Source organism: Amblyomma maculatum, chromosome 1, assembly GCF_055883805.1.
Source record: "Amblyomma maculatum isolate TAMU_Amacu chromosome 1, ASM5588380v1, whole genome shotgun sequence".
Lineage (NCBI taxonomy): Eukaryota > Metazoa > Arthropoda > Arachnida > Ixodida > Ixodidae > Amblyomma > Amblyomma maculatum.
The window spans coordinates 278,815,423-278,959,601 of NC_139344.1; the positions used below are offsets into that span (position 1 = coordinate 278,815,423).

Below are 144,179 nucleotides of genomic sequence, written 5' to 3' on the forward strand. Positions count from 1 at the left end.
CGAGCCCATGCCGAGCCGAGCTCCATTCGCTTGCATGCAAAGACGAGCGCAGGCCGTCTTCGCGCGTTGATTTGAGGAATACGTGTTTCATTGTTCTGCATGTTCTTCGCCGTTTGTTGCGCTTTCTTGGTGTGTTGTTGAAACCTAACATCTAAGCAATGCGTGCACGACGGAAAGACGACGCGACACAAGGGACAGTGCCGGGCTGCAACAGCGGTTACAGCTTGTGCAAGGGAGTTCCTCTCTCTTCCGTGTATCCATCGACGCCGATCGCTGTGAGATTTGGTCACAGAACATCAAGAAAGCAGACAGAGTGCTGAACGAAGCAAGCGTTGTGTGCGAGCGCTATTTTGAACAAGTTTTCATTCAGCGCACATATAAATCAATCAACGGTGAACTAGAGTAGAGGCCGGTCACACACTTACTGATGACGCCATTCCGACCATCTTTCCGGACGCATCAAAATATGTTTCAAAGTCGCTGCCAAAGAAAATGAAAGTCGGGAACATCTGTGAACAGACAATTCATGCAGCGAAGCGGAGACAGTGTTTACAAGCTAGCTCATGAAGAGCCATCTGACGGCGACAGTCCCGAGGAGCCCAACAGGGGGGATTTTGCCAAGGAAAACGAATGTGCCGTCTTTGCCAAAAGTAACCAGGCTGCATGTTTTGCTACTCACTTGTATTAAAAGCCAATGAGGATTTCCACTTTATCACAACTAGTTGAGAAGTGAGGACAAGTGCTCGCCTTTACATTTGAGATTTAGAGCTTCAGAAGTTTAGTATGAATCCACTACTACATGGCTGAAAAGCAGATCCTGCAGCCTACTAAATACCCGAAATGTGGTCAAGGATCGCCTTGCCACGCTGAGAAAAAGCTTTCCACTACGCCGAGTGCATGTGAGCTGGATGCTGCCGGAGAAAGTAGCAAATTGTCCCTGAAAAAGCTGTCAAAATTGATATGTCGGCTACAAAATCGGGTGAGAAGGCTCTTGTGGAGGAAGTTTCTGTAAGAGGAAAAAAATTGTTCGCAAGACATTTCAAATCCAGTAGAGGCGGAGGCACTAATTGAACATGTTAGTGGGCTACAGTAGTGCCCTAGCTGCAGGTGCAGGCATATAACCAGTTGCTGGTGAGTGCTCGTCGTTAAGCGGAGATTTCTTTTCCCAGAAGTGTACGCTTGCGTTCAAGGACGGTACGGCCTACCAAGGCTCTGATTTGCATGTTGTGCCATGTTTGGAACCTGAATAAATGAATGTCTGCAGAATGACGTTCTTTGTATTTTTTTTTTTGCTTTTTTTTTGCACAACGCAAGAGCTCTCTAAAACACTTTTACTATTCAGACAGGCGAGTTTCGAAACACCGCAGGCTTCGAATGAATTTCTTTCTGTGCAACATATTTATCCAAGTGTGTGCAATAGATTCACATAGGTTCGGAAACACGAGATGCACTCATAACACACGCGAAGTGCGACCTAAGCTGTATTTAGCTCGTGGCTAATAGCGCGCACCGCACCAATATTACAGTGAAATATTCTAGTTCACTGTACCAATAACATCGCTCGCATTACAGCGCCATACAGCCGCGCAGACCATGGAACAATGCATTATGGTTGAAATGTTAAAATTCTTAAGCAAATAGGCGATCACCAAGCATTAAATATCGAATTAAGCGCACCACGCAGTGCAGATACGATGAGCCGACGCTCACGGCAGCGCAGCCAGCGGACGGTTCGTTGCGCACACCTGTTACACGAAGCGCTCCCTGGCCGATGGCGCAGCAGTCATCGCAAAAAGAGCCCATGCTCCGCCCTCGCACGAGACACTGCCCAATATTCTAGAGCACTGTAACCGTGGTAAGGCAAGCTAGCACCCCGCAGTCCTGCTATCCCCTGTAGTCAAGCTAAGAATAGGTGAACGCTTCACCCTGCGCACGGCGGGGAGCAAAATGGGGCTTTGAAAACCCACCCTCCAACAAAAGAAAGCTTCTCTACAAAGCGAAGGTTGGGTCCCTCGGCCAACTGGGGGCAAGTATAGTGCCTAGAATATACTGGCTAGTGTGACGAGCGCCCGCGCTTCCCTATGGGTGAGGATGGCGCTCTTTGCAATGAAAGCCAATCGTTAGCGGCAGAGGGCGCTGGCTGTCGGGAGGGTGCCACCTGAGCAGACGACGCAGTTTTCTCTCTTCAGAATACGGCAATCTGTTGGTGTTGTGCGTGCGTGTTAAACCTGCTTCTGCGCGTCTTTTGCTTTCATGAAGGTGCAGTAGTTTATCTACGGTGTAGGTGTTTGCTCATGCGAGTCGTTCCGCACTTCTACCTGCTCGGCGACTATTGCATCGGTTTTTTTTTTTTCTCGTTTTGTGCGCGCGTTCTGTGCTCGCCTGTATCCCTTCTTTTTTTACTGTGTCGCAAGTGGTGAAGCGCGGTTCCCGATTGTTGTTTCCCCAGTGCCTCTCACTAGACTGCAGAGAAAAATGCCAAAGAGAAAGCGGTGGTGCACAGAGAAGACTTGCTTTTTTGGCAAACGGGGCTACCGCTAGAACAAGGAGCGTACGTATTACTGCGCTATCTGATGCTACGTAAGTACGCATTCTGTACAATGGGCACGAAGCATCGATAGAAATGACGGAAGGTAAACGGCAACTGCTTTTGTTGGCGAGAAACATTTTTAGAGCATGCAGTTATATTCACAAGGATGCAAACCTGGGCGAGTCGTTAACGGTGCTCCATGGCAGTGTGTAGCACAAAGAGTGTACACAGGCGCTACAGACAGCACCTGTGTTGTGTACCTTTTCTGTGTCCCTCGATTGTTCTTTTGCGCTACACATATGTCATATGGATGCAGTTATATATTAGGCGCATGTTTCACCGTAAGCGCGGCATTACCAACGAGCTTCATCGCGATTAACCGGCCGCGTCTCGTGCATATTGTGTATCTGAGAAGAAAAAAAAAACTTCGTCAGCTTCTTCATTCAAAAGATGGTGACTTCGGCAAAACCTTGTGCAATCGCAGGCCGCGATGTACCTTGATTAGCCGCTGTAAGTAAAGGTTCCTCGTTTGTGTTCTGCTGTTTTTTTTTATTTAAATACCTCACGGGCTCCGATTGGAGTATTACGTGAGGGGGGTTACATAACTGGGGTGCGAAACAGAAGCATGTAGAATATGGTTATTTTAACATCGTTATTTTCAAAACGTTAAGATTATACCCTCCACACCTTGTGCCCAAGACGGCACCAAAAAGGAAGGAAAGAAACACATGCGAGCAGCAACCAGCTCGTAAACGCCATAAGCGGGACGCAGGGACTGGACCCGGTGATTCGGGCTCGGAAATCAACGAGGGCTCCTGTTTTCTCGAAGCTGGCTTTCAAGACTGCAACGACTCCTCCAGCTCCAGTGAAGCGGGCATTGTGGGTGAACAGAGTGGCAGCCAGACTACACTGCAGACACCTAACCACCACGGAGGCCGTCATCCGTTTGAGGACATTCTCATTGCGGTTACATGGATGCGGATACCTTCCGTGGATGACAGCCTAGCTTATGCTTAAGACCCAATAACTTTGAAAAGATGAAGGTTGACCTTGCATTCCAACTTTTTGGAGATGAGGTTATTAAAGGACTTTTTTTTTTTTTTTTTTGCACCGGCGGCATGTGGAGACTACATACACTCGGGTGCAACCAACAGAAGACTTCGTCAAGCTAATCAATCGCCTGATACGAGTAATGACCTCCAGGATAACCAAGCGTGCACTTAAGCCGGGTAGCCCAGACATGCGTTTCTTGGAAGACTTTTTAGGATATCTGGACAAGTGGGAAGAACATGCCAGCATTGCCTTCCACTCGCATTGTCACCTTTGATTAAACATGCTGCCTTCGTTCTATTAAACCGAATCTGTGTTTCGTGACTTGTATTCTTTGAGTTTGAATTCCTCTAAACGCGAAAGCTCTAATGTGCGTTTACCGGGTTAGCGTGTGGCGCTTTCAAGTTCGAGCAATCTGCACAAAGCAATTCGATATTAACATATATTAGCATGTTAAAACGTTATATCAATCCTAAGCTCCTGAAAGAGCTCCAAAACAAAGTATTAAACGTGAGCCAAAGCAACGCGCAGCTCCCTTTCCAACTCTCAGCAGCGCGGCGCAATGTGCGCGAGAAACCGGCTCGCACCCTCTCGCACCACAGCGCCGCTATGCGGCCGCCGGCGGCTTTCATTGCTATCCGAGCCATCCCAGCCGGCGCGCTCGACACACTAGTCAGTATATTCTAGGCACTATAGACAAGCGTCATGTTTGTAAACAAAGGTGGCGCTGCGATCGGCAGCGACACGGGGTGTAGGCAAAAACGCAGCGTGCCTACAGCCTACACAGAGCCAAGCGACGCTGCCTTCGAAACCAGTTCGCGCGTGCGAATATTCTGAAGCGTAAGCTTCGCTTGTGCGTAGAAATAGTTTTGTTTATGCCTGGGCAGTAGTTCAGCACTTTATCAGCCGATTACTTCTGGAATTACCTGGCGAAGAGCGCTGAATTGGCTTTCTTCTCCGTGGCTTCAGCAGCGCGCGGCTACGGTGGGCGACTGTAGTGACTAAGTTAAATGAAAACTAGAAAGCGCAATGTATATGACAAACTAACAGCCAACGTTGTTTAAATCCCGTGCCTACTGCTAGCGCATGCAAAGACGATGAATGAATGACTGGAGTGTGTTTTTCATATGACAACTCTTGCTCTAAAGAACAATATATTACCGACAACTATAGTGAACTAGAAATCATATTTCTAGCTCACTGTACCGGCAACTTAAGTCAGAATTTCACTGAATAAGAACTCAATCTTTAAGTTCTTTGTAGCATATTCGCCTTTAGTGCGCGCTGCCAATGTTTTATCCTGCTCGATAAAAAGACGTTTGACGTCTGTTTCATCGTACATACGTATCCACGGTCATTCAAAGGTTAATAGATACATGAAGGCCCGTAAGAATGTTCTATTTTTTTTTTTTGAGGGGGGGGGGGGGGGGGGGGTCTTTAGGAGAGGTGCACGAACGGAAATGCAACGTTCTCCACGATCGCTTGCAGCGAACTTTGCACGATCTGTTAAGCGTTTTTTTTTTTTTAATATACTTTGAAACTGTTTATTCAAAAGTGCGTCCTCTTATTTGCTTATTTTGCACTCCACATTGCCGATTACTCTTTGGGACATTAAATTGCATGTACCATATATGCCATACTTAAATATATCCTGCTTGATCAGAGCTACGTTGTACGTGGATATTTAATTCGTTCGTCAAAATCTTAATGACCTTAAGCAGAGTCCTTCAAAAACAATGAAGGACTCTGCCTTAAGAAAGAAAGTTCTGAGAAATGACGCTGCGTGACTTTGCCCGGATTCTAACAATGTTTACTTGCTTTCTATAGGGCCGGTGATGAAGTCACATCGTAGAAACTCGCGAAAGTGATATGAGAGAAAAGCTGCTTCACAAGTTCAGGTCTGTTTCGGCAATATCGCGCTGGAGTGACCGGTCAAACTAACAGCAGTTACCTTCGCAGCAACTTTTGTGTCCTTTTCTGTACGAATATATGCACGGGCACAAGTGAATGGAATTCCTCACAGGGCGGGCGGTGTCTTAACTTGATATATTATGTAGAACAAAACGTGAACGAGCTGCAGTCATTTGCTATTGCGCTATTCATCGTGCGGCCGAAAAGCAGTCACGACAATAGAGAGTTGCAAACGAACTGATGGAGTTTCAGTGCAGAATTGTGCAACGCACGTTAGCCGCAAAGGCTATCCGTCTACTTGTCGCGCTCAACGCTGCTGCCCATCGCTCTCATATTGGTCCAACCGCAAGAAACATGTGAAAACAGGTGCTATTTTCCTTTTTGTACCTCGTGGCGAAACCAACTACACCACAGCTTGCAGGAATATTGGGAATTATGCCCGAAAACACAGCAAGCGCCGCGCATCCAATGCAGACGGCCCGAGCTTTTGCCTACACCACGAAAGTCACTGCTGTCGCCAGCGCCGCCGCATCTCCAGTGACGTCACGGGCTGACGCTTGTCTATAGGGCAAGGCCGGTAGGCACTTTCTCATGGATGGATGGATGGATGGATGGATGGAATATAGGAGCGTCCCCTTTGAAACGGGGTGGTAGCAGTAGCTATCATGCTCATTTTTTTCCCTATATCTTAATTATTGATTTAGAATGGTTAACTAAACCACCATTCTATTTATTAAATTTTGTTCCTACATTACTAACATTATGTCACTTCTCTGATTTTAAGCCACCAACCTTCCAGTCGTTTTTTGCTAGTTTCCACCGCCGGTTTATTCACCCGGCCGGCCGGCCACTGTTATCTCTAAACCCCACAGCTTACTGTCCAATTTCCTCAGGCGTTCCTCATAATATTTTACTCTGAGCTTCCCGTACTTCGAAAGATGCCCAGCCCATATATCTCCCTGTACCGCCTCATTTGTAGTTTTGCCGTGGGCACCTAGTGCTAATCGTCCAACGGATCTCTGATTTGTTTCTAATGTCGACTGTACCTCTGATTTTAGGCACAAAACCGCATTTCCGAAAGTAAGTCCGGGTACCATAATTCCTTTCCAAATACCCCTCAAAACCTCTTACCTATTGTACCCCACAATGCCTTATGCTTCATTATCCCGGCATTCCTTCGCCCTTTGGCCTTAAGTGATTGCTCATGCTTTCCAATGTATGCCAATCCTTCGTTTACCCATACCCCCAGATATTTATATTCTGCTACTCTAGGTATTTCATAGCCTTGTATTTTAAGACCCTGATCAGTTGAGCCGTTGAAAATCATCAGACCCGACTTAACTGCGCTGAAACTGAAGCTTAGAGCGTCCCCTTCGTCTTCGCAATACTTAACTAGAGTGCAATTCTTCCAGACTCTCAGCTAGCAGCACAATATCGTCTGCATACATCAAACCGGGAAGGCGCTGCCCTACCGCCTTTCCACCTAATCTATATGACAGGTTAAAACCTAGGTTACTGTCTTGTATCCTCCGTTCCAGGTTTACCATATAAAGCATGAACAGCACCGGTGATAGAGGACAGCCTTGTCTTAATCCTTTGCAAACTTTGACATCCTCCGTACTTCTTATCCCTTCCCACGTAATTTCTACTTTGTTATCCCGGTATATTTCCTGTAGGAACTCTATTATCTCATAACCAATACCTTCTTCTTTTAATATGTTCCACAGGAGTTCCCTGCTTACGTTGTCGTACGCCCCGCTCAGTCCTGAATCAGTGGCGTAGCCTGGTGGCAGAATTTGAACTAATACCAAGATGGCCACCGTGGGACCCCCGCCTTAAAGAACACCAGGTTGTCGAAATTTCCGGATCCCTCAACTACGGCGTATCTCGCAGCCCGAGTCGCTGCGAGATACGCAGCGACTCGGGCTGCGAGATGTGAACCGAGCCAAACCCCTAAATTTAAGATTTCTGTCCATCTTAAATAATGTATGAGCCTTAGCCTTCTTTTCAAATCCCCATCCTTTTTTTTTTCTTCCACATGATACGCAGCGAGAGTACGAAATTTAAAATGTAACAGCTAAATGTGTTTAATTATATGCAACTGCTGCAAAAAGGTTAGGGCCGCGCACAAGCGCCTGTTCACTATAACTGCTGGTTTTTGGCAAAAAGATAAGGGATTTGTTCTAAACACGTAAGCCTATTATTGATATACGCCCGTGAAAATATACCTGACCCTTCCGAATGTATGAAAGCTAGGAGAGCGAGCTTTTTCCCTCAATGCCATCCTGGCGAGTTTCCGCTGATAACGGGCACAAGCTGAGAGAAAGCTGACCTAGCTGCGTCGCCACAATGACAATGTAAGCAAAAGTCTTCCCTTATCAAAAAAAAAAAAATTGACAAAAGAGTATTCCACTAATTGGATCGGTGACATGTCCACCTTTCGCGCAGCCAGAGACCAAATCTGAAGCGGCCGCTTACATTGAAGATGATGGTGGCGCCACCTCGCGGGTGAGACATAAACTGCGACACTGAACGGCGCTCAGTCCATAGAGTCAGTCTTTGTATTAACTCTATGGCTCAGTCAGCACACCGTGCCACTACCCTAGAGCACTTTACCCCATGGAAAGCTCTTCATTTCTGCTCGCTTGACTCGATGGCTTTTCACTCCTTCGTTGCTACATGTTACAGTTACTTCACTTGGCGTCGATTTCGCGGTCGGCGTGTTTTGGACACACAGATCGCGGATTCCGAAAAGGGAAAGCGCAATTTATTTACTCGTTTCATTGACGCCGCACTCGTGCAACTTGAATCTGGTGTACATTAAAGGGCCACTGTCCAGGGAAGGCCCTTTTAAGCAAAGGAGCCCAGTGTTTTGATCAGGTACCGGAGATAGTCTGTGCAAAATGCTACAGTGACACGCGCGCCGCAAAGCATCGAAAATACAATTCAAAGCTCTCTCATGCTCTCCTCCGGGAAGCCAGTTTCCCCGTTTCCTGCGCTGGCCCGACGGGCCACGATAATGACGTACGTACCGCGAACGACGTCCATTGGTCCGTCTCGCTGACTGACGGGAGAAGGATGGGTGTCTACCGCTCGCTACGCGCTTTTTCCTCGCCACGGCCAGACTGAATCCAGCGGCGCGCGCTGCCTCGGCCGTTTTTTTTTTTTTGCCCGCGCTCGCGGAGTGCCACGTCCCACCTCCCGCCAAACGCGGAGGAGGAAGGGGAATTTGTCTTGCGGAGGCTAGACGGCTAGACGACCTCGGGCAGGAGAGTGAAAAACCTTTGCGAGGGAACGGAAGGAGAGAAGCATGACAGAACCGGGTGATTGCGGTGGCTGTAACTGCGTTATTAGTTACTCTTTTCAAAAACATTTTGCGGCCTTGCGTTCTAGGGGTGAAGTCTCACAGTCACCGCGGAAGAAAATATTTTCGACCGGAGGGTGGACAGTGGGCCTTTAAGGCTGTCTGCTGTACTCGGGTCCCAAGAGCATTCCTGCACCAGCACACAGCTTTCGGCAACGGCGCCACCGCTGGCACTCCGGCCGGGAGACGTACCGGTACCTGAGCCGCCGCTCGCCGTGAACAAACGGGGACGAAAGGAAAAAACAATTGTTGTTTCATATTTGTCATCTGCGTTGTCAAAATCCTATCACCATCACCATATGCTATGAAACAAAGCTTCGATAATCAGGCTAAGAGACTTAGGGAAGCAAGTATTATCCAGCTGAGCTTATCACTTTGGGTTGCAATAAAATAATTAAGTAGCTTAAATCACCGGCATTGCTGCCGCCTTCACAGAAAGAACAGAAACGAAAAAAGTTCTCAGTCCTTCCCTATGCACATCGCTTTCTCATGGTCTTAAAAATGAGGCCCATAAGTATGAAGTTGATGTTTTTTCGGCCCCTAATAAGCGCAATAAAATTTGTTAAATGGTAGAAAATAAGTCCCGCAATCCTAGCTAATAAATCTGTAGTGCACGATAACAGATTTGTGCCGTGTTCCAAAGGGGTAGTTTATAAAATCCCCCTGTGGTCAGATATACATTGGACAAACGGGACGTAGTATGACGTCACGGACGCACTGCTACGCCTTTTGAAGGTCAAATGATCGGCGCAAAATGAAAGTTTGGCCTATGGGAGAATATATATAAATGGGAGGCTTATCTAATAGGAGGCTTCTGCGCTGAAAGGCCACATAGGCCTCAATTAAATTCCACTTTATATACCGAACGGCCGCCACTCTGGTGCTTATGCAAGCTGGAATCTAGCTCTCGCACACATTTCTTCAAAAGTTGACTGGTCTACCCGTGTGTCGGCAGGAACAGAGTAGATGAAGCTCAATCAAGCTTCTTTCATTTGCAAGGTAAGTGTGATGTAATGTAATCAGTGTATGCTGTTACATACACTATGCCGCCGCCTGGCAGTGGTAGACATCTAATATGCACCCAAGAAGAAATGAAGGCAGCAGGGGACGCGCTGCCGCGCGCTGCCGTGCGCAGAAGATGCGCCGCGGCCTGTCATTCGACGCGCTGCTCAATCGTCGGACACTCCCACGTATGCCCCAAGGTAGTCGAAGCAGTCGAAGCAATCTCTTTCTCTATGGTCGAAGGGCCGTGCTCCGTCACGAGTAGGATCACGTGACTAAACAAGGCCCGCTGCCCCGCTGGCCCGCCCAAGAGCCCGCCAGACTGAGCAATGACACCAAAGATTTTTTTTTTTTTTTGTCATAACCTTCTTGAATGGCAAGGTGAAAGTGTGGTGGTGGAAGCAGTGGAAACTGTGGAAGGAAGCTACAGAATATCTTCCATCGTGAGCCGCATGGAGATTATTATAAGCTCCATGGCTGGTCCGTCCAAGGAGGTTATCAATTATTTATGGCCCGCCCAGTCCTTGGTTGACGTGAGATCTTGCACATCGGCGGCGCCAGCCATCGTTAACGTTGACGTCACGTTACCAACGTTACTACATTGGCGCCAGATTTCTAATACTTTCATTAAAAAAATATGCTTTTGCAATAAAACTTAATTAAGATAAGAGAAATGTATTAATTATATGGTTTATGCTGCTTTTATTTATATGTACGTTTAAACGGTCACCTGTCCACCGGAAGCGACACACCTTTTGAAAGCATTGCGGCATTGCTCTTGTTTGTTACCGCTTCGCGGTATGCGCGTGCTCAAACTGTCTAAACTTTATAAAGTTAGGTATGTGGCCGTTTCCGAGGCACCTATCGGCGTTTCTCGTAATAACCGTCTTCCATGGTAAGTTGGTGCGCTTCCTCAATACCATTTACCAGCCAACTGGCATGCAGCCGCGGCTGATCCCGAGCTGACCCATCGCCAGGCATTCGCGCTGAAGCATGCGAACCACACCTTGAGCTTATGACAGGTTTCGCGTCTAAGTGATCGTCCCTTGTTGTTCAGTTTACAGGTTTGCTACCTGTATAAATGATCATTAATAGGGTGCCGTTTCGAGAAATATTATCTTGTAACGTTCAAAACTTGGTATCCGCTACAATACGAACTTGTTTGCTACAAAACTACTTTTTTTTTTTTTTTCAATTTAGTTGTGTGAGCCTTTGTCTTTACCATTTATACAGAATTTGCTTGCCTTAATTTGTTTCATAACCTGAGTAATTATGCATGTTATCTTCAGCGCGGTCATAGCGCGCGTCACCCTTGTATAAAGCGCTCGATCGGCCCACTTTCCTGCATAAATATCTCTACATCCCGTCGCAGTTTCTACTTTTTAGAAGCAATACTCCTACGGAAGTAGATCCGCACGGATCTGCGAAGAAGCTGAGCGCGATTACGTTTTCTGGAAACAGTGGGCTGCTTTCTAATTTCAGTTTTTGTTGTGTGCACGCCCGAGCGCTCTACACAAGAGTGACGCAGACTACAAAACAGTCTTCGTCCAAGATGTGCTAGACGTTGCGGATTTGCTGACGTTGTCGGACTGGCATTCTTAGTAAGGTAGAAGAATTTACGCAAACTCGACGACAACAACAAAAAGAATGCGGGACGAGGATCTCGGGTGGCCGCTTCTCGTGTTCTTCGTGTTGATTTTGCACAAACCTTCTAATTTTACTCAGAATAGTAGCGATCATTACCCACATCTTCGAAGGAGCTGTGTTACTCCAGCATTGTGTTAGCCACCCAGACAGCTTTGCTCGCTTCACTGCAACGACAACTGTGTGCGACCTGACGAATATAGTTTGCGCCAAGAAGGAAGCAACCTGAGTGCAACGTTTTCTTTCACTATGTTTAACGGGGAAATGTCGTACCAACTCACCCGCTTTGCTGTTTCTCAATCTATTTGACATTATATCAGGACAGTTGGTATACAGACATGCATGCGCCTCCTACGGTGGACATAGTGTGCCAAAAAAGTGTTAATTGCTAAATTCCTGCTTACTTTTGCCACGGTTCTTTGTACCCCTCACCCCTCGTTTTGCAGTTTCAAAATTGGGCTTTCTGAAATGTGTCATTATTGCTGAGCTTGGTGACATAAAAAAAAAAAAATAGCATACATTGGCGCCTTTTTTTTTTTCTTTTTGACAAGAGCTTGTTTGCTCACTAACTTGTGCATGCAAGATTTGAACAATGGGGTAAAAATATACTTGCTTGAAGCACACAGAATCTGCTAAGCATATAAAGGTATTTTGCTCATTACTGACTGAAAACTGACACTTTTTTCATTGCACCCTTGCTTAACAAAGCCATAACTCAAGAACCTTGCTTCATGGACCAAAAAGAAAAAAAAGGGGGATACCGTTTAGGGCTTAGCTCCTGTTTATGAAATTCAATCTTTCATTTGCTGGTATCTTTCCATTCGCATGTGCCTTTTTGTTAGGGGGTTAATGATGGGTTTGAAACTTTGGGACTGCGACACCTTAGCTTTAAACATTTTGGCCTTAAATTCAATCTTACCAATAAGAGTTAATTCAAAATCTAATCTGTGAACTGTGGAACAATCTGTCGAACTACAAGATAATTTTTTCCCTTTCTTGAATAAGAAAGGGAAAAAATTATCTTGTAGTTCGACATGTGATGTGGCAAACCTGTGAAAATAGTTGGACTTACCTTCGATGATCACTTTGATCCTTTACTCTAAGGAATTTTTTCTTTAATTGGAGGCTTCACAGCAGAATTTTTCTGGACGGGGAAGGTGAGCAGATGCAGGTTGAGGTTGGGCGGCCCTCTAGGTAGGGGAGCGTTTGGGGAGGTGGTTGGTGTGCATTGCTTCTGAAGGATGAAGGCTCTACTCTTGAAAACTACAGACAGACAGATGCCGACATCTTCACATTTTTTACACTGGTATTGTTTTTGCAGTAAACAGTAGTTTCTGGAGAGAAGTTATGAAAGCTAGACTGCCAACAAAATTGTGACTGTGCAGTTAAATATACTGAAATGCTTGTTTTTTTTTTTTTTGCCTTTTTTCCCCCTCAAAATGAGTTAAATCTGCCAAAACTTTATTTTCTGCATAAAGCATATTACTGTCCCAGTCATTGTGTGATATGCTTTACATGTAAGGTAAAGTATACACGCAAGATAAAGTATCTCTATACCACCATGTACTGAAAAATTACGTGGATAAGTTAGCGTCAGGATGTGAGCTTTCAATTTGGTCCTTTTCTCGATTTTAATATCTAGATCTGGTCCTGTTTCATTCTGAAAACATTGCTGCAGTATTACTTCAAGCCCTGTCTAATAAAATAATGCATAGAAATTATTTTTCTATGAAGTAAGACTCAAAGCGATTAGAACATTAAGTAAACAGAAAAGCAATTAGAGCATTCAGTATGCACAATAGGCACACTGTGGTACTTCACTAACAGAAGATAGTAAATGTGAATAGTAGGCTTTTGTCACAAGCATGGAGGGGATTGCCTCCTTTTCTTATCTTCCCACTTCGGCAGTAAAAAAGCCAACTAGCTAGAATGTTTGATATTTGGAAGTTATTCAACTTCATTGGAGCATCCTAAATTAATTCGCATCGAAATGGCATATACAGGCAGTACGCAAAAAGGATTTTTTTTTTTTTGCATCTGCCATTTTATTAGTAATAATGCATTTAGGACAGTAATACCAATTGCCCAACTAGACACTTTAAAAGTTAGATATAGCAAGTAATAATGAATTTAGGACAGTGATACCAATTGCCCAACTAGACACTTTAAAAGGTAGATATAGCACAGATGCATCCTTAATTTCTTCCTCAGTGATGAGCCTAAGAATCCTTTCCTTATTGTCATATTCTGAGTTCAGTTTTTCGCCGACCTTTTCATATCCTGAGCAGTCGATAAAGTAGATCTGTAGAAGCAATAAATGAGATCACACCTGATAGGATACAAGCTATTAGTCTCAAGCCTACAGCTCTAATGAGCGGATTTGGCTCATTTTAATCCATACATCAGCAAGACCTGGGTCATTTTTTTGTTTGGCATAGAATTTGTGTACACATTTTTGGCATTTTCTAATTACAATTTTCTGAAACAAGTACAGGTTGTGTAGGGTATTAGAGAGCACTATTCTCTATCGCCATAAACACTAGTAGTCTAACTACATCTGTCTAGGTGTGCAGCTTGTTGTTTATTGACACCTTAACCTTATTGTTCTTACTGTGCAGTTTGTTTTGATATAGAAATGGACAGTTTGTCGCAGCAAATAAAACGCCATGCAGTCCTTGTTGCCCTGGGCTGAACACCACAGCGACTTGAAAATATCCACCTTTCTGAATGTAGTATAGTCTTTTGTTTACAAGGTGCTAATAGAATTAATCCACTCTGGCAGTGACATGGCATCTGTGGCGAAAATGAAAAAGCACAGTCAGCTGTCGTCAGAACACATGATTTTCTCAGTAGCTGCGTGTCTTCTTGAGTGATAGCAATGAAGACCATTGCAAAGAAGCTACAATTTGCAGAGCCGACTGTCAGGCTTGCTGTGCACAAAGATCTGAGGTGCAACTCTTGTGTCATGTGAAGGGGCAATTCATGTCTGATGAAACCCAAGAGAATTATGTGTTCCAGTCCAAGCACTTCCTTAGCAAGCTGAAGAAGCCTGAGGAGCCTGAAATGCTTTTTTTTTTTCTTTTTTCAGATTAAAAGAACTGATGAAAAGAGCATCGGCAAAAAAGTTTACCATAGTAACGAAGGGTGGTTTCTCACACGTACTAATGAGGTGCCTGCAGTGATGCACACAAAATTAGCATTGTCTGTGATGGCATTAGCCATCGTCTGCAGTGACGGTGATATCATGCCATCAAACTTTTTTCGGGGACTCTGTGTTAGTGGCTACTGCATATGTGGAGGTGCTTGACACATACTGTATATTCCTTGGTATGGACTGCTCATAAAAGAAGACCTTATGTCTTTAAGCAAGATTCAGCTCCTGCCCACACTGCCTGCATTGCACAGGAGGGGCTGGCCATCAATTCCACAACCATGCCACTCCAAACTTGTGGTCTCCTAGTTTTCTAGATTTAAATATGCTTGACTACTACATCTGATGCGTTGTTGAGAAGGAGGTGAACAAACAGTCACATAGCACGGAAGACTCACTGAAGGCCTCATTGCTGACTCAGTGGCCAACTTATCTAATGGCCACTTAGGTGGCCCTAGCATGCAATTGTTTCTAAAGCCAACTTGAATCGGTTATTGCTGTGGAAGGCAGAGTCAAGGAGTATTTATGCAAATAAACAGCTAGTGAAACCTTTATCAAAGTTTGACGGAAATATTGTTACGAGGCACGTCTAAATGTTAGGAGGCGATGGTACATCGTAGCCGCAACAGTTCACCGTCAGGGACACACTCACAGGAGAACCAGACGTAGCTGCAGCGTCGTCTTTCTCCACTAGCCCAGCACTTCGTCATCGTCTCTTTCACTGCGTACCGTAACAATACCCCCCCCCCCCCGCGGAAGAAGCACAGTCCCGGTGCCTAGACTACACAGGTGAGCGCGAGATATAAGGTTTGAGATGGGCGACATGCACGACTTCTGGATGATGGTTTGCAGGAGAGTGGCGGTTCACAGGGATAATCTCGTACGTCACGTCGGTAAGTTGCCGCAAGACCTGGTAAGGGCCCACGTAGCGGGGCAGAAGTTTCTCGCACATGCCTACACGTCGAGCAGGGAGCCAGAGGAGTACGAGGGAGCCAGGAGGGTAGTAGGCTTCACGGTGCTGGAGATCGTAACGGTGCTTTTGAGAATGCTGGGACGCACGAAGCCGGTCTCGAGCAATATGACGGGCGGAATCAGCGCGGGCGATGGCATCAGAAGCGTAACTGCAGGAGGAATCGTCAAGAGGCAGTAAGGTGTCGAAGGGAAGTAGAGGGTCGCGGCCGAAGAGTAGATAAAAGGGAGTATCTGGCGGTATCATGCTGTGAGGAGTTATAAGCGAATGTTATGAAAGGTAAAGAGATGTCCCAGTCACGGTGATGGTCAGAAACATACATTGAAATCATATCGGTCAGGGTACGATTAAGGCGCTCAGTAAGACCGTTCGTTTGTGGATGGTAGGCCGTTGTGAAGTTGTGGCGCGTAGCGCATGAGCGCAGAAGGTCATTAACAACTTTAGAAAGGAAGCAGCGACCGCGATCGGTGAGCAGTTGACGAGGAGCACCATGAAGCAAGATGACGTGATGCAAAAAAAAGTCTGCAACGTCAGAGGCACAGCTGGTGGGGATAGCTCTGGTTATGGCATACCGGGTGGCGTAATCGGTCGCTGCGGCAATCCATTTGTTCCCTGAAGTGGATGTGGGAAATGGCCCAAGCTGGTCGAGACCAACTTTAGAAAAGGGCTCAGTTGGAACTTCGAGTGGTTGCAGGGGCCCACTAGGGTGAAGAGACGGGATCTTCCTGCGCTGGCACAGCTCACAGGCGGCGACGTAGCGACGAACAGAGCGGTAGAGGCCAGGCCAGTAGAATCGCCGTCGAACTTTGTCGTATGTGCGGAACGCTCCTAGGTGCCCTGCTGTAGGAGCATCATGAAGGTGCGCAAGAACAGCAGAGCGTAGATGTGTCGGGACAACAAGCAAAAGGTCTACACCATCTGGGCGCATATTGCGTCGGTATAATGTGTTATTAAGCAGCACAAACATACTGATGGGCGGATCTGTGCTGTCGTTGCGCAGGTGAGCAATAATGGGGCGCAGGGAAGGATCACGACTCTGTTCGACGCCGATGTGGAGAAAGTTCGAAATGGACAAAACGCAGTCGTCAGCAGTATTGTCAGGAAGTTCAGGAGGGTCAACGGGGTGGCGGGACAAGCAGTCCGCGTCTTGATGTAGGCGGCCTGACTTGTACACAACAGTAAACGTGTATTCTTGTAATCGCAAGGCCCAGCGACCTAAGCGGCCAGTAGGGTCCTTAACTGATGACAACCAACACAAGGCATGATGGTCCGTCACTACGCTGAAGGGCCGCCCAAACAAATAAGGGCGAAATTTGGTCAACGCCCAAACAAGTGCAAGGCATTCGCGCTCCGTAATGGAATAATTGCGCTCGGACTGAGATAGAATTGCGGCTGGCATAGGCAGTCACACGAGAGTGGCCGTGCTGGTACTGGGCAAGGATGGCGCCAATACCATGTCCGCTAGCGCCGGTGCGCAGTTCTGTAGGCGCAGACGGGTCGAAGTGCGCCAGTACAGGAGGAGCGGTGAGCGCGGAAATGAGCGTTGTGAAGGCCTGAGCTTGTTCACGGCTCCACGAGAAATTCACGTTTTTCTGCAAAAGGGAGGTAAGGGGACGTGCTAGGTCAGCGAAGTTCCGAATGAAGCGACGGAAGTAGGAGCAGAGCCCGAGAAAACTTCACACATCACTTGTATTACGTGGTGTAGGGAACTCGCGGACTGCACAAACTTTATCAGGGTCGGGCTGCACACCATTTTCGTCAACCAAATGTCCCAGGATTTTGATCTGGCGGCGGCCGAAGCTGCATTTTTTTGCGTTGAGCTGAAGACCGGCGCGGTGAAAGACTGCCAGTATCGTAGAAAGCCGTTCAAGGTGACTTGTGAACGTGGGAGAGAAAACGACAACGTCATCTAAGTAGCATAAGCACGTTGTCCACTTGAAGCCACGGAGAAGCGAGTCCATCATGCGCTCGAAGGTCGCAGGAGCTTTACAGAGGCCAAATGGCATGACCTTGAATTGGTATAGTCCGTCAGGGGTGACAAATGCGGTTTTCTCTCGATCCCGTTCGTTGACAGCTATTTGCCAGTAGCCGGAACGCATGTCGATCGAGGAAAAATAGCTGGCACCATGCAAGCAGTCGAGGGCGTCGTCAATTCTCGGGAGCGGATAAACGTCTTTTTTAGTGATCTGATTGAGGTGGCGGTAATCTACACAGAATCTCCAAGTTTGATCTTTCTTTTTGACTAAAACGACAGGAGACGCCCAGGGACTGCAGGAAGGCTCAATAATATTATTTGTCAACATCTTGTCGACCTCCCTCTGTATCACGTGGCGCTCAGCAAGAGAGACTCGATAAGGCCTTCTGTGAATAGGGCTGGCATCACCAGTATTGATGCGATGGGTAACGACAGATGTCTGGGCCAAAGGTCGGTCACCAAAATCAAAAATGTCGCTGTATGAAAACAAAAGGTCGGAGAGAGCACTGGCTTGCTGAGGTGTCAAATTCGGTGCTATCATGGGAGTAAAAAGGGTCGAACGAAAAGCTGATACGGGGGGTTCAGACAGAGGCACAGGCTTGAGGGCAGAAACTTCGCAGTCAGCCAACGGAAGCAAGTCAGCGAGTGCAATGCCATGGGGCAAAACTTGGACAGAGCGGCTAAAGTTAAGGACGGGAAGATAGGTTCTGTTATCCGTGACGGTCAGGACAGTGTGAGGGAGTATGACGTTATGGTGGAGAACAACATCGGTGATTGGACAAGTGACGTATGTACCATCAGGAATAGCAGGAAACGGGGCCAAAGGAACATACATGCCAGCTTCGGGCGGCAGGCGAACAAACTCGACGGAGCAGAGGCGTGGCTTGATATCTGTGCGGTCGGAGCAGAAAGGCAGGTCTAAGCGAAGGAGGCCACTTGAACAATCAATCAGGGCAGAGTGCGCTGTTAAAAAGTCGATGCCGAGGATCACATCGTGAGGGCAGCGGTCGATTACAGTGAAGAGCACAGGGGTAGTTCGACCACAAATGCTCATGCGCGCAGTGCAAAGTCCCACGACGGCAGCGACGCCTCCATCGGCGACACGAACGGCTGATGAAGAGGCGGGTGTGACAACTTTTTTGAGTCGGCGGCGAAACGAAGAGCTAAGGACGGAAATTTGGGCACCAGTGTCAATGAGGGCGGTAACAGGCACGCCATCTACACAGATATCTAGAAGATTGCGGCGATGAGCGAGGGTCAGCAGAGGATTTTCGGGCCGGGTCGTCAATGCAGCTTCACCTCCGGGAGCTGCATTGATCAGTTTTCCGGGAGCGGGCCAGAGAAGTGAGGGGACGAGGAACGGTGAGGTAGGAGCTAGCGGGAATGGCGGGTCTGGGGAGACGGCGATCGGTTGGACATGCGCGGGGATGGCGAGTTAAAGTCACGAGAGGGCGTATCACGGAGAGAGGTTGGGTGTGGTCCGTAGGCGGTGCTGTGATCATGATAGTAGCGAGGTCGAGGTGGCGGAACCCAACGGCTGCGGCAATGGCGAGAAATGTGGCCGGCACGTGAGCAGTTGAAGCAGATGGGTCGGTTGTCCAAGGTCCGCCATTCTTCTGTGTTGCGGTAGCGTCGGGTAGATTCGGGGTATCGCGTCGGGAAGGGCGCAGTCGGAGCCGCAGCAGCTACCACCGGAACGGTGGGCTGGACAGATGGCTGTGCAGACGGCTGACCAGAGCTGAGGCTTACGCTCGCATTAAGGCCCACGTTCGCGAATTCTTGGCCAACGACAGCTTGGATCAGGGCTATAGTAGCATCCGCCGGCTGAGGTGTGAATGCGATGGGGGCCATTGCCTCCGGCTCTCTGCGAACGATCCTGGTCAAGTTTGGCTCATGGGACGGCTGCTGCAGTGTTGGCAGATCTTCGCACGAAGACGTAGCAACTGTGTTTGGCAAGCGGTCGAAGCGGGGAGCAATACGACGATGTTTAGCTTGCTCAAACCGCCGGCATACCTCGAGGACAGAGTCGACCGTCGTACAATCTTTGCAAAATAGAAGGTTGAAAGCGTCATCAGCAATGCCCTTTAAGATGTGGCCCACCTTGTCACACTCGGGCATGGCGCTGTTCACTTTGCGGCATAGAGCTAGTACGTCTTGTATGTACGACAGATATGATTCGGTCGACGACTGTGCTCGCGATGCCAGGTCCTTTTTAGCGCCGAGCTTGCGTCCGATCGGCTTGCCAAAGAGATTCCGAAGCTTCTCTTTGCACATGTCCTAGGATGTTAGATCTTCTTCGTGCGTCTCGAACCAGACGCGCGCCGTACCAGCCAGGTAGAAAATGACATTTTCAAGCATCAACGTTGCGTCCCATCGGTTGTGCTTACTGACTCGCTCGTACATAGCGAGCCAGTCTTCGACGTCGATGTCATCGGTGCCGCAAAAGGTTCCCGGATCACGAGGCTGCGCAACGACGACAGTGGGCGCTGGTTGTGCCGCTGTAGAGGTAGCTGCGTCGGACTGCATAGTGCTAGCACCAAGTTGGCGGCCACTACGGAGATCCAGCTTGTGGTATTGGTGTCTTACCCCGCACCTCCACCAAGATGTTACGAGGCACGTTGAGATGTTAGGAGGCGATGGTACGTCGTAGCCGCAACAGTTCACCGTCAGGGACACACTCACAGGAGAACCAGACGTAGCTGCAGCGTCGTCTTTCTCCACTAGCCCAGCACTTCGTCATCGTCTCTTTCACTGTGTACCGTAACAATATGTCCATTTTTGGCGGGTTCTCAGTCTGAAGTCAACATTATGTTCTGAAATACCTACAGTAAAATTAAAGTAAAATTTCTCATTTAATAATAGTTGGGTTACAGGCTTATGGAAAGAAAAGGCTCATTTTGAAGTTCATTTTGAAAAAAAAGCAAACAAACAAACCAACTTAGATCTTAATCTTTACTATACTCACAGGCAACTTTCTGTTGCACTAAGCAAAGGCTAGGCAGGGAAAGGAAGGCGACGGGCTTTTGTCCCCATCCCGTGGAGGTTGGGCTACCTCAGCCCGGTCGATCACGCTGTCTTCCACCCCCCTTCACCCCATCGCACTTATACTCTGAACAATACACACCACGTGACAAGGACAAATCCATGTCACTTTTCCTTTCCTACCTAGCCTTCACTGCTGAGCCATAGAAAGCTGTGTGCAAATATAGTGGAGAGAGGAAAATAGGTTATCAAAAGGATAGCAAATGACCTGAGAGCCCTTTCCAAAAATTGTTGAGGACTATTTGTTTAAGTCTGCTTATTATGCAAATACAATTTGAGAGTATGTACAGCCCTCTGGATTTTTCATAATATTGTGGAAGCATTGATTTCTCGCTGCAGCAGTGCCAAAGCGAAGCAGAGCGGAAATCAGAAGAGGGAACAAGCATGCTTGGCTGTGCTGCTTAGTGTGAAGCAATCCTTGCGAGAAATTGCGAAGCAGAGCGGAAATCAGAAGAGAGAACGAGCATGCTTGGCTATGCTGCTTAGTGTGAAGCAATCCTTGCGAGAAATGTGTTAACACCACGTTCTGATACCGTTGCTTTTCGGTTCCATCTGCTGTGTGGTGCGTCGTCGGTGATCACAACAGTCACCGGCGGGCTATAAAAGGAGCTGCCTGAATAAATTGTTTGCTCTTGTTGCATCATTCCTGCGTGATGCTATACTATAACACTGTGTTTTTGGTTCTTGGTCAGTTTGCCCTCCAATATCATGTGACCTGCTAGCCTTCTGGAAAAGCTCAGTTGGCCTAGCAGCTGTCTGGATAGGCAGTGGCTCTAGGCTCAAACCCCACATCAGGATGAATAATTCTTCAACTACACAGTTTCTGTGAGAGACACATAGTTTTGCTTTGTAGCGGTATGGCTGGGATTGAATGGAAGGTGATCGGTAATCGCTTCATTCAAACTAAATAAATGTACCAATACTGAGGATCTTCTACAATTAATATTTTTGTAAGTAACAATTGCAAATGATTTCTATGGCATGCTGGGCTGTGTATCACTAATGTATACTATTTTCGGTGTCACACACACACACTATTTGCAGTGGCTAAAAACAGTTGCAGCATCTTGGTGTTCCCACGCGTAACAGCCGATTATAGGCAGGGGTTGCTTCGTATTAATCAGAACAGCCTACCAAGTGACACTACCAACATCAGTAGGAATTGGAAGCATGCGCTTTCCCTCACAATGCTTTCTCTTCTCTTTCGTCTTCCAGCATAGCAATGCTGGGCAGTTGGCGCTCATGCAATATTATTAAATATCCAGAAGGCTTTGCATACTTAGTTTTGTGATACCTATGCACACAAAAAATAAGATTTCTCTTGGAGAAACAAATAAGCATGCAGTACAATTTGTAAAGTTTCACTTGATAGCAACTTGACCTCACATAAGAAGCAAATACCATGCTATCAAACATGTTTCTTTCCTTTATACGGCCCAGTTAGCAATTAATTTGTTTGCTATAGGCTATAGGTTATCAGATAGCTAGTGCTGCTTTCCACTTCTTCCAACATGTGTTCCATTTCATATGCATGATTTTTTTTTTTATGGTGAGTGCTGCTTTGTTGTGCCCTTTTTTTTGTGCATCACTCATGTACCCTCACTACATAAGGTCCTTTAGATATATAGCCTTTCCAAGTGATGAGTTTTTCTGACAGAGACCACAAATGGCATTGTGATGATTACTTTGGATGCCTTTCAGGCAGACACCTCTTTCTTTTACTATGCACATGCATTAGTCCATCCAGCTCTGTTTTATCTTGCCTCATGTATTCTCAAATTGCACCTAATTTTCATTTAAGTGGTTCCGAAAAATGGGACAATAGTATATGTCTGGCTGCTTATGAGCTTGCCACCAGAATAATGGCGGCTTGGTTGTTGCCTTGTTATAAATGCTAGTGCTCATTAGACATAATCTTATTCTGATTTTGAATTTCTGCTGGCATCTAAATCAAGCTGTGTTTTTGTCAGTTATTTTTTTTCCTCACTCAGCAGAAATTCAGGTTGTTGTGCAGTTTGCAACTTTTTCTAGCCAATAGCCAGTGCCATAAGTGAAGTTGTCTTGTTATTCTCTGCGCATTTCCAAAGGTGTCGGTACTCAGCATGAAGAGCAGTTGAGGCTACTCAGTCTTGTGTGTGTGCTCAGACATCAGCTTTATGTAGGTATATACAGTGTTATCGGAACTGTTTTGAAAAAGTCTCTTGCAACCGGAGGCTCTTTTACGCTGAAACCATGTACAAAGCTTGTGCGTTGTTGACCATTTTATTAAGTAGTAAGTTTGACCATGGGGCATGCCTGGTTTGGCAGTGCATGATGAAAAACCAGAACCTTCTGTGACGAAATTGAGGAGAAAGAGACGCCAACGCCGAGTTTTTGGCAAAACACAGTTGTGGTGCCATTTGGCGTCGCTGGAGGAAAGCGCCGCGGTTCTGAAGCGCCAAGGCAAGCGTGGTACGTTTTCCTAATGATGTTAGATGGTGCTACCGCTGCCCTTTGCCGGAAAATTGGCGTTTGCATCTTTCGCTCCGTCAGTCTCGTCACAGGTGGTTCTGGTTTCTTATCAAGCAGGGCAAAATCAGGTAAGCACCACTGTATGACTTACTACACAACAAAAGGGTCAACAACGCGAAAGCTTTCTGCACAGTTTTGCCGCAAATATGCCTCTGGTTGGAGCGGGAGAATTTTTCAAAACTGTTCCGATAAAGTTGTAGAACTCTGTATATGGACATAAAATATTGAATACATGTTATTACATAGAAATTTGAATTATTCAAGGTACCATTGTTTATGCATATAATATATTCTATGCTTCATACTGCATTTGGTGCATGATGGCCTTAGTAGTCTATGTGCCATTAAATCAACTCAACTTAGCTCGACCCTCTGGTTCATAAATTGTTTATATTTTGAGTAATTGTGTGGGAATAACATTGCAATAAGCAGCTTGTACAGTACTGAAAAATGAGTCGTTTAGAATAAGTGGAGGACGTGTAAATACAAAATTAGAGCATATTTTGAACATTCTGAAATACCTTAGTCCCAGCACAGTTAGAGCATCGAATGTGAAATGTGTGAAATCTGTGTTGTTAATAGAATAATGCACTTAGACTATGCACTTTTTGTGTGCGTTTATTTTTGTTTCAGAACCCACGGTTTATGACTGTGGTTATCTATAATGCTTTGCATTCATCTCCTGTGCAGCATTTCCCAGCCATGGCCAGCAGGATGTCACATGGTGTACTGTTAGTGATGCAGAACACTTGAAGTGCACAGAGTTTGCTGAGGCAGTGCGTGTGAGCCGTGCCTTTTCATTGACACTTAAATGCAAGCGGGCTGCATTCAAGGATCAGTGCATGAACTTTCTTGACAATGGCCAAGTCAACTTGGTGGAGCTTGATCCTGGAGAAGTGTACACTGCTGGACGCTTTCACAGTGTCATTCCTATCTTGGGAGAACGTTATGGTCCAGGTAAATTTTATCCTGTGTTGTTTGAATGATGTTCCATCGAAAGTTGTGTTATACTAGAGAGAGCCAGGTCAAAGACTGAACTGGGAAGGTAGCAACACGTGTAATTATTTTTGTGTAGTGATACATTCTGCTCTCTTACCTAAACAGGCATGAAAGTAAGAAAAAAAAAGAAATGCACTAACGTTTGTCATCTCGGCAGTTCCAACAGATGCTGGTGAAATGATTTTTGATTGAAAGGTAAACATTTTGACAGTATTGCCTATTTTGAAAATCCTCTGACCATAAATTTTTTTTTTTTATTTTGAGGAGCTTGATGGTTTTTAAGCTGGCTTGCCTCATTCTTCAAGGGTGAAACAGAGCTTGTTGTATGCAGCTATTGGACGCTAGGACATACCGTAGCGTCACCTCTCGGAAGCGCCCGCATGACGAAGTAAAGGGGATAACTCTGTTGAACGGCTGCTGTAGGATGCTTTCCTAGGCAGTTCACTTACGCATTAGCATTACGTTCATTTCTTTATTTAATAGACACCTCAGTCTGGGCCTGTACACGCTTATTCTGAGGTATGAGACCCAGTCATTCGGCAAAAAAGCACTTCACCGAATCAGTTATCGAAGTTGGCGAGCTTTACTGCTACGACGAAGCGCACTGGCTGCAGCATTTCTGCTGTTATGAACAAAAAAAAGAAAAGAAAACAACTGAAGCTGCCACACAACCAGTCAGATGTAAGCAGTCAGTGCACAGGTAATGGGATTCCTTTGCAAGAGCAGATGACGGTCAGGAGCCTGACAGACGTTGAGCGCCTTTGCATGGCGCCAGTGGAAGCGGCACCGTTAGCTTGCTCCCTTGAACGTAGTAGAGCAAGCAAGTTTGGCTGTGGGGATGAAATGGAATAATTTTTTTATTAAGTGTGAAGACGCGTGTTCCACACAGCGAATTCTTGCGCACTGACTACCGTCATCGGCACTCTTGGTTTTTCCCGTGCACAGTAGGTTTCTTAGTTGTTTTTTTTTTTTTCACATATCTCGATCAGCACATTACAACATGCATGCAACGCTCTATCTTCCTTTTATTTATAGACTCTGTCATTTGAAATTACTTCAGTACTGGAGACGCTGCCTGAGACAACTCACCATGCATACCGCTGCTCGAGGCGGCAGAAACTAGTTCACTTCAGTGAAACTTCCGTGTCAACGCGTTCATTTAGAACAATTTGAGACCTTCTGGCTTTCGAACGATCCTTCCTTCTTTAGGGAGCGTATTACTCCATGAAGAAGCCAGCATCTTTTCCATCCTTTCAGCAATAGTATCGTTAGCTTCACAAGTGATTAGCACAAATTAAAATGCGCGCGCCGTTTCTTCTGCCGCTCATCGAACTGTTTAGCGCTAACTCCATGGACGAAATCTTGCTCGCTTAAATGTCTGCAGAGCTTATCACGAGAATGATCACTCACTGATTTGCCCATTCAAATTTTAATTAAGGAAGGAGAATGTTTCGGGTAGCATTGGGAGCTTGCGGCGTGTTCCGTCGCTTACGTCCGGGTACAGAGCAGTAACGGATCGCAGCAACAGCTTAAAGAAACTTCAGCAGCCTCAGTAACGATGCAAGATAAAAAAGTGCAAGGCTGGCACTCTATATCAACCCAAACAACAGAAATAAACGTGACTACTAGCTTTTAAAACGCACAAATTCAATTGAGCGTCTGCTTCAGCAGCAGTAAGAGGAGTCACGTGATCCCGCTTTCTCTCTTAGGTCGACACTAGTGCCGTTCGCTCCAGTGGTGATGCTCGCGCCCAATAAGTAAAGGAAGGAGAGGTGAGAAGGGGCAAATTCAGGAGGGCAAGTTGGTGTTGAGAAGGGTGCGAAAGGGGTGGGAAGTGGAGAGCCATGAGTCACGGTGCCGGCAGGTGCTGCGGTGCTCGCTGGTGTCTTTTCTTTTCCTTCATGAGGCAGCCACCGATGAGTAAAAACCCTGTAAGTACACACCAGGAAGGTTGCCTCTTATGCAAGGTGGTTCGTGTCACCCCTGGAAAAGGAGCCAAGCCCACTTCAAAACGTTGGGTTTCTCCAAAATAAAAAAAGGGATGGTTGGATAATAAGTTCCACTTAATGCTTTTTGATAACTCATGTTTACTAAAAAGATATTGTTTTGATGGGAACTTGCTAGGATTATAAAATTGATCAAGCTTTAGCAAGTACTGATTATTATCATAATATACCTTTTTTTTTTACATAGCTATACTCTACTATGCATGTGTAGATGTATCCTTTCCTCTGTCCTGTCCCCCACTCTGCTGGCTCAAAACAAGCAACAATTTTTTACTGTTAATAGACACTTCTGTGCGCACTCACCATGCCACAAGCAGCTGCTTGAAGTGCATTCCATCTGTATCAGCACTAAGTACTTGTGTCTGTGGTCTGCGCAGAAATACCCATGTTTGTTTTCAGCCGGCTCTATACAGTGGACTAATTTATGCATATTTCTTAGAGGTACCATATTGGGGGAAAGGCAGCTTGTCTAATACCATATTCTCGGTGCACTACATTAACTCTTTCTGGAACACTTTGAAATAGCATTGCAGCCAAAAGGTAACTGCAATTTGAAACCCTTGAGCTATAAAATATGCTTTTTTACATGCTTCACTTGATCATTGCCTCTTGCTAGCAGATCAAATGATTTATTGTAGTCTCACAGATTTACTTTACATTTTGTATAAAGGGTGTACTGCTGAACTCTGCACGGGCGTTGTTTGAGGGCTCCTTAAAATAGACGTTGTTAGTACACCAGTAGTGATCCTTTCAAGATTCAAAATGAGTACAGAAAAAGAGCGTGCAAGAACTAAGAACAGTAAAAAATATCAATTGGGGCATCCTTCTTATAACGAAAAATGTAAAAGGACGGTTCCGGCTGGCTTTGCGCCTGAAAAATATATTAATGGATTAAGAAAGGCATCAGTAAAGTTACATGACAGTATTGTTAGCACAGGGCACAGAGCAAGAAACCTTTAGGAGTGGAAACTACGCTGTTTGCGGCGACCAGAAAAGGTCACAAGCCGGCGGCGCCACTATCATGCTGGCGGTGCCTGTCGGCGTGGAAAGAAATTACAGCCGTTTTGGTTGTTAAGGCAACCAGTCTAGGTTTCCTTTTTGTCGCTGCGGCTTCTGTGACGCGCCGCATGCCGCCGCCACTGCATACGGCCGCGTCATGCTCCATGCTGTCGGCGCTACAATTGTGACCTTATCTGGTCGCCCGTGCTCGCTCGCACTGACGGGAGTTTCACCTACGTGGCACAGGGGCAGAAGCAGTGCTGATATTAAACGTCAACTCTGGTGAGTTTTCGATGCTCAAAGATATCAACGAAATTTGCATCAGGTGTTCTTCTCTTTGTCAACATTACATGTTCTAAAAGGCATAGTTGAGGATGCTTTAGTTTTCCCGCAAAGTAATTTTAAGGATAGCGCTCCAGGACCCGCAACTCGCGTTGCCAGACAGGAAATTTTTATGGCCAACACTGTGCTTGATGACGTCACAGCCATGCAGGGGTTTTCAAGCAGACGACGGCGACAATGCAACGGCCTGGTGGGCGCGGCTTGTATGGTGTGGCGTCGCCTGTATGATCCTATGAGGTGCTACTGGCATGGTGCAGGGAGACGGCGGTGCTACTCAGAAACAACCTGTAGCACGATGCAGGCACAGCCGACAGCTTGCTTGCAAACAGCATAGCTCTTGGAATCACTGTCTTGTAGTTTCAGCTCGCACCTTAATGCATTCCTCTGCAGCGATGAGTGGTATCTAGTGTTGTGTTGTTGGCTGCACGAGTTATTGTACAAAAACCAACACACTGATTTACCACCGATTTCCAGTGAAAAAAAAAAGCTTCGTTATAAATTGAATTGTGCGATTCGGCGCCCCCTCTACACCTGAGAATGCATGTATGCTTGGAACATTTCACACTGGCCTGCTACCAACACAGGATGATCTGATAGAAAAGTTTGGCCTCGCGAGTACTAGGCAATGATTGAAATCTAATGCGGTGTTGGCAGTCTTTCCGCAGACGACATAAGCTAAACCGCCTGCCGCTGTCCGTTGGTGCCGCCACGGTGGATTGTTTGCTAGCCACCGCCAAAAAAAAAGAATGCATGCTAAAATTTGTTGATCTCCTAAATAATACACGATTGGATAAATCAATGTAAAAAAAATCCTTACTGAGGATCACTGATCTGCAACGAGATTCTGGGGATAACTGTGACACAAGCGAATTTATGCTCGTAGCTCCCAGCTGCCGATATGTCGCTCAGCCCATCCGGTCTCGTACTCTAGCTGTGCTGCTAAGGCGTCGCCGATATTACATCTTTCCTTTACTCTGAGACTGTTAGGTTGACAGTAGGGCTATTCCACGAACAGACCCTTTACTATAGCGCTGATCAATTCCGAAGCGCCGTCCGCTGCGGCTTCGGTGTGAAACTGTTTAGGGCTAGCGACGACTAGGGTGCAGCGCACGGCTAGAGCGCCATTGTCCGCCGCTCTCGCGGCCAGCACTGTTGCGGTAGCTTGCTGCATTCACTGCGGCAAGAGTTGCGAATTTGTTGTCTACTTTCTTGATTCGGCTGGGGTCGGTCATATGTTGATGTACCACTTAACATTTATTTCGCCGAGCAAACGATCCTGAGAGGACGGAATGGGGCTGCATGCTGCACTGTCGGGCGCACACTCGAAAATTGTATCCGTCGATCGGCACACTATAGGCAATGCCTATATGACTTGTTGCTCTTGAAACTTGCTTTAGTAAGCCAAGTGCACATAGTTGAAACTGCATGGCCAGCCCGTGTGCTTTAAAAATTTGCATCCGGGCTCGGCGCACCTTCTGCACCCTTCCATAAATAAATGCCGACACCGCCGCTGAGCTTCATAATGGATAGTTGTGATCGGCAGGTTGGTTACATATGGCATGTAAGACATCAACTAGAATTTGAAAACTGCCTTCGCTCAGAGCGCAATCATTTTCGTAACATATCGAAGGCCTATAAAATTTTGTGTACTCTCAATTTTTACTATGCCATTCTTTGCAAAAGGCATTATTTTTGGTCGTGTAGCAGCGCATAGAAAAAATGAAATTAAATTGAACAAATGCCATTTGGTGGATTAAATTTTCCATGTGACAGGGGTATTGCTGTGCAGACAATAATCTCACTCGCAGCGAGGCGTATTTAGGGTCGGTATCAAGAAAGAAAAAAGGGAATTTGTAGTAACAATCGGTCGCGCTGATATATGTAAAAATTATAAGGAATTGATGCTTCATACGGCAATAATTTAGCCGCATTCAAGATCGCTTGCTCGTTCTGCCTTCATTGGTCATGCATGGCAAATATTGCTTTTTTTTTTATTATTGCATTGAATGACGATAGTCCTAGCTGGCCCGGTCTGATGACATCGAGGGTGACTCACCAACATCACATATGTTTCACATGGCGTCGTACGTGACAGCAATTGACGTTCGCGCACCTCGGCAGAACGGCAGCGGGTGCATGCGGCACGGCTGCACGCCTGTATTGTAATCATGTGATGTCACGCAAAGCAGTGTTCTTCGGGCCCCACGGGGGAGTTTCAATTTTGATTCAAATTTTCTGCTTATTTAAGATTATTGCTTGCGTATTGTCAATAATGTAATAGCGTACTGTGATGACCAAGCCTTAAGCAATATAAATCAATCATTAACTCAGTATTTTCAAAAAATCGCTGGAGTTGCCCTTTAAGAGCGGCTGATGAGAATCCACTGCCTCCTTGTTTTCCCCTCCGCCACCGTTCACGTTCACAAGCCCAGGAGAGTGGCTAACATGGATAGCAACGTACGAAGACTGCGCTTCGCGCCGAGTCTCAACACAGCTACCGACGAAGTGCAGGTTCGGAAGCTTTTGTACTGTATGGGGCCTCAAGCACACGGTGTCTTATTGTCATTGGGAGTGCCTACTCCTGAAAACCTCGTTTTCGAAGGTCAAGACGAAGCTGGCGTCTCATTTTGTGTACCCCGTCAACAAAATTTACAAAAGCCGCCGGTTCCACTCCTGAACGCAGCAGCAGGATGAGTCAGTCGATGACTTCTTTACGGTGCTTCATAATCTTGTCAAACATTGTGCATACAAAAGTCTTAAAGTAGAAGAACGCCTTGTCCGTGATAAATTCTTCATAGGATTGCAGGATGAAAAACTGTCTGACCAGTTGTGCCGCTGCACGAAATTGTTCGCTGAAGAAGCGCTATGCCAAGCGCGTCTGCATGAAGACGCCGAGAAAGACCGTCTCTCCCACGTAGTCGTCCACGAGGGCACAGCGTTCGATTGCTTGAGCATAAACGCGGCACGACGCAACAAGAGCTCATCATCACACTGTGGCAAATCAACGAAACCGACTGGGTCAACTTGCAGTTACTGTGGCCGTCGTTTCCACCCACGGAAAGAATGCCCCGCATGCAGATCAACGGGCCATTTCTGCAAGAAACAGGGTCACTTCCCCGAAGTTGGCAAGGCCAAGCACCAAAAAGAGCTTCTAGGTTCTATCAAACTTTACCCACTCAGTACAGATTGAGCAAGATACACTGATGTACACGTGAATGGTCACAAGTAAAGTTCAAAATCGACTCGGGAACTGAAGTTATTGTATTTTCACCTTCTTTCCCGGGACTGCTACACGTGTTGAATGAAGCAGGAGCCGAGGTGTCGGGTCCCGGAAATCTCAAGTTACGCATTCTGGGAACTTTCTCGCAACTTTGGAATGGCGCATCAAGATGACGGTTCAAACATTATATGTTGTCGAAAATCAGACGACTAATCTTTTGGGATTGCCAGCAATCGAAGACTTGGCCGTCGTTCAGTTCTTGGACTTGATCGAGAGCGTCTCACTGTCAACCGCCAGTGTCCCGGCGTCACTGTCTGCATTCACAGTGTCAACGTTCCGTGAGTGTTCCCTAGCCAAGATATTTCATGGACTGGGAGAAGTGCAAGAGGAATATCACATTCGTCTATCCTAATGCTTGTCCTTTTTCGTTGAACGTTCCAAGAATACCTCTCCCTCTGCTCGAGCATGTGAAGAAGGAACTGGATGTCATGGAAGCTCAAGGTGTCAACGGAAAAGTTGACACACCAACTGCATGGTGTTCAGTCCTTGTCGTTGTGCCGAAGCCATCGGGTGGGTACGGACTGTGTGTTGATTTGACGAAGCTAAACAAGGTCATCCAGCGAGAGCGCTACATCTTACCAATTGTGGAAGATATCCTTGGACAGCTTGGCGGAGCATGTGTATTTTCCAAGCTCGACGCAAGATTCAGCTTCCATCAAATCAGATTAAGTCGCGAGAGTGAAGAACTAAAGACGGTCATAACTCTTTTTGGCTGATACTACTACAAATGCCTTCCCTTCGGTATCGCGACAGCGCCGGAATATTTCCAACATTGCATGCCAAGACTGCTAGAAGGCATTCCTGGAGTCATCAGTATGATTGATGATATACTGGTCATTGGCAGGGACTATCATGAGCATGACCAAGGCCTAGGTCTTGACTCGCCTAAGTCAAGTTGGGATCACGCTTAATAAAAATGAAGTGTCATTTCAGAGCGCCTTCTATGAATATCCTTGGAGTCGTCGTGGAAGTGCAGGGAATTTCACCTGACCAAGACAAGGTCAAGGCTGTCAAAAACCTCCCATCGCCAGTCGATGTCATCGGAGTTCTCTGATTGCTCGAGATGGTTAAACATGTGCATCGATTCATTCCAAATTTGTCTGAGGTTACCGCACCCATCCGGTTGCTCTTGAACAAGAATCGTGCCTTGATTTGTGGTCAAAGCCAAGAGGAAGCGTTCGCTCGTATCAGGTCATTGCTCAGCTCTGAAACATGCGTGGCAAATTACTATCTGCATTACCTAACTGTTGTGTCGGCTGATGCAAGTTCCCAGGGCCTGGGGATTACCTCGCCTTCCGGGATTACCAGAACAACTGCTGCTGGCCTTGCCAAGTCAGGAGGAATTCAGAGCACAAGACTTTGCAACCAAGAAGCAGCAGGCGAAGGACTGCAATCGTCGAAGTGCTAGCCCTCCGAGTCCGCTAAAATCAGGGAAGGAAGTTTGGATTAAGGACGTTGGTTGCAGTGGTCGTGTCCTCAGCCCAGCTTAACGATCTAGATCGTATGTGGTTGAGACGCCTAGCGGCACTCTATAGAGGAATCGTCGACGTTTCATGCCTTTTCTAGCTGACCAGAACATCCTAGAACAGGCAGCATCATTGAGATCGCAGCCTGAGGCATCTCAACAAAGTCCTTTTGCATCACCTATGCGATTCTCGCCCATAACTTCATCAGTACAGAAAGGTTGCTGAAGAAAGTTCCAAACCTCAAGAACTGGTGCGAACACTATATGGTCGTGCAGTGAAACCACCGAGCAGGTTAAATTTGTGCCTGCCGCTGAAAGGAAGATGTAGTGGTCGCCATCTATATTTCAGCTCCTTCTTACTAGGTGGTGCTAACTTCACTTCCTGGAAGAGTACATATACTGCCTGCGAGCAACAATAAAGTTCTTTTGTTTGGGCTTCCCATGTTGCGGGCTGCTATCACTTGTCTTTCCACCCGGCACATCTGAACAACTGTCACCTTGCATTCTGGTGAGATGCCATATTTCTCCTCAAGTCTGTGAGGAGACATAGAACTCTCAGCACAATCTGTGAGTGCTGAGCACACAGCACTGAAGCTGTGCTGTGTGCTCGGCACAGTTTCAGTGTATATTCTTAGGATGACATAAAGCTCTACTATCATCAACTTACAGCAGGCCATTAATAAATCACCATAATCGCAAAAAAGGTGTACTTATAAGTGTGGCCTAGCACTACTGACAGAAGAGCCTGCCGCAGTGTCTTAGTGGTTAGGGTGCACATCTGCTGGGCACGGGTAGAAACCAGGCCTCTGTGGCCACTTTCTCATGGAGGTGAAATGCAAAAGGTGCATGTGGGCTGTACATTGTCAGTGCACATTATAGACTTTGCACACTATTGACATCTCTCATAGCTCGAGTCACTTCAGGGCGTTCATATAACATCATATAATATACCATGCTATAAGAGACAGTCATATGAAAGCAGTGTTTTATGCCACAAGGTTTCCTCATTCTTCTGGGTTGCAGTGGCTTAATGTTTACTGATGTGGTATCAAACTCCAGCCTTGTCGGCCGCTCTTCGATAAAGGCGAAAAGCAAGGCGCCCCTTTACTATGCGATGTCGGTGCACATTAAAGAACCCCAGGTAGCTGATATTTCTGGAGGCCTCCACTACATTGTTTCTCATAGCTTGAGTCACTTTGGGACGTTAAACCCATCAAACCAAACCATTTGTCCTGCAGCAGGTTTCGCAGAATGAGACACAGTGGTTCACTGAACTGCACTTAACAGTTATATATGCACACCGTTCACAAAGCAACATCGCTCCTAAAAATGGATATGAAGAAATCCAAGTAATGTTGAATAGTCTTGAAAGGGCACAGAAGTTAAGATAGGCAGCAAAGAACTGGAAGTTGTCCGGGAATACATCTATTTAGAAGAGGTACAAAGTTCGCACAGCACCATGAAATCCTTGAATTTCTTGATTTAAAAAAAAAACTGTTTCCAGTGCCCTTCAAACTTCCTACATTTTGATGTACTTCTTAAATCCCTTGATAAATTAAGATCAAGCTGGTTTATATCTAAAAAGCAAGCCTACATGGCAACTAGGAGCACCCCTCAGAGGTAGCAATGGAAGATAGAGAGAGGGTGAGCAAAGCCCAAAGCGACAATGTGGCACCCAGCCTGACCAGGGTCACAGGTTACCCGCTTTCCTTGTCTTTGTAACGGTCAATAAAGCCTTCAAGGCTTGCATTCCTGGCCCCTTCTTCCCCTTTCAGCATATATATTTTAATTTGCTGTCCAGTTTCTCTTGGCTATCCTTCTCATGTATGAGCAAGATTTGATGACAATCAGTTTTAAAGTTTGATCCCTCAACGGTGCATTGTTTCCTTGAGAATCTTTTGGGAGGCTTCTTTTTCCAGTTCCCTCCCTGTCTTCCACTATTCCCTCAAAGGGACACTGTCTGGTTTTAAGCACCAGTTATGCTGGCCCCTAATGTCATTGAGCGCAAGCGACATCATGGCGTCATTTTGCCTTTGTGTTTTGAGGGGCATGATGCAAATTAGAATGTCATGCCAGGTGGAAAATGCAAGTTTCAGACTGCCTAGTTTAAAAATATGGGTTATGGAAGGGAAGTGAGAGCAGAATTAAGTGACCCACAAGAGAAAAATATATGCTCTTCCAGAGGACCATTGATGTAGAGATAATGGGTGAACCATCACTGGAAAGCTCAAAGCATATCTCCGTTATAGTGGCATCAGGGAGCATCTATGCTATTGTAAATGTCATGCATTCTGGAAAAAACTCGCTCATAATTCCTGCACATGGTTTGAAGGTTGCAGCAGAAAGTAAGCAGTCACTCCTGAAACAGGCACTGGAACTGTACTCTGGAGCTTGATAACTTTTTCGTAAAAAGTATTAAAAAAAAAAAAAAAAGCTCACATTTTTGTAGGAGTCAGCCGTTGTCTATTTGAGACTGCTGAGATTAAGAAAGACATAAATATCCCTCTCGAGCCTAACATTTGAGCTGTGGAACATATGATAGATGTAACTTTATGAGATAGGAAGCAAGCAAAATGCGTCGGGGAAGAAGCACGAGTTAATGACATTCCAGTTGAATTTAAAAAGAAATGGGCGGGGCCAGGTAATGTAATACAAAGACAACATAACCAATGGGCCCATAGGGTAAAGGGATGGTAAGCGTCTGGCATAAGGTGGCCACAGCTGGTGCTTGGCAGTGTTAATTTGAGGGATTTGGGAGAAGGCCTTGTCATGTAATTAGGCTGCTGCAGCTGATTATGATGAGCAGCATCACTGTGACACCAGGTATTTTGAATTCACTGTGTCACTTCCTGGGAACATGACACTGAAGCTTGGATGCGGCAGTTAGGAGTGTCAAAGTTGCATTTTCTTGTTACAAATCAAGCATTCCTCCAGAAATAAGGCTCTCACACATTCAAGTAATGTTTTTTTTTTAGATTGTTAGAGAAGAGCATCACTTCTGGCATGACATACATATGGCACAAAAGCTTGCTTATGTGATGATCTACTTTATGAATAATAATGATAATTATTGGTTCACAGGAAGGTAAAGGCGCAGTATCTGTTACTCTTGTTTCTGTGGACACCTGAACTACATTGTAAGGGAAGGGAGGAAGTTGGTAGTGAAAACGAAAAGAGAAAGAGGAGGGCTACGGAGTGATTCCGGCCACCTGGGGATCTTTAACGTGTGCTGTCATCACACAGCACATGGACGCCTCGTCGTTTCATCTTCATTGAAACGCAGCCGCCGGCTGTCGGGATCGAACCCGGGAACCCCGGCATAGTAGTCGGACATCTTAACCACTGCACCACAGTGATGGGGATTTTCGAACTGGACAGGACTGACATATATGTGGGTCCTCTAAATCTCTGAGTTATGCTGTTTCTTGCCTTGGGCGTTTGGCCACTGTGGAAAAAAGTATAATAAAGGATGCAGGATTGGTCCGATTACATGTTGAAGCCACTGCCGACACTAATCACAAGTTGTTTACCTTTTGCTTTGCAGATAAAGAAGCTGGCTACTACTCAGTGGCTGTGGTTCATGCAAATGCCACATTTCGCTCACTAAATGACCTTAGAAACAAGTCTGTCTGCTTCACCAGCGTTGGTGACATGGCTGGCTGGGTGGTCCCAATAGCCACTCTGATCCATGAAAACATCCTTGAAGTGACTGACTGCAATAACCTAGTGAAGAGTGCTGCATCATTCTTTGGCCCAAGCTGCGCACCGAATTCGTTGATTGACAAGCACAACCCTACAGGTTTGTCTAAATGTATGGCTATGCATGCTGAGTAAATTGTGTTGGGTGGACCTATTTGGTAGAATCTGGGATTAATTGATGGCTCTGAAGGCAATGGTGGCAGTAACAGAGAGTTGACCGCATATGTGTAGCATTTGCCTTGGGGAGTGTAGCACAATAATGCAGTGATATGACTTGGTGATGACTGAGGGTTTCCATTTGCTGACACTGATATCAACACCAACATAGCTTTTTTCGAAAGAAGTTTTGTGTGTAGTTATCTCCGTAAAATAATTGTTACAATCTATCTTAGCATAATGGGATTGTTTGTTAAATGAAGTTTGCTCATATTTGTGGCAGAACAGCTAAATTGTAATGCTATCCCTAAGTGTTGTTAAATATAAATACAAAGCATGCCACTTGTTTACGACTGTTTAGTAATCGCCAGTGTCTTCTATCAATGTCTTGTCTATGAATGTCAGACTGTTGTATTTTTTATTTTCTAGCTTTGCAAAAATTATGCAAAAGAAAGCGTATGCATGCTCAGAATTCTATTTTTATTTATTCTTGTGTTTACAAGATAGTTTTTTTTGAAGCCTGATGCTTCTGGAAGCATATTGTGTTTTGAATACTACAGGATGTCCCTCTATTCCAGGACATTGTTGTTAGTGAGAAAGTGATTACAGCTATATAAACTGAAGTCGTTTCAGTTTCAGAGGTTCTGGTCCCTTGAAGACATAGTCACGCTGGTTGTTAGTTCGTTTTGTTTTTTCTCTGTGGTGCTATACATTGTAGCCCTTGTAGAGGTCTGTGGCAGCCCTCATTTCCTCCATTTTAATTATCTGTAGTGTGTTAATGGATAGTTTGCTCTTTTGGTTACTTCAAACATGTTCTAAAATTTAGTTTTTGAGGTATATCTTTAAAGTGCATTTTGAAGCTTTTTAATTCACTTTTTGCCTTGCCAACATTGCCAGTGCACATAACTGGTGCACTTGAGATCGGACATATGTCAGAGGTGTTATCTAGGCTGGAAATTTGGCCCCTGCAGCCATTTAACTCAAATTCATTCCCAGAGAGGGGTTATGTTGATGTCTGATCGGCCGTCCCAAGATATTAAGGGTGGGTACCATTGCCATGTTGTTTCACTTTCCTAGTTTTGTTTCCAGCGAACGGCAGTAGCAGTGATAGCAGCTGTTGGCTGCACATCTGTTAGCCAGGCCCAGCTGCTTGCTGTTTTGGACATTGATTGGCGCCTTGCTGGTCTTTTTTCTTTTTGAAGGCATCTCGCCATTAGAGCACTAATGTGTGTTCCTCTTGGTTCTATCCACGTGGTTGTGTGCGCTGAAACTGCATGCTTGTCACTAGCTGTTGGCTGTCTGTGTGGTGAAGCCATCTCACATAGATAGACACTGTAGCTTGTGGTGAGGCTCCACCACTACTCTATTGCAGTACTGGAGGAGGTCACTGAAGACCTTACCATGTTGAAGCTGTTCTTCCTTAACATTCCCAACATTACCTTGCAGTTTTCATTCATAAGCAGAGGAACATTGCCTAATGTTTCACCCATTATAAATTTGCTGGTGTGAAATGGATTCCAGGAAGTTTTGTTTTTAATCATTTATTGATTCAACCTTCAGGTAATTTGGACATTTTTTTTTTTTTCAATTCCTTATTCTAATATATACAGTAGAACCCTGCTATAGTGAACTCGAATACAGTAAAAACTGGCACAATAAAATGAAATTGAAGTCCCAGTGGATGTTCCATAGAAGACTACATTTTTCCCCCTTTATAGTAAGACATTTTTTATAAAGATCGGTTACAGTAAAGTGTGCCTGGTCGTAGCGACGTACTTCCCATAGACTGACATCACCGCAGGTGCATTACCTAGGATCGTGAGACAAAGTTTTCTTTTTTGAAAAAAAAAAAAAAAAAAAAGTATGTGTGTGTGAGCATGCGTGCATGCTATAACGAGGCTGAAGAGACATGGCCAAGAAATAGGGAAGGGAAGAAAAGGCCAGTCATTTGTAGCATTAGACAGCGGTTGCAAGAAGTGGAGGCATGGCATGCGCGATTTTGCAGTGCTTGACTGACGCCGCATTTCTCATCTGTTGTCTTTTAAAAGACAGAACTAGCGGAAGGTGACGCAGTGTTCATGCAAGGCTTTGGTTTCCACATGAAATGAAGTACAGTTATATTTGTAGCCATGTTGCCCTCTTGCTTAAGAAATACTCCCCCAAGATGTAAACAAAAAATCTTATAATAACTGAAAAAAAGAAAATGGCACAGAGAGACTATAACAGAGAGGTGGAAGGTATTTTAGTGTGTTTTGACTTTTTTTTTTTTTTCATAAAACAACAAGACGTGTTACTAAGTAGCCATTTAGCTACCAGGCATCATCTTGAGAACCATGTTATCACCAACAACCAATATAGTAAAGACCCTGATATAGTAAAAATTTTTGCCAGTCTGAGTGACTTTACTAGAAGGGTTTTACTGTATATCCAAATTAACGAGAATTTACTGTGCAAGGAAACCAGCTCACTCATAATTTTTCAACCACACAACCAGTTGAGGATTGCTGGTTGAGTAATAATAGCTTTCACCTCTATTTTATGTTGTGCTAATTCTTGTAGCCATATGTTTGCAAATGAAAGGTTCTGAAATTCTCTTTGTGTGCAGAAGGCCACAGGAAACTTCTCCGACAGCAAAAACTTCATGAATTATTGTAATGCTTTCACTGTGAAAACGAGCAGGTACTTCACCATTGAGACTCTCTGTCATTGACAAGCATATCAGGTCTATGGCAGACAAAATCATACTTGAAGCGTAATGGGTTGATATGCCAAAAGTGTCGATCACTTGGAAGCTTCCCAAGGGTGTTGGAAAGCCATACAGGGCCTATTTGATAAAAGTGAGCTCCAGCATTGCTCAAGCAAAAGAATGAACTATTGTCAGGAGACAGCGAAGTAAAGAAGCTGAAGGATGAAAATGCTACCCTTCAGTGCCATCTATCTTTCTTGAACACACTACTTAGTGCTCAGGAATTTATTGGCACAGCCATAGGAACAAAAAGGATATACACAAGATAGAGAGCGGAAATATTGTACCCATTCATCTGAACTCCAAATTTGTTGTGCTGCTTGAGGGCATCAAAGTGGTAGACTCCGACAGATTTCTCGACATTTGAATCTATCAAGTCAAAATAAGCAAACAGTTTAGGTCGGGTTGTTAGTCTATTCCAAGTTGTCGCTCAGGTCAGCCTGTGTTATATTATACATCTTTACATGCTTTGGCCGTTTGTCTTGTCAGAAATGAGTGCAAAGCTGGAAAAGCATCTAACTTGTATCAAAAGGAATTAGATTGGGAATTTTATATGTCAGAAAGAGAAAACCACAATTATCAAAGGTGTTTGATCTTAGAAATATGCTCCAAAACATAATTCAAATGCTCCATAACTGAAGATTTGTCGCGCCAAAGCTGCTCCAAAATGGCTCTATTACTGCTGTCTGAACTGCTCCAAAATGCTCGAGCCTGCTTCCACCCCTGCCTCAGTGATGCATGCAGATCTATGAGGCAGTATATTTGATAGAACTGGTTCAGTTTTATTCGAGTTTATTTCTGTTCAACACTTCATCATGTTGTGGTTCAGTTCAGCGAGTTCACAGAAATACAGATTATATGTTTTGTTTAGTTGAGTTCAGCGATGACCATGGCTTACGCATGACAGTTCTGTGGTATAAACCTAAAGAAAAAAAAATATATAGGGTTGCCTTTCAAAAACCTGTTGGCACTTTTTGTCCATTAGGCTGACTTGCATAGTGCTTCTTGCAGTATTAGTACGGGTACTACATCAGCAAATCCCATCAGGCTGTTGATACCAGCATTGTGCCAGATAGCACCTTTTCTTTTTTTAACAGTATTTTGCTTTGAGAAATTTGTGATTTTGTGGTTGTTTGGATGTCTTGAGCCGTAGTCCTTTCCCGGGTGTGCAGGCGATAACCCGCAGAAGATGTGTGAGCTCTGTACGGGACGCCCAGGTGAGCGCTGCTCAGGCAATGACCCATTTGCGGGCTATCAGGGGGCACTGCGCTGCCTCATGGAGAAAGGTGATGTGGCTTTCGTGAAGCACACAACTCTCTATGAAGTGTTCCTTGGCCAGCCACCACCAGATCGATTCCGACTGCTCTGCCCCACGGGGGACTTGGCAATGCCAGACCAGTACCGTACCTGCAATTGGGGCCTGGTGCCTCCAAACGTTGTGGTAACCACTTCTGAAACCTCGCCGGAGGTCCGTGTGCAGTACCAGGAGTTCCTCCAGGTTTGTACAGCTCCTATACTAGCTACTGAACTGGGACCAACTCACTCATGCATGAATTAAAAAAAAAAATCATTCTGGTACTACTGAAGTGTACCACATATGCTCGCATAATAGACCCACTTGCATATTGAACCCACCTCCCAGTTATGTACCTGAGAATTTTGTAAAAGAAATAAAAAAGAAGTCATGGTTAGCGTGTCCTCCAGTTTCACACTGCCATCGTCTCGGTCCACAGCGTAGACCTTGGCAGTGTGCCAAGATGCTATGCAGCTACAACATCACAGTGTATTTAATTTTGACGTTAGCACCTGTGGTGGGTGAGTAGTGGTGGGGAGGGGGGTGAGGGTGACTGAAAATTGTTAGAATGCGTGATAGCAGCACCTTATGAAGCGAACAGTGCTGAAAAGAGGTATCATAATCACGGCTGATCACTTCCTTTATGCGCTATAACCAAAACAATAGTTTTTATTTTTTGTTTGTTTTTCAGGTCAACATGCCCGGTAGATAGGTAGCCTCCCTTTCAAAAACGCCTTATTAATCAGTGAATTAAAAGCAGCCCACGAAGTCCACTGCATGCTTAGATTAGTTTTAGCATGGCGCACAGCCCGACTGTGAAATTGCCTCGACCACTACTGCGGGACTGCATATGCGCTTGTTATCAGCGCATGCCCTTTCCCACGAAGGTGGTCGCACTAACCTCTGCAGCCATGCTTCACGTGGTATGCTAAAACATCACTTGGCTCTTTTCGTTCCCACATGAATGCAAGGCATAACGGAATGGGAGGTTTTGGTTGGAAAACAAGCCTCGCGGTTAGGATGGCAGGGTGTTTAGTGCACTGTTGTGGCAGCCCACGACATTGTAGTACCTCCGGATTGCTTGGGCGAACCATTCTGTCATAGCGAAAATACTCCCTCTCACAAATCATTCTGCGCATGTCATAGGAAGCTAGCTAGGAGTCTGTTCTAGTGGCGCCTTGATGTTTCACAGTGTGCTACCACGCGATAATGCTGCCAGTGCTGCCATTGTGCAACCTAACTTGAAGACTTAATCACGAGCGTTTTCGCTCACTCTTGCGAAAAGAGCGATGTGCAAGTGGAGCAAAACATTACTGAGGTCATGGTGAGAAAATCTGAAAAGGGAAAAGCAGAAGAACAACAGAGGGAAATGAGTAGCTCTTGCACAATCTAGTGCAAGTCTGGGAGCAACGCATGCAATTTGGTGAATTGCTGGAAACGAGCAGAGTGTGCACTTGTGTAGCGCCCTGAAGACGTGGCGCAATGTATTGTGACGCACAGGGAGGTGCACTTGCTGTCCTGCTCTGTCACAGAGCAGATTTTAAAACTACACTATAACCAATACCCGCGCAACGATATAATAAACGGTATGACTTTACATTGAGTCCTATGTGAGGCAAATCGGTTGCCAGTAAAACCCGTTATGCCTGGCCCCGCACTATAAGCGGTTACATTGTAAAGGGTTTCCACTGTAGTTTCAATGTTTCCATCAAGCTACACTTTATGTAGCTTTATTTATCTGCCTTAAAGAAAGCTGCCACGTGACTAGCTGCTCACTCACATCTCTTGCCCAGTGCACACACAAAGCTTCATCAGGGAGAGTGTTCCAGAGAGAAGTGAATTTTGTTCTCTGAGACATGTCACGGGACACTGAAGTGGCACCGCTGTCACGTAGAAGCATTTATTGGTCAAATATTTTAGGGGAATCCCCCAAGGTGGAGCTTTGTAGCCGTATGGCTGCGCTTGGGTGGATGACAATGAGTAATTACTCCCTTATTAGAATTCTACTCCACCTTGGGGGATTCCCCTAAAATATTTGACCAACACCATTCCCACTTCGTGTTATAGATCAATTCGCTCTCGCCCTACCATCTGATCTGCTGGCCGTCCTGGTTAGCTCAGTCGGTAGAGCGACTGCCCCGGAAAGGCGGTGGTGCCGGGTTCAATCTCTGGATCAGAATTTTTCTTTAACTACGAAGTTTCTGAGAAAGCTGTTAGCTTTCCTTTGTAGCCATATGGCTGCGCTTGGGTGGATGACAATGAGTAATTACTCCCTTTTTAGAAGCATTTATTGTGGGAGTTATCTTATGAGGCCGGTAAAAAATTACTTTGCGCAAACAGTACCTTGGTACAAGCGTTTCAGTCAGCTGTTTTTCAAGAAAATCAGCAACGTTTGTATTGACACTTTATTCCTCTACTTAATAATTAAAAAAAAAACTAGCTAATTTGTCTTTCATCAAGCTAGGGGACACTGTCACTTTTAAAACCTTGGTTACATTTAGTTGGGACACACGCTATAGAAGGGATATACATGCCAGTGTTATGACGTCATAAGAGTATTTGCCCGTTCTGCGTGCATCTGGCTTAAAGTCTTGATTTTTTGTTTTCTTATGCTATGCGGGTATCTTGCATCATGGTCAATCATTACATTATGAAGCATGTTCTTTCCACTTAGTTGTGTATTTGTTTCCTGTAGCACATTAATTTTGCTTTTAGGTGGTAATGATGTATGAGATAGCAGCTATGATGTAGAGGTAGAGCGTCCTGCTTGTATGGAAGCGATCGTGGTTGGTTTGATTCCATGTGTTGATGAAATGGAATACCTAGGTCCAAGGTGTGTCCTGATCCCAGTGGTCATAGTCGGGAAGGCGCTCTTTCACTAGAGCAGGTGTTGGCCACGTTGGGGTAGTAATTGGCCACTGCCTCCTATATGAACACACTAATTAACCCACCGGCCCCCAGCAGCTGCAAAGCAACTGACCCTGATGCAAGTCAGAGCGGTGACACAGGAGGAAAATGAAGCATGTATATGGTACTAAAGAATGGGTGCATAGTGTGCAATCAAACCTGGTTATAATGAACACAGATATGGCAAAGTAAAAACAAAGTTTGCTTGGTTTATGCTTTACTTCTATGAGAGTTTTATCTGTGTGGATAAGTGAAATAATAAATATTTTATGCTTGCTCGGTTATAATGAAGCATTTTTTTGTATTCACTTGGCTCAGGGTGTGTACAGGAGCCAGGAAAATTTCAAGAAATGCAATATTTCTATCGTTTGAATCGCCTGCGACAAGTGTGTTTGAATTGCCCGTGCAGTTTCACGCAGCATCATATAGGGGCAGTGACATAAACTAGCACCAGCGATCGACAGGCATGTGACATGCACCTGATCGAACCATTTTTGCTGTACTGCATGCCTCTGCCGCCATTTTTGCTGACCTGTGCACGCACTGCACTCATTGACTTAGTCTCGCAAAATGGCAGTAAAGTATAGGGCTGTCTAGTTTTTTTTATTCTAGGGCTGCCACCAGAAACAAGTATTATGTATTAGAACACCGAAACTTTTGCTCCTTTTCCAGATTTAGCTCTACAGTTTTTCATATCTGGCTTACCTGAATAAATTGTATATTGGTAGTATTATGTTCTATTGCACGCTAATGAGTGCTGATTTTGGTTACCAGCCTGTAGGGTCAATGGAAAAAAAAAAAAAAAAGCTCTAGCTTGGAGAAAGTTACTGTGTGAAAAATGTTTGAATTTTCAATCTTTAAAGACATTTCTTAATAGTTGCAGTTCAGAAAAAATTGTGATGTGTAGGCCTTCAGCATGCTTTATTATTATTAAAGTTATTGGTGATATTATTTCATATGCTGAGTTTCTTTTTTTTTTTTTTGTTCTTATATACTCAATCAGTTCATCAACAAAGTAAGGGTCTTTATTCTCTGCTTTAATAGATGCAACACGGGCTCCATTGGAGTACTGCAAAGTACAGCAGCGAGAAATAAATTAACCTCAATTTTACCCGAGCAGTTGCTTTCTCAGACGTCTTTCAGGAGCACGGAGGAAGAAAAAGTCTGGGAGGGAGTGCCGCCAAGAATGAGTGAAGCCTAGTCATAAAAAATATAGTGGGAAGCATCATGGGAAATTAGCCGTCACGTGACACGGCAAACGGTAGGCGATTCCTAGTTTCGGTTGCGGTTTCGCACACTCTGCTATAGAGGAATGGCTTCACTATGCGACACCTGCGTTAGAAGCTTGAGGTGTGTGCTGCGCGCTGACAGTGGATGGAATTTTGAACTTGTAGACGGGCCGATGTCGTAGGGGCTGCTGCCACCACACAGTGCACCCGTGTATTTTGCGATGTGTGGCTGGGTCGTCTCTACTTCGCCATATGAAATGCATGTGGGGCTCGGTGCACAAAGACGCAGTACAAGAACAAGAAGGATGAGAGGACGAAGCGCTGATCATCGCTTCGCACTGTCGTCCTTCGTGTTATTGGTTTTCGTCCTTGTGCGATGAGTCCCGCAAGCATAGAATCGAACCAACTATCCCAACAAGTACTGTCATATGAAATGCTGCATGCCGGTATGCTAGAACTACACGGGTATACCGCCCGGGGCTGTCGCTCCAACGGTGAGTATCCTGTTATGCGCACTCCTCGTGAAACAAAAAGTTTGGTTTACAGGGCATGTGCATGTATTGTTGGAGATGAAAACTGTCTGTTTCATTTAGGAAATAGAGATCTCAAATATGTCTGCTGCAGCCTTCCCCAGGCATGCAACGTTATGTCGAATCCACAGTCTTCCTGAGGAACCCGTGGATGAAAAGGTTACCTGCAGTTTTCAGTTCTCACCAGTGTGCTTATAAACATGGAGTAATGTGCAACATTTGTAAACAAAGTAACTTATGTGTTACAACGAGACGCACAACTTTTGCTAGTATACTCCGGTAGGCTTTCCGCTGTGGCATCCAAAATCACTAAAGAATACCATGTGCCCTGCTGCTTTTGAGTCCGGCAACTCTGTTGGCTAATTTCCCAAGAATCATTGCACGCAAGAGAGAGAAGGGAGTGGCATCAGACGAGGTTGACTTGCGGAGGCTGCACGTGTTCCCTCCTGGTTTTTTTCTTCCTCTGTGTTCAGCAGTATATTATTTGTGGTTGTTCTTTGAGATAGCTTTACATGTAGTTCACTTACTCGTCAAAAGACTAAAACCTCCATACCTGATATGCTATATAACATGGTCAGCAGGGTACAACACACTTTCTTCCCATTCAAAAGTCGTATAAACGTGGCTGTGAAGAGCTTCTCCAAGAAAACCTCAAGAGTACATCTTGTGGCAACTGTGAGCAGCCCCCCTCCCCCCCCCCCCCCCTCCCCTCCCTGCTACCCGATGGTTCACCAAAATGTGCACAGCTGGCACAACACTCCTGCTCCATATACAAGGCATGCCGATCAGACACTTCTTTTTTTGCACCGTGCCATCAGTGCATTGGCTTTATGCTAGACTTAACATTACCGTGTGCTGGTTGTGGATTTTGTGAGGATTCTATGGCTTTGGATTCTATGAAGCTGTGGATTATATAAGTGTTGTTTGGTTTCACTGCCTTGTTTGGTGGCTAGTTCAGATGAACAGGCATTTCGTAATTTCCGACAGTTTAAGGAGGTTGCAATATTTTGAATAGGAAAGTTATTTGCAAATAGAATTCTTAGTGCAAGTACTTTTCATAAACATTTTGCAATTTGGAATATTCACACAACCCTAAAAAAAATTACCGGAGAATTTATTGCACCAGTTTTTTCATTTGTTTTTTTTAGGGGCCGGGTTTAACATTCCAAGGCAACTCAGGCTATGAGAGACGCTTGCACCAGTTCATTTTGCTTGGTAATCTATATGTTCTATTGACACATTGTTACGCTTGACATTCAAGCTGTTTCTCTTGAAATATAGACAAAAATAGAGATATTCTCGAATGTACAAGGTTTAGTTTCTACTCTTGGCAAGAACATATGAATGGTGCCATAGTATCTTATCTTTTGGCTGAGATATCTAAGATGGCCTCATTAAAAATTGCAAAACTTGAATAATACTACAAATGCTTTCATGGCTCCCCATGGCTTCCATTTATCTGTGTCAAATGTGAAATGTGTAGGTCACCTTTTTTTCAGCACTAAGATTCAGCAGAGTGGTTGGCAAAAGAAAAGCTTTTGCAAGCTACAGCAATGTCCTCCAATGTAACATGTCACCTTGGTTAACATTGTTTAGCCATTTGAGGAGAATGTATTTTTGTCACAGCTGGCTGTCCGCACCTTTGGCAAGCCTCCGATTGGGCAGCTTCCTTGGTTCTACCAAAGCCATACTGACAGTGGTGGCTACAACCTGAGCCCAACTCCCGACTGGAGTCGAGGTTTCAATCAGAGCCTGCCAGCTGGGCAGCCAACGTCGCCGTGGAGTGGCCTGCCGACAACCGAGCGCTCTTTCATTGTCAATGTGACAGAGCTGTCCAAGTTCTACCTTTTCGCCAGTGGGAGCCGCTATGGCAATGCTACCAATCTGCTCCTGCAAGACCTGACTACGGAGCTGGTGGTACTGAGTGGCTATGAGCAGACTTTCACTGGCTACCTTGGTGAGTACAGTGCCAGGTCTTGGTGATGAAAAAACAGCAAACTGGGTTAATTGTAATTGAGTCAGTGTGCTATGCAGGAATTGGCATGAAACTCTAGCGTGAAGGGCATAGAGCATATACTACCGCCTCACAAGTAGGTTACTTTGCATGGAAACTGACATATACACCTCGTGAATACAGATCAAATCAATCTAATTCAAAAATTAGTGGTAGTGCAGCCTTGTTCTGTGCTAATGGTTGACAGTGAAGTGTCATTGTAAATGGCGGCAAAATGAAATGCTCAGCTACAGAGTTGGTGGAGGCGTTTCAAGTATTTTTTGGCAAAGGAACTTGTATGCTGTGAAAGCTAGCATGATCTAGAAATGTGTTGCACATACTACACACAGGCAGTGGTTGTTGCTTAATTCCATTTGTGTTTTATCAGGCACATTTGTGCCCTGTTAACCCTTTCGCTGTCGGGCGTTTCTGGCCGTGACGCACCCCCAGTGTCGGCTTGGTTTCAGGGAACGAGCATATCAGGGAATGAGCATAGTGATTTATTTTTGATTATGATTGCTATAAAATAAAATAGTAATCGGAATATGCACATTTCAGTGTTCTGCAGGTGTTGTTAATTAACATCATCATCATTATCAGCCTGATTATAAATTAAATAATTGAGGATAATATAAGAAAAAAACTGCTCGATACTTCTTGAGAGACCGGATCCGATCTCGACTGGTATTTATTATCAAAAGAGCCATCACTCTAGTCCGCAGTCGAAGGTCCTGCGCGGTCAGCCATCCGAAAGTAACCGCGCGCACAGAGGGCGCACTTTCGGTGGCCCGCAAAATGGAGACATGAAACCAAGATGACAGGGGGAGATAAAAAAAGGCTAAAACAACCTCCTTTGCTGCTGCTAGCAGCAAGCAAGCCCGCGGCAAGAGAGAGCGAAAGCAGCGATCGAGTCATATGTGTCGACCTATTGGAGAGGCAACGGTGCGAGCCCCAGAACGTGACGCGTCGTAGCAGACACGCCAACAGAATAAAAATAAAAGCCTGCAAACCTGTGGCAGATGGAAGAACAACCCTTGAACCCGTAACTGCACGCACGCTCCGCATGATCACTTAGCGCGATAGAGTAGCACGCGAGGAGCGACCACACCTCCCAGCTAAGAAGGGCGCGGTCGTTTCATACTCATCAGTATATACGTATCACACAACGCGAGGCGAAAATACGAACTTGTAGAAAGATTTGACAGATGGCGCAGCCTGTCCAAGCGCGTCAGCTTCGCGCCCAAGCACGAAGTTTTGAATGCACGATAGAGAACGTACCGCTACGTCGATGACACTGTGGGGAGGAAGTGCGAAAACGTACCGGTACGTTCGTGACAGCGAAAGGGTTAATATTATCACGTGTTGATGACGATGCCTAAACCAGCAAATGATGAGCCGGGCATTGAACTGGATGAACTCCTTATTGGGCTTTCTTGCACCTGCAAAAGAACTAAGCAGTTCGGCAGTGGGGATAACAGCAAGTGTGCTTGTCGGTCATTGAACTAAGAATGTCCTTTGCATTCATCTGTGCTTAATTTAAAGTCTGCAAAGTAGCATCTAGATAAACATGCAAAATATATATGACCAGAACAACCTGGAACATTGTGGAAACGGACACGAACGGCTGGAATCACTTGGGATAGATCTTGGCACAACGAAGAAAACAATAAAACTGCATCTTGATGACACTGAGCGTAAAGAAACAAAGAATGCATGATCATTCTGTGTGGTACAAGCAAGGTGGTAAGGCTGCACGCCAGCGACTGGCAGCAGCAACAAATTAAGATAACAAGGGTTCACAGCAATATGACGCCCATTTTTACCACTTCATGGAAATTTGTTGTTTAGGCAATGCACAGTGTAGAAATGCATGGAGCCCATTAGAGCCCATGTATCTCTATTGCTTTAATGTGGACAGTGATAAAACAAAAGCTCGAGTAACTCAACCAGATGGTTGGTACCCTGCCTTTTGAGTGCAGGACACCAGCAAAAGGTAATGGAAATGCCTTAGTTGCAGCCCTGTTTGTTTTATGGTTTCATGAGGTAGCCATAAATGGTCTGGTTGATTGTAAATTTTCTGCATCTAGAATAAATCTTGTGTTCGTACAGTTGTGGGTGCTCATGCAGTTAACAGGGATAAACAAGGCATTCGTAAATGACACCGAGTACAGACTAGCCATTTTCTTTTTTCTTTTGAAGCTATGCACCTCATTGGATCTGTTGCTCATTATCTTAGAGCAATCTGCTAGAGCCAGCTGGCACAAGACTTGCACAACTTGTTCTGCAGCAGTCTCTTTTAAATTGGCTTTGCAGGGACGTATGGTGACCACTTCAAAAAGCTGCGTAGATGTCCAGTTCCTCCCGCAGTGCTTTGTGTGGTTGCTGAAAAGGAGATGGAGAAATGTCATCGCATGAAGGTCAGCATATTGGATTTATTTTCTATGCCTCTGGCTTTGGTGGTTTTTGCTAGTTTGACGGGGTTTTTCTAAGGGTGGCCTGCTTTTATTCTCCAAAGGGCTGCTTTCTGTGTTTAAAGGATTATTCAAAGAATGAACTGTCCATTTTAAATCTTGGCTTGCTTTAAATCCCGTTTTTGGGGCGTCATTTTGTTGTGGTGTTGGTGGTGGCATATACAGAGTAGTGCACTCCTCAGCAGGGGCAGGCAGGCAGTATAGGGAGCTTGCATGAAGCGATGCATGCTGGGTAATCCGCCATGATGTTGTCGCTGGCACCAGACGAAGCAGCACGTCACGCACACTATAGCCTCGTCTGCATGGTCGCGTAGTGAGCGAGCGCAGACGATGCTGGTTGATCAGAAAGGCTGACTGCGGGTTCTTCACAATTTTAAAAATATGTCTGCACGAGTGCGGGAAGGCAAAGGATCCCTGTAGCGTCGCCGACGCGAATGGCTCTCACGGGCCAACACACGAAGATTGACGGCAGTCCGGGAAAGTATCAAACTACTCGCCAGAACTAGAAGTCATGAATATCGGCGATGTCGACGGGCGACCACAGGTCCAGACGCATAGTACAGCCAGTCGTCTGCTCCTAGCGTGAACAGGTCCGCTCCGCACTTTTTTGCCAATTTCTTCATAGCGCAGCCCGATTTTTCGGGCACAGCATCGACGCGTACGTTCCTCACTGATATCTAGGAAGATCTTGCACGCACGCAAGAGCAGCTCAAGAAAAGCCGCTTGTTTGCTTGCACATGGTGAGTGAAACGAGCTCAGTGAGCTCGTTTCGCTCATCGAGTACTGGGCCACAAAATTAACCCTTTGCTCATAGAGCCTGCATGCTTTTAGTGAAGCAAGAAAGCTATGCACGAAAACTTGTTCTTGCTGAGAATTTATTAGTAATTCCAGCCACAAGTGAAAGCAGAGGAAGAAACTTCAACGCTGCTGGATTCACGATCCAGATTCAGGTTGGGGGCGGGCCCGGGCTTTAAGTCTGAGCACAGGGCTGGGCCGGACTCAGGCCTGTAGCGCCAGGCTTGGGCCGGGCTCGGGCTCAGAATTTCAGCTTGTGCACACCTCTACAATGCACCTCTAGTAGCAGTGTATGCAGTGCTGCACTTTTGGTCTCAAATAGTGATTTTATTGTGTTCTGTTTTGCAACAGCATCTGCATCTCACTGTAAAATGATGTTAACTGTTTTCTAAAATAAAGGTATAAGTGCTGAGCTCATAGACTGTTTTTCCTTTTTTTTTTTCTAGCAGCTGCGTTTTTCATATGAAATTGCAAGTACTTTTTTTAATGTGAGCAATTTGTGGAGCATGTCACCTGGCAAAAAAGTACTTATTCTGCACTGAAAACTAGTTAGGTCCAACTGTGGTATCTTCTTTGCTTTCTCACAGCTATATCTTGCACTCAGCAAGTGCTCTAGCTTGATTTCTCGCTAAGCATAAGTCTTCTCAACCTTACTTAGGCAATAGACCTCTCCCAGCCTACATCATCAGAGAACGTGTGTTCTGGACCGATGGGCAAAACTTGCACCCTGCCGAGGGGGCTTTAAACGGGAGAAGAAAGGCTAGAATACAAGGTGAGGCGTGTATAATAGGGACAACAAAGGTGTCGGGGGAATGCTTTTCACTAGAAAAATCTGTTCAGAAGTGAAAGTGGCTGATATTGCCCATCAGGCAACGCCTCTTTGACATTGCAGTGTTTACAGCAAGGGGAGGTCTATTCATGCTATTATCCTACTGAGACTAGATCTTCACTCAGGGGTGGAAGTGCTGTTCCATTTGCTCCATTCTGCTCCAAACTGCTTTTCCTGTTCCATCCTGCTCTGAAATGCAATATTCCTCCAAAACTGCTCCCCATTCTGCTCCAAACTGCTTTTCCTGCTCCATCCTGCTCCAAAATGCAATATTGCTTCAAAGCTGCTCCAAACTGGCTGCCTTGAGATTCTGCCATCAAATTTAGCGGAACACGGGAATAATGTCACAGCACCGGAGACAAAGATAACTCATTTTCCACTGGGCTTAATACAAATCAAATTTTTGTAAGGGAGGGAAACAGAGCATAATAAATATTTGTCCACAAGCAAATTTAGTATGAGTCACAGGCAATTGGAGGGTACTAATTGCGGAAAAAACATGCACTGTGCTTGTGACATAGCACCTCCTCCCAGCCTTTTGAATCACTGGTGGAGAGAGAAGCGAGAGCAGCAAGCAAAGCAGATAGGGCTAACTGCAGTGAGCCATTAGGAAACTTGTCCGACTGCAAAAATTGCTTGAGTTATTCTAATGGTTCTGTTGTGAAAATGAGACTTCACCATCGAGCCTCTTTGTCAATGGCAAGCTTGTCAGGCCTACGGCTGCGAAAATCATACTTTAACCATTGGTGTGCCAAAAGTATCAATCACTAGGAAGCTTCTCAACAGTGTTGGAAAGCCATGCAGGGCCTATGCCAAGGTGTTAAAAATGAGCCCCAGCATTGCTCAAGCAAAGAATGATGAACTATTCGCAGGAGGCAGTGAAGTAAAAATGCTGAAGGATGAAAAGGCCTTCAGTGCCATCTATCATTCCTGAAGGCACTACTGACCAGTGCTCAGGAATTTATCAGCACAGACATAGGATCGAAAAGGATGTGCACAAGATAAAGAATGAAAATGTCATGCCCATTAATACTCTAAATTAGTGGCACTGCTTGACCAAATCGATGTGGTAGACTCGACATTTGAATCTACCAAGTCAAAATAGGCAAACGCTTTAGGTCAGTGTAGGTGTTCAGTTATGAAGCGCGCCAGCAACCGTTCCGTTTGCTCCTAGTCTGTTCCAAGTTGTTGCTAAGGTTAGCCTGTGTTATACTGTATATCTTTACATACTTTGGCTGCTTGTCTTGTCAGAGATGAGTGGGAAGTTGGAGAGGCATTGAGCTTGCATAAAAAGGAATCACATTGGAGATTTTATGTTTGAAAGAGAGAAAACTGCAATTATCAGAGGATTAGACTTTAGAAACCTGCTCCAAAACATAATTAAAATGCTCCAAAATTCTCGTTTCATTGCTCCAAAGTTGCTCCAAAATGGCTTTATTACTGCTCCCAAAGCTGCTCCAGAATGCTCGAGCCTGCTTCCACCCCTGCAGTAAGATAATCCTTTGCTCAGTCTTTTCGGGCATCACTTGAAACTTTTGCAGCTCCCTGTGTGATCAGTCCCTTATTAAAATTAAAAAAATGCAGGGCAATTGTGCAGTGTATTTCCACATTCATGAGTGCAGCAAAAACTTGGGGCATTTACTGGTGAAAATTTTCTGCACTCAACTATAGGTGACAATATGCAGGGAACCACTGAATTAATTACGGTCAAACCTGGTTATATGGAACTTGAAGAGGTGCACGAAATAGTTTGATACGTCGATAATTTGATATCAGATGAGCTCCTCTGTAACCTAGAAGCTTGAATATGGTGCACCCAAGCTAGTGGCATGCTTCCCACAGCAATGGGCTGCCACCCAACATGCTGTGTGCCTCGAAGGTCTCTGTGGCACTCCTTGGCCCCACGGAGACCTTCGAGGCGTACACGTGTGTGCCAGTGTGTTAAAAAGGAGAGCTCAGTGGGCGCCCCTTCACGTGCCGGTGCATGAGTGCAAGCTTGTTCGCCACATATCTGGCAGAGACTGATCAGATCTCACCCTGCATGCATCTCGCGCCGCACACATGTGCAGGCCAGCTTTATGCGCTGGAGCAAGTGCTGTCGGAGTTGGAGCTCACATCAACGCTGCAGCGCACAGTGCTTTGGGAGACGCCACTGTCTATTATAAGCAGTCTAATTATGTTACTGGTACACTGTAAATAATTCAAGTCCAAATAGCGGATTTTCAGTTCGAAGTTAATAAGAAGCAAATAGCTATTTCCTCTGAATAGTTTTGAAGTAAAGCAAATTTTTCAAATCAAAGTGAATTCAGTTTATTACTGGAAATGCAATAGTAAAGAGAAAAAGGCAATTAATTAGCATATATTAAAATGCAAAGTGTAAAGCTTGCATAAGGCAATGTTCGAACAGCAGCAAGCTGAAGTGCACTGAGCATCATAGTCTGAAGCTTTGACCATGCAGTTCTTTATGTGCTTCTGATTTTAAATATAATGCCCTGGAGGAGGCATATGCTAAAGCAGATGATTGGTGTGCTGTGCATGGCATCACTGTGCTCAGGAAAAAGGGATCCTGGGGGTTGAGCCGATGCAAATGTTTGGACCTTTAAGGCCCCTCGGTGAAGGCAACACAACACTTTGGCCCCCGCTTCCCATAGGCTCCGGGCCATAGACTCCGGGCTGACCCGACCAGAAGAAATCGGCAGTTGCCTTTTCATCCTCCGCTCCATCTTTCGCTTTCCTGTCTTCTCCTCTTTTTTTTTTTTCCTTACATTCTGGTGGCGTGGGTTAATCTTGTGTGGTATGACTACTCTAATATGAAAGAGCACTGAACAGGGGTAGAGGAGGGGAAGCCTCAGTTCGCAGTTCAAGCCTCGACCTGCGAACTGAGGTTTCCCCTCCTCTACCCTTGTTCAGTGCTCTTTCATACCGTGTAACCATCTTCTTTCTCTCATTCTACCTGGATCCATAACTACCCTAAGTTGCCCATATTAGGTTATAATTATGGTGAGCCTCGACTTGCGAACTGAGGCTTCCCCTCCTCTACCCTTGTTCAGTGCTCTTTCATACCGTGTAACCATCTTCTTTCTCTCATTCTACCTGGATCCATAACTAACCTAAGTTGCCCATATTAGGTTATAATTATGGTGTACAACTGGCGTGGGCAGGACGTAGCTTTTAAGTGTCTGTCCCGTCCCCTTGCTGGGCTCCACGGTGGGTGTCTTGCAATGAAAGGCAGAGAAGCCCTTGCTGTGTGGAAAAAAGTAAAAAGAAAAAAGTTGCAGATTACTTTTAATTTTCACTGAATGCACTTGTATATTTATTGTAGATGCTCTGCACTATACTGTAGATGCTAGATGCTCAGGGCAGCAAAGCAAAAAAGCAGAGCATCATAACTCAGCATGCCAGAAATGGTAGCTAAGCATAGAACTATGCATTCATATTTTTGTGTGTATGTGCTCAGTGAGGAGTGCAACTTTTGGGATGGACTTATATTTGGGGTTGGCCTATATGTGTAAACATAGTACATTTATTTTTTGAGGGGTTGGGGAATAAGTGAAAATTGTTATGGCCGTGGTATTGCTTCTTTTTTTTCTTTTTTTTTTTTGCTATTGTTTTATATAGTAGGTCTTATATTCAAAGCTTTCACAGGTCATACATTTGACTTTTCCAACCCCAGCCAATGTCCCCTTTTGTATTAACATTTTAGCTTTTGTTTCTTGTAGACTGCCTTCAAGTCCCGGATGCTCAAGCCGGATCTGAACTGTGTGCGAAGCCACAGCCACTTAGGCTGTATGCACATGATACAAGATGGCCTTGCTGACCTTGTCGTCCTTGAAGCAGGCGACATTTATCGGGCTGGCCAGTGAGCTTCTTGCCTTTTTCTCTTTCTTTTTTCTTTTCGTAGTGACACCCTTTGGTTGCAGGTTTAAGTAAGCCTTACTGCCATCACAATATAGGTTCCACGGGGCAAGACAGGAGTAGCAGAAGTCTGTCTTGAGTTTTACTCTGCTCCAAATACAAGACTGTGGGGGTAAACATAGAACCACTTGTAATTGGTTCTGTATGGCTTGTTTTTGTTGACCTTGTGTAGAAATAAGGGGTGCAGACATAACAGTGTGACCGCATTACGCCTGCGGAATGTTTTGAGTTTCAGTTAATAAATCAAGGAGGTAGAGCGGTGGCAATAAATCAGTTGTTTCCACGAACACTTCTAAAAAAATTTTGCAATAATACTTAGTTATACAAAATTTGAGCACAACTTTACAGGTGTTTTACATTTGCGATATGCTAAGGTAAAGAATTTAAGAGAGATGTTTACATACATGCAGTTAGAGCATGCTCTATATTTTCTAGCACATAACAATCCTTGATTGTTATAAAGGAGGTGCCGGCATGAAACCTGCTGGCACCACCGCTGGGTCTTGTTAGCCTCATCTCAAGCTGTGCGTAGGCAACACGGGTTATTTCATATTTCACCAGATATATTATGCATCAGCTGGCGCAAACTGAGCATGAACTCTGTCCCATTGCCCCCACTGTTCTCTCCTCCTCCACTTTCCACCTTATGCTTCTTTGTTTCCTTCTTCTGGCGATACCTTCATCACTCTCTACCGACAGCCCATCTTTTAACCTTGCCCTCCTATTGGGAAGGGGATTTCCATCTCTTCATTCTGCAACCTGCTAGCCATGGCAGGTGGTGCTTTGTTCTACTACTACCTGCCATGACTGGTAGATAGCCGGTTGCTCAGACTACTATGCTGACAACAATGCCAATGATTAACAGTGCAGGAATGGGTGCCTTAGAACTGTACTCTGAAATTTTTAAGAATAGGGAGTTTGAAATAAAAATATATATATATATATATATTTCCAGTTGCAAACTCTCTGTTGCAGCAGATGTTATTTACTGTAACAACTCTTCTAAGCATACACATAATTAATTTTCACTAATTAACTTTTTAATCAACTCACATCAATGATTAAATGCCAACGGGGAGTTTGAAGCTGTGAATTAGATGATGCCATATCTATTTTTGCAATGAAGGACCTTTCTTTAAAGCACTGCAGAAGAAGAAAACCTGGCACTTTCTTCTGCACAAACCCAAAACTGAGTACACTAGACGTGCAGAAAGCTCAGTGGGAATGTGACGTCCACTGGTGAAATGTTGCAGTGACTGTGGTGCAAAATTTGAGCTGCATCCACTGTTATCCCATGTCATGTAGTGCATTATGGACCCTTTGCAAAACTCTGGAAGTCAGCTTTTCTGCACAGCAAAAATCCTTTCACCATGGCGACTAAACTTGTTTTGGGGGCAGAAACTGGGTTTACAGAGTTTTGCAAAGGGTCCATTTTTCTTTGCAGCTTGGTGCAAGGAAAAGGGTTAGTTATTGCCAGCTGAGCAGCTGTTGAAGGACAGATCAAATTAAAGTGCATAGCATAGCAAAGGGAGCGGGCAGTTTGAATCTGGTGCTGTTGTTGCTGCACTGTGTCATGAGCGGATGTCACATTGTCACTGAGCTGATGTGCTCAGTTTTGGTTTTGTGTGGGGAAAAAATTTAGCCCTCAAAGTCGGTCACATAAAAATTTAATGCAGGAGTTTTAGTTGATTAGTTATATAATTTGTTCATAGCTATATAATTAGAAGAGTTTTTACAGGAAAGTATGTCTGTATAGTGGAAGTTCGTTTCTGAATTTTTTGTTTCTTTCCTATTTAGAGCTCCCTATATTTAGGAATTTCTTTAAAGGTTTGCTGAAGCACCCAATACAAAAGGGGAAGTCTTTCAAGAAAAGTATAATAAAATGAAATGGGAGGGACTAAAGCTGCTTTGGTTCTGCTTTTGTTAGTTTGAAACACCACTGAAATCTAAATGCTCATGATAAGGTAAAGGAAACTTCAAGTCTTGAGTCCTTAGTTGTGGTGACAGTGGTGTCCAATAGCTATCTTTCTTCAGCATACTTTACTTGTCGAACCTTTTGAAAGAATGTACAGCCGCAAGAGAGGAATAAAATGAACAACTTTGTTACCACATTTTATTCCTGGATGCAAAATCGGGTCCAAAATGGTGTATGGATTTATTGTGGTGCTTAGGAGAAGGGGGGGAGAGGGGGGGCTTAGTGAATTTGCTTTTTTTTTTTTTGCTTGTATATAAGTGTGTTATTTTGCATGCATGGTGAGTTTGTTATTCTGTGTGATATATAGAGCAGCCACGGAACCATTTGTCATTTATTCACTTATCTTTTAGATTGATAGATTGTATGCTTGGTATGAGCAACTTATGTTTAGTTAAAGCTGCTAGGAATTTGTCCATCTCTTAACAGCTTTGGACCTAGGGTATTTTAATGTGGGAACTAAATGGAATGTGCAATGACTGTATTGTAGTGAGTAAATGCCATATCTGTTGCATTTGCAGCTCCTTTGGTCTGATCCCAATCATCACAGAGCAGTACAATTTGGATGAGCCATACTATTATGCTGTTGCTGTGACACATCAGGGAGACAAGGAGACAGATCTGTTGTATTTGAAAGGTAAGGGCTTCACTTTGAATGCAAGACTCTGAAAGGCAATTTTTGTTTAACAGTGTGTAATGTTGTGTTGTTTAGGGCTGTATTAAAATTTAGGCCTGAGTAATTTTAGAGAGATGCTGTGGGGCCTTTACCGTGGTCTGGAACAGGATCATCCTGCTAGCTCGGACTGCACCTACAGCTGCAAAGGACCGTACACAAAGAAGTTGCCGGCAGGCAAAGCTCTTTATTAGAGAAAACTCCCCAAACAGATCGCTGCCTCCTCGGCAGTATGTGTGATGGGTAAGCGAGTAATGTAAATGGAGTTCCCAATGTCAGTGTAGCCTTGGCTCGTTTGAATTGCCATCACTTGTGGTGTCTCTCCACAGCATTCACTGTTTGTGCAGCTACTAAAGAAGAAAGTTTGTTTATTCATAAAAAACAGGTACATTACATAAATCATACAGGATGAGGTCCCAGAGCTCAAGGCTGTATCGAGACCTCCTATAGATGAATGTATAAACTTATGAACAATATTATTGGTACAGCAAACACAGTCAAAAGAGGCAAAATCGGCGAACACAATATAGTAAAAAGAAAAAAGTAAGAATGCAATACAAGTTCAAAAATTTTATGCGCGCCCGGTATTGTTAAAATAAAGTACTGGCAAATTTTATACAATTTGATACATCTTCCCGACGCACATATGAAAACACTCATGAATGAAATATGAACAAACTGGTATACAAAGTGCAAAGCTTGTTTGAAAGTTGTGTTACACTATTGCGATAATACGGATAACAGTTGTTTAAAACCTTGTATTTAAGGTTAGCGTCCAGAGTAACGCCAAGAAAGGTGCAATGTTCTGAAAGTTCAATGCAATGGGAATTAAAAGAAAGTGATGGGATGTGTACAGGAGCCTTGCGATTGCAGCTAATACCATTAATGTGGTCTTAGAAGGGTCGATCTGTAAGCAGTTAGGATGACACCAGTGTAAAATATTTTTGAGATTAGCATTGAGCATGGATGTTAATGAGTGGATTGATTTATCAGTAACTAATATGGTAGTATCATAAGTATAAAGAAAGGGTTCTGATTTAGCAAGACAACTGGGTAGATCACTAATATATATTAAAAACAGCAGGGGGCCGAGAATAGAACCTTGAGGTACACCAGTATTAATTGTATTTAAGCTAGAGAGCACATTAGAAATCTACACTGCTTGTTCTCCGTCTAATAAGTAACTTTTGATGAGTTTGAGAGGCAGCCCTACTACCCCTACAGCTTCTAGTTTAGTTAGTAATATAGAGTGGATGATAAAATCAAAAGCCTTGGTTAAGTTAATAAATACTGCCCCGGCAAAGCACCCCTTATCAATGGCGAATTTAATTGTGTCAGTGAAGGCGACCAATGCTAAGTTAGTTGAATATCCCGAGCGGAACCCAAATTGATGAGGTGAAAGTATATTGAACTTTGAGAAGTAACTAATTAGACGCTGTGCTATGCACTTTTCTATTACCTTGCTAAAAAAAAAAACTGTAAAATGGTAATGGGGCGATAATTCGAGATACAATGGCAGTCACCATTCTTAAAAACTGGAATAATCTTAGCTTTCTTGAGCTGAGGAGGAAATACAGTGAAAGCTCGTTAATTCGAACCTCGATCATTCGAATTTTCGAATAATTCGAACTACACTACTTGGTCCGGCCAAGCTCCATAGAGATCTGTGTATAAAAAAGCCCGTTAATTCGAACGCAAGTCGGTTCCGCTACGGATAATTCGAACTACTCGCCGTCGCGTCTAGGCGGCTTGGCGCACATCACACGGCAAAAAAAAAAAGAGGGTAAAGAAACATCTCCGCAATCGGTAGGCATAATTAGAGGCTGCGCACGTCCAAAACGGGGACAGAAGATGGAACCAGGTAAAACTATGGAAGAGTGGGTAAAACTTAAATGGCACCATGACTGGCGTGGCGGCCGGCCGGCAGCGTTGGAGGGAGGGGACGGCGGCCGCGGCAAGGTCAGTGCATGGCCGCGCAGCGGCGGCTGCCTGCTCTCTCTTCTGCGCAACCTCCGTAGCTCGCAACTAAATACTCGTTAATTCCAACCCTGTTAATTTGGAAATAGGGATGAGTACTGTCGGCGCGGTTCCAGCCAACGCCCATAAAAGGCCATGATCTCGGACGGGCACTATGGGTTAAACTTTTTTTTTTTTTTTTTTTTGCGATAGCCATCTATCCTTTCACCCATCAGTCGTCAACGGAAGCACGCGAGTCAGCCGCGATCATGACGCCGGCTTTTAGCACCGTTCGTTCCGATTACAGTCAAACCCGGATATATCGAACTCGAAGGGGATCGCGAAAAAGTTCGATATATCGATAATTCAATATACAGAAATTGGCTTGTGACGGCACTTACAATGCGAAAAAACGATACCGTATTTGCCGCATAATCAACCCATTCGCATAATGAACCCACTCTCCACTTTTGCACCCGAGAATTTGAAAAAAAAAAAAAAATACGTTAAGGCCAGCTCGCTCACATGCAAGCGATTGAGCGATATCAGCGACGAGCGGCAGCAACAGAGCGAAAAATTTCCAACTTGTTGGAACTGCGTCCCGCTGGCCGCTCGAGCCACCGCGGCAGCTCGAAACAAGGTTTCTGTGTCGCTGCGGCAGAAAATCACGAGCGTTTTCGCTTGCATGTCGCACTCCGTTTCGGTCGTCTCATCCACAGCTCATTTCTTGGCAGCGTGCCAAGATGTTGCGCAGCGATAACGTCCGGGCGCGTTTATCTTTTTATAGCTCCTCCCGTGGTGGGGAGCGAACTTGGCAGAGTGCCCGTGATGGCTTGATTGCACAAGCCTGGTTCGATTTATCACGCCGCGCTTGGGGCGGGCGTCATGATCGCAGCAGCTGACGGTGTGCTTCCGTTGATTCATACATGCAAAGATAAACGGCTCCCGCCAAAAAAAAAAAAAGCCTGCCGCTTCTTAACGTCCGCAGCCGTCATATCTTACGCTACGTCGCGCGTACAGCACAACGATAAGAAAGAATGACTCTCGCAAAAAAAAAAAAAACGGAGAGAGAGCTGCCGCTTCTTAACGTCCCCAGGCGCCATAGCCACGTCAGCCGCCGCGCGCAGAGGGTTCGCAACACACGCTGGAGAAAGCGTCCCACGTCTGTCTGAAAACGGGCTGAGCTGGCTTGGCGCATGCGTAGCGCGTGCTGAAGGAGAGAGCTCGGCAAAAGAATGGGCACACCCACGCACATGGCTTGCAAACGTCATGTGTTGGCGCGCGGGAAACGATAACTGCAGATGCGTGTGCCTTTGGGGAAAAGGCGCGGCGCTGTCCAGAACTGTCCCCTCTCATTCCTTCCGCGCGTGGCTTGAAAACGTCACGCAGCAAACGGCCAAGGGTGATGCGATCGTCTTTAGCGAAGGCACACTTTCCAGTGCGTGGTGCGGAGTTCGATATATCGAACGACCGGCGAAATTGAGTTCGATACCGTATTTACTCGCATAATCCTCGCACTTTTTTTTCGCAGAAAATCGGTGCGAAGTTAGGGGGTGCGATAATTACGCGGGGAAAATTTTTGAACAATGCTTTGGAGTGCTGAAAGCAAATGTAAATAGGCTGTGAACCGGGGTTCTCAAGCCAGCTATTGTAAATTTAACCAAAACTTCAATTGCAAGCAGGACTTACGTTTGTAATAAAACCACAGAGACGACAAACACTAGCTGCAGAAACACTATTTGCGAAGGCTGGCCGCCCGCAACATCACCATCACTCAGAGCCGCGGAGTCCACGTCGACATTGCCATCGCTATCGCTGGTCGCTGCTTCGTCGGCTTCCTCAGCTTCACCCTCTTCATCTTGCCTTGAGCTTGTCGTGCTGCCGTCTGCCGTCTCCAGTAGCGGACACAAAACTCGTTGACTCCGAAGTGTCTGCTGGCAGCGCGGTTGCCGTGCTCCAAAGCGTACTCGACAGCTTTTAGCTTAAAGGCAGCGGTGTAGCTTGCGTATCGCCCCATGGCGAAGCGGCACCGAGAGCACGGTGACAAAAGTAGCACGCACTGAGCGAGGCCTACGAAAGTCTTCGCAAAATGGCAGAACTAAGCGCGGAACTCGGGAGAACGTGCGGCGGTACCAGCGGAACAAAACTGACGAAACACCAAGGTATATGTACAATGGTAGCGAAGGTTCCATAGGCTCCCATTGGTCCAAAAAATGGCGGCTCATGGGCACCGCCATATTGGGGGGCAACTACGTATGAGTGACGTTGAATGACGTCACGCATACGTATCTTTTTAGCGCGAATTTTAAAGTGGTCTTTTTAAAGAACCCGCCTTTTCAAGCCGGTATCTCATGAAGGTTGCCTTTCAGTGCGCACCAACCTTTTCCAGTCAAATGTGCTCGAGTTCCTGCTAGTTATGGCCTTGGTAATGTGCAATTCGGAACCCAATGAAAGTTACTGGCAAAGAAGGCAGCATAGAAAGGCAGCAACACTTTCAGACGCTGGCTTATCTTGGCTGGCTAAGAATGCAATCATGCATGATTCGTAGGGGAAACCTTTGTGGAAATACTGGTGCTACTACTTTTGAGTACAAGGTATGATGCACAAAGCACAGGCTCAAGTGCACAGTTTGCAATACAGTGTACGGCAAGTATGGTTTTCATATTCATGCTTTATTACAGCAACCAAACAAATACAGTGATAAAGCACACCAACAAAAAATACACGTCACAGGCAGCTCAAGCAGTAGTTTCTTTAAGCTGGCTATTCATCTTAATGGTCACAGTGCGGATAGAAAAAAGCCCTGCAGTTCCACGAACGTTGCCAGGTAGGAAATTGAAAAGCATAGAAGACAGTGCTGCTTCAATTGAGGCAAACATGACATGACATAAGTAGGCGCATCAACACGGGTCGCAGCTTTTTTGACGACAGATACGCAGACGGTTCGAAGTGCTTGAAAAAAAAACCCCGCAAGTCTCGCAGCTGCCATGGTGTCTTCTCCAGGCTGACGTTGTGGTAGCACCCACGCTCACGCTCGGCACCTGGACGTGATGCAACGTGCACGTTATTCACAATTGCGCCGTAAGGAATACTGCATACTCCAAACGCCAATGCGTCATTATTCCTGTCAATGCTAACTGCAGTACATTATATTTCCATTATATCTGAACTATGGTAGTAAATGCTCGCCCCAAGCTCTCAGCGCCTAAGAGTGCGGTTACGTACGCTCGTCCTCATGGCATGCGGGTAGCTATACTTTTCTATGGTTAAGATTGACGAGAATGAAGTGCGTTTAAAGTTACCCTAACGGTCATGCATATGCAGGATAGCAATAAGAAGACAGGCAGTAACTCCTGAGTGAATTCAGTTAAAGCACCCTCAAGGCCGCGCATATACACGTGGCTGAATTTTGATACTACCAGTTGCGAGGGTCAAATTGGCTTCGCGGTGTTGGAAAACTATACAGTGTTGTGCTCAGACTTGTCAGGCAGCACAATTGGTTTTAAATTGGCCTTCCGGTCAGTGGCATGCGCGTGGTTGCTCCTGAGAGCCCGGTATCAAGTTAACGCTGGTGATAGCCGGCTGCTTGAAACTCACCATAAATCAGACAAATGGTGGGCCTGGGGGGCCTCCTTCGCACAGCTCAGCACTTAAAGTGTGTGCCCTGTAGTGTATTACATAAATATCACCGAAAAAATGAAGCCACGTGCGCACGAACTGGTTACAGAAACAGAAGCCCAAACAAACAGAAACAGAAGAAACAGCCCAACGAAAGCATTCGGAGCATACCTAGAGCAGACGCCTTGTAGCAGACGACACTGACAACAGCTCACCTGTGAAAGTCCAGCGGGAAGCGGTGTAGCTTGACACCGACGCCACTGTCCATGCTGTCGCAATGTGCCACGGCGCATCGTTTCTTCACACGCCGCAAGCTCATCTTGAAATAAAGCGCTAAGCGCTTCAAAAGAACAGCGCGAAGCGTGCAAAGACGGAAAAAGACTTCGCACTGGCCGCACGTTGAAGGAAACGACAAAAACCGAGAAAACTGCCGCAGCGGTGCGGCGGGGTGCAAATTTTACAAAACGGTGACAGAGACGCGACGCGCAAGGACGACGAAAACTTCGCAAAAGGGGCATTTCGAGACTGGCGATAAGAAACCGCTTCGTGAGCTCCCGCGGCCACTGTGGCTGGGCGCCGAAACAAGGCCTGCAAAGTCAAGCTGCAAATGCACCGCACACTCATCAACAGGGGGCGTAACAAGAACGTTGCAAAAAATTAAAAATGGGGAGTAATATTTTGCTAAAATAGTTTACCTATTTTATAAAACGTGGCATTAAAATGTGTATTTCTTTATGTTGTTTTATAGCGTTTTTATTTGTGCTTTTGAATTTCATTATCTAAGTGTTTTGGCCCCCCCAAAGTGGCTGTGCTGCTGTCGCGCTGGACCGTTTTTGGGCCCAGCCTTCGCTACCATTGTACATATACCTTGGAAACACCTTGACGTTTCCTTCTCGAGGCGCTCGGAGTGGTCGGAGCTGGTGATGATGATCGTCGGTTGGGTCGGGTAGCGCCTCCTGGTAGCGCACGCACCTAACGGGGCCAGCTAGTTTCAGTAGCACTAGAAAGATGGCGCTCGCTACGCGTAGTCGACTGCCGCGGTGCAACATGTCGACTCTCGCGGCAGTGATGTTGGGGATGCGATGATTATGCGAGGAAAAAAAAATTTCCAATTTTCGATAGGCAATGTGGGGGGTGCGAGCATTATGCGAGTGCGAGCATTATGCGAGTAAATACGGTATATGACGCGGCTTTCCTATACTTTTACATGGGATTTTCAAGGGGATATTCCGTGAGTTCGATATAACCAAAATTCGATATATCCGGGTTCGATATAACCGGGTTCGACTGTATTGGAGTGGCAGTAGATGGCGCCTCCCGCCCCAGCATGAGCGAACGTACTGAAAAGGAGGCTTGCGCAACCGGACAAGCGCTGGCACTTTGCCAAGCTCGCTTTCCTCCCCCCTGCCGGAGCTAAAGTCAAAAGATAAACACGCTGTTATCGCTGCGCAGCATCTTGGCACACTGCCAAGAAATGTGTTGTGGACCGTGACGGCGCGGAACAGAACAGAGGGACGAGCTAACGACTGATGCATTTATTATTATTATTATTTTTTTTTAAGATTCGTAGGCCCGAATGGGGCTGGGTGGGTTCATTATGCGAGCGAGTTCGTTACGCGACTAAATACGGTACATTTACCATAATACAAATGGTTTTGGTCAGTTTTTTCGAGGCCATTCGATAATTCGAAATTTTTTCCCGGTCCCGTGAAGTTCGAATTAACGAGCTTTTACTGTAGTCCAATTTCAAAGATGAGCTTAATAATATAAGAGAGAGAGTCGGCAATAAGATGAGCGATCCATTTAATATTGGTGGGGTGAAGGTGGTCAAGCCCTGTACTTGTTTTTAGATTCAGAATTCGTGTTTGAATTTCCTGGGCGGTGACATAAGAAAAATGATTCTGGGCAACGTGGGAAAGGTGAAAGACAAGCATCAACTGGCAACAAGATATGATTGCAGTAGAAATCGATGAATAAGTTTGCAATATCAAACGGATGGCCGTGAACGGTGCCTGACGGCATGATTATTTTTTCAATTGGCAGATCTTGTGTTTGTCTGTTTAAAAAAGTATTGAATACTTTTCACTGTTCCTTGTGGTCATTTCCAAGCTGGTGAATTTTCGATTCATAATATTTCCTTTTGGCTTCTTTGTGTAATCTGCTGAGTATGTTAATTTAAATGCAGTAGCTGGACTTGAGTTTGAGGTTGAATGGTCTCTGTTTGACTTTCTTGTACAGGTTATCTTTCTTACGCATAGAGTTTAGCAGGCCGGTTGTTAACCAAGGGTTATCTGGGGCGGAATATTTTTTACGACATTTAACGGTCTCCAGAGAACTGTTTAGGCAGTGGTGTAGGATAGAAGAAAGTGCCAAATACTGAAGTACCAAAGCTAAAAAGGGGGGGCTGCCCACAAGATGATTTTGATGCCCCTCTCTCGCATTCACTGCTGCTACCTTGAGGGAGATGGGAGGAGGTGTGTGGAGTGTTAGTGGAAGGCCAGTGGAGAGGGCTGGAGATCAGGTCCTCCACCTCCTGCTGGCATGGAAAAAGGCAAGTATCCATGGCGCTAAAGGGAAATGTAAAGGGAACAAGAAGCTGCACTTTTTGATCTTAGCCAAAAGGATGATATCAGTGCATGGGAAAGATCCCCAGACTGTCAAAATTATCCTGGAGCCATTTGCGACCCAATACCTCTTTCTCTCTTCCATCTTTCACTCCTTCCTTTTGTGATGCCATTGGGGTGTCCAATGAGAAGCGACTCAGTTACTGTGCATTTTTCTTTTCTAAAATAATAACAATGTAAATTTATTTCCTTGGCAACACTACCAGTGTTCATTCTGTTTTAAATAGTGATGGTGTTGCTTGGAACAAGTCCCTAGTTCCTTCCGATTCGTTTCCTGCAGGTGCCATTACATCACTTTTATGACGTGCATGTCATAAGCATATTGAAGGAAATGACAAATTTATTGGCAAATCAGTGTAAACAATTTTTTCTGGTTTTCCAACAGGTCTTTGTTGTAATATTTGTCAGCAGGTGGCACGATCATGCCTCCTACCATAAAGCCTAGTTTATCACCCTTCATGCAGTGATAAACTACAATGAGACCACTCATAGCTCAGTGTGAGCTGACTGGATGATGATTGAGACAAGCGATGCCTCGCATTCTCATAATAGCGCTCACCGCGCTGTTTTGCTATTTCAGCTGTTCCTGCTGACATATGTTGCATAGGAAGGTAATGCACCTATCGTGGCCAGCAAGGAATTCACTTCGTCAGGCACAGTTACCGGAATTCTTAGTGGTGCTGCTGCATCTATTGTTTATGTACATAAGTTTCTGACTTGCCCAAGCTCTGTTCACAGTCAGGAATAAATATAATGTAAAAACCCGCATATAATACGAGGTGAAATTTAGGATAGCGGAAACGGAAAAAATTTTTTTCATCCATGCATAATGCGATTGAGGAAAGATCAACAAAGTATTGATTGCATTACATTTTGGGGTTGCCCTGCAAGACGTATGCACTCTACACTTTTGCATCCAGTTTCACCCTGCAACAGGCGTCAAACAGCGCCGCAAACTTTCACGTGCTGGTGCTGGTTCGCTCCCCGACTCACGTCGACACATGCTTGGTCGGAGAATTTCATGCACTGTGAGAAAAAGAGCAGCTCATAGTTGCCCTGGCAATCGCGCAAGCCACAAGGTCTGTCGGTTGTTCTGATATCTAAAACTAGTAGGCCGCTTCCAGTTCGAACGCAGGACAACATTGCACCAGCTGCCGGCCATCATGCACCATGCTTGCGCCTGTTCGCATCAGCACCTCACGCAGGTGCGCGGTGTGTGTCCGAGAAGTGTTCTCATGTTCAGGGTTTTTGCAATCGTTGTCATTCGGTACGTGTATCGTCTGCTGAGAGACCCTTGCTGGAGGCATTTATGAGTAGAAATTCTTTGTTACCTCTAAACGCATTCGGTATTCCACATTTCTTGAAAGTGCGACCGACGTGTCCGTTGGGAATACTGGTAAAGCGTCCGCGACTTGGCTCTAGGATGTGGTCAGCATGGCTGGAGTAGAGTTACTGTATAGGCTATATAGTAACACTAGGCTGCAGAGGCCCATGAAAGATCTGTGCAATGTACCGAGTGACCCTTTTTTCATCCCTACATCGTCCGAGGTGCGATCGACCTCATTCCGGTCGCATGTGCATCGCGGGCACCGTGGTTGCGAGAGTCGCGAGGTCAGCGTGTTGAAACTTAACCACTGAAATTCAACCGACACCAACTCTAGGTAGTACCTCCTCTCGCTGGAAGCCTGATGCTGATGGCACTGATTTATAATGAAACCGGAACTACGAATTGAGGCTGAAATGTGTTCGTATCCGCTAATAGTGCGAGGCGGAAATCCGAAATGATAAAGTTGGGGGAAAACCTCGTATTATATGGGGGTTTTTACGGTGTTTGTGTTCTTAGTACACTGATTTCTTAGTGTAGCTGGGTTAAACATTCCTGTTAAACATCTTTAAATTAAATGTGCCAAACAAGTCTCAGCAGTCATTTTCATGAAACTCGCACACAAAATAGTGATGCTTCCTGCTTCCATGGCAGTTTTATATAAAGGAGGTATTGGCTTTGAAAGTGCAGCGGTGTTCCATTCCTCTGATGTACACGTGCTGAGTTCTCTCATTGACCTTCTGTCTTCCTTGTTTTACTTCTCATGTAAATACAGTTACGGGTCAGAATTCGTAATTGTCCAAATAACGAGCCTGTCAGTGACTATGCAGTGTCGAGGTGCTGCATAGTCCCCTTACACTTGATCGCATTTCTGTCATTGACTAGAAACAATGTTTGGTTTTTGCACAGGACTACCTGCCGATTTTTTTAATCTCATGCCAAAAACTGAAACTAGCATTTTTCTTATTTCAGGTAAAACTTCATGTCACACTGGTATCAACCAAGCTGCTGGATGGGTGGTGCCCCTGAGCTTTCTGATCAGTAATGAGCGCATGAGGTCATATGGCTGTGATTCGGCACGATCTGCCTCGGAATTTTTTTCCAAAAGTTGTGTGCCAGGTGCCCTCTCACGTGAATTTGTGGGCTCAGAGCGAAGCTACAAGAATCTCTGTGATCTTTGTCATGGAACAAGTACCCACTTTTGTGGCCGTGATGCATCAGAGCCCTTTTATGGCCACACAGGTGCCTTCCGATGCCTTGTTGAAGGTGGTGGTCAGATTGCTTTCGTCAAGCACACCACTGTGTTTGAAAACACAGCTGGTCGCAATAGCATGTGGTGGGCGCGCAACATTATGCCTGGTGACTTCGAGCTGGTCTGCCGTGATGGGTCACGCCGTGCACAGGAGAAGTATGAACAGTGCAACCTGGGGAAAGTGGCATCCAATGCCATTGTGACTAGCCCAAACAAGCCGCAAAGCATGATCGATGCCTATATCAACCTTTTTATCTATGCGCAGCAGTTCTATGGATCCAAGTACAGTGAGGATTTCACGTTCAAAATGTTTGTGTCGGAGGCTGCCCATAGAGACCTGATCTTCCAAGATTCAACACAGCAGCTCAAACCAGTGCCTTTACACAGACGTAACTATGCAGACTATTTGGGCAGTGACTTCCTTCAGGCAGTCCGACTGGTAGACTGCTCAGCAGCCTCACCATGTGTGCAGCTTTCTGTAGTGGTTATGTTGGTGTGCACTATTTCTCTCAAGGTCTGGGCTTGATGGTGCTGCAGCTCACTGTTATTAGTGGATTGAAACATTATGCTGCAGCAATTGTCACTAATGACCACTTGTCGACTGGAATTTCATGTGGTTTTGGTTATATAGAAGCTGATGTCTGTATTCCAACCTGGTTAACAAACATTTCAAGGCTTTTGCCCTTCTTGCCTTAGTGAAGAAGTCTCCATAATACATAAGTGAAGGCAGAAGAGACTCCATTTGTAAGATACCTTACCTTGCCTGTGGCTTAAAGCACAATTTATGACTGCAGCTTTGCTAACCTTCGTGCAACTGCCAAACACTCTTTTAAGGATGTAGGTGAAGGGTGTGCACAACTTTTGTCTGCAAGTTCCAGGACTGGGTCCATAACAAAAAAAAAAAAAAAAAAAAGGTATTCAACATTGAAGTCATTTGTGCACCACTTCTTTGAGTTAGTTTCCTCTGGAATCTATGCACAGCTTCCAACACTTCTTGATGTCTTAGAAGCAGTTACAAAATGTTTTCTTTGGCAAGGCTGTCATCTCCTTTGTCAGGGTGCCCTGAATTGCCAGCTTGGTGTCCATTTAGCATCCTTTTGGGGCACTAGAGAAAAGGAAAAATAATACAAGGAGAGGTCAAGTAAGTACGGAGGATGGGAAAGCACAGTTATGATGTATGTTGTGAGAAACTTATTCACGCTCGGGGCAATATGCTGCCTGCGTTATCGTGCGGGTGGCTATATTATCCAGATGCTTATAGGTCAGGCTGACGGCGTCGCAGCGCATCACATATAAAATTCTTAATGCACTAACATGCCTTTGTGTGACAGATTCATAGTATATGACACCCTGGCATTAAAAAAAAATTAAGGTGTTAAGCGGGGATTCAGGCACTGGTAGCGGGCACTGGTAGCAACAAGACCGGAGCGGTGGTGGCTTAACATGTAGGCAGCTAGTCCGCAAAAGCACTTCCTCTTTCTCAGCGATCCGTCCGCTTAATCAGGATTACTTCTTTACAATATATATATATATATATATATATATATATATATATATATATATATATATATATATATATATATATATCATCTTTGTTTTTTTTTTTTTTGTGTGTGTGTGTTTTTTTTACTTCTGCACTTTTCTGTATGCCAGAGAGCTCAGCGAACACCAGTCTGTCAATGAACATCTTTGACTGCATTGATGAACAAACCATTGATGCCTGTGTGCCCGTGCGGTCCTTTATGATGGATGTCCATCTCTCCATAGTCACTCACAGTAAAATGCGGCGAGAGCTGGCAACATTGGAGTTTTTTCTCATGTAGTAATGCCATCTAGTGGCTATGGAGCAGGTAACATAAATAGCACGTACACCAACATTTGTTTCGGGGAATCACTTCTAGAGAGAAGAAAATAAACCGGTCCTGGAACATTACGGACAAAGGTTGTATGAATTCTGAATGAGAGGTGAACCTTACTTTTGGTGTGAATGAAACAGTAAGTGAAAAATGTAATTGTGCATTGCTGATGACTATTTGCAGTTTAGGTATGTAACAAGTCTACTCAGCAGAAAAATCAGACGCTTTAACTGTCATCTTTGGAGTGTTGCAAGCACTTCATTTATACAACCTCTCACTTTGCCCTTTCTGAATACACACTGATTTTTTGTTTTTCCCGCTCATATTTGTGATGGGTGGATTCTCATACAGCTGGTGACTTGAATGGTGATTGCTAAGTGCAGTGCGTACTGGCATTCCAATCTCCTTCTAGAATCTCAATGAAACCTTTTACTATTGGCTGTTGTAATGTGTGATGTCCTCGGGTAACTGTCTTCAGCAGCTTGATTTATTAGCACTATTTTCACATTTGGATCTAGAAGTTCTGGGTGCAGGAGGAAAATATGTTTCACAGCCAGACCTGGATATATTGAACTCGAAGAGGATCGCAAGATACCTCCAATGTATTGATAATTCAACACATAAAAACTGGCAATAGATAAGCTTGTCTGTATCCTACAAACAAAAAAATGTTCCACACACAGTAGCGACACACTTCTTTCAGCGACGTGCGCCCTTCCGGTGCCCTGGCTCACAAGATGTTGCTATCTCTAACCTGGTTTGCTTTGATGCCGCAGCAGATGGTGCTTTGGAAATATCCATTGCCTATTACAAGATGGTTAATCCTGTTACTAGTACACTTTAAATTGCACAGTTGCTGATTATACTGAGCAATTATCAATGCCTTTGGCAGTGAAGCATGCCAGATGAGCTGCCACTTGGGATAGTTCGGTTGGCTTCACTGCTTGGCAGTGATGGAGCGTGACTGCAAGAAACTGAAGGCCACCCCCAAGCACACCCTGCCCTCATCTTGTCGAACGGCTTCACAGCGCTAGTGCTGCCAGCAGGTGCCCAAGACCGCACAGCTGACCCATTTCCATACGCAGAAAGTGACCGCAGAGCACCATTAGAAAAGGCGCCACTTATAGATGTATAGAACACTGTTCAGCATACTGAATGGCCGGCAAAATCGCAATTTGATACACAGCTGACTTTTCTATACCTTCACATATATGTGTGTTTGATATGATTAGTAATTGTAAAAATGTGAACCCAATATATCCAGGCTCGACTGTACACTGTTCAGACATATTGTACTGCAATTACTGTACCAAAGCTAAATCCGCAGCACATTTTTCTGAGCTCCTAAATCTGCCTTTTTCCACACGGCCACTCTATGCATGCTCGCCTTTTCTCAAGCTGCACAAGTTAAAAAGAAACTACTAGCTTCTATTGCGCATGTGCAGTTCATTTTAGTAACGGGTGCCAGCAACAGGTGGCGGCAGTTGACACGCACGCACGCACACACACACACACACACACACACACACACACACACACACACACACACCCCCTTTTGCGACCGCAATTGGTGCCTCGTGGAACTAGATCGTGTCAGCCACATGCATTTGTTTTCAGCCAGAAGTGCCACATCTTTGGGAAAAGGCAGATTTTATGCTGGGCCATGCTGGTATTTGGGGGTGCATTACTTCAGCCATGAAATGATTTTCACTCATTAGTCGTGAGCATTTATATTGTTCTTTTCAGCAGTGTGTGATGTATACTTAACATTCCGTCCATATGTGAGCTCTCTTTTGAATGAGTCTTTCTATGGCTGCCTTCATTCCAATTTTGATGTTGGGCAGCATTGTATATACATAAGCAGTGGCAGCTGATGTGTACATGTACTGATCTTAACCGGTGCTGTCCTTTTGCCCAGCGTATCTTTTTATACATTATTTACACGGTATAATACTGACGAGTTTTAGCATCTGTTATGATGGAGCCCCCTTTTGGATTTAAAATCCATGAGATTTAGTGATATATTTTCATGCTCCTGAATTTTTCTTGTGCCCATTGTTGTCATCGCTATACACAAGAGCCTTTTTGGCATTGCAATTTTGTAGTGTACTTTTTGTCTGCATGGTATGTGGATGAGGCAATGATCGTATTGTTGCTGCACTTAGAGTAAAGTGCTCTTTAAGCATCACTGGCTGCCAATTTTCATTGATTCTACCCGGAGTCTTGAAAATGAGTTGATTTAGCAGGGGTTACATTGAAAAAAGGGGAAGGGAGGGGCTAGAAAATGTACTGACATTAGCCGGCACCCTCTTATGAGATAGGAAAAGTGACCTTTGATGGCTGTTATGGTAGCCACGTTTCAATGAAGGTGAAACGCAAGGTGTTGTGTACTGTGCGGTGTCAGTGGATGTTAAAAAACTTCTGGTGGACGAAATAATCCTGAACCCAAAATATGCTCTTGGACGTTAAACTATGTAAACTAAACCTGATTTTGATGAACGAAGTGTTCATTCGTGCAACTCGTGGTCAGATGTATTTATAAACAGTTGCTGAAAATGTGACAGCTACTGTACATAATGCAAATATGTAAACAGGCCAATTGAGCCAGTTTTATTGGAAGCATATCATTGTAAAGTGAGAGCAATTGTGTGAAAATACAGGCTTTTAGCACAGAAATATTTGTGCCCGTCTTATTTCTAATTTTTGCAACACTGCAAAAAATCATCTTTGCTGATGTCCTGTGTTTGAACTCGGGAAATAAAACAAAAATGTCTTTGAAGCAAAAATGTCCTGTCTGGTCCTCAAAACTGATATTTTGTGTAAACTTGGTATGACTTCTTCAGTAAAGCATTACACAAGCACTGAAACTAAGGCTTTCCGGCCACAACTTCACCGCAAGCCTAGGGCTGCACACTCTTCTGCCCTCGGAAGAAATGCTGAATAGTAGCAAACGCAGCTGCAAATTTTGCAGGTGTGGTGAGGCTGCCTTGTATCCAAGTGGGCAGTGCTTTCATTATGCTCTGCCTCTGGTAGCGTTGATCAAGCAGTAATATGACTGCATAGTCATCCTTATGACGAATTGCTCGGCCAATACTCTGGTTGACAGCTTTCATGCAGACACTTTCATAGTACACCTGCCCTGCAGTGCGCCCATCGCCTGTCTTGGGGTAGGTAGCATTCAAGTATTCCATTTTGCTCATCATTTCTGGTGCTTTGGCATTTGGAAAAGGGAGGCCGACCATGACAACACATCTTCCCATGTCGTCTGAGAAATTGATACCTTCACTCATTTTCCCGCCTACAACTGAGAAAAGAATGGCTCCAGTTAGGGGCCCTGAACTGGATACTGCTTTGGCACACTGGCTGTATTGCGCCAAAGTGCTATCAAGCTCTGAAGTCTTCAATGGCTCATGAAAAATTTGCTTCTTCATGGCGAGCTTTTCTAGGGTACCAGTCACTTTCCACCTTTCCGAGACAGTATGCTCATACTCGTACGATGGAAAGAAGCACACAATGCCACCTGGGACAACTCTAGTCACATTGAGTACTATTCTGCCTAATTCATCAATTATTTCTAGGTCCATCTTGTTCCTGTATGTAAATTGAAGGACTTTGCCTGTAGGGCCCTGGCTTAAAGCAATTACAGACAAGTTTTCCTTGGCTACAACATGGCCGCATGAGAAATGCACAATGCGATCTGGAGTCACTCCAGCAGGGATTAAGAGTTGGTCAACAAATTCACAGGTAGGCTGCATTGTTCCTCCAGCCAAGATGAGTGAGTGTACCTCGGAAGCTATTTCTCTGAAATGGTTGGCAGGGCTAAGCAGCAGGTACTTCAGGAATGAGTTTGCTGGTTCTTTAGCTTTGTGCACTAATACTTGGCCATCAAAGTGAGAGTATGCAAGCTCTCGAAAAAATTCCTGTACTGTTGAAAGGGGATTTCCAGATACGACGAATGAGTTCACAGACTGCTGAGGGGCCACCTCCTCCTTGGCCAATGGGTTTTTTGAGTGGCACTTTTTCATAGAATGCAGAAAATTTGACAGCTTGGCAGTGTCTCTGTTTTCCTGTTTTTCTGCTAGTGACACAGTGAATTTTTTTGCAAATGAATTCACTTTAAGGGCAACCTGACTTTGTTCCAAGTACCGCACCACCTTGAATAGATTGAAGTTGGACGTTTCACTGTTGATTCGAAATGCAGTGACTGAGCACATGGTAGATGTGTCCTCTTGAATGGCTCCCTTTCCATCTCCAGTCAGATGACGTATGAAACATTTCAGCATGTACAGGACCTGCTTAATATACATCACATTATTTGTGTTCATTCTGGCATGGTAGCGATTGTAGTATTCATTGAGCGCACGTTGAGCATCCTTGAGGGTACACATCTTCAGGAGGACACTGTGCAAGTCTGTGATAGTTTCCAAAAGATTATGAGCCTCATCAATAATCACAACACTACCTCTCAAGTCCAGCTTGCATGCTTCCCTTGTAGTCTTCTGCAGAAGAATGTTGTAAGGGATCAACACAAGCTCAGCATCCGGTGTTGCGTACCGCGAGGCGTAGTATGGGCAGGCCTTTTCTTTTTTTGCATGATGCACAACCTGTTCAATGTCTTGCACTTCACTCAGAACGTCCACCGCCAGGGCCTGCATTGCCTGGTGCCTGTAAAATGGGCACTTGCCCACTGACTTGGTTTTGGCTCGCTTGCGCTCAGGCGACGCTGACGCCTTGGTCTTGGACGGGGCTTTTTGCATGTCCAAACAGCGATCATTCATCAACGACAGGCTGCTTAGCTTTGTGACGACGTCGTTGATGCAAAGATTGCCTCGTGATGCAAGTGCCACAGTGCGAACACTGTCGCCGAATACAGTTTTCTTTAGTTCTCTGACGAACTGGGTAAGCTGCGAATGCGTTCGACTGCAATAAATTATTTTCGGCCCCAGTGGACTCTCAGGCAAGTCATCATCGTCTCTAGGAGTATCTTCGTCACTGTTGTAATCTTCAACAACGTCCTCTTCGCACTCGTTTATTTCTGCGAGCAAGCGAGCGATCGACTCTGTTTCCTTTGCGATGTCATCGTTTGCCTCTGGTCCACTTCTGGCACTCGAGTCCCGAGTCAGAGTTCGCTTCTTCTTCACATCTTCCTTTAATTGTTCGTATTTTTTCTCTTTGTTTGTAAGCGCGTCATACTGAGATTGAAGGTCGCGCAGTCGGTGCCGTAGTACCACCTTCTCAGCACTTCTTGTAACCCAGTCATCTTCGATTTCGACAGGAGCGGCAATCTTTTCCTGTAGATCAGCCAATTCCGCCTCCATCGTCGCCTTTCTTGATTTCTTGTGCTCGCTCAACCACGTCAACGCACCACAAAGTAGGCTCAAGGATTTACCAGTTCCTGTCGGGCTTTCAAAGATGCCAACTTTGCTCTCGTTAAGCGCTGCGTACAGTTCTTTCATAAAAGCACTTTGAACGGGGTACGGTTCGAAAGGAAAGTGAAAATCGACACTGTCCGAGTCCATTATACCTTTTAGAACAATTCACACAAGTTAGAAGAACGGCGAGCCAGTCACAGTTTCTGAAAAAGCTTTTGCAAAACTGCGACGATCGCGCGCGAGAAGTTTGCGCGCCGAGCCAAGTTAAAAATCAACAACAACAAAAAAAGTGCCACGTGACTAATTTACGGGTTATAAAAACTTTGTAATGTCATGAAAATTGGAAAATTGTTAAAATATAATATTTTACATTTTAATTATTGTGATTGAGATGTTTCATAGCTATGTTTATTTTATTATTCTGCGGACCTTGCCTCCTTGCCTACTGCCTGTGTGACTGTGTCGTGTCTGCTCGTGTGAAGTAAGCCGTTGCATTTGGCACTGTTCCTTTCTTGCGATATGTTGTAGAATTTCCCTAATATTCGTGCAGGTTTTGCTTTTGTAGCGTATTGCAGACACTGTCAAAATGTCTGACCTCATCATGATTTTGACGGGAGCTATTTCCCTAGTCACTATTGTCCTGATCGGACTCCTTGTCTGGAGAGGCAGCACGTCAAGTAAGTTATTTTTCTGCTTTATCGGCATACCTGATTGACGTTGTCATTCATTTACTTGTCTTAGTGGCACGCCATGGTGCCACTGTTAATTCATATTTTTGGAACGCTGACGTAGGCAAAAATCTATGCTTTCTTGAATTGTGTTTTCGTCTGCTCATCTGTTTGCATGGTTTGACCCATATCGTGGTTGCTGCTGGTGGTTGATTTTCTTTTGAAATACTAGCTCATCTAAGCTATTGCCTCCTCGCTTGATCTCAGGCCATATTTAGATCCCAAATTCCCGTTTGTAATCTTTCAAGGGAGAAAGTATTGGTTTGGATAGAAAGGAGTGCTCTCTCGTCGCGTTCATTACTGCGCTGCGAGCTAGTAATTTTGTTTTTCAAATCTGTAGTTTTTATACATTTCAAGACGTTTCATATTGACAATAATTCACACATACTAAGTAACTTTGCGCATTCGATTCTTAGCGGATTGTTGTGTTGACAGTGATGTTCTCGATAATGGTAGCATGGGCAGTACAGAACACTATAATGGGCAGGTGGTGTCAAAAGTGAATGGACGGCAGCGTTAGAGAAAAATTTTAATTTATGCCCCCTCATTTCATTCATCTTTGAATAAATATATGGAGACTAATTGTCATTGTGAGAAATCATTACTCAATGCACCGATAAATATTGAGCATTACACTTCGAATTAAAGAGTATTAAATTTTTTGACAAAGTCGCTTTCCATTTATTTTTGACGGCACCTATACATAAAAAAAGTCAGAGGGGAGTTTGAGGTCCTGTGCTAGGCATGTTGGGCCTGTTTCGGGCGGTTTTGGCAGAGTTTTGGCACTTACACAATTTTGTAACAATGACAAGCTACCTATGTAGCCCTGTGTACATGAACTCGACAGAGTCTGGTCGGGTAAGCCTGTCAAGTAAAAAACCAGTTGTCAGGTTCATGCATACGCAGTCGGGTCGAGTAAAATAGGCGGCGGAGCGGGTCGCGTTAACTCGCTTGCAGGGGGTAGGTTAACTCGCTTGACCCGCTTGTCTAGAAGCATGCAGACGCTGTCGAGTCAGGGAGTCAAGTTATGGGGAACTCTGAGGTCTAAAAGCCTCCGGAGCAGCGAGGAGCGTCAGCGAAATTGAATGCTTTTTAGCCCTCAGCAACGATAAAAAATAATAATTGAAGCTCTCGATAGTAAAAGGTAACAGAATCAAATACAAGCAAGAAACTTGCACAATAATGTTGAATCTCGACGCTACGCGCCACTGCGATACTTGCTCGCTAGAAAGCGAGTGCATGTAGACACCAACCGGGTCAAGTAATGGCTACCTCGCTTACTCGGTGCTGACTCAACCTGGTGCTGTCGAGTCCATGTATACAGGGCTGGTGTTACACTTTATCGAAAAAGGCAGGCTGGAATATAATATATTAAGTAAGAACTTCACTCGGAGATAAGGACTACCAGACTGCCATAAATTTTTTTTTTTTTTTAACAAAGGCACTAGTTGTGTGCTTTCACAACACTTATTTTAATTTTACTGAATTCCAGCTTGTAATACTAGCAAGTGTTTTCGCAGCTTGTAAAGCAGAAAAGAAAAACCTCCCTGGAGCCTAGTTTAATCGTAATGAAAATGGCCCAGCTTTTTAATTTCATTGTAGACATGCATCCAAAAATAGTCACGAAAAACAATAAAGACTGGCTTGTTTTATGCACTGTGCGCTATGCACCATGCATGCTGCATGTGAGCTTATAGGTCTACCAAACTTGTGACATTGTGGGAAGGGCAACACCGGAAATGTCGTCCTCTTCACATGGTTGTAGGCGATAAAGGACCACAGGCCAGGGCAGTGCCTATAAATCGGGAAGCAGGAGGGCCTGCAGGAATTCGGCGGCCGCGGCGAAACGCACGAGCCAGAATGGGCGTTGGCCGGCAACTTGATGAGGGTAAGCTGAAAGTAGCTGGTGATGAAACTGTCTTCTTTGGGAGGCTGACCCCCCCACTGTTTCCATTCTGTCATAGATGATGATGAGGAAGATGATGATATGCTAGAAGACATGATAGCAATGCCTGAAGGAAAGATTGGAGCCAAGAAACGCAAGAAGCTTGAAATGAAAGCTGAGAAGCGAGCACAGAGGGAGGTATGTTGGTGAACTAGTTTTATGCATCTTTGTGCAATCATGCTCACTCTGCTAGTATTTTTTACAGCTGGCATGGTTTTGTAAGCAGGCTATGCACTTTGAAGCCATCCTGTGTAATGCCAGTGTAAAACATTACCCTATTGTGGTAAAGGTAGTCCAGTAGTCAGCAAGGCACTGAAAGGCTTTTAAACGAAACTCTTTATTAGGCTGACTTGTGCCCTCAAAGAACTTTACAACTCTGTAGCGGCGATGCCAGCTGACGTGCTTGGCAGTCGTCAAACTACAGAGTGACCGTCGTTCTCAGCAGCACTCAAGATACACCCACCCAAGACAGCTAGAACAGTATAGAAGCAGTGGTGCATGGTCGCGATTCTTTGAGATAAATCTCTGCGCATGTTACGGTACAAAGAAAGTGATAATGCTGTGCCTTGCGGCCTTGAGCGGGAACAAGCAAATTGAACAAATCCTCGTAGCAATATGTTCATAAGCTTCAGCAACCTTCTTAGCTTTCACGTTGCATTTAATTGTTCCAAGTAGCCGGTGCCTAAATGTGAAGTCACAGGGCATCAGTATCGTTGCACACTGGCAATCCATGCTTTATTAGGGAGGTTCTCAGCTTATAAGTACTGCTTCAATCCAGATGTAAAATACCATACCAAACTCACTGTTTGAAAGAAAGCACAGTGGAAGGCATGTTTGCACCTAATCTACAGCAGTCATGCCTTGCGCGACATTCATTAGGGAAAGGGCAACACGGTAGACCACAATTATCATGTTACACCCCAGGAGCTTTGTCTTTGTCCTTGCGTCCCAAAAGTGAAATATGGTTTGTTTGTAGATGTGAGCCTTTTATTTCCATGCCGCACATGTGTTCACTAGTGTGTTATATCAAATATCTGTTTCCAGAGGGACCTAGAAGACCGAGAGGAGCGACGTCAGAAGCAGGCCATGGATGAAGAGCGTAGGAAGCAGGAAGAACAACGGGAGAAGGAGCTGGAAGCTGAGCGGGTCAGTGCGCTGCTAAAAAGACAAGCACACAGTTCAGTGTCTCCACAGTTTAGTGGAGTTGATGTGCCATTTTTTTGCCAGTCTTTTCTTGTCAGTCTGTCTCAGAGAACAAGTTGACGCCAAGGGTCGTGTTCCTAGTTCAGGTTTGAAATCGAACACTGCACATACTGAGTAATGCGTTATCTCTCTCATTTCAGGGCTTGTTTTAAGCATTTTCTATCTCATATTCATTAAAATTGTGAAGAAACCTCCCGAGATGAATTTATGTTTCAGGAAGTGCAATTTGTTATTGCTCATGTTTTAGTTAGCGTGATCCTCCAATATTGTACGGCTCATCTTGACTGGTAGGTAGCTAGTTAGCGTATACGTCATTAGTAGCAGCTGTGCATTTTGATTGCACACATAGACCTTTTCTTTGTGAATAATGCAAATAAATAAAAATGAGACAATTGGCTCTTATTGACATGCAAACAATGCGTCTTGTTGCATTGTCAAAATGAAAAAATTTTAAGGGAGCCCTTAAGTCAGCTTACCTGCAGCAAAGCAAAGGTATTTTGGCCACCCTGCTGCGATCCTTGGAACGCCTGATTCTTCCAGAGGAAGAGAGACAGAGAGAGAGAAAGACATGGAGACTCATTCACTCTACTGAGAGAGAAGGAGAGAGTAGAGTGGAAGAGAGAGTCTCTCTCTCTAGTCTAACTCCCATCTCTTGGAGAGCTTGCCACAATCTGCTGCGATCTTTGCAGTCAAACGCCTTTGCATAATCAATAAAGCAGAAGTAGATGGGTTTCTGGAACTCTCTTGCTTTTTCCATGATTCAGCGAAGGTTGGCAATCTGGTCTCTAGTTGCTCTGCCCTTGCAAAACCCAGCTTGCACGTCCGGAAGCTCCTGATCCACATACTGCTGGAGCCTACCTTGGAGGATTTTCAACATCACCTTGCTAGCATACGAAATAAGCGCGATTGTGCCGTAGTTGGAACAATCTTTGGCACTGTCTTTCTTTGGAATGGGGATGTAAACTGACCTCCTCCAATCCTGTGGCCACTGCAGGGTTGTCCAAATTTGCTGCCACAATGTACACAGCACGTTAACAGCGTCATGGTTGAGGTTTTGAAGCAGCTCAGCTTTAATGCCATCAATTCCGCTAACTTTGTTCTTAGCAAGGCTGGCTAAGGCCCATTCAAGTTCACTCTTCAGGATGCCCAGCTCGAAATCAGTAATCACAACCGTCTTATGTTGGGTTTCCACATCCGGGTCCTTCTTGTACAGTTCTTCTGTGTATTCCTGGCACCTCTTCTTTATCTCCGAGGCTTCAGTGAGGTCCCTGCCTCGTTTGTCCTTTATCATGCCCAGCTTAGCACAGAAGCTTCCTTTGATATCTTTGATTGTCTTATACAGAGCTCTTGTGTTCCTCAATTGGCTGTTGTCCTCAACTGCTTGGCACTGTTTGTTCAGGAAGGCATTCTTATCTCTTCTTGCTATTTTCTGAAAATTCGCATTGAGAACCTTGTATCTTTCTCTTTCCCCCATAACTTTTGCCATCCTCCTTTCCTCAGCTATTTGCAAAGCCTCTTCATATAACCAGTTTGCTTTCTTGCATTTTTTTTGCTTTGGAACTATCTTAGTAGCAACTTCTTGTATTATATCACGAACATCAGTCCACATCTCTTCAGGCTCTCTGTCTTCTAGATCTAATTCTTTTAATCGATTCCTCACTTGCACAGCATATTCTGATGGAATTTGATCCAGATCATACCTGAAAGGCCTTCTAGTTTTCTGCGTTTTCCTCAATCGAAGCTTAAATTTGGCAACAAGAAGCTGATGATCGGTGCCACAATCGGCCCCAGGCCTTGTTTTTAGTACTTGTATAGCGCTTCTCCATCTCTGCCGGCAAAGAATATAATCGATCTGATTTCTGTACAGACCGTCTAGGGAAGTCCATGTGTACAGGCGCCTCTTGTGCTGTTGAAAATGAGTATTCGCTATGGTCGAGTTGTTTTCTTGACAAAACTCCACTAGCCTCTGCCCAGCTTCATTTGGCTCACCAAGACCGAACTTGCCTGTAATTCCAGATATTTCTTCACTCCCCACCTTAGCATTCCAGTCTCCTATGAGAAGAAGGACGTCTGACGATGTAGTGCGGTCTAAAAGGCATTGCAGGTCAGCATAAAATCTCTCAACGTCAGCTTCTTCAGCAGTAGTTGTTGGTGCATAGACTTGGATAGCTTTTATGTTGAAAGGGTGACCTTGGATCCGAAGTGAAATCATTTGGTCGTTTTTGGGGTTGTACCCTAGCACTGCTTTGCCCATTCTTCTGTTTACTATGAGAGTGACCCCATTCGTTCTCTTGGATTCGTGCCCACAATAAAAGACATAATGGTCGCCGGAATTAAACTCTCCCATTTCGGTCCACTTGAGCTCGCTGATACCCAAGATATCAATGTTCAATTTGTCCATTTCTCGCTTGACGACATCCAGTTTACCTTGCTTCATAGATCTTACATTCCGTGTTGCTATTTGATATATCTCCTTGCAACATCGGACTTTACGGTCGCTTCCCGACACATCCACAACTGAGCATCCTTTTGGCTTTAGCCCAGCCGCTTCATTTGTCCTGGAGCTACTAGGAATCGCCCTTTGTTCATCCCCAGTAACAGGGACGCCTTCCAACCTGGGGGGCTCATCTTCCGGCTTTTGACTGGTCATAGGGTTTTCTTGGCAGGAAATACTGAAGTGGATTGCCAATACCTTCTCCAGTGAATCACATTTTGTCAGAACTCTCTGTCGGGACCTGTCTATCTTGGGTGGCCCTACACAGCAGAGCTCACGACTTCGAGTTTCGCAAGCCCCTCCGCCACGACAAGGCAGTGATCCATGAAGGGGCAATTGTATGGCAAGCACGTCTTATTATACCCTAGCTTACTGCTACATTGGACAGAATTCACTAGTTAAAACCCCTTGTCTTGTTTCTTTCTTAAAAGGTGCAAACATCCTAAGCCTGCTGTAGTGCTTTAAAATATCCCACCACAAGACAGACATAATTTTGCATTTGGTACATGATAGCCTTAGGTGCCTTTGTGCCATTAAGCCCAACAGAATGCGTATGTGTAACTGAGGCATTAAACAGAGCACTTGATCTTGTTTCAGGAAGCAGAAGAGAAACGGCTGAAGGAGGAGAAGGAGAGGCAGGAGTTGGAGGAGTATCTCAAGATGAAGGAAGCTTTCTCTGTGGAAGATGAAGGATATGACGCTGCAAGTGAAGAACAGGTATGCAAGTAGTGTCGCCATGGTAGAGCCTGCACTTGTTGGAACAGTATGCTGAGCCCTAGGCCAGAGGTTTGTTCTACATTTTGGCGGGCTTTCTTTTGGTCGAGTGTTCACCAGTAGAGAGGTGCAAGAAGCTTTGTTTTAGAGTGCAGCTCCTGTGACCCTGTTAGCGGGTTGGTCTACGTCGCTGTTGGTGCCTTTGCCTGTGTAACTGAGCAAAAGAGAGTCAAGAGCCAAAGGGAATTTCCCACAAGAAGAAAAATTCTCTTCGGCTCATCAGAAAAAGAGTGTGTTGTAACTGCACGCACATACAATCTCTCAAATTTTTTGCCCCAATATATCAGAAAAATGCTTGATATAGTTGCATTTAAATTTCGCATTCGGGAGTATCTTAATTATCCTTAAAATTTTTTTCCCTATATATCACTATTACATTTTCATCTGTTACCTGCGAGTACAACATTGTGTGCACTTTTCTTCTACCTGAAGGAATTAAGGAAAATACCATTCTAAGCATCTTTATTGTGAACAAGTCACTTTTTATCTTAGCTTATTGCCATGAGAAAATGACCGTGTTGAATTTTCGTGCATTTTTTTTTTTTTTTTTTTCATTTTTTTATCTTCTCACACCGTCCCTTGTTTCCATCGAAAAAATAAACATTTTTCCGCCTAAATAGAATAATCAGGCTTCAAGAAAGACTAAATTTTCTAGTGCAAAATACTAGCGGTTAGTTTTTTGCGGGGATGTGAATGCAAAATTTCAAAGTGCCATAATTGATCAGAATAGCAGCATCAAACTGCTATGACTTACCAGCTAAACACCCCAATGATTTTGAAAAAAAAAAAAAAAAATTCTTTTTTGAATGTGGACTTGAAATTACAGAACAAGTAAAAAAATCCTATTATTCGGTGGTAAAATATGTCACATAAAAATAATGTGTTGCTTGTACACTGCTCACTGTGTCATGAAATAATATTTATAGGGGAAGAAGTTGCGAGTTTGCTTTGTACACATTTACATACTTCGCATGCTAACCGGTCCGAAACTATATTTTGCCCTTTTTGGGGCTGCGGAAGGAAACAAACAAATAAGCAAGAACATTTCCACAAATGTTTATTTTTGAATTTTCTCTTCCAGCTTGACACCTTCAGCGCTGTTTTGGCTGGGTATGGTGTCATTGGAAGCATTCCCTTGGGTGCAGGCCGGGATTTTGAGGGCATGTTTGGCAGAATACTGTCTCCTTCCCGCTGCAAACTGCACAATCTTTGCTGCTTCGGCCTGCAAGCTTGTAGATGAAATGAGGCCTACTATCTAGCCTTTCCTTACCATCCGAAATGAGCAGATGGGCCCTCATATCACCGACCAGCTGTTTGATGAGGTTCCAGCGGTACTGGAGATGTCGCTGCTCCTTTAGGCCCTGTTTGAGCTGCTGCAGTCGCATCAGAATGAAGCTGTTTACGGTCGAGGCTTCCAGGAGCCAGAAAAACAGCTTCCTCCACCATTTCAATGGTCTTGCAGGTTGAAGGAATAGCTGGCACAATAGTAGTCAGCCCTGTCGACTACACCCATGTTTTCTGTGTAGTCACAGATAACCACAGGCTTTTGGAGAGTATTTCCTGCCTCCCGCTTTTGTCCGCATATTTTTCCTTCACTGTATGGGAGTTATTTCTTGCAAGAATGCGCCACGGGGGTGCTAGACGCTACGGTTGCCTTCTAGCCCTGACGTGCCAGCCCTAGCAGACAGAGCTGTGACCCCCAACCCGCAGTGTGAGAAGTCGCCAATGCGGCGGGTTCGGGCCAGTGGGGACAAACGCAAGTTGTGCAGTTGTACATGGCAAATCAACAGCACACAAATACAACCGCCGTGTAGCGAGCGAACGCCGTGTACAGAAATGAAATAAAACCACCTAAAAGGAAAGCGCACACAAGAGAGGTGAGAGGTAGTCTGCTCACCTGCGCGGCTTCGTGCTCACATCCCGTTTGGGTACGTGTGTACGTTCAGTGGCCGATTCTCGGTGACGGCGGTGGTCTCCCTGGCGGAAATTATGAACCGCGCGCTTGCGCGCTCAGCCGCTGACGAACGCCCGAGCCAGTGCGGCAGACGCGCTCTTCGACTCGAACATGAGAAAGGAGGTCTCCTGGTTACGCTGGCAGGAAAGAGGGAAGCCCGCGGCAGCGTCGCCGCAGGGCCCAGGAGGCGGCGGGGGGTGGCCAGCGTGCCCTCTTGTCCACCTACCTCTCTACCAGCGCGCGTAATCACGCGTGTTTATTACGCGCGGGCGTTATAATGGAGGAAGGGGATTGTGAATCCCCACAACTGATGCATTATGAGCTGAACTAAGCGTCGCAACTTGACATTTGTCCCGCGAGGCAAGCTCCATGTATGAATGTCCTTGGCGGTAAGCCGCTACATCTTTTTCTTCAGTCTTTTTTTTTTTTTTTTTTAGTTGTGGCGGCGTTTTTTTTCTGTTAGTCGTAACAGTGCCAGTTAGCAGTATGCTAGGTGGTAGCTACTTCCCGGCGTAGCTAACTGCAATTTCTCAAGCAGGTGCAGAACAATCCTGCACATGAATGGGAGCTCCGGGTGGCAGAGGCTGTCAGTCGTCGTGCTTCCGTAATAAGGATCAATTGGCAAGTGCATACGCCTGCATGCCCCATTTCGTTGGCTTCTGTGGATTTAGCATTAGAACGAAATTCGCCCCTTAAAGCCAATGGTGCTCTCGTCAATACAAATTTTTGGCCCGGCGCTGAAATGCTCTCTGCATTTTCCATCAATCTAGTGAACAATGTCCCTCACCTTGCTGCCACGAGTTGGTCGGTCGGGCGAGGCATCTGGACTTGGTGAAACGTGCAGCATCCAAAAAATTTGTAGAAACCGCTTACGTTTGAAAACATGAGGGTAAACGCATCTTCTTGAGCAGGTCCTGGCTAAAGTGCTCCTTGATTTCGGGCTTCGGATTCAGTGCCATGTTGATTATTACGCCTAAAAAGACGTTGAATTCTTCTACAGAAACATCTTCCCAATCATTCAAAATTGTATGTTCCAGAAGAACTCCGGCAGTCAAGATTTTCTCACGCACATAGCGGTTTGTCTCGTGCACAACGTCCTTAGTCAGTTTGTCTGTAAAGAACAACTGAAAGTAATCCAACTGGCAGGATAGGTTGGAGTTGCTTACTTGAGGTCCCGGGTTCGACACAGTGAACGGAATTGATGTGAAGTCTGAACAATTTTCTGTGTATGCTAGCCAGACTGCTGCACATAGTCTCGTGTCACTAGACCCAGCGGCTCCAGCACAATCATCGTCGTCATCACTGCTGGAACTTGATTCCGTGGATGAGCTGTCTTCGTCGTCTGAAGGGGGCACATAGTTCTCTTCCTCACTAAAATCATCATCACTTTCAATGAAAGCTTGACAATGTTTGCCGTAGAAAGCACTCTGCGAGAACGTGGCCATGTAAACAGCATGTAAACAGAACGACAAAACTCTCGCACGCTTGCGTCAAAGCTCCAAAACACTTAAGTGCTGCCCTCTAGTTTAAAAACTTAAAAATAAAACGAATGAAAAGACTAGTTTAGTATTTGTCTAAGAGATGGCGCAGCCTGCATAGCAAGCCGAAATGCACTCAATAGAGGCTTCACAAAAGTTAGCGCCATCTAGTGAAAGAAACACAAACTGTGCGCGGTGGCCATGTTTTGATCCGTCCGCCCGCGCCTCCCAGAGTGCTACCAACGTGCGCCTTCGTGGAAGCCGTGCATGAACTGCAAGCTGCATTGGAATGCTCACAAGCGATTGTTTCATTTTTAAACATCTCAGTAGTCGCTGCTAGCACCAAGCTCTATTCGGAATGCCAGCATGTTTGCTGCGTGCCCTTCTGCAGCCAGCGCACCGTCGTAGATGCGCACTGAATCAAGGTATACGCGTGTATGCGACCGCTCGTTTTCAATCCTAATTGGCTTTACAGGTGTCACTTCCATCATGTCAAGCATTACTGCACGTCCCTCTGACTGGGAGCTAGCTCACAGAACGTAATATCATCTAAACCATCTAGGTGTTTTTCCGTGCTATGGGGCCTTGTGAACTTGAAGGATAAGCTTATGCTGCGATGGAAGACATGGGAGAAGGAGCAATGCATCTATAACAAACGTATAGTGCAAATAGGTCGCTTGAAACCTTTTGTATGTAGATTGCATTCACCATTCTGTATTTGACTTATGACAAGGGCATCATTACCGAGGCTACTTTTCACCGTTGTACGAAATGGTAGTGCTTGGTGCAGATAGCAAAACGGTTGTCTAGGGCTCCCGAGCTGCGTGTTTTACACTGCAAAAGCGGCTGCGAAACCCACGGCATCTTGTAAAGCAGGAAGAGATGACATCTCACTAGTGTGCCATAATATGCTCACTTCCAGCCCGTTTCGAAAAGCGTTATCGCCTGATAATGCGTGCGAAATCCAGTACGTGTCCAGAGCGCACAGCTCAGGCTTGTATTCTGTGCCTATATAATACCTGCCAGCGTGGCTGATAAAATAACGAAGCTTGCATTTCACTTCTGTGTGTTTTATCGAGTCGCCTGATAGTTCGCTAATTGACAGCCACCTGAAATTCGGTTGATTTTGTAAGTATGCTGATTTCTTGTTTATTTCTTCTTTCGGATAGTAGACATCTGAAGCCTTAACCTCGTATGCAAGCGCTGACATGGGAAAGTTCGGTAAAGAGGAACTCGGCTGAAACGAAAGAAATACAAAAAGACAACTCACATTACTGTGCAGTGTTTGTGATTGGTGCAACTGGCTGTGTTCATAAAATCAAATTTATATCCTATTATTATAAAAAAAAAAAATAGGGCGATACTTAAGCTCTACCTTTAAGCCATTAAGGATGTGACGTGATAGTGTCTCTCTCCGCATGCACGCACACACGTGGACGGACAATGTTTTTTTTTCTTCACGTTTAATATTTCTAGTTTTTAGTCTTCTTTTATTTATTTATTTTATTCCTTTCATTTATTTTCTTTATTTTTATTTTATTTAACATTTTTCATTTTTATGCACCAATACTCAGCATCAGCAAACATTGCCTTTCCATTCTGAGCCATTTGACACCTTTTAACACCTTCTTTAATTATTTCAATTAATCAGTTACAAAGAAGACAACCTCGGTTCGTCAGAGTTTAGCATGGACAGTCAAAGAGCGCCAAACCGACCCGGAATGCCAACAGGCATCCACTGATAAGTTTCGCTTTCTTCTCTGAAGCGACGGTGATGCGCAAACCAAGCAAACAAGCTCGCAATCGTCTCTCATAGGCTTCCAAGTGAATAGCAAAAGCACACAGACAAAAAAAAATTCTCCACATTATAAAACTTTGTATACTGTATCTGAACAAGGATGATGCTACACGGATCAACGAGGAGTTCGTGTACGACTCGCAGAGCAGTTTGTAACGGCATTCAGCAGCCCGTCCGGTGGGCCCAGCCGCGCCTCGGCTGTCAAAATACGCATCTAGGCGTCGCTGACAGAAACCGCCAGGGACAGAGGAAGGTCCCTTGACCAGGTAGTGTCTTCTCTTGACATTAAAAGGTCTGTCCAAGCACAGCACGCTAGGTTACAACGTGACAAGCGCGGAGAGAACTGCGGGCACTGACGGACGAACATGAAGCTCACGGATGAAGTGATCAAAGTATGGCCGCCAGCGCGGGATCAGCGTTACCGCTCACGGTTGCCGCACTTACTTTTGTAAACCTTCTATTCAACTATGGAAAAGCTTGTCGGACCATGCCCGACAGCAGACTGCTATGGCCAAGTAGCGTTATTGGGCGGGATCCGACTAAAGACCGCAAAGGGTTAAAAGAAGGGAACCATCTAAACAAAGTCTGACTTGTGAAGAAGGAGTTAGTTTTTTACACCAAAACAAAACACTGAACCCATTGTTTGGCACATTGAACCCGTTGTTTGGCAGTTAGACTTCTGGCACAATTTTAACATGGTAGTATTTAAGGCTTCGTTCTCCAGGAAGTCCGGCATTGGCATTGTGAACGACATATCACTGGCCTGCCTCTGAAAGGTGGTAGTTGACAGGTGACATGGCCATCCATTGACTAGTCGTGGGATTATGTGACGTCTAGAAACCACAAGGCATGGCTTATTGGGATGGACTGCCAACTCAGATTTCGCCTTTCAGACGGGAGGGTGAGATTAAAAGGCAGCCCTCCGGGACCCTTGTATTCCGAATTAGGCATGCTGCTCCTAGGCCATGCAGGTGCTTTTGTACGGCTTGGCTGAAGCATGGCTTAAAATCTCTGTAGGATGCTCTTTCAGATAATGTGGTATCTTACAACTGCATGCTAATTAGTATGTGTGGGATGAAAGAAGTGCAAATTAAATTATTAGAATTATGCCAATAGTGAAGTGGGTGTGGTCGAAAGAGGATCTGCAAAGCAAGCTCTTATTGGTGGAGCTTGTGCTCCAACAAACAGCAGTTTTTTTTTTGTTTTAATTATCCGCATTGTTTTCATTTTTTGCTCTTATATAAGAGCACATAAAACTTGTTAAGAATCTGAAATCTATGCTATTTGCGACAAGGCTTGCTTGTCATTGTTGCCTTCTGCTAGCAGTGTTGTAATTGTCCTAATTCTTTTCTTATGCACATGGCTGCATTTGTTTCAGGCTCAAAACAAGCTACAAGAATTTCTTGAGCATATAAAAGTGGGTATTACACAATTTATATTGTCTTGTCTTTTTTTCTTATTTTGGGCTGCAAGTTGTTCAACAACCTGACTGCATATACAGTCATTTCTATTAGTATTGCAAATTCATGGAGCTGAAGAAGCCTACCACCAATTGGCACGTTTGCTTGTTTATGAAGGTGGCACATAGGTTCCTCTGGAAACCATGCCCTATAGTTTTTCTTGAAAGCTCTTTGTTTTAAATTTATCATTTTTGAAAATGATTGCATGTTCTAGCAACATATTATTATTATTATTTTTTTTGAGTAACGTTCACCAGCTTCTGCAGCTTTTTTATTAGTTCAACAAGAGCACGCATGTCTTGCCTCTAACGTAGAGAATAGTAACGTGAGAGAGACAGGACACAGTAAAAGACATGGAAGAATGCTGGTCGTGTCTCTCACTGTGTCCTGTCTTTCTCACGCTGCATCTCTTTATATCACACCAGCTAGCTTAAAATGCCACCTTAGTCTTGTCCATACTAGCTCATTCCCTGCACAGATAGGTGCATTTGAGGTGGTGTGGATCGTGCTTACACCCTCAAACTTTGTTCCACTAGGTGCATCCTTCAGTGATCCTGAGAATAGAAATCTGATTGCACAATGTCAGGTCTATTCAAGGAAAGGAAAGCACAGTTCACTCACGCTTGCTGATTGCCTCTTAGGTATTTGTACATTGTGTGATGGTGGCACCGTCATGTTTTCTTGAATTCTATTTGGCTGCAAACGCCTGTAATGCTGTTTTGGTTCTTGAAAGCTCTGAATGCTTGCATCCTAATTCATGATCTTGTCCCTGGACACCATGACCACAAGAATCGTGCTGTCAATGGTCTAAGGAGCGATGGTTGTGATCTCAACATGCATAAAATGTATAAACTTCTCTTTTCTTGGTAATTGCGCATGATGCTACTTCATGAGCTGCCTCATGATGCCTAGTTCAAAAGCACCAGGCAAGGTTTTATATGTAGCGAAACTGTCGCCAAAGGTTTAGTAACACTTATTTATGACTCATATTGGGCACAGGGGTTGTTTCAGCAGGGACAGCACCAGAGTACTGTCAAACCCACTTATAACAATACCGCTTTGAAGGTTTTTGATGCTTTTTGGTGCTAATTCGAAGGTTTTCGGTGCTTTACTAGAATGCTCGATCTCAATTGCACCGGAAACCAATGAAGCGACGGCACTTCGGAGCTGCGAAGTGGCGCCGTAAAGCAATGCTTATGCTTGATATGCCGTAGCGCCCTAACTCTAAAGCTCCGAGCACAGGAAACTACTCTAGGGTAGGGCTTGGCGACCACTGAAGCACGCCCATGCAGAAGTGGAGACATGCTTCACTGCAACGTGCCCTGACAGCGCGCAGTATCGACTGGCATTGTTTATTTTAATGGTGCACCATAACATGAGGAGTTACCCGGCACCTCGATTACTGTATCTACTCTTGTAATGGACCTACTCGCACAGTGATCCTACCCCGCACTTTTATTGCTGTGAATTCTAGAGAAAAAAAGAGGTTCTTTGTTAGCACGTTTCCATATTTCGCGCCGCTATCATTGCGGTCCACACTGCATTTCTTGGCAGAGCACCAAGATGCTGCTCAGCGATAACATCACAGCGTGTTTATCTTTTGATGTTAGCTCCTGCGGTGGGCGTGTGCAGTGGGAGGGACTTGGCAGAGGGTCAGTGCCCTTTATAGGAGTGCTGGCAGTGCCTTGTTCGGCTCGTTCGGTTACACAAGCCCGTTGATTTTCAGTATGTTCGATTTATTTATCACGTCGGGATTGGGGCGGGCACTGTCCACTACCACAAAATGATTTGAACGCGTGATAGCAGCAAACGTCTTCTTGAGCGAACGGCGCTAAAAAGCCGGCGTCATGATCACGGTTGACTGTGTGCTTACGAATAGAAGGATGAAGGGGATATGCCCAGTGTGTTCTCACAATGAAATTTTTTGCTGTATTCAGTTAATTTGAAAACCCAGTTAATTCAAGCATTTGTCTCGGTCCGGAGTGACTTCGAATTAACGAGGTTTTACAGTACTATGACCGTGCTAGCTAAGTCGCACCGGGAAGCACTAAGAATAATCTTGTCCATGCCCGGACTTCATTCGTGCTGAAATCTTTCACTCGGCTACTTGCAGCAGTTGGGCGCCTTGCAGAGAAATGTCAACAAGATTGTCGTGAGGCATTCAAAGCTTACTATATGTTTCTGCGTGGGAATGAGTGAAAAGTGTGAGCCACTTACTCCTCATTAAACTTTCTAAAGTTTGTGATGTTTTCTTTATTTCTTTTGACTTAACCCGGTTATAATACATATTGGTTATAACAATGTTATATGTTGGTTTGACTGTATTCATAGTTGGGTGGTGTGCAAAACCAAGGGGAGTCAAATTCTGGACAGGCACAATGCTTCTGTATTGTGTTGTTTTGGGTATGTGCCATTAAACACAACACAACACTTCTGTGTACTGCTGTTCCTTACAAACATTAAAAAAAAAAATGAATTGCTGCAGTGCAAAGAGTTTCACATGCGCAGTTACTAAGAATTACCTGAAATAGACACTCTGAAAACTCTTCATATAGCCTGACAAGCATTGGGGGTAGTGATCATCTCTCTTTTGTGCCATCACTGTTTCAGTGAACTGGTATATGTCATTTCCTGCAGAATAATAGTGCTACTGCACCCATGTACAAAGAAAGCATCCATGTTACAGCTAGCGAATTGTAGTGTTGCCATTCTATCACTATAAAAAAAAATTTGAGCATTGATTTCTAGTTAAGACTATACCCACTGCAGGGCGAAGGCCTATCCCATATACTTCCTGTTATCCCTATGTTTTGTAGTTTGTATTAAAACTGCATTTTTTTGCATAATGTTTAGTGTAAAATGGCTAGAAATCAGTGGCCTTATAGAGTGTCTTTGTTAATGCTAGATTTGCAGGCTTATTTAATAGGTAAACTGTGACAGGCATGAAATGCAAGAATCCCTGTACAGGTAGTGTCAGAAATAAATGGATGGCAATATTAGCTTCAGTAACCATTAACTTCTTTTCATGCATCCTTGGGGTAGATATGCGCAGCTTAATTGTGATTGGGCAAATGACAAGGTGCATCAGTAATCTATCATTACTCTTTGGGTTCAAAGAAAATAAATTTTTTGATCATAATTGGCTTCCATTTACTTTTGATAGCAAGTTCATACAGAGGCTTATTGAAGGGTCACCTAATGCTGTCTAATCCAAGGTGCACACAGCTCAAGGCTGCTGTAACAGTGGTCTTTAATGGACATGTATATTTTGCATTTCTAACTTTTTTATTTGTTTGTTTTGCAACTTCTGAATATTTCAGAAAGAAAAAGTTGTCATTCTTGAAGATTTGGCTGCAAAATTTCAGTTGAAAACTCAGGTGAGTTTTCTTTTTATTGGTTCTATAGTTTTACTCCTTCAGTTTTCAGAAGCTCATCTTGCCCCCCCCCCCCCCCCCCCCCCTTTTTTTTTTGTCAGATGTTGAAGGAAACAACTTTTTTAAACCCTAGTGTGCATAGACATTTTGTCAGCACTCTGTACACCCAAAAAAGCAACTTTTATGTCAAACAATAATTGAATCTCCTGTTACCGACTGCATTCATACAGCTAATGGCATATCGCAGCATTGTAAAAACATTTTGGTGATGCTTTATTGCACCTTTTTGTGTGTGCGCTTCCAGCAAACTTCACTACATTATGCTCTTTTCCCTTAAATTGAGTTTGGAAATTTTTATTTTATTATTTTTTTTTCTTTACTCATTTGCAAGCTGTGTTTGCTATTAATAAGGGTGTGGGCAAAACTCTTGGTGCTTACTGTATGGTTGGCTGGCAGTTCATATTTTAGTTTGATGTATTATCCTTTATGTAGTCATATCCTCATAGTGAGAAAATCGACAGTAGGTTGTTGCATCAGCTGGCTTGCAGTGCTAATAATGTCTTGACTTCTTGTCACCTTCCCAACTACTGCACGGGCAAGGAACATTGCCCGTACAGCGTAAGGCACGACATTTAAATCCATATGTGCCTAGATACATACTCAACACATGCTGAATATGTGTATCTGAGCATAGGTGGCTGCTTTCAGCCACTATTGCCAGTATGCACTCAGCCATGGTTGTTCACAGGCAAGGTAGAATATGCACTTAATGGCTAGATTTCTTTGCAGCAAAACTGTTATTTCTTTGCAGTGCACACAGCAGTCTTAGCCCCAGGACTTTTCTTTTTTTTCTCGCCTATGATAGAATTTCTGGAGTGCCTCACCGTGGTGGTGCAGTAGTTAGGGCGCTAGACTACTGTACCAAAGGATACGGGATCGAATCCTGGCCATGGCGGCCACTTTTCGATGGAGACGAAAAGCAAGGCGCCCGTGTGCTGTGCAATGTCAGTGCACGTTAACGAACCCCAGTTGGTCGAAATTTCCGGAGCCATCCACTACGGTGTCTCTCGTAGCCTGTGTCGTTTTGGGATGTTAAACCCACAAACCAAATCGAAATTTCTTGACGCACATAAATGAGTTTTCTGCGTGGAGTCTTGCCTTTGTTTTTTTTTTTTCAGTTTTTCTTTTGTTGAGCTTGGTTTAAACTCTTCCTGTTACTGTAAGCGTTGCTCTTTGAGCATTATTTCAATGAGAAAATGGCACTGCATTTATAGCTGGAGTGCACCTATAGAGCATGTGTTGAGGTATTATTCTATTAGTACTCGGGGACAATACTGTGGCTATGCAGGGAAAGCTACAGCGGCGAAGCACACCAGCTCGATCTGCAGCAGAATATAGCCCCTCCAGAAATTTTGCAGATCTTGCTCTAGAATATTACACCTTTACAGAAATATTCGCATTATTATAATGTGACAGTTATACTACTATACTAACTAGTACAACTTGAGCATAACATGCCGTGCAAATACCAATATCTGTGCTGATGCCTGTTGACAGTCCTGCGAAGCATAGATGGGCTGCATCTGCAGTGCCTCCCCACTGGTTTTGGTTCGCTTTCACAGCATGTATGTGTGTGTGTGTTGACAACTTACGTTGTCTGGACTATATATTAGTTGTTCAATAATGTAACTACACAATTCTGTGTTGTTTGCAGCTCGAACTTTTCACTCAACACCAAGGCAGAACTAAAACGGAAACTGTAATTGACAATGAACTTGCGTGAGCTACTTGTTATAGTAATACTCTAGGGAAGTGTATTGATTTCAGTAATGTGTTAGTCTATGCTCATTCTCTTGTTGCAGTCATAGCACAAATGAATTTATCTACAGTCCTTGCCGTTTCCTATGTTATTTTTTAAGCGGAAGGGCCATGCATTACAATAACATGCACAGACTTGCAGAAGTGTTTTATAACATCTGACTGACTGTGCATTTTTGCTAACCCAGGACTGTATTGACCGTGTGCAAGCCCTGCTGGCAGATGAGACCCTAGTTGGCGTCATTGACGACCGAGGAAAATTTATCTACATAACACGGCAGGAGCTTGAAGAGGTGGCGCACTTCATACGGCAGCGAGGACGGGTGTCTATCAGTGAGCTTGTTGACAGTAGCAATTCACTCATCAACCTGACACCAGCTGCATGATACGTGCACAATTGCTTTTGTACGTATTTTTTATTATAAATACTGACACAGATGTCATTTTGCATTGTGTGTTTGGCCCTATGCATTCATGTGCAATAATACACCATGTACAGTCTTTGTCAAAAGTCTAGAGCCCAAGGGGTCTGGTTCTGAGCCACTTCGTGCGGCGTGTAATGGATCTCCAGTGTTTCCTATTATCTTGATGGTAAGAAGATTTTTTGCCCTACCTACTTCAATGGGAAGGACCTCCACTAATTCTAAATCAGCGCCACTACACGGCTCGGAAGCAGAAGCTATCATTTCAAAAATCATGGAGGTGTACTAACTTTTTATGCTTAGATAACTTCTACATAGTTCATTGTGCTGGCTAAGACCAATTGTGGGTTCTTTATGACATTTTTGACTTTAAAAACAAACTTCATTTTTTCTGTTGTCGTTATATGTCGCATATTTGATACTTTTTCTTTTTTAGAGAATAATTAGGAATCAAAAAGCATGTTCCAAATAAAAATTTAGTAATCCAGCCCTTGGCAAAAGAGTTTGGAAATGGTAGTTTTCTCAATGACTGTGCTCTTGCAAAAAGTGGAAACTGAGAAAAATGAGCTCAAGGCTTTCAAAACATGCTATTCAAATTTAGGGCCTAAGTTAATAAATCAAAGTGGACTGGTGCAGACATTGGGCCATCATCTTGACACTGCTTTGTGGCGATTGCTTCGAGTTGCCTTTTCTTTTTTATTCTTTTTTTAATCTTTACAGCTGTCCAGCGCCCTTTTCCGTGTTCGTAAAATGCTTTTCTTGGTTACTTGCTGGGAATGCCTCATTGTCTAGGCTCCATATTCTACCTCCAGCCTGTTGAGCACTTTGATCAGCGAGGCTCCCAGTGGTGTGAAAACAGCGTTCAAAGGTTACCTGCTGCATTTTAGTCAATGCAAGCTTCTATTTCGGTTTACCAGCTATTGCCACGGCCCAAAACTCGCCTTTTCCTTCTGTTTTTCTTTTTGTTATAGCTGTCTGCTGTACTCTTGATAGTAGCAGGTTTTTTTCTGGCTAAAGAGCTCAGAAAACAAGCATTCTAACCTGGTGATACACTCTGCGTTCAGTTTCTTGCTCGCTATGCGGCTGCGTCTGGAAATCAGTGTTCATAGGCGCTTTCGGTGGTGAGTGCACCCAATCTCGCAAAAAAATTAATTTTGTTTTTCTGCGCAAACGACAACCAAACATGGTGAGAAGTTTGTTTAATACATGCAGAATTCAAAACAACAAAAATTTAAGAACATGTTTTTTTGGCGAAAATTGTGATTTTAGCCCCGCATCCCCTCTTCAAAAAAAAAAAGAACACCTTCAAAGGTGATTTTTTATACATCTCTTTGTATAAAACGGTGTAAAACAGGCCTCCAGCCACTTTCTGTCTTTCTTTTGTTATTTCCTTCTTCACCTCTGCTCAAATCGCTAGAGCCTGTTCTCGACGGAGCACGACTGCACTGGGAACATCTGCCTTGTACACGAGGAAAGGGGGGGGGGGGTGGCTTTGATTCCCAGTGCTGCCAGGTACCAACCAGAGTTTAGTGAGCACATGCTTTCTGCTTACCTGGTGCTTTGCTTATGTGGGTGCAAAATGCTAGAGAAAACCAATTTATGACCTCTTCCCTCTCTCTCTCTTTTGTTTTTTGTTTTTTTTTTTTTAATGACAAGTATCAGTGGTTAGAAATGGCATGAAATCGGAAGAGAAAATTTGCATCACGAAACTACCTTGCCTACTTACCATGCCTGTGGACATCATTCTTTGAGCCAGGGCCACCTATGTACTCCATTTAGGATTTGTCTTGTGCATAATGCATGCGGTGTTTCAAATTATTGAGTACAGATTTTTTTTCATTCCTTTTTTATTTTTTTTTTCAAATGTTTTGAAAGATAGACTGATGTGGTCTGTGCATATTCATGGCAGAGCAAGATGGACATTATTTTCTTGCTAAAGTGCTGTAAAAGGACGAATAACTATATAAAGTTAACTAGTCAACTTCTCTAATTTTTGGTATTTGGACAGAACATTATGTTACAAATTTGAAGGTTTTCAAAGTTGAAGGTGAGTCTAGTTTTATAAGATTTCTGAATCAGTATCACAGTTTGAAATGTTGATGTGAAAAATATTCTTTTAGTAGCGTGTTTCCGGGTTCAATCCTGACCGCTGGCGGCTGCGTTTCGATGGAGGCGAAACGGAGAGGCGTCTGGGTGTTGTGCAATGTCAGCACACGTTAAAGGTCCCCAGGTGGTCTAAATTACTGCGTAGCCCTCCGCTTCGGCTCCTCTTCCTCTCTTTCCACTTTCACTCCCGCCTTCCTCCCTTCCTTCACGGCACGGCTCAGGTGTCCACAGAGCACATGTGACAGATACCGTGCCTTTCCTTTCCTGTGAACCAATTATTATTATTAGTAGTAGTAGTAGCATGCTAAGGTGCCTTCGCCTCAGTGCAGATCTCTGAAATTGCATCTCTACACAGAGTATTGTCACATGAATCACTTAAACTTCTTCTACATCATAAGGGACGTAGACTGCGTCTGTTTCATTCAAGTCGCACCGTTTTAGCTATGTGTAGCATGGGAAAGCCTGTTTCAACAGCTTTCAAAAGATTTTTTTTTTTTTTTTTTTTTTTTTTAAGTGAAGCGAGGACGGGTTTCAAACTGCAAATCATGCTGGCGATACTGAAACTTTGAAAACTGGTCTCGCCTTTGTTTTTGCAGCCTTCAATTTCGCTATATAATGTTGGGCCCTAAATCTAAACGTTAGTGAAGTTGATTAGTTAAATTTTTCTATTTAGTCGTCCTTTTACTGCACTCTGCAGCACAGATAATGTCCTTCTTCCTGTACAATCTGCCACATACTGCCTGGCATGCACATCTGTCATGGCTTTTTAAAGAAAAGTTCGTGTTGAATCGTTTGAAACACCCTGTATGGCGCCTTTCTTTTTCGGGTTAAAATTTTGGACTGAGTTTGGGGATAAAAATGTGGCAATATATATATTTTTTTCGCTGAAATTTGTTTATAAATAGGGCTTATAAATAGGAATGTTTATAAAAAACGTTCAACAGGTTTTATTTTATGGGTCTTCTTGCAGCAAAAGACATTTAATATAACCACTTGTTCTTGTGCCAAACATGAAATTGCCAATTTATCGCTCATTATTTCACAAACTGCGTGGAACTGGCAGATTGCATAAAAGCTTGTGACCAAATTTGATTTTTTCTCATCTATTACAATTCAGTTCAGTTCAGTCATGTCTGACTCTTCGTGACCCTATGGACCATATCACGCCACGCTTTCCGGTCTCTCGCTATCTTCCTAACATCACATAACTTCATCTGCAGCGCCTCGAGGATGCCATCTAACCATCGCGTTCGCTGCCTACCTCTTCTCCGGCGACTATCAACCTCTCCCAACATTAAATCTTTCTCCAGCGACTCCTCTCTTCTCATCAGATGACCAAAGTAGCTGAGCTTTAACTTTAGAATTTGACCCTCCAATGGGCAGTCAGGGTTTATGGTCGACAATATCGACTGATTTGATCTTCTGGCAGTCCAAGAAACTCTCAAGAGTCTCCGCCAGCACCACAATTCAAACACGTCAATTCTCCGGCGGTCAGCCTTCTTCACAATCCAACTCTCGCATCCATACATCACAACTGGAAAGACCATAGCATGAGTTACATGGATCTTGGTTGGCAGACTAATGTCTCTGCTCTTTACTAGGCAGTCAAGGCTAACCATGGCTCTCTTTCCCAGAAGCAGGCATCTCCTAATTTCATGGCTGCAGTCTCCTTCCGGGGTAATCTTGGAGCCCAAGAAGAGAAAATCTGTTACAGATTCCACTTCTTGTCCCTTGGTACTCATTTTCAGCCATGATGTATACAGAAGGTTAACAGCGTCATGGTTGAGGTTTTGAAGCAACTCAGCTGGAATGCCATCAATTCCGCTAGCTTTGTTCTTAGCAAGGCTGGCTAAGGCCATTCAACTTCACTTTTCAGGATGCCCAGCTCGAGATCAGTAATCACAACCGTCTTATGTTGGGTTTGCACATCCGGGTCCTTCTTGTACAGTTCTTCTGTGTATTCCTGCCACCTCTTCTTTATCTCTGATTCTTCAGTGAGGTCCTCGCCTCGTTTGTGCTTTATCACGCCCAGCTTAGCACAGAAGCTTCCTTTGATATCTTTGATTGTCTTATACAGAGCTCTTGTGTTCCTTAATTGGCTATTGTCTTCAACTGCTTGGCACTTTATGTTCAGGAAGACATTTTTATCTCTCCTTGCTATTTTCTGAAAATCCGCATTGAAAACCTTGTATCTTTCTCTTTCCCCCTTAACTTTTGCCATCCTCCTTTCCTTAGCTATTTGCGAAGCCTCTTCATATAACCAGTTTGCTTCCTTGCGTTTCTTTTGCTTTGGAGCTACCTTACTAGCAACTTCTTGTATTATATCACGAACATCAGTCCACATCTCTTCAGGCTCTCTGTCTTCTAGATCTAATTCTTTTAATCGATTCCTCACTTCCACAGCATATTCTGATGGAATTCGATCCAGATCATACCTGAAAAGCCTTCTAGTTTTCTGCGTTTTCCTCAATCGAAGCTTAAATTTGGCAACAAGAAGCTGATGATCGGTGCCATAATCGGCCCCAGGCCTTGTTTTTACTGCTTGTATAGCGCTTCTCCATCTCTGCCGGCAAAGAATATAATCGATTTCTGTACAGACCGTCCAGGGAAGTCCATGTGCACAGGCGCCTCTTGTGCTGTTGAAAATGAGTATTCACTATGGTCAGGTTGTTTTCTTGACAAAACTCTACTAGCCTCTGCCCAGCTTCATTTGGCTCACCAAGACTAATATTGCCTGTAATTCCGGATATTTCTTCACTCCCCACCTTAGCATTCCAGTCTCCTATGAGAAAAAGGATGTCTGATGATGTAGTGCAGTCTAAAAGGCATTGCAGGTCAGCATAAAATCTCTCAACGTCAGCTTCTTCAGCAGTAGTGGTTGGTGCATAGACTTGGATAGCTTTTATGGTGAAAGGGTGACCTTGGATCCGAAGTGAAATCATTCGGTCGGTTTTGGGGTTGTACCCTAGCACTGCTTTGCCCATTCTTCTGTTTACTATGAGAGCGACCCCATTCCTTCTCCTGGATTCGTGCCCACAATAAAAGACATAATGGTCGCCGGAATTAAACTGTCCCATTTCGGTCCACTTGAGCTCGCTGATACCCAAGATATCAATGTTCAATCTGTCCATTTCTCGCTTGACGACATCCAGTTTACCTTGCGTCATAGATATTACATTCCATGTTGCTCTGTGATATATCTCCTTGCAACATCGGACTTTCCGGTCGCTTCCTGACACATCCACAACTGAGCGTCCTTTTGGCTTTAGCCCAGCCGCTTCATTCATCCTGGAGCTACTAGGAATCGCCCTTTGTAACATGTGGGATGCCTTCCAACCTGGGGGGCTCATCTTCCGGCGCCATATCATTAATGCTATTGTGACTGGCCATAGGGTTTTCTTGGCAGGAAATACTGGAGTGGGTTGCCATTACCTTCTCCAGTGAATCACATTTTGTCAGAGCTCTCTGCCGTGACCTGTCTATCTTGGATGGCCCTACACAGCAGAGCTCATGACTTCGAGTTTCACAAGCCCCTCCGCCACGACAAGGCAGTGATCCATGAAGGGGCTATTACAATTACTTCGACATATACATTACAGATTTCCTTTGCAGTACTTCTACATCTTTGCAAGACCTGCCTACCTTGTACAGTGTGAAAACATTCATTCAACATTACTGGCTTCATTTCAAACATGCAAGAATCCTGAGGCATGACATAGTTACCATGGAAGCTGTTTGTAAAATAATACTAATATGGCACCTGGTTGGTGGCTGTGTTGTGGCCTCTTGCTTCTATAAAGCATATTCATAAGATTTGTCCTCAAATTAAACCATGCATAAATAACAAACTTCAAAAGAGGTTTAAGATTGCTGGTTAACTTAAAGTGTGCCTCTGGAACAAGAATAACATGCCACCTATTGTTTTGTGCAGGGTTTCTTCTTTATGAAGTTGCATTTGTACTGTCTTTACCAAAAGTAACAAGCTGATGACAGGATTTGTTTCTTACTTACGGTACCCATAGCCCAAAATCTATGCGAGGTAAAGAGAACACTTGTGTCCTCATCTTTCAATCTTTAGTGGTGCTATAGGGGCTCCACTATACAGCTAAGAAGCAACCTTTGTTACTTGGCTATGTTTGGCAAAGATGGTTTAACCTCTAGAAGGCACGTGTTTGGGTAGAAATTGGCTTTACCTGCACTTTTCAAGAAATCTGTTTTAGGAGGCAAGAATTGAGTAAAGCTTGCAATAGTCAAAACCGAAGGATGCTAAAGTATATCCAGTAAAATCAACTCCTCCAAAAAGATGCAGAATTGAAAGTAGAGATATTGGAATTGCTCTCCAAGAAAAGGGTGGTTTTTGCATTGGTCACTCAAAATAAAATGCAGTTTTCAGTGTACCTTGCGGCACCAAACTAAGTATCAAAAAGCAGCAGGTGTCACAAACGAGGCACACTTCCTTTGGAAATGCTCACTCCAGTGTCCATAACGTGTGTATTCAATCCTCGATACTTGCCAAGTTTCATTACTTGGGTCTCCTGGCATTAGCATTTGGAAACTTCGTGACTTTTGTTTGCAGAGACTGCTTTTTGATGCCAATTACTTAACACTCTTCACACAAGCAGGCCTTCAGCCATTGTATTCTGGGGTAAACTGTTTAGATTTTGCATCCAGTAGATCAAGTTGCTTTTAGTAGGAGACCCAAGCATCGCAGGGTGGTGCCGCGTGCACCAGTGAACAGCGCCCTCTCCAGGCAACGCCGCATACTTGGCTGGGCAAAGCGAATAGCTCGCCTGCAGACTTTCGTGTCTTTGCGCCGTCTGTACGCGGAGTCAGCTCGCGTTTGTTGAAAGCTGATTATGCGTGCGCACCCTGACCTCGGAGCTAACTCACTTTGAGTGCGCTTTTGGTGCTCGCGCTTGGATTTTCGTCATGAAAGAAAGCTGTCTTGCGCGGACGCTCCTGCTTCTCGCTTCAGTTTCACCGGTTGTAGGTGAGAAACTCTCGCTTGGACAATGTCATTCTTAGAGGGAATGTGTAGCGATGTACACACTTCGATGTGTGTCAAGAAAATAGCCAACAGCTGTGGCTATTTTCGCAGCACAAATGTAAAAAAGGGTGAGCTGTTGGTCACCGATGCGTGTAGGGGACACTTTTTTTCTGTGTGCTGTGAGGTCGCTGTGAAAGATTCGATGTGCGCTCCCGTGGTTTAGAGAATTGGTATTTTACGCTTAATATTGTCGCTTTGGGAGGAGCGCGCGCTGTAGTCGCGCGAGTAAACTTGAGGTTGGGCTTCCTATAGACAAGCGTCAGCCCGTGACGTCGGTGGAGATGCGGCGGCGCCGGCGACAGCAGTGACTTTCGTGGTGTAGGCAAAAGCATGGGCCGTCTGCATTGGATGCGCGGCGCTTGCTGCATTTTCGAGCACAATTCCCGATATTCCTGCAATGTGTGGTGCGGTTGGTTGTGCCACAAGGCACAAAAAAGAAAATACTACCTGTTTTCACTTGTTTCTTGCGGTCGGATAAAGATGAGAGCGAATGGCAGAAGCATTGAGCGCGACAATTGTAGACCCTTCGGCGACGGATTGCCTTAGCAGCTAACGTGCGTTGCACTTCTGCACTGAAACTTGATCAGTTCGTTTTGCAACTCGTAACTGACGTGATTGCTTTTCGGCCGCACGACGAATAGCGCAATAACAAACGCCTGCAGCTCGTTCACGTTTTGGTGTATATACTACCAGGCCATAAGAAGTTTAGACGTGATATTCCGTGCGCGTATGATCTCGAACGCATCTAGGAAACCGCGCTGTGAGTTCCATTCATCTGTGGCACTACCCGTGCATATTTTCGCACAGAAAAGGACACAAAAGCTGCTGCGAAGACAACTGCAGTGACCTCGAGCGGTCACTCTAGCGCGATATTGCCCAAGCAGGCCAAGAGTTGTGAAGTAGCTCTGTTATCACTTTCCCGAATTTCAACGAGTGACGCACTCTTCATCAACGGTCCTAGAAATCGCGTGAACATCGTTAGGATCTGAATAAACTGAAGCAGCGCTATTTCTCAGAGTATTAAATTTTATCTTGAAGGTCATTAAGATCATAATGAACGAATTAACCATGTACGTACAACCAGCTCTGATCGAGCACGATATTTAATTGTGGTATGTATGGTACATTAAGCTTAAAGGGACACTAAAGAGAGAAAGGAAGTGGGTTTGCATCGATAGAATGCCAGTTCCTGATTACAAAAAGACCACTCTTACTGAAAACAGAGCTGTTATAAGGTAGTAAAGAAGAATAACAGAAATACAGGTATCGCCACCACAGCCAAACGGCCGAGGCTCGCAACTACAAATCACGTGACGCACTAGGGATCCCGGAGGCTGACAAATGCGAATTACGTTGCATGTTTGAATGCGGTAGTACGTTTTTTCTCAAACATGATAACACGCTTTTATCATACGTAAACGACGGCGAAAAGACAACGTAACCGTTGCAAGGCAAATACAAAAATATACTTGGAGGCGCCACAGGCGCCCACTTCAGTTTTGGTTATGTTTCGGCTCAGGCATTTCGTGCGCACTCGGATAGTTTGTTTGAACCTGCAGCGCCTGAATTACGAGCTTGGAGCAGCAGATGCGCCTTGATGGTTCCCATTTGAGCATTGGAGGCACGAGCGAGCGAAATCCGCTACCGCCGACACGCTCCTTCGTTCACACTTTTGCGCCAACATATCGCCGCCGTTGCCGCTTCGACTGCGACCTGACCGCTTGACTGCAGCTACGTACGCCACGAAAAGCATACATATGCTAAGTACCGAAGGAAAAACGCATTATCATTCAATTGTTCACTAAATCATGGCACATCTGACCAACATATACTGCGTCAACAAGACCTTCAACGTGCTATTTGCAGGCGTCGTAAACAAAAGGGGCATACTTGCCGCTCATACCAAGGAGAGCGTCGATATATTGCGCTCGTCGCCCGGCGAAAAGAGGGCCTCGGGTAAAAAGTAAAAACTAAAAATAACGAAGCACCAGAAATACATTACAAAAGGTTAAAAAAAAAATCAATTTGTAAAAAAAAGAAAAAAAAAGAAACCGCCAGTAGCGGTAAGACTCGAACTCGCTACTGCTTGCTCAGTAACGTTCGGCGCTAACCGCTCGGCTACGCCGCGCCACAGGAACCGCGGAAATATTTCTAGTTTTTATGTCATGGCCCCATTTACAATAAAGTGTTCCTGCTGCTGGTCTAAAAATTACAAATTCTTGATCATCGGCGCATGCTGCCTGCTCTCACGTCTTGCAACTAATGTTCTGGATGCCTATGCGCACTATATTGTGCACTGGATCCATTTTAACATGTGGAATTTCACAGCGCTGGCAAATGTAGTGGCGCCGGCACTTCGGTCATGTTCTGCTACCGTGGACGTAATTTTCGCTGAGCACGGAAACCTTGAAGGAAAAAAGTGCGACGAAGCTTCAAAACTGACAAACGCAGCAGCGAGGACACTATTTTGCTGGTAACTAAATCTTATTTGTATGTAAACATGTCAGGAAGCATTGCGATGACCGAGGGCTCGGTTTGTTTATACGCAGTGCAAGAAGGAGCGCAAAAGCTTGAGGAACATGTAAAGTATTGTGCATTACAAGCGCTCTATGTTTTTTTTTTTTCTTCCTTTATGGGCCCATCGCTCGGTAAATTACACTCTTCATCGTTTTATTTATTTCGGCTGAGGCCGTCATTGCGAGTACGCTGTTGCCATGTTGACCCTTGAGGGATGCGACTATAGTGAACTAGAATAGATGCGACGCAGCGGGCCGCGCCGCCGCCGGCTCGCCAGCTATCACGGAGTCTCCGCTTACGTCATAGTGTGCGTCACTCAACTCCGACTACGTAGTCGGAGGGCACAGTTTGAATTCGACCGGTGGGAACAAGAAAAAACCTCAACTTCTTATCGCAATATCTCGGCAATTATTCGATTTTTTGCTGCCCGATATGCGGCGACAGTGTCACCAAATGTAGTTTATTAGATTTTCATACCATCTTTGGCTGTCTTTAGTGTCCCTTTAATGTCCCAAAGTGGAATTGGCTATGAGGGATGAAAAATAAGCAGAATAAGATGACGAGCATTTGAATAAAATTTTTCACAATATATTAAAAAATGTTCAGCAGATCGCGCAAATTGCGCAAAGGATCGTGGACATTGTGGAGAACATTGCATTTGCGCTCATAGCAAAAAAAGAAACAAAAAAGAAAAAACTGCATTCTTACGAGCCATCCTGTATATTCACTCACACAATTTTCACTGAATCTATGTCACGTAGAAGTTTAGTAAGTCGAATTTGAAAAGCAGAAGCGCGTTAAGTGGCCGTTTGAGACAAGTACACGTCTAAGGAATAAGTTATGTTACGTCTGGCAAGCGCGCACAAAGGCAGAGAACACTTATACCGGCCTGTGAATAACCCTGACTACGTCTGTCCGATTAAACAGACGTCAAACGTCTTTTTATCGAGCAGGAGAAAACAAGTTGGCAGCGCGCCCATTAGGCGAATGTTACAACGAACTAGAAGATTGAGTTCTTATTCAGTGAAGTTCTATGACTTGCTGGTACAGTGAGCTAAAAATAGGATTTCTTGTTCAATATAGTTGCCGGTTATATTGTTCTTTAGAGTGAAGGTGCTTGGGGAGCAGCAGAAAACGTACCCATCAAAATAGTCGTCATATGAAAAACGCACTTACAATCAATCATATCATGTCCTTGTATGCGCTAACAATAGGCCCGGAAGTTCGAAAGTGTTCACTATATATTAGTTTTTCTTACACATTGTGATTTCTCGTTTTCATTAAATTTAATCGCTCTTCGCCAAGTAATTCCAACATTATTCAGCTAGTAAAGTGCTGAACTACTCTCCAGGCATAGACCAAACTATTTCTACGCACAAGCAAAGCTTATGCTTCAGAATATTTGCACGCGCGAACTGGTTTAGAAGGCGGCGTCGCTTGGCGCATTGTAGGCATGCTGCATTTTTGTCTACACCCCTTGTCGCTGCCGACCGCTGCGCCACCTTTGTTTACAAACATGACGCTTGCCTATGAGGTGCCAGTTTGCTTCTGATGTGACCACTGGGGCATGCACCCTCTCAAGCTCCTGGGCAACTAGTATGCTTTTTATGGTGAAAGCTACAGGTAAGGATCTCAGCACGTCATCTACTACATTGCCACACCTACCAGGATGCACTTATTTTAAAACTAAGCAGACTGTGCTATTTATTTGCTGGCGATTCAGCAAATAAAGTTAGATGAGGTTAGCACCTGTTTTGCGTCGTTTCTGTGTGTCTGCCTTTTATTCGCACTATAATTTCCTGACTTAAACATAGCAGATATCCCTAGGTGACCCGTGTAGAAGTTTGAGTAGGGCAACAGTCGGCCGTACCAGTGGCTGCTGACGGTGATCATTGCCACGGCAAACATAAGCAGCACTGCCGCAAACACCCCGACTGCTTTCTGCATCGGGTGACTGCGGGTGACTGCGGTTCGCCAGGGCGTCGTGACTTGTGCACTGATGCAAATCGATTTAAACTAGCTCGTTCTCTTTCCGTCCTTGTATAAAAGATCAGTCTCATGTTAATGCGATTCTGGCGGCCTAGGTTTTCAAAATAAAAAGCAACTTGCACTGATAAAGAGACTTACGATTTTTTAAATGTCTTGTTGCAATCCCAGAAGAATTATAATCTTGCACAATTTTGCAGCTATTAAAAGCGTTTCACTTAGCATGAATCTATATGTTTCTGATAAAACCACCAAACTAAGGACGAAGCAAGCGCGCGTCTTTTCAGCAGCAAAAACTTCATTTGAAAAAGCTGCCAATGCTGTGAGCAAGGTGACTGCTTCTCAAAAGCTTTAATGCACAAGCATGGCAACTCCCACATCAAACCGGCCCGTCCGCACGGTCCTCAATATATATATATATATATATATATATATATATATAGGATGCGCAAAGACCTACTTGGGCGCTTAAAATATATACAGCGAAGTGTATGCTTCATTAAAGAAACATTTTTATTGGGCTCGACATTGCGATTGGTCCCCGAGTCAAAATGTCGAGTCTAATAAAAGTGTTTCTTTTAATAAAGCGTACACTTCGCAGTATAATATATATATATATATATATATATATATATTGCAAGGTAAAGCGAAGGTCGGACTTGGGGGATCAGGTTTTATTGCAGACCTGAAGCCTTGGTCGCACGCTGCAGCTAACCACACTCCGCGATGGCGATGGGTATCTACAAGAGGGAGCAGGATGAAGATGAAGCAGCACGTTCAGCCGTGTGGCAGATGAAGCGCCACACAGTGCTCACACTATTTTGCCCGTGCAGTTGAAGCGGCCAGCCTGGCCGCCATTAGTCCGCAGGATTGCGCCGAATAAAAGGCTTCAGGCGTGAAACGTGGACAACCTCAGTGCCACGGTAACGACTATCCGGAGGAGGGTAAACAGGGGAGACGCTATAGTTGACCGGGGAGGTTTTTGCAAGAACTGTGTAAGGACCAATGTAACGGTGCTGGAACTCGTCACAAAGGCCAGGAGTGCGTAATGGGGTCCAAAGTAACACCTCGTCGCCGGGACGGAACGAAACTTGGCGATTGGTTGCATCGTAGCGGCACTTGCGGTCTTCCTGGCTAGCTTCCGTGTTGACGCGAACAAGCCGGCGAGATTTGGCCACTCGGGAAAGGAACTGGTCAGGAAGAGAGGATGAGGAACTGGCATGTGTAGAAAGAAAAGAGGCATCAAGAAAGGTAGCGGGAGAACGGCCGTAAACGAGGAAAAACGGGGTGTAACCTGTGGTCCGCTGTACAGCCGTATTGTAGGCGAACGTAACAAAAGGAAGTATTGCTGGTATTGCGTCCCAGTTCAAGCGTGGCCCGCATGGAGCGTTTTTTCCACGCGAAAACGCGTCGCACGCCCGAAGCCCGCGCCGGCATCGACGATTTCACTCCCGCATGGTCAGCAGCCGAGCAGCGTTTTTTTTTTTTTTTTTTTTTTTTTTTTTTTTTTTTTTTTTTTTTCCGCCACGCCTGAAGCCCGCGCCGGCATCGACGATTTCACTCCCGCATGGTCAGCAGCCGAGCAGCGTTTTTTTTTTTTTTTTTTTTTTCCCGCCCAGTTGTGCGGAAAACCGTGCGTCGAGGTCGCGCACATCTTTTTTTCCCTGTCGCCGCGAGCTTCAAGTTGTAGTTTCCTCTCTTTCTTCTGGGTCAGATGTGTCAAGAAAACAGGCATAGGCATCACTTCCAACAGCTATGGATCTAAATGCAGAAGCCATAGCACAAAGGAGGTATCAGAGGTCCACTGGCAAGGCTAGCAGCTCATAAACAACCTTCGAGCTCAGCGTAAACACTCGTGGCCCCAGCGGACGGCCCACCTTCACTGAACTCTAACCTAAAAAAAAAAATAAAAAAAATAAAGAGGAAATGCCCGATGCCCGGACCTTGCTGTCTTCGCCTCGTGCGCGGAGACTCCGAAAGACTACATTGCTGCTCGGCCGTTTCTCAGTCTCTCACCCGGCGTGGGCGTGCTCCGACCGGAATCACGTGACGGCTCCTCCGGCTCTCATTGGCCTTCTGCCGCTGCCGACTTTCGGCGTCGGCGCGTCGTCGGCGTTTTTATCTGTTCAGCCAGATCCCGACGATTTGGCAAAATCGTCCTCTCCGGCGGCAAAAAAAACGCTCCGCTGCCGTCGGCGCCGGCGAATCGCCTGTAAAAACGCTCCACGCGGGCCACGCGGCAACCGCTCAGTCAACCCATTGGTCTGCGGGTGCTAGCTGGAGGTCAATTTGTGACGTGTGGTTGAGGCCTCAAGTACCTCAAGAACTTCGGCTACAATCGTCGACAGAAATGTCCGACCAGGATCGCTGAGAAGCACTTGAGGGGCCCCATGGCGCAGTACGAGCGATTCCAAAAAGAAGGTCGCGACCTCATGTGCTGAGCCATTAGGCAGGGCAACGGTCTCAGCGTAGCGTGTTAGGTGGTCGATGGCGGTGACGATCCAGCGGTTACCTCGTGCGGACAATAGAAGTGGCCCGTATAAGTCTATGCCAACAACGGCGAAAGGAGTAGCAGGGCAAGGTAGCGGCTGTAGTAGGCCAGCAGGAGGAGAAGTCGGCCGTTTGCGGCGCTGGCATGGCAGACAAGAGGCGACATATTTTGCCACGCTTGAGGCGAGGTCTGGCCAGAAGAAACTGGTTTTCACGCGGTGGTAAGTTTTATGAAAGCCTAAGTGACCGGCTGTAGCATCATCGTGGAGAGAGAGAGAGAGAAATAACATTTATTGCACCCGTCAAAAGGTTGGTGAGGATCCGAGGCGAAGCTCTGTCCCAACCATGTCCTCCCCCTCAGCCGTCGACCTGGATCCCTTGGATCTTAGCAGCGGCCAGGGCAAGACGGATGACTTCTCGTTGCCCTTTTTCGTCCTGCTTGAGAAGTAGTGCCTCCCAGGACTCATCTGTTCGGTCAGGTTCTCCAAATCTAGGACACGTCCATATCATATGGATCATGTCCGCTATGCCATCGCAACGTTTGCACCTGGGGCTAAAAATTTCCGGGTGCCACTTGCTGTAAAGCTGGGGGTTCGGGAATACTCCAGTCTGTAGCTTACGCCACATAACCTCCTCGCTTTTGTTGAGTTGCTTACACGCTTTTGGTAGTACTGATCTGCCTAATTTGTAATTATTTAGGATATCTTGGTAGGTGTTAAGGTCATCGTCGAACTGCAGGGGCTCCTCATCGCGCAAGGGGTACGGGGTTGCGCATAAGTCGTCACTGGGACCCCGGAATGTAGCTAATCCTCGGGCAACGGGAGAGCGCGCCGTTGTCAAGTTTGAACTTTTGGATTTGCCTGCGCATCCTAGCGGTAGGAGGGTGAGAAGCACCGGTGAGAAGGTCGATTAGGGAAAGACAGTAGGGATCTGCTCGCTGGTGTGAAATAATGGCGTAGCGATCTGGAGCAGCGGCAGGAGTAGCACAGGTGATGTTTGGAGCTCTGGACGAAATTGGGACGTCGAGGGTGCACGCAGAAGGCGCGAAGAAGCACTAGGTGGTTATTCTGGGAGCGAGCATCGGCATCTCGATATTTGCGACCCGATTTGTATGTGACATCGAAGTGATATTCCTGCAAACGCAGAATCCAGCGGCCCAGGCGTCCAGTCAAATTTTTGAGGGTTGATAACCAACACAGAGCGTGGTGATCGGTAACGATCGTGAAATGGCGGCCGTAGAGGTAGGGGTGGAATTTCTGAAGCGACGGCGAGGCACTCTTGCTCAGTGATGGTGTAGTTGCGTTCCGCTGGTGTTAGAGTTCGGCTGGCAAACGCAATTACCTTTTCCCGAGAAGCGGTATCACGTTGCAGAAGTACGGCGCCGATACCGAGGCTGCTGGCATCGGTGTGGAGAATGATAGCAGCAGTGCCGTCGAAGTGAGCGAGAACAGGGTCCGAAGTGAGGGCATTCTTCAGGGTTTGAAAAGCTTTTTCGCATTCTTCGGACCAATTGAAAGTAGTACGGTCGGTAAGGAGGTGGTGGAGCGGTGCAGCAATGGTAGCGAAATTGCGAATGAAGCGGCGAAAGTATGAAGATAGGCCAAGGAAACTGCGTAGATCCTTAGTCCGCTGAGTGCGTGCAAAGTTCAAAACTGCAGCAAGCTTGTCAGGGTCGGGTCGAATGCCATCGCGGCTGACGAGGTGGCCCGGGATCTTGATTTCTTGGCGAAATTACACTTTTTTGTGTTCAGCTGGAGACCGGCGGACGCCAGGCACGTTAATACTTGATCAAGGCGGCATAAATGATCAGAAAAAGTCTCAAAGAAAATAACTATGTCGTCCAGGTAGCACAAGCATGTTTTCCACTTAAGTCCTCTAAGAACAGTGTCAATCATGCGCTCAAACGTAGCGGGGGCATTACAAAGTCCTAAAGGCATGACGTTGAATTCGTAAAGCTCGTCGGGAGTAGCGAATGCGTTTTTTTCTTTTTCGACTTCGTGCATCGGAATCTGCCAGTAACCGGAACGCAAATCCGACGCGGAGAAATATTCGGCGCCCTGAAGACAGTCGAGGGAGTCGTCAATTCGTGGCATAGGGTAAACATCTTTGCGAGTGACTTTGTTAAGTGCGCGGTAATCAACGCAAAAACGCACGGACCCATCTTTTTTTTTTTTTTTTTTTTTTTTTTTTTTTTTTTTTTTGACCAAGACGACCGGAGCTGACCAGGGGCTATCTGAGGGCCGAATAATGTCTTGTCGGAGCATATCATTCACATTATCTTCTATGATTTTGCGTTCTGATAAGGAAACACGGTAAGGGCGGCGGCTAACCTTAAAGGCGGATACACTAACCAGCTCCGCGCTGGAGCAGCGCGCTCCTTCCCTCTTCCTCCGTGGACACCGTTTTCCTGCGTGGCGGCGATTGTGTTCGGTTGTCGAAGCGCCGGCTCGCTATAAGTGGATCACGGTGCGTACACCCCAGGCCGAAACGCTAAGCCACGTTGTCTTGACTCGCTAGCGGCATCATTCAGTCGCTGCATCTCTTCGCCGCGCAACGTTCCTATAGGACTGATGCTTGGGCGAGTTGGTATGCCATTTTCTGAAGAACAGCGCTACTTGTCTTCCTTCCGTCCTTGTCCAAGTCGCGCTGTTCCTATAGGCCCGCGCGCTGCTTCCCGCAACCTCCTTAATTGCTCTCTTCATTTCTCCGACCACGAAGCTTCCTTAATGACAGTCAAGAACTGTTAGTGGAGTGTTTCTTGAAGGAATATGTGTGAAAAAAAAAAAATGTAACTGTACATGTCTTGCTCGAAATCTTTGCCTCAATCTATCGAAAAAGATGAAACAGCTGATGAGCTGCGCTCGAATTTCGCATTAGAAAGTAACGTAATCGGCAATTTTTTTAGATCTAAGCTCCACTTCTCGAATGCACAGTGAAGGTCTACGCTTGAAAATTACCTTCGGCGCAGTTCAGGTGTCCATGAAGAAAGCGTGACAAATAATGTGCTTTTCTATAACCATCCCGTTAGGTTCAGTCTTGGCATTAACCTCTACATCGCCGTTTAGGTGCCCATGGAGACATATATACAGTGTGACATACTGCGCCTTCCCTTGCTATAAACCATTCCGTTACGGCTCATTTTCTGCTTGCGTGCACCGCTGGAGGTCGAATCAGGCTTAGGACGGCCTCTACGGCACGGGTCATATGTGTCCACAGAGGAAGTGAAACCGATACTGTTCCTTTCCCTTCTATAAACCGTTCTATTAATGGTCATTTCCAAGCCTGATGTGACCTTCAGCTCTGCGCTTGGAAATGGTTTACACGAAGGAAAGGGGCAGTATCTGTCACACTTTCCCCGTGGACACCTGAACCACGCCGCAAGGGGAGGGAGGAAGGCGGGAGTGAAACCAGAAAGAGCAAATGTACCGTAATAGAGTGTTGCGGTGTAATTTCGACCACCTGGCTGACATCGCACGCCACACACGTGCGCCTCCTTTTCGCCTCTATCGAAACAGCGGCATATATGGTCAGGTTCGAACCCGGGTACTCCGATGCAGTACTCGAGCGTCTTAACCAGTGAGCCATCGCGGTGGAGCATGTAGCATACTCTGTCGAACAACTCATTTCTCGCATGATGAGCTGAATGTCTACTCAGGCTTGGAAATGACCTCTAACGGGAGGCGCGCCGCCATCACAACTTGCGCTTCGCAGTCAGCGCCGACAGTGGATCGAACCGCCTCGTTATCGCCTGTTGTGCACCGTGGTCATGTGGGTCACCCAGCGACTCCATATGTATATGGTGCTCACTACAGAGAGGAGGAGGAGGGTAGCGGCATCCCAGTAGATGCGCGCGCCTGCGCGAAGCGAAGGCTAGTTTCGGCACTGCGCATGCGCAGGGCATGAAAGTGGGTGCTGCATAGAGCGCCAGGCAAGTTTGATGCGTTCAACGGAACGCTGGTTGTTTCGTTTATGGAGTTTAACGTCCCAAAGCGACCCAGGCTATGAGAGACGCCGTAGTGGAGGGCTCCGGAAATTTCGACCACCTGGGTTCTTTAACGTGCGCTGATAACTCGCAGCACACGGGCGCCTTGCTTTTCGCCACCATCGAGAAACGGCCGCCGCGGTCGGTATTCGATCATGCATCCTTGGGCACAGTAGTCGAGCTCCGTAACCACTGCACCACCACGGCGGGTGAACGCTGGTTGTGTTCGATGCAACGCTCGATCGCTCACATCCTAAGCTTTCGTTCCACATTCGGATCTCCTCTCTCTCTCTCTCTCTCTCTCTCTCTCTCTCTCTCTCTATATATATATATATATATATATATATATATATATATATTTTCATTCTCATCGTTGTCGCTAGTGCTGATCCTCATCGAGGGGGGCGGGGGGTAAAACAGTCGCTGCGATAACGTGACATGTGTCGCAGTTTCGCTTGCCTCCCTGCCGCGGCCTTTTTGAAGCGAAAGCTTCACTACGCCATGTATCAGCCAAGGCCAACCTCTCCTGTCGCTTGACCTTCAAAAAGGTAGAGTGACTTGACCTGATAAAGTGTAGGTATCCACCATATTGTGGAACTTGCCCAGAAGTATACTGCGCCTTCCTTTCCCCAAAACCTAACTTAAAGAAAAAAAAAATATGGGAAATGCGGATTGCAAAGGCGGAGGAGCTATCGCGGCTGCTGTCAAGGCGAAGCTTGAGCGTTCCTCTAATTCAAACCATCAAACCATGCATGCATAGCCTGTTTTCGCTCGCTAGGTTCAAGCCATGTTTAAACTCCCACAATTTTTACACGTCTTCCTCGACAGACGCGAGAACCACCAAACGAGGTTCAGAACTAGACAACGGGTTGCGGCAGGCACAAATTAAAAACTTTGTTTAGCGCTACCGCTTGAGCATCAGTACGCATGCGCAGATCACCCTGAGGAAGACAGGTGGCGCCGCGTTCCCGTCAAATGTAGGGATCATGTTGCGCCGCGGCGCCTGTCTTAACATGTAGGCTCCCTAGTCAAATGCTGGCGGGTTTTTCACTGACGCAGGAGACATCGGTGCGTGCGCCGCTTACGCTCAGCGGTAGCGCTTCACTAGAGGTCTCAATTGTCGGATAATTTTAGAGGAGCCTGTTTCCGCTGGCACCAATAGGGAAGCGTGACTAAAGTTTGCGCCACAGCACCAGTGTAAGGCTCCTACACCAGTGAACCCTGTCTCCCCTGGCGGTACACGCAGGTAGCTTCATTCTCTTTCATAATGAATAAACGGCGCTAAAGACGAGGACGAAGCACAGAGAAGCGCTCGTCCTGTTTGCTTCTTTGTTCTTCGTCCTCGTCTTTAGCGCTGTTTTTTTCATTATGTTACCCTACCAACTAGCTCAGATGTAACTTCTATTACACTCTCTTTCATTGATTACACGTGCTGTCCTGTTTGTAGGTGCATGAAAGAGGTCCGCTCGTTGCAATCATGGCTGGAATTCTGCGGCGTTGAAAGAGCGGAGAAACTTACTGCTGTGTCATCGGGTGAGCTCCTCGGAAGCAGCATGTTTGCAGTGTTCCTGAATGCCAGCGTTGCAAGGGCTTTTGCCGCTGCTTGTTGTAAGCTGTTGACTTTTAGAATCTGACCGTGAATGCTGAAAAAAAAAAAAAAAAAAAAAAAAAAAGTTCGTGACAAAAATTTGCGGGCGCGAACTTTGCAGGCACTGATAAAAAGGACTGCGGACATGCGTCCGCAAACTTTCATAAACCAGCCTCCAACTAGCCCAGCGTTCTATCCTATACATATAAAAGACGCCAACAGCCGGCGAGGCTAAGCAAAGCATTGGGGATTGTACTTTGTCTTTTTTTTTTAATTTTTACTTTGGTAATCACATAAATTAGTAATGTAATCGGTTTATGGGAAATATAATTAAACACAAAGTAGAAGGAAAAAATTGGTCTGGCTTAGCTTATGGTTAAGCCTAGGATGCGAAGCATACTAGCCTAAAAAATTAAACATTACCTGGCTATACCTGGTTAGCCATTCATAGACAAGACATTACTTGGCTATACCTGGTTAGCCATTTCATAGACAACTCATGTGTTACTCTGCTTCTTCCTTTATTTTTCTCAAACCAATAAATACACTATGATGATCAGTCTTCAGCACGCATTTTCCGTTTCGTAGCATTTCGCCGCTCGAACCGAGTAGATGTACTCGAAGCTTCATCCTTCACCTCGGCATCGGTTGTCGAACGCTGCCGTCTAGCTGCATACTGTGCACGTCGCTTGGCAAGCCGTACTTGTCGTTCTTCTCCCGTTTCCGTGGCTGAAATTTGTAACTTGCGCTTTGCGGTCTGGCGAACCGCCCTCTCCCTGGCCGACATCTCGCTGCTCAACTGACTCAACGAGTGCGTCGCCTTTTATACAACTGCGTGACGTCAGTATCTCCTAGCGGTAGGAGCGGGAGTTAGGCCGCCGGCGGAGGCTGCGCGTCCGCAAGCGAGCGCACGAGTTGAGCCCCAGCTTTCACAGCTGTTGTGACGTCATATGACGTGGTGCGCCGATGTAGGTCAAGTGGTAGCTACGCGGCCGCGCGCGGCTCAGCAAGGACGAGCTCGGTTGTGCGGCTAGTATGCTTCGCATAAAACAACGTGCCGATGGTGGGAACCGAACCCACGACCTCCGAATATCGCGTCCGGTGCTCTTCCAACTGAGCTACATCGGCCGCTGTCCCATCCCACTTGCTACTTTCTTGGGTGTTAATGTTGCCTGTATACGAACCTTAGAGTGTTCACCAGTGCCGCTCTGGTGAACACTATAATATATATATATATATATATATATATATATATATATATATATATATATATATATAATGTGTGTGTGTGGGGGGGGGGGGGGGGGGGGGGGGGGGGGGGGGGGGGGGGGGGGGGGGGGGGGGGGGCATTTATGCTGACACATGTATCGCCGAAATTTCCACGGAATCGCAACATTTAGGGCACTAGGCATTACCTGAGTCCTTCATTGAAAAGCTGGCATTACTCTCGTTATTTTCGGATGATTGTTCATGTGACCGAATGCAGTTTCTAAAAAAAAAAGGTAGGTAAAAGTCAAAAGGCGTTCTTGCTCATGAATGAGCATTTGCATATGAGCCATGGTTCTGCAAATAATTGTTTTGAGCTGTGATCGGCGTTAAAATCAATATAACAACCGCTTATCAAAATATTAGTGATTAACCAAGCTCAAGAGCGGATGGAAGGGGCATCCAGTGCGTGTTTTCATTTTTCTCTTCAGCCTCGCACATCGCCTTTAGGGCACTCTGTGTTTAAGTAAAGTTTTTTTTATTATTATTCAGCGAAGGGTGTCGAAATCCCAACTATTTTATTTCGACACTGCTCCGCCGTCGAACCAAATTATTTTGAGAAAATGGCTATTCCAAAAAAAAAAAAAAAAGATAGGAATTTACCTCGAATTCCATGTGACTGGTCTCGCCATTTACTTGCGACACACATTGCGCCATTACGGTAACGGCATTTTGTTCAATATTCAGCTCCACGGAGTGGACGTGGTTCATTATAGCAGTTCATTTGCTCAAGTTTGGGCTGCAAAAAAAAAAAAAAAAAAAAAGAAAAAAGAAAAAAGAAAAAAACTTTGCTGTCCACTATTTCCTTGAATCCACATTCGAATATGTACATATTCTTCTTTCTGTTACATCAGCGACGATACGCAAGCAGATTTGCAGGAGGCCAACTCGTGCAAAGCGTTTGCAGAACAAAAAAAAAATGCCGAAGCTTTAACCCACCATACCTGATTATAACGCCGCGGTGGCTCAGTGGTGAAGCCGCTCGGCTACCTACCGGAATACTAGGGTTCCAACCCGACTCTGATGGAGGTTTAACTGCAAAGACGACGGCGTGCTGTTCGATTCTTTGTACGGTAAAGATACCCAAGTGGTTGAAATTATTCCGTAGGCATCCACTACACCACCTCTTTCTCTCTGTTTTAAGGCGAAAGCGTTTGTCGGCTCATGGAACGAAATCCCGTGCGCGAGATTTGCGCGCGGAATCTGTGCGTTGGATCTGTATGCTGTCACTTGTCAATCATCCTGATGACGTCATCAGAAAAATAAAAATCCTTCATGTCTCCACCGAGAATCGAAACTCGGATCCCCAGCCGAGCGGTTTAACCAACTGCGCCACAGATATTAGCGATGACAATGACACTGTAATTAGTGATAATGACAATGGTGACAGTAGCAATAATAATGACGATGCATTTAGTTGATAACAATAATGAGAGCAAACGTGATGCACCGCGTGCGATAGCAACGCGCTCCAGCTTTCGCATTTCTGCAGTGTAGATTCCACAGGGCTCTCGGAATTGTTTCACTCACCCTTGGTGGTGGTTGAAATTATGAAGACCCGTCCACTATGGCACCCTTGCTCTACGGCGCACGCGATTCAGGTGGCCACAGAGAGTGACAGTCATTGGGCCTTTCCTTTCCTGTAAACCAGTTTACATTTATATACATGTTAGTCTTGGGAGCGTGTGCTTGGCTAGTTCTTGGTCTTGTCTCAAGGTCATTGAGTAGGAGCCAGGCTAAAATCTAGGTTTGCATGTAGTAGTAGAGCTTTCATTCTAAAACTGGCGTATTTCAAGTGCAAGCGTCCTCGATTGTAATGCGCACCCGTTTAAACGCCACAAAAATGCAGTAGAGACTCCTGTACGAGCCTGAAGAAGGCTTACAGTATTAATAAATAAACGAATAAAGTAACGCGGACCAGATTTTCATGATTCGATTAAAAAAAAATATTATTCTGACTGATGCATCTCGGCCTTAGAGCGGGAAATCTGCGTTTTTTGTTTTTTGATTTTTGTTTTTCTCACAAAGTTTCATAATCAAGCAGCCTGCTGGCTTTGAACTCTTTCCGCGTTAGGCATTTCTCCTTCGCCAGGTGAACAAGTTTCAGGAACGTGAAGTTCTCGGACTTCCACTTCACACAAGATCATCTTATTTTGGAATTGGCGTTTATTTCTTTCTAAAATAGATGGGAAGCCAAGGCAGAAGGCTTACCTCGTTCCTGCCCACATCGGCATCCGCGGCTCCGACATCAGCTCTTCCGGTGGCTGTGGCGCGCTCGGTGAATACTGCGCCCCGCCAACACCGCCTAGACTAGCTCTAGCATGGCTCTGCACGGGAGCCTAGGAGCATCAGCTGTGCGTGGCTGCGCTAGTGTGCTCTTAGAAATCCTTCGCAGAGTTTTTTGATCCACTTGGAGTGCTCGCGAGGCCGGTCGGTAATGCTGTCGATAATAGAGATTTAGCTTGCCGGAAACGTACTGACGTATTTCATTTCATTTATTTTACCCTCAAGTCCCGAGGGCACTGAAGAGGAAAGTGGCAGTATACAGTAGTTATGTATAGGTGTTTAAATTTTAATCATACAATTTTAGCTATAATGCGGAACAAAAACGCTGATGATCGATGATACCGGACACCTCCCACAGAGGCGCAATGGCCGCGATTGCACAATGCGCGTGCACGTTAGATACGTCTCCGGCAAGCTAGAAATTCCTATCCGCCGTTTTTGTCATACCAATGACGGTGGCGTATAGCTTCATTTTTTCAACAGTGTTTTACGGGAAGAAGTGCGCGTTAGAATCGAGGGAATCCCCGGTGCGCGCCACTTCCGAGGTAAGTATTGATGATGATGAAAGGCATTTTGTCGCTCGCAGTACGCACTAAAGTCCCTTGATAAAGTATCAAGGGGCTTTAGTACGCACCACTTCACAGCGCCACGAACCAGCAGAGCAGACAGCAGTCTCTAGCGTTTAAAGGGCCACGGTCCACCTTCCGGTTGAAAAATATTTTCTTCTTTGGTGTCTGTGAGGCTTCGCCCCGGAACGCAAGGTCGCATACATTTTTTAAAAGAATTATTATTAGCGCAGTTACATCCACCACAATCAGCCGATCTTGCCGTTTTCTTCTTCTTTCGTTCCCTCTCGGAGGTTTTACACTCTTGCATGGCCCCCTAACCTCCGCAAGCCACATTTCCTTTCCCTCCTCCGCGTTTGGCGAGAGGCGTGCTGTCTGGTGTTATGCGTCACATATGGACCCTCCTTTTGAGAAATTTTCTTCCTTTTCGCTTCCTTGTGCTTTTTTTGGCCGAGTCCACAACGCGCAGACCGACCCCAGGTGATCTTTTGCTCGAAAGCCGAGAAGGGAGCTCCCTCTCCCCCGGACCAGTGATGCCGTCTCTGGTAGAGCGTCATCCCGCGGATCGTCTGGCCAGCGCAGAGAACGAGGAACCTGGCTTTCCGAACGGGAACATGAGCTTTGTGTTTTGCTGCTTCCCGGCGCGCGCATCGCTATATAATTTGCAGATTATCTTCAATGCCTGATCGAAACTTATTTGTTTAAAATGCCATACAAGAGGCGCGGCTAGTTTCGGCGGGACGGTTCCAGCTCGCGCTTGTGAGCTGGCGCACCCTGGCGGTCGGGCACATCCTCGAGAAGCCGCAGAGCGCGAGCAGCCTTGTTCGGGGATGCTGCATTCACGCCGAGGCCCGTAGCGCCCCATGGCCGACAAAAAGGAGGACGGGCCCAAGGGCTTCGAGCTCTTCTATGTGGCGGCTGCGGCAGCCTGGCTCGGCTCGGTGGCCATGGGCACCAACCTGGGGTACTCGTCGCCTGCCATACCTAGCCTCAGGAACAACATGAGCCAAGGCGGCCTGGAAATCACCGAAAGCGAGGAGACCTGGTTCGGCTCGCTAATGACGCTGGGCGCGCTCACAGGAGGACTGGTAGCCGGATTCTTGGTGGACAGCCTCGGCCGCAAGTTGTCCATCATATTCTCCTCACTGGGGTTCATCACCGGCTGGGTGCTCATCGCCACCGCGGGCACCGTCATCGTTCTCTGTCTGGGTCGCGTCATCACGGGCTTCTTCACGGGGCTCGTGTCTCTCGCCGTGCCCGTGTACGTGTCCGAAATCAGTCGGCCACAGGTACGGGGCACACTGGGTACCGGCATACAGCTGTCCGTCACGATCGGCATCCTGGGCGTATTCTTCTTCGGCAAGTTTCTCGGGTGGAGCTCACTGGCCATTCTCTGCCTGACAGTGCCAGCTGCTATGGCCGTGCTTATGATCTTCATGGCCGAATCGCCGCGCTGGTTGTTGCAGAAAGGAAAGCGTGAAGAGGCGCTCAAGTCGCTGCAGTTTCTTTACGGCGCGGGTACTGACTACGAGGCAGAGCGGAATCAGATCGAATCGAACCTCAAGATGAGCCCCACCGAAAGCTTCCACATGAATGAGCTGAAGCAGCCTTTCATCTACAAGCCCATTCTCATCAGCCTGTTCCTCATGTTTGCCCAACAGCTGTCGGGCATCAACGCGGTAATGTTCTACGCGGTTTCCATCTTTCAGTCGGCCGGCACCACCATCCCGCCCGAGGACTGCATGGTCATAATCGGCGTGGTGCAAGTGGTCGCCACGCTGGGTGCCACCATGGTGATGGACAAGGGCGGACGACGGGTGCTGCTGCTCACATCTGCCTCCTTGCTGGCACTCAGCCTGGGTGTGCTGGGTGGCTACCACTACGTGAAAGCGACCAAGGGCGACGAGGCTGTGGAGACCATCGGCTGGCTGCCCCTCGTGTGCCTGTCGCTGTTCATCATCGGCTTCTCCTGCGGCATGGGCCCCATCCCGTGGCTCATGATGGGTGAGCTGCTGCCGCTACGCGTGCGCGGCTTCGCCACGGGCATCTGCACCAGCTTCAACTGGACCATGGCCTTCGTCGTCACCAAGACCTTCAACGATATGCTGGAGATTCTTCAGCCGCACGGCACGTACTGGTTCTTTTGTGCCATCATGATTCTCTCCTTCTTTGTGGTAGTGCTTACACTTCCCGAGACCAAGGGAAAGACGCTCGAGGAGATCGAAGCCACGTTCCGAGGCGGAGTCGCGCCGGAACACAAGAAACCTCCTGAGCCCCCAGCCGAAGTGACCCAGCCGACAGCTGCCGCTTCCGTCTCTCCGCCCACAGTGGCACCTACTGGTCCCGCTGCCGAGCCAGCTGCGGCGGCGTCGCCCAAGAGGGCGTCGGTTCCGTCCACGTACTCCAGGGGCTCCAAAGCAACGTCTCCCGAAAAGGCGGCCGTTTCGCCATCGCGACAGGCCTCCAAGACCACAGTGTCTGAAGCGCCGCCCTCGGAGCCTGCGCCCAAAAGCCCTGCGCAACAGCAAGATGGCGGCAACTAGGACATTATCTTTTCTCTGCTGACCCTGTGCAATAAAGTGAGCTGCTTGGCACCAAGCTTCGCCAAACGGTGCCCCCCCCCCCCCCCAATCTGCGCTGTAGTAGAAAGCTTGATACGCGTGGCCGAAGCGTTCCGAGCAGAGCATGTGCCATTGTGAGTGGGTGTCGTTATATGCGGGCAGACGCAGGTGACGGATATGTGGCTGAGCACCTGCTTAACTTATGGTCACGTTTGAGATAGTAAAGAAAGTAACCTTGAGTACAACCTAAACCTATAGCTGTTACATATCTGGCAAGATTGGTGCAGGCGCCTGATTCTTCACTACTGGATCGTTGAGGATAGCATCCATCGGGCTATGTTTTGAAAGCGGTTCAAAACAGGTACAAGCTAGTTTTGAGTCCTGATGAGATTTTTCTTCCTTGCATGGGCCCATTCCTTTCACGCGCTGTTTGCCATGGCTGACCCGCCAATGCAATCTATGGTTGTGGAGCTTCCTGTGCGACGCTGCAGTCGTATAGCCTCACCGGTGCCATATAGTCTGCGTGCCAAGCGAAAGCTTCATTGGCCGCGATGCAGCTATTTCGCCGTGTCATCAATGTCCACCATGGTTGCACCATTCTTTCCACTTTCACTCGCACCTTCCTCCTTTTCCTTGCGGCGCGGTTCAGGTGTCCACAGAACAAGTGTGGTAGATACTACGCCTTTCCTTTCCTGTGAACTAGTTATTCTAATTAGTTACCTAATTAACTTATTGGCCTAATTATTTTTTTTCTGCAGCAACATTACGTCAGCCTCTATCGATTGACACCACTCTAACTTCTACCACTTCTCAGTTACCCGCAACTGCTGCGGACACGATTTTGCGGACGCGGTCTGCGGACACGGTCTGCGGACAGAAATCTGTGAACATAGCGAAGTAACGCGTTCGCGTGAATAAAAATTATGAAAAAAACCGCGGATCTAAAAGCGGGTGTTAAAGAGGCTATCGCTGCAATACTCAGCTTTCACTCTATCACTAGGTTCAAGTCATGCTTGAACCACCATAATTTTGTTCCGTGCAAGCTTCTCCCTGAGGTACACTGACGGGATTGATGCTTAGGGCAATTGCTATTTGAGCTGCTCGCGTTAAAACAAACAGCACGCCGTCATATTATAAACAAGTCTATAAGGGAGTTAAAAGAGAGCAGCACGTCCTCTAGCGCACTCCCTTGTAGGGGCACAGTATTCTCTCCGAACCCTGAGGTAGATTTTCACCACCAACTAACGGAATGCTGTACTTCGGCAACGGAAACATACTCTCATACTGAATAATATTTATTTGATCTAATTAGCAATGGATTCCGACTTTTAACAACTGCATCATAAATTCTGATGTTTTCATTAAAAGATGTAGAAAGATAATTTAAAACCGTCCTAATTGCTTAGAACTTCGCACAATTTGAATTGAGGATGGCTTCTGTCGTATTTCAAGTGATAAAAATCTGCCCCGGGTCTCAGGCGGCATGCCCTGAATTTAACAGCTATAGGGAGCGCGCTAGAGGCCTAGCTACTCCCTTTTTACTTCCTTATGGGCTTATTCATGTTTAGAGTGTAGTAGGCCGTCAGTATGACTTCTACTTGGCCCTATCAAAGTGGCGGAGAAAAACCCTAGTTCTTGGGAAAACGTCCCCATGCCAGCGCTATCCAACGTTACGTAGCCACGTACAATCAAGCGTATGGTCAGGTTAAAGGTGGCTGCAGTTTTTTTATTTGAATGAGTTTTAATTTTTTTTTTCCTATCCACATGCGTGCTGTAGTTTTTCACTGCGTCACGGCGTTTGCCCGTGACGAGTTGCAGTTCGTTATATGCGATTCCACTAGTCAGCATAGATGGAGTGCTAAATAGCGAACAGATGCGGGCACGCGAGTCTCTGGGTCGTTCTGCGCTTCAATGAATTCGCCGACGGGAGTACTTTGTGGAGTAGGGTTTTCATGGTATGACCTCACTGCGTGACTGGTGTGATCAGGTACTACAAAACACATCATCCTTACATCTATCCCCAGAATCAAGACGCCTGCGCTGGAGTTTTCCGCGTACCACCAGCGCCGCCTAGTGGCCGTCGCGCCACTATCTTGGTAGGACGGCTGAGACTGGCGCCGTGGAGGTGCTGAAGAAAATCTAATTTATCTCAAAACCAAATGCATGCAGCTGCGTTTAAAAGCACTTGGTTATGATAAAAAGTTTGCTCTGTACTTTATTCCACCGCAGCTGTGCAAAACACAGTGGTGGTAGAACTCGGCTGGATTCATGAGACTGGATGAGTACGAAGGAGTGCTCGTTTGAGCGCTGCTCTGCCCTTCATAACGTGACTTCGCTTGCTGTACCGTACATATAAAGTTCTGCTTATTCGCTTTTATCACGTTGTGAAGGGCGCCTTTTAGAACGGGAGTGGGGCCATTGCAAGATGGACTCAAAGTCAACAAAGGGCGAACGTAAGTGGCATCCTGATATGCATATTGCGATCATCTAGATGACAAGCCGAGAGAGTTAACAACCTATTCGAATGCGCAGTATTGTGTCGGAATGATGATGATGATGATGATGATGATGATGATGATGATGATGATGATGATGAGGTCTTTGGGGTATTCTTGGGGAGGGGGTACTGGACGAGGGTTATGCCGGCCTACGTCATGGCCGCACTTTCGGCGTCCAAGGGAAGGGGGGGGATGGGATGTGGGAAGGGGGTGAGTCGGGTAATGCCCTAACCAGCATGATTTCTGACTCCTTTCTGCATTAAGCTATCGCAACTCACCTAGCGACCATTCAACAATTTTTCAATCGGTCAGTATAGTGAGCTGTGATTTAAAAAAGCTCCACAATTGGAGAGTTTGACCGTTGTTTGCTTCGAATACAAGATGTATTGCTTCACAAATACCACTTTTCGTTCTTAAGTTGGATGTTTTAGTTTGGTGACTGAAGTACAGCTGAAAACATGTGTGCAATATTTGTTTTAGCACACTTTCAAATTAATAGGCTCATATTCTTCATGTTCAATCCAGAACTTGCCTATTGTAAACATTGCGCTGTACGATCTAGCTGCCTCACCCGCTAACTGACCACGATTGCTCGAGTCTTTTATATGGGCACAAACAGTCGGCGCACGTGGCGGGTGGAAGCTTGGGTGGGGGATACGTCAGTGTATAACCACACACATCACACCGTTAAGTGGTGCCTGCTACAATTTTGGTTTGGTTTGGTTTGTGGGGTTTAACGTCCCAAAGCGACTCAGGCTATGAGAGACGCCGTAGTGGTGGACTCCGGAAATTTCGACCACCTGGGGTTCTTTAGCGTGCACTGACATCGCACAGTACACAGACGCCACTCCGTTTCGCCTCCATCGAAACGCAGCCGCCGAGGCCGGGATTCGATCCCACTTCCTAGGGAACAGTAGTCGAGCGCCGTAACATGCACCCCATTCTCCGCAAGGAACAAAGCATAGCAACTTTGTTTCAAGTTCGCACTGATGTTTTTATTTATTTTTGTATTAACCATCAGCGATACTAACCCCATCCTTCGATGCAGTTCATTCTTGGCTCTTAAGATAGGGAACGCGGGTTTAGACTAAGGATATTTAAGGTATGGAAACTCTCCCTCACTCTCTCACATTGTAGGGCACCGATAATTTCCACCCAACATGTATCAACAGGACGATTGCGGCTACTTAACTTTTTACAGTGTTAGCAGTGTGAGCATTTTATATGCATGCTTCGCAGCGAACCTCGGTGTTATTTGCTTCGAATAAACAAAAGACAATTAAACCTATAAGTTGCTTGTCGTCCGCCATCGTAAATAGGCAAGTGCCGAAACGCAACTGCACGCCTTTGTTTCTGTACAGACGTGTTCAACAGCATCGCGCTAAAAACGGTGCAATATATTTCGCGACGCACGGGACACCATTTTAGTCGACAAAAGTTTTCATTATGAAACTAGTTGAATCATTAGTGTTCCTAAAAATGGGAAGTAGGTAAGTACTTAACGCGCTCAGTATTGCCAAATCCTACTGAAGGGAGGTCGTTTTATTTTGCTGTGATATAGGTATTTACCCTCTAGTATAGCGACGCTTCATCGCAAGAGAATGTTATTTGCTAGAAAGTGTGCTCGTAATTCACCGGGCAGAGACGCTGTACTTTGCAAGCGCCCCATAGCAAGAAAAAAAAAAAGAAAGGAAGACTGAACTCACGACTACCGTTTGAAACCTACGCGTAGCGACGTTATAGCTTCCATAATGCAGCTGCGGCGCGGAGTTGAGGAGGTCAGGTATGCGCCTTTAAGCAGCCAAAAAGGAAACTCCGAGTTCTTTAAAACATTAAATCTGCGATAAAAGCATCATGCATGAATTAGAAAGCGCAAAATCAGCCGATGGGTGCAGCCACGGTACAAACGAGCGGCGTGCTCCATCCTACTTATACGCTTGCTGGTTTTGAAACCAGGCTGCGCTGGGTGTCTGATTTTAAGCGCGCCCCCTGGGTAGCGCAGGTTCCCTTAATTTTTTGTCAAGTGGGTTTCCAAAGAATCAGATATTCGTTCGGAGATTTTTTTTTTTTTCTACTTAGATAGGCGCTTTTTCCAAGGAAAGGGATGAGTCGGTCCGGTTGGTGCATATTGGCGTTAACTACTGAACCGTACTTGCAGACGAGTCAGAAGAGAACACATGACACAAGCGGATCGTATCTTCCAGTGCACTCGTTGTGCCGATTGCAGTGTGCAGCAGCAAACCAGCAGCAGCAAACTTCCTCTTATCGGTCTTGCCAAGGATCATACGTTGGCATGATATACTGTGTGCATAGTATTATATCAGAAAACGAATCCACCGTTCGTTGCATGGACAAAATATATTGTTACGCGGTTGCATGACAAGTGATGTAACACGGCGACACAACAGAAACAGAACGACGTGATGACATGACGATGAAAAATGCTTTAATGGCCAGCGGGCCTACCGCGAGCACTCGCCCCGCGCCACTGCCCGCTTCGTCATCTTCGTAACACTACCCGGGGCCATCGAACGATCGCCCTGATCGATTGCTAGAAATCCAGTGCATGAAGAGACGATGGACACAGACACAGGATTAGACATGAAACGCTGGACACCACAATGAATGCGAAGATAGGATGAATTCTTGCCCCGGAGCATCAGGTCCAATCTTCACCGTTTGCCGAAGGCCAAGGCTCATGGAGACGCCGAACGGCTTGGGTGGGGGTGCTGTCTTCGCTCGAGTGGTCGTGAGGTCGCTTCGTTGTGGGGTCGGTCGGGTCGGCTTTGAGCTCTTCGTGGTCGTTGTGTGTTGTAGTCAGGGCTGGGGACGGGGCTGGGGAGAGCGGCTGGTTGGGTCTGAGCAAAAAGGGCTGGGCGGCGATCTCCACGGGCTCTCGGCCGATGGACCAGGCGTACGGTTGGCTTCGACGGTGCAAGGCGAGGATGGGGATGAACCGCACCTCCAACCAAATGTTATCAGGTGGCATGACAAGCGATGTAACACGGTGACACAACAGAAACAGAACGACGTGATGACATGACGATGAAAAATGCTTTAATGGCCAGCGGGCCCGAGCACTCCGTCCCGCGCCACTGCCCGCTTCGTCATCTTCGTAGCAATATTATTGTCCACATATAATTTTTCCCGCTTAATTTACATACTTTTTGCTATGACTTATAATGGGTGCGTACGAAATCCGACCCTGAATTCCCGCATTCGATTTCCGGCTGGCAGATCGCCTTTACACCGACATATTTACATCGACTGAAGCACTGATCGGGCATGTTGCAAAGTGTGTTGCTTTCGCTGTTCGTTAGGCGAAACAGCTAACGGGTGCTCCGATAGAAAAAAACGGAAAGGGGAAGTTCGAAGTGCAATTATACAACATTCGCAGTCAGGTCAAGGGGGTGAATTCTTTAAACGTCTGTACGAAACTAGACGACACTTTTGCGATCGTAAGCCGAGATGTGAATTAACTTCTTCCCAAGTCAAGAGCGTGAACTATTCGCACGTAGTTATTACGTGCGAAGCGGCATTTTACTTGTTTCCAGTTTACCACACTGTTTTGGAAGGTACCGCCACGCGCGTTTCTTTGCGCTTCAGCTCGCGAGATCACCGCCGCGGTTACACGGCTGGGACAGAAGCGCATCGGCCACTGGGACTCGCAAGACCGGTTTTTCTGACGACGAAGTCATGCAAACGGCTCACTTTAGTAGGCGGTCTCTGAGCTTTCCAAAAATGCATGTAAACCTGAAAGGGCGATACCACGATCGTGAAAGCACGTATAGGGTGCCAGATGTCTTCGCCTGAAGCTTCGATGCGCTGTGATGTAAACGGGCTGCAGCGATTCCCGTGTTTTCACCGGCTCACGCTTTGAGAAAACATTTTTAAGTTCAAAATGAAGGAATGAGATCAGTTTCCCGTCGGTTTGCCTGGCGCGGCATATGTTTTCTTTTTTCTTTTTTTTTTTTTTTTTAGCCGATGCCTATTGGATCTCATTTCCCTCCTCCACCGATTTGCGGCTGCGCGCTTTAGTGTTTACATGCCCACTCTGTCATCTGTGTTTTAAGGTAAGGAATACAAAAAACATTTGAATGAAAATTAAGTGAAGCGTGCTATCGTCCTTCCGTACCGTTGTCAGATGGGGGGAGGTTTGCGCGGCTCCGCGCCTCAAGGTATGCCGTGCACGCTAACCACTATACGCCGACACTTTTTTTTTTTTTTTCTGACTTCCTGAGAGCGATTTCATAATTCTTCTAGGAAAAGGGCGACAGCGGCGCTGGAGAGAAGGAAGGAAATGTCAGTGGTGGAGCCCGTAAAACGTTCTGGAAACGGTGGTATACTGTACTGTGAGATCAGGGTGCGGCGTATAGGGAGATGGTGAGGTACAGCCTGAACTGCCTGTAATTGCTCCGGATGATGCGTTTGTAGTCTGATGCCTCAGCAATCGTAGGTGGACTGACTCAGTGGATTTCCAGCGCCCGGTATTGAATGTCGCGGGCTGGCCAGGTCGTTTCGGACAATCCCTATATGGCCTGAAATACACCCAAGAACGACGGTTGACAGCTAGAGAACAGAGTGTCAAACGAAATGGCTGCACGGTATGAAAGAGAACAAGAAGTGAGAGTGTGCTATTTTGAACAGAACGAAACGCAGTGGTGAGTCATAACATAATTAGCTGTTCGGGGTAGCTGTGGGAATGTCGATAGCGTGGACTAAGGGAAGAAACTGGATTTTTAAACTTTTTATTCTTTTCATTTATATACACCGATACTTAGCATCAGCAAACACTGGCTTTTCATTCTGAGCAGTTTGAGATTTTTCATTCTTTAATTATTTCATCTTATTAACTTATAAATTAAACACTCTGAAGTTTTCTTAATTAGCATCTTCAAACATTGGCTTTTCATTCTGAGCATTTTGACATCTTTGAGCCACCTTTTTTTATTTATTTTTTTTCAGTTTTCATTGATTTAATGAATCAATCAATTCCAATCATTTCATGAACTCGTCACCGCCTATCACACACTAGACAGTCATAAACCGCAAATTACCGTGCTAATATATATATATATATATATTTTTTTTTTTTAATGCAGCCCGCGATTATTTCCGAGACGCGGTGCCAACAACTGCTACTACAACTACGCCGACGGCTTTTCGGCCGAACGAGCTATATATAAGCTGTCATTCATTAGCAAGCAGGAAGGTATTGTGCGAATAGCATTGCGCTGTGCGGCCCTGCAAGAGGTGTAGGGGTTGTGTCCGCATGTGATTTGATGAATGCGATAGAGTATATTGCTGACAATATGTTGTCGAAGGCCTTACGCACATCGACCGTAACTAACGCATACATCGAATTGGTCAGGGAAGGGGTGGGGGGAACAGAGGAAACTGTGTTGGAGAATTAAGAAAAGGTCTTGGGTGTGGACGTGGAGACGTAATCCAGTTTAGGTATGCGGGAGGAAGATGATGTCTATAGAGACTCCACAAATCGATCGAGTACCATCTGTCCCATGCTATTCGTGACGCAGGAAGTCAAAGAGAAAGGACGAAGAATGGCTTGCCGTATTTGGGGAGCAGGACAATGGTTGTTGTCTACTTGTTTGGAAGTATGCCCTCGGATCAATATTTGCTGATGTGGGACAGGAGGTCGTTTTAGCGGGCTCTCGGAGGACCTTATATTTATTCTTTTGGGACGAAGGACTTATAATTTCAGGCTAGAGCAAGGTCTAGCTAGCTGAAGCAAGGCTTTGAAAGGACGATCTACAGGTCAGGGTGGAATGGTCCGACATATGCCGTATACAGGAAGGTGAGAGGTGATGAAATATTTTTTTATTGCGCAAATATGCCCTTCGTCATAAGGGGTCTAAATATATTGATGCAGGCCTGGTGGCACTTATAAATGCCAACAATTCGGTGGTGTGGCCCATTTGTCCATACTATTGTATGTGGTGGCCGGGTAGGATAGTAATCGTGGCTTCGAAGGTGTAACTTACGGGCCACGCGAAGTCCAGGACAAGTTATAAGGAAATGGTCAAGTGTACGTCGCCTTCGTATGCGGGAGCTGGGCAGAAAGGGCAGGTCAAGAGAGCAGTCTGCGAGGTTCAGGAGGATTTGACAGTAGGTGTCAACGCAGCACCCATGCGGGTTCTCCTCAGCGCCACCTTCTCACGGTGAGTTAGACCGCCGGGAAGCTTGATTCCACACGGTGGGATTAAGTCATGCGTGGAGCAGCGGAGAAATTTTTTTTTTTTTTTTAGACACTACGGCGCCTCCTGGAGACAACTTCAACATTGGCAGAGGGTATTTCACCCACACGCACAGGGCAAGGAAATGCTTGTACTATATTTTAGCAGATGTCTTTGATGATGTCTAAGGTACCAGCTATACGCCGTAAAGGCTCGGACTGCTTTTATGGAATCTATATGTAAGAGTAGTAGCTATAAGAGTAAGAGTAGTAGCTGGAATCTATATGTAAGAGTAGTAGCTATAAGAGTAAGAGTAGTAGTAACTCCCATAGTAGCTATTTTTGATGCGAAAGCTTCACTACGACAGGTATTTATTTCTCTTTTCTTCTCTTCTGCCTTCTCGTCCCGTTGTGAGTGGTGGTGACCACCGCTATGTTCGTGACTCAGCGACACATTGCGGCACGGAGATGAGAACTCCCTTAGACTGCGCGCATTTATTCGCAGCTTATTTACAACAACGTCGTTAGATGCGACATCACAGCACACACACACACAAAATACTAAGCTGCAAATGGGTGGACGGTCGGAGGTCAGAGGCTAGCAGAATCAGGCCATGGCCTTCTGCTACACTTTAGGCCGGAGTCTCTTGAGACCTCCATCAGCTTAGCATCCCTGACAACCCGTCTGAACTCTACCGTCGTCCGAATTCGACTGTCCAACGCTCGCTTCGTTCACCGTTTCCAAAACCCAGTCTAGTCCGTAGACTGATCAGACAGGCAACTCTGTGGCATGCAACGTTTTCAAATGGGCTGGCCAATCGCTGTGCCACATATGTCTCTCCCATATGCATATTACTGTAAAACAAACACAAAACATGCGCACGCAACGACACACACATTCCCGATTTACAACTCAGCACGAGAAAGAGACAGAGCTGTTAGCACCGATCCCACAAGAACAGCGCTTAAGCGGTAACGAGATCCGTCGCGCGATGCTGCCGCCAACGCCTGTCGTTGTCGCTAGTGCACACCGCACGGAGCGACGGGGCTCAGCGACAGAGAGGCGCGTTTTCAGCGTTGCTCTGTTACCGCCGCCTCGTCATTCGGTCAAGGGGAGTGCAATCACGCTATATCCCATTTATAACAGTAAACAGCATGAAGTACGATAAAACTGATGAAATTTCTTGTAACGCATATCGCATTTTAAAGGGTCACAGCGCAGCGGTGCGCTACTACACTGCAATGCCGACTTGCATTGCAAGCAGTGACTTTCTCCTGCTCCTTTCGAAAATTAACAATATCTAGCCACACTAGCCTTTTTTTTTTCTTTTACTACCCTTCCAAGCTTTTACTGAATTGTCTCGATGCACTCATATATACACGGATCAGACGAAGTGAGCGCCTGCAAGCTCCAGGTTCTTCGCCCAAACCGGACTAGGAAAACAAACTTAACACGCAAAAGCAAAAAAAAAAAAAGCCAGAACGCAAGTTGAGTATCCCAAAGCTTTCTGCGATTGGCTGCCTCGCGAGCAACTTCCGGGCGACACGCGAAGTTTTCTAAAACCCAGAAACCGAGCGACAGCGACGAGTGGCAATGCTTTGGCGGCCCTCAGCCCGCGCGCTACGGCGTCGCGCGGCATGTCGCCGCGAATATGCGGTTAGCGCTTTACGAACCGCTCTGTTTTGCCTCCCCCGCGTCACGGCCACGGCCGAGACGCGGCTCTGGGGCCATTTTCCAAGAATCGGAACGGACCGAACCGGCGGCGTCGCCCGTTCTCATGGGTTCGGATACCACTTCCGAAGAGCGGTCGCCTGCGCGACCGTCGTAAATAAACCCCCTTCAAGCTGCCACTTGAACTTGGCCGCTCCTTCGGACTCTCCCCCGCGACAGTGGACCCGCGGTGAACACTTCCCCTATGCTTCTGGGAGAAGCCCGCAAACTTAACTATAGTCATGGGGTGTGTTCTGGTAGTCCGAAGCTACTACAGTTCCTCTGGACATGGTTAAATGTTGAGTCAGGAACCTTCGCTTGTCGGACGCCTTTGCCGGCAGTAGTGGGCCGATTGTTCGCAGGTCGGCAATTTTTGATGGTTGGTGGTGTAGAGTACACGCGGTTGTGGTGGCGGTGGATACGCTGTCAAAGTTCAGGTGATGTATGCTTTTTACGGTGTCCACGGTACAAAACCCGGGGCGCTTATACGCCGCAGGCGCCTCCGAGAAAGTACAATGTTTTTTTTTTTTTTTTTTTTTTGCTTCCGTCATTGCGCTTACTTTACCTTCCCGGGCTGCCTACAGTCACGCTGCGCAAATCGCTATCTCTAGAAAGGATGAAGGCACTCCAGTGGCACGAGAAAACGAACGCTAAAGAAAACAAGCAAAACTATCAGGACTTCTTGCCAAGCACTCCGCTGTTCGCATTTGACGCCACTTGGATGGGCGAGCGGCCGGGCCGGACCATGTGGTCGGCCCGCGTGCGGGCTATGGTCGGTCACGTCGGGCCGGAGTTTCCCCGACGGCAGCCCTGGGTCGGGTGCGTCGGGCCGGCCGTTTTTAGAGCGTTAGCTCCACATGCTCAATTATGCTATGGTCGAGTTATTCCGCGAATCATAAACAAACGGCGGTCGCCATAGCAACAGGATGCATGCTGGGTATCCGCCATGTTGTTGACACCTATAGTCATGGAGAAAGGAAACAACTTAGGAGAGGCCCTTGCCATTCCCAATGCATTGGAAAAAAGTGTGGCGGAAGTGAAGTCAAAATTTAGGGTTAGCCAAGTCGGGCCATTAGCAACGGCGACGCTGTTGCTATGAAAACTCGGGCCACTAGCAACAGCGTTGCTAAGGGCCCTAGGTGCGTGAGCGTCGAGGAGAAAGAAAATGCGGAGGGTAAAGGAAGAGGAGAGACGTTGCAGCGTCCGGTCGCGGCGCGGCCGCGCCGGCTTAAAAAAAAAAATGACGTCAGAGCCTCTCCTAAGTTCTTTCCCTCTTCCATGGTTCTTTCCTTCCTCCATGCCTATAGGAACTCACGGCCGGTCTCGAGGGAAAGCGCGCGCTCTTTCTTACGGCCTTCTCAATCGCAGCGGGAACAATGGGAACTTTTCTCCTTGAGTTACGCTTTCCGCCGCCGCAAGGGGCGCGACCTGCTCACTGTTCGCTCCGCATCTGCTTCAGCGGCGGCGGGTGGCTTTTGCATGGTTTCGCGCTGTCGCTCGCTTGTTTCGTAGTAAGTGCAGCCCCGAAATGAGAGGGCACAACAGGTAGATGCTGCAGCGACATGTCGTCAGCGTACTACACACGTGAACCGAGTCTTTATATAAGAAACACTGTCGCTCAGCAAACGTTCGACAAGCATATGACATTTATTGCGGCATGGTAGCTACATTTGTCGATTTTAATCCGAATTTTCCCCAAGCCTGCACAAGAACAGGAAAAAATAAAAACTGAATGAGCAGTGATCACACCGAAGCTTCTTCAAGGCTAACATTACAGCGCGTGAACGGCGGTAGCAGAGGCGTAGCAGCGGGGCGGTGGCGACCCCACCGAGGCGCGGCGGGCGGTGGAAACAGATCTCATTGGTGAGGCCGTAAGAGAAGAGAAGCGCGCTCTCCCTCGAGACCGGCCGTGGTGAACTAGAATTAGTTCACTATATTGACACCAGGCGACATGTAGCGCAGCCATGTTTTAGTGACTTTACCGAGTGCATTGTAGTTTTCGACGGTCCACCAAGCAAACACAAGGCTACTCGGGCGCTGCCCTTCGTGCGTGCAAGATGTCGGCAAATTCCTGGATAACGTATGCGTCGACATTGTTCCCGAATGATCAGACGCGCAATGAAGAAAAAGCAAAGCAGTGCGGCGTGGACCTGTTCAAGCTACGCGTGGACGACTGCGCTATGGGTCTAGACTTGTGGTCGCCCATCGGCATCGCCGACGTTCTGATTTTTAGTTCTGGCGGATATACAGTTTGCTGCTTGCCCGGATTTTGCTGGATGCTAAGCATACGGGAAAGGCCTCAAATATGTCAATCGTTCTGTCCTCATACGCGATCTTGCTTCGGGAGCTCAAAACTGGGTACTCACTCGAGATAACTGAACTAGGGATTGCACACTGTAGCTGTAGAACTAAGGAGACAAAGATTTCAGTGGAGAGATGTCCCCGTCTGCATGTAAAGTCGTCAGGCGTTTCCTTGCTGTTCATCTCGTGAAGAAATCGCAGGAATGGCCGCATCGAGTTCTGATCAATGACCCAGGCCGTTAGGAACTAGTGATCGTTAAAGGTAGATAGATCACTGATTTCGAACAGCAGCGCAGCAGCAGCGAACTTCCCCTGACCGCTGTCGGCAAAAACCAAAGGGTAAGATGGTGCGTTTTGTACCATTGTAAGAAAAACATCAAAAACGCGCCAAAGACACGCACCGCGGCGCCGGTAGCATCCTGTATAGTCGTCTCATTATGGGTGGCAACATTTACTTTCGTTGGCTTGTTGGGAGGGGGTGTTGTCTGAACCGTCAGTCCCCAAAGAGTTGAATGGGCCCCTTTCAAGTGAGCGGCCACAAAGGAAGGGAAGCTCAACCGACGCACGGAGTACTCCTAGCTGTGTACACGCGTATCAATGATTCTCCACAAGCTGGACCCTTCATTCTCTGAACAGCATGGGCAGAGACATCGGGACTTCCGCATAATTCTTTACTCTCCCACAACTTAACACAAGAGGTGCCGCCTCGCTTGCCTCTCGCCTTCGAGTAGCGAATCCGCGTTCATGATTTTTTTTTTTTTGTCTCAGAGCCTGCCAAAAGCGCTCTTTGAAAACAGTATTCGCGGCGATAGTTTTTCAGGACCTGAAGCGGCGTTCAGTGATGACAGTCTATACGTTAATCATAATTTCTCACTTTCGAAAGCACCCGTAAAAAACACGTTTCGAACCAGCCTCTTTGTCAGCCGGGGAACCGAAAAAAATGCAAAAATCTGAAACGCCACTGGCGAAGGGGGCCGGCTTTGCACGCGTGTGCACGCGACTGTTCCCTCTGCTCCATTCTCCTCTTGTTCTGTATGCAGCGCGGCTGCGCCTGCACGCACTCCCGCGCGGGGCACGCGGGGTCCCCGCTCCATGGGGCGCACGAGCGAGGCGCCTACGCGCCCAGTGCCGTGCCCTGACAACGCTGGGAAAAGTACGCATCTCCACGAAGTCTCTGGCGCGCGCGCTCCTGTGTTGTTGCACAATTTCGTAGGCTGAAACCGGCCGAAATAGTTCGACTGCTACTTGAAGCTTGTCCCGGAGCGACTTCCATCGCCTTGCCACACGCTCGATGCTGTCTGCGTGATTGAAACACGGGGATTTTTAAGCACATTTCACTTATTCAATGCTTGCCGTAAAGAATGCGCTGGCCTGCGCGCGGTGCTCCCGGCAGCACCTCGACGCCACCTCTCCCCACATAGCTTCTTTAACTTATTTATTTTTATTCTGTTTGTGGCTGGCGAGCCACAGCGAGTGCCGCCGCTACACTCTGGCGATGAACCTTTCGTTGTAGATCGACTGACTTTACGCACATCTCTACGCACCGCGGCACCGATGTAAAAAAAAAAAAAAAAGAAAAAAAAACAGCAAACAGAGAGAGATATATCGCAGAGACGGCGCGAAAGGCATCCTCTAATTGGTACACGTCAACCAATAAGCCTCCTCCTCGCCAGCGCGAGCGCACAGAGAGCGTCGTTGTTGTTGTTGTTGTGGCTGTAGGAAGAAGGAAAAGAAAATGCACGGGCCTGTTAAGCGGGAAACACATGTGAGCGAAAAAGTGAGCGACGCGACAAGGCGGCGCGGCGAAAGCGATCATGGTTCGCTCCGTCGCCTACTGGGGAAGACGCATGCACGCGACAGCGCGAACCGAGCGAAACGGCGACAACGCTCTGTGTAGGTTGTGTGGCTGGCATTTGGCTGGCATAGTGGCTTAGTACACCGCAAAACTATTGCCAAATCCAACAACAGTCAAAACGATTGCAAGAATAGAAGTTATTTTGCGACAACATGGCAAAGTAAAATGTATTTACAGCAAACCGTATCGAATGTGTGTGAACTTGCACTGTAATCGGCACGAATAGTCACGTGACCCCTTGTTTCTATTGTTGTTTCGGTTGTGATTAGACGTTCTTTGAATCCTTGGCTATCCACCATTGTTCGTACAAAGCGAAATGTTTGCGCGGTAATGCACAATCACAATGCAACACAGCAAAATAAAGAAAGCATGCGAAATGAGCGGCAGTGACGTACGGTTACTTCCGGGCGAACGAGCGAAATTGTCTATTTCGGCAGATCCGAGCGACGAGCCAAGCGACACATGCATTTCTGTTCGCGCGAAGGCTTCGCGCGACGCGTGCCGCCGTCGCGTTCGCGTTCGCGTGAGTTTTCGCGTGCATGCGATTCAGCCTTTACTGGCTCTGTACCTGAGCCACCTCCGCTGCCTCGTGCAGACAAAAGAGAAAATAGATAAAGAAAAGGAAGAGGGAGAGAAAGACGCGCGCCGCAACAACGGCCGTCGTCCACCACCGAAATGGTGGCGGGTGCAATGACGGCCTACAACAGATAAAAATTCGGTGGCAGGCTGGCCCTCGCCGCAAGCGGCGGTGACCCACCTGTCCCAGCCCCAAGAGCGCCGCGGAAATATCGATAGGTGGTTTTGCTTCAGCTAGCGCCAGGAGCGTCGCGCATGCTCAGACAGACTCCAGCTTACGTTCGTGCGCGTTGCGCGACGTTCGGACGCCCTATGGAGCGGGGCGCATGAAGGAATGGCGGGGCCCCAGAGACAGCCGTGCGATGCGCGGCCGCGGCTGCGCGTAGGCATGGCCTCCGAGATCACACCCGCGCGCAGAAGTGATCTCGGAGGCCATGGCGTAGGTTTTGTAGTTCCCGCTCCGTCAGAAACCGAGCGCTGGCGTCGTAGAGCAAATAAAGTCACTGGAACTCTTTAAGAGCAAACGGTGAGACGCCGCTTGCCGACGACGGCTCAAAGCAGAGATGGGTCGTAGGAGCGAGCCGGATCTTTTGAGCGGCTCTTTCAAAACCGCCGCTCACTAAAAGTGAACGGCGGTTCTTTTGGTGACCCGGCTTTCTCGTTCAGTGATCTGACTCGTGCCGAACGGTTCCTTGACAGTCGGATCTTCTCGTGCGACTTCGGCGCCATCTATTAGCGATGCGAGAAAGCAACTGCCCTCTCGCATGACCTCCGAGATCATCCCCCCTCCCGTGCGCATGAAAGAAACGCGCGTGCGAAAGTGATCTCAGAGGCCACGCCTCCCGCTCTTCCTCACAACAGTCGCAAACATTCCCTCGCTGGCGGCTGTCTTTTGAGCAGCTCTTTCAAAAGAGCGAGAATGAGCGACGGATCTTGGAGAGCAGGCGGTTCATTGAGTGGCGGTTCCTTTGGAGAGCCGCCCGTTCAGTGAGCCGTCAGGAACCGTTCGGCCAGGATCGGGTCTTCTGATTGCTGTCATTTCAACGCTATCTATTAGCAGTGCAAGAAAGCAACACCAGGGGGCAGGCAGGGGTGGGCCGTCTTAGTGTTCTGCGGGAGCATATACAGGAACACTAGGCCGTCTTAAGATAGAGGGGCTTTAGGCCGTCTTAAAACCCCTCTATCTGGAAAGTAGCGACACTCTCCTCCTTTTAGCTGCTTTCCTCCTCAATCCTCCTCTGATATCACTCTCTCACCGGCGGGAACGCTGCGCACGGCACGCTGAACCTGCCTGCGCTCGAGGGGCGCCGCGGGAGGGTCAATGGTAGTGAATGGCGGGTGCTTGTTGGACTAGCTTTTAAAGCGTTCTTTTTTTTTTTCTTTCGATGGAGGCGAAAAGCAAGGCGCCCGTGTGCTGTGCGATGCAAGTGCACGTTAAAGAACCCCAGGTGGTCGAAATTTCCGGAGTCCTCCACTACGGCGTCTCTCATAGCCTGAGTCGCGTTGGGATGTTAAACCCTACAAACCACCTTAAAGCGTTCTTTTAAATCTGCTTCGCACATGTAAATATATAATCGATTTGAAAATGTTATGTTTGGTTTTAGTGGCACATAATGCTCGCAACAACAAAGAAGGGAGGAGAAGACACGCTCAAAACGGCAAGAAATGTTTCACTCAGCATCGCGCTCGGGTACTCTGAAGCATCAAGAACGGGAAATAAACTGAGCAGGCAATTTTGGTGTCATCTGTGTTGGGTGACAGATAGATGACACTGAATGAGGGTCAATCGCCTCTTCAGAAATCTTCTGAATCTTTGCGCGTGAGCGGCAAACCGGCGAATTTTGACATCGATCGCTTCTGGCTAACCTATAAGTAAAAGCGTCGATTGTTGTATTATTTCATTTGCAAATAGCATCTGTAAGAAAAAGAGGAAGCAGTGCTCCTACGGCTGCTAATCAGAGGCGGTGTAGGTGCAAAAAGTGGCTTTTATTTCTTCGCAAAATCAATTGATCAGCAAAGTGACTCAGGCAAAATAGCGTCTTATTTTATTGGCACAATGCTGGTTTGCTTTAAAGGTCGTAAGGAGTGGCGCATACAAAATACACAGTTCCAAATACAGAAGAAATGTAGCGATAAACACTGTTGCACATTGGAACACAATCCCAATCTCAAAAATCTCATACGGTTAAATGCGTCATATTGGAAGCAAGTGTGAGAAGAGAAAAATATATCGGTCCCTTAAATTTGACAAATGCACAGCGAGTCATGCAGAAATATCACGAGACATAGTACCTCGCACAAAACAGTTCTTTTCGTCGGAACTAAGTATTTCCTTCCTATGTTGTGCAGCCATTTTTTTTTTTTTTTTTTTGTGCGCAGCTCGTCGCGTTTCCCTCGTGGAATGGAAAACAGTCAATCCTTTTTCTGTTCTACTTGAACACTGAAACGCGCAGCAGCACGGCATCGCACGCACGAAACTGTACGCGCGCAAGCCACAGGAAACGGCACGACGAGGCAGTTTAATGGCGGCAGCGATAAAATAAAAAACAAGCAAAACAAGATTTTGCATGCGCTGATGACGTTTGGTGACGCCTTGACCACGTGAGGGGACCCGGCACCCAACGACAAACCAGAAAAACAGCCCTCTCTCTTTTGAGAGGGGAGCGTAGAGGAGCGAGGAGAAAAGTGCCAGGCGAGGGAAACGGCGGCAAAGGTCTTACAATTTCGCTACTTTCCAAGATATAGGGCTTCATTCTCACAGCCGGGTTTTCTCTCTTGATTCTTATAGCGCTGACGAAACACCACAGGAAGAACGACACCTCCGTCGCCTCCGTCGCCGTCGCCTCCGTCGCGCCGGCGCTCGCCCGAGAAGGGGACGTAAATGGTGCCAGTACTCCCCGAAATCGGGTGGCCGGCGCCGTGGGGTTTTGCTAGGCCATCCAAGGCGCCGCCGGTCCGACGAACGTCGGACTCCGCCCCACGAAAGACGGTCCAGTGAGCGCGCTCGCTTCTCTCACGTGACTCTACGTCACGGCTTGCGTGTCGCGACCAAGCGAGCGCCGGCGGAGCGACCGCGCGGCCATTGCGGGCTCGTATGCAGACGGCGGTGCGTGAGCACAGAGAAAAAAAAAAAAAAAAAGCGAGGGTTGCCCTCCTGTATGCTGCCCCGCGAAGCGCGCGCTGACAAGAGACAACAAATGCTGTTCCTTTTTTTTTTTTTTTTCATTTCTCAATGCACCGGGTGTTGCAACTAAACATGACCTCCTGCAAAACTTTACGATGTTTCAGTTGTATATTTGAATGGGTTTATCAAAAGCAATCTTGCAAGTTCTGGCGACCCATTCCTTTATGATGACAGAGTTATTATATATGTACCTATAGATTTCTTCGATTTCGCTGATTGCCATAAATAATAATATAAATATTACAGGAGTGCGCATTTATGCTGAGCTTGGATACTGCCTTGATATATATTCGTACCCATTTGTTGTTTCGTAGTACGCGCGGTGTTTGTACTGAGGCTGAGATAAGAAGGCGTTCCAACTCCGAACTGCTGCGAGAAGTCGCGACACTAAATGTGGAATATAAGAGACGGGGATTGTTTTTTTTTTTTTTTTTTTTTTTTTTTTTTTATCAGGGGTGCTGAAGTAACAGTACTATTCTCAAGTAGTAGATTTGGAATTTCACTCCCTTCCATTCCGGAGCCACGCAAACGATACCTCGTTGCAAACAGATAAGCGGGTAGTTTTTCTCGCAAACCTAAACCGATCCAAACGCAGAACAGGTGCTTGGCAAACTTAAATCATATTAAGTATGTGGATCATAATTTGAGCTAAGATCCATTATATAGACACAACCAGAAACAAAAACAAGTACGGCGTAGCAAACAAGGTTCGGGACAGTAAAGATTCGGACGGGCGGAAAATCTATTGGCTAGGCAGGCGAAGAAGTCAAAATGACTGCCGCACAGGTGCAGGAAAAGAAAGAGGTAATGGGTGAGGTGAGGAAAGAAGCAGAGGAGAAAACGAAACAAAGAAAAGAGAGAGAAAAAAAGCAAACAGTGGGTGAATGGCGCGGCAAGAAAACATCATGAATGGGAATAGGTCTAAGGAAAGGAATAAAGAAAAAGCATACCAATGGGGGAAAAAAAAATTCAAGAAAAGGCCGCAGTCTACCTGCCAGACAGAGAACCCCTTTTATGAAAGTTGTGACGAAACTGCTTATCAAGAGTAATATAACTAGAGTGTGCATTTACACTACGTTTTAGTACTCGCTGCTTATATTCGTACCCATTTGCTTCCGTGCTATACGCGCGGCGCTTTGCAGTAAACTGTGGAGTTGCGTACAGCTACTGAAGCTAAGATGGCAATGCCTTCCAGCCCCAAAGTACAAGAGGCTAACAAAAAATGCCGATTTTATTTAATTTTGCAATATGCAGGACGGCACAGCTAACCTCGACTTCCGACAGATTTGCGTGAAATATTATTTCAGTCGGTGCCATTCTAACTTGATTTTTAATGCTTGTATCATATTGCCATGCTGTCGCGAACAATTCTTTTATTGATAGAATAGTTCATTATGTTTTTTGTGATTGTGCTGATTGAGAAGAATAATTTCGCTGATTGTGAAGAATAATGTTATTGAAGTGATGCATAATTTTCTGCGGTTTAATACATGGTCGCTATAATTATACTCATTTGCTTTGGCGCAGTACGCGTGGTGTTTGTACCGTTACCGAAGCTGAGATGAAAACGCGTTCTAGCTCCAAACTGCTGTTAGAGCACGTGAGACAGCACGCTTTTTTTTTTTTTTTTCGTACAGACGCGGAGCACACGACTTCCACCGCTGCAGGAAGGGCCCTCCGCATTTTTTTTTTTTTTTCAGAAGAAAAAAAAAACGCTCTGACGTAGAGTCGCGTGTGAGCGGCGAGGCCCCGCCCAAACAAGTTTGACGGCGTCCGGCGCCCCTTTCTGTTTGAACATCGCGCTGCTCCATCCGTCGTGCGGTGTCCCCCGCCGGTGCCGCCGCGACGGAGCGGAGCACCGGCTGTGAGAATGAGGCCCACGCCGTCGGCTGCCGTCGGTCGGAGCGCGATCGGCAGCTGCTTCGCCGCTGTGTCGAGGCTCCGCGCCGGCGACCTGGCAGCCGCAATGCTGCGTGTATGCTTCGGATGGTCGCCGCCGTTTTTTTTTTTTGCGTCTTTTGTTCTGCTTCCCTTGAGCTCTAAACGGGGAACAGATGCTTTGAAAAATTAAAACCACTCCTCACAGCATGAATCGCGAGCGATGCGGCTTGAAGTAGACACAAAATGAGTGAGTCAATAAACGAAATACGGTCGGCGTGTGTATGCGGCGGCGAAAACGGGAAAGTTGAACATGATTGAGTTAGAGGACCGGGGAAGAAATCTGTCTGCAGGTAGAAAGGAAACAACGGGAGCAGCTGGGGCGCTGAGAGCCGTGGGCCTTGAGAAAAACTGCCGCAACGTTGAACAAAAGGATTATAAGAATATACGAAAAGTGAAATAGAGGCAAAAAAGGGGAGAGAAGGGCCAAAAAAGAGCAATTTATAAAAGCGAGAAAGGACTAATGTGGACTCGAGCTGCAAAGCGCACACTGCTTTAAAAAAACAAAAAAAAACAATGCATTTACATTATATATACTTCAGGTTCCCCATGAATCCACTGTCTCCGGAAATATAGGAGGGACCTCGAATCAGTTAATCTGCTTTCTCTATATTTATAATTTACTATATATATCTGTCTATATCATCACTATATTTATTAATAGTCAGCCCTCAGGAGATTTTGGGCTATCTTTAAAGATTGATGGTGCCAACTATCTATTAGGGATAATTCTCTGTGTGGTGCATGATGGTCAGTGTTATTCAGACAATTTTGAAATGATAGGATAAGAAACCAAGGTAGCACCGAAATATTAGAGCAATGTTACATTTTTGTTTCAGTCGAACATTATTTTGATGTTGTTAATGTCCTTTTTTATAATGTTTTAACAGTGTTACATATAAATATTGATATAATGTTTCAATAAACATTTTAACAACACAAATCTAATATGTATGCAACATAAATGTAACATTCGGGAAAATGTAGAACAACCTTGCCCGAGCGTGTAGGCCCACCGCTCGTGATGGTACAAAGCTTGTACGCTTTTGCAAAGACCACAGCGCAACACAACTCTATAATACAACAGGTACCATTCCTACATTCACCTCTGAACAAGTAGCATAGAGTTAATCTTTTATATTCATCGGTGACGGGTGTTCCATGGTGGCAAATGGATAGTAAGAAAAACTTCTAACGAAATATTAAAGCTATGATTGCATTCTACGGTGAGCATCATCTCAAAGTTCTAGTTGCAAAGAAGTGTTATTGTAAAACATGGTTACTGGGAGAAAAAGGGCAAAAGTGCTAGGACTCAGTAACTCAGTGTTTGAAATAAATATGCTATGTTGTTTTATAGCTGATTCAAATATTACTATAACATTTAGGAGACAATAGTGAAACAACATTTGTTTGCAGCATTATTTTAATGTTTATAATGCACACAAAACATTATATAACATTACCATAACATTCAAAAGTCAACATTAGTAAAATTTTTCTTTCGAATAATTTACTAATGTTATTTTTATGTCACAGAATGTTAGACAACATTCAGGCAACTTATATAACAATTTTATAACATTATTCTAATGTTTGGTGCTACCTGGGATGCTTGCTAGGAAGCACCGTATATTCGCACATGGATTGGCCTGTCTCTACCTTCCAACCACATGCTTCCAACCCAATTCAAATGGTCAAACTTGAAGATATGGGCCAAAAGAAGTGAAAACCAGTCGTCTTATTCATTGGTCTTCAGGGAATAGGCTGCAGCCATAGAGTGATGTGTCGGCATCTGCATTACATCATTTTTGCTCCAAAATGAAAGACGTGCCCAGCGAATTTTCTTTTGTATGCAAACCTCCCATTTTTTGGCTAGCTGTACCAGTAGCTGAAACTCCTACACTGGGAATGTTAACTGCATCACCTTGGGGGCAATGAATTTCATGTTGGCCCATTTTCTTGGTGCTAATACAAAAGAATACTAAAAAAGGCAGACAGAAAAATGAAACATAATGCATTATTTTTTTTGTTGTCCTGCTTTGTCAGCTTCACTTCCATCTTGCTCCTTTGATCCTTACACCAATTAACAAGCTCCATTTATGGAAATGAAGTTTTTCTGGCATCTTTTGCTCCCCTGCTATGCCCTCTACACAGCAGTTAACACTTGTGGCAAGGCACACACTCTAAAATGCAAATCATGTAGACCATAAAATGTGTTACATATTTATTACATTTTATGGTTCAAATGATTCGAAGCCAGGTGAGCATACATATACACTACTGCATGGTGTTGGAAAGATGTCAAGGGAAATATATATATGTATATCTATTTTTTTGTATCTCAGCTTCTACTTTCCTGGATATATTACATATAACTTGTTCTCTATAGGTTGCAAAGTTCTACTAGGAAGATATTTCAGAGCCAAACATAGCATTGTAGGAAATAAAATGCTTTTTATATTATCTAGGCTAATGACTCAAGCTTGGTATAATAAAAGAAGCCACCTGACCGCTTTTATCAAAAGGGAGGTAGACATGCATGTTTGTCTGCACTTCTGAACTGTGTATGATTGCTATTTTTAACCTGGTGTTTTGAATATGCTTCTTAAATGTCACATATTTTTGGTA

At 45.8% G+C, this 144,179-nt stretch overlaps 4 protein-coding genes across 6 annotated transcripts; 3 read left to right on the forward strand and 1 right to left on the reverse strand.

The window, feature by feature from the left end:
• Window positions 1-10,600: 10,600 nt before the first annotated feature.
• Tsf2 (transferrin 2) lies at window positions 10,601-69,691 on the forward strand. 3 transcript variants are annotated; one of them, XM_084591407.1, is made up of 9 exons: window positions 10,601-10,752; window positions 23,841-24,107; window positions 35,786-36,040; window positions 40,015-40,340; window positions 46,429-46,759; window positions 49,109-49,212; window positions 54,610-54,749; window positions 57,299-57,414; window positions 67,945-69,691. In XM_084591407.1, exons 1-9 carry the CDS (start codon window positions 10,698-10,700, stop codon window positions 68,748-68,750), a joined length of 2,400 nt encoding a protein of 799 aa, XP_084447533.1. In that variant the 5' UTR covers window positions 10,601-10,697; the 3' UTR covers window positions 68,751-69,691. The 3 variants fall into 3 exon arrangements, with proteins under 3 accessions (XP_084447533.1, XP_084447534.1, XP_084447532.1); XM_084591408.1 differs by lacking the exon at window positions 10,601-10,752 and adding an exon at window positions 14,609-14,670; XM_084591406.1 differs by lacking the exon at window positions 10,601-10,752 and adding an exon at window positions 14,713-14,800.
• A 2,362-nt stretch (window positions 69,692-72,053) lies between these two features.
• LOC146206641 (ATP-dependent DNA helicase DDX11) lies at window positions 72,054-75,710 on the reverse strand. The gene has a single exon (XM_084591405.1). The coding sequence runs from the start codon at window positions 75,597-75,599 to the stop codon at window positions 72,981-72,983; it is 2,619 nt and encodes an 872-aa protein (XP_084447531.1). The 5' UTR covers window positions 75,600-75,710; the 3' UTR covers window positions 72,054-72,980.
• Window positions 75,711-75,887: 177 nt separating this feature from the next.
• LOC146206642 (DDRGK domain-containing protein 1-like) lies at window positions 75,888-94,916 on the forward strand. The gene is made up of 8 exons (XM_084591410.1): window positions 75,888-76,129; window positions 77,946-78,068; window positions 78,145-78,263; window positions 79,170-79,271; window positions 82,420-82,539; window positions 89,205-89,243; window positions 92,607-92,663; window positions 94,667-94,916. Exons 1-8 carry the CDS (start codon window positions 76,039-76,041, stop codon window positions 94,862-94,864), a joined length of 849 nt encoding a protein of 282 aa, XP_084447536.1. The 5' UTR covers window positions 75,888-76,038; the 3' UTR covers window positions 94,865-94,916.
• Window positions 94,917-119,597: 24,681 nt separating this feature from the next.
• LOC146206643 (solute carrier family 2, facilitated glucose transporter member 8-like) lies at window positions 119,598-121,277 on the forward strand. Its single transcript, XM_084575501.1, has one exon. The coding sequence runs from the start codon at window positions 119,598-119,600 to the stop codon at window positions 121,275-121,277; it is 1,680 nt and encodes a 559-aa protein (XP_084431627.1).
• Window positions 121,278-144,179: the final 22,902 nt, after the last annotated feature.

Bases quoted from the DNA above. Each gene is read 5' to 3' on its own strand.
- LOC146206643 (XM_084575501.1), top strand. From the start codon at position 119,598: ATGGCCGACAAAAAGGAGGACGGGCCCAAGGGCTTCGAGCTCTTCTAT.
- LOC146206641 (XM_084591405.1), bottom strand. From the start codon at position 75,599: ATGGACTCGGACAGTGTCGATTTTCACTTTCCTTTCGAACCGTACCCC.
- Tsf2 (XM_084591407.1), top strand. From the start codon at position 10,698: ATGTGGCCGTTTCCGAGGCACCTATCGGCGTTTCTCGTAATAACCGTC. The intron at 10,753-23,840 runs GTAAGTTGGTGC...TCTCCTGTGCAG, and splicing joins CGTAATAACCGTCTTCCATG to CATTTCCCAGCCATGGCCAG. The intron at 49,213-54,609 runs GTCAGCATATTG...TGTTTCTTGTAG, and splicing joins AGAAATGTCATCGCATGAAG to ACTGCCTTCAAGTCCCGGAT.
- LOC146206642 (XM_084591410.1), top strand. From the start codon at position 76,039: ATGTCTGACCTCATCATGATTTTGACGGGAGCTATTTCCCTAGTCACT. The intron at 76,130-77,945 runs GTAAGTTATTTT...ACATGGTTGTAG, and splicing joins CTGGAGAGGCAGCACGTCAA to GCGATAAAGGACCACAGGCC. The intron at 78,069-78,144 runs GTAAGCTGAAAG...ATTCTGTCATAG, and splicing joins TGGCCGGCAACTTGATGAGG to ATGATGATGAGGAAGATGAT.